Source organism: Anastrepha obliqua, chromosome 5, assembly GCF_027943255.1.
Source record: "Anastrepha obliqua isolate idAnaObli1 chromosome 5, idAnaObli1_1.0, whole genome shotgun sequence".
NCBI classification, from domain to species: Eukaryota; Metazoa; Arthropoda; class Insecta; order Diptera; family Tephritidae; genus Anastrepha; species Anastrepha obliqua.
Window position 1 is genome coordinate 118495313 of NC_072896.1, and position 144179 is coordinate 118639491.

Here is a 144179-nt window from a genome sequence, read left to right on the forward strand (position 1 = left end):
ATGTTCTTCGATTTCGATATAACTGAAATATGTTGCTCTCTGGTCAAAATAATGAGACACGTATTTTTTTGTTCGCCCGAAAAAATTTTTTTTCAAGAGTTATCGGCAATTTTGTTTTTCGGCTCAAACTCGATTTTTTTTAATTATATAAGAAAAAATTTTTTTTAAATGCCCATAACTTAGTCAAAAATAAGCCGATTTTAATAATTCTGGGTTCAAAATGATCGTAATTACTTACACGAGCGACTTCATGTAGAAACAATTGCAAAAAAGTAGTTGAAAATTTTTTATGTAGCAAAAAAGAAAAAAAATTGAAATTTTTTCGAAACTCAATATTTCAAAAAGTGTATTTTTGTTTTTTTTATAACTTTTTCCAAATCAAAAGGACATCTCAAACTTTAATTGAGCTGAATGCCTAGTAGCTAAAATGCGTTGTTTTTGAGTAATGAATTTTTGAGTAAAAAACCTGTTTCGCACTTTTTGTTTTTTGCAAAATAAAAAATTTTCAACTACCTTTTTGCAACTGTTTCTACATGAAATCGCTCGTGTAAGTAATGACGATCATTTTGAACCCAAAATTATTAAAATCGGTTCATTTTTGACTAAGTTATGAGTATTTAAAAAAAAAATGTTTCTTATATTATTAAAAAAAAATCGATTTTGAGCCGAAAAACAAAATTGCCGATAAAGCTTGAAAAAAATTTTTTTCGGGCGAACAAAAAAATACGTAAACAATTGCAAAAAAGAAGTTGAAAATGTTTTATTTTGCAAAAAACAAAAAGTGCGAAACAGGTTTTTTACTCAAAAATTCATTACTCAAAAACAACGCTACTAGGCATTCAGCTCTATTAAAGGTTGAGATGTCCTTTTGATTTGGAAAAAGTTATAAAAAAAAAAATACACTTTTTGAAATATTGAGTTTCGAAAAAATTTCAATTTTTCTTCTTTTTTGCTAAATAAAAAATTTTCAACTACTTTTTTGCAATTGTTTCTACATGAAGTCGCTCGTGTAAGTAATTACGATCATTTTGATCGGCTCATTTTTGACTAAGTTATGGGCATTTAAAAAAAATTTTTTCTTATATAATTAAAAAAAAATCGAGTTTGAGCCGAAACACAAAATTGCCGATAACTCTTGAAAAAAAATTTTTTCGGGCGAACAAAAAAATACGTGTCTCATTATTTTGGCCAGAGAGGAACATATTTCAGTTACATCGAAATCGAAGAACATGACCCGAATAGCCCGGTTGAATTTAAATGGAAAGCATCAGGTACGTATGTATGTTTGTATGGATGTGTGTGCATGAAGAAAAACATCACACATTTGCATATCAAAAAGTCGCAAAGTAATTAAATAAATCAACATAAATAAGTAAATACATTCTGGGTAATTATGGAAATACGAGCAGCTGAACAGCTTTGCTCTCATGGGTGGGTGCAAATATTATTATTTTTGTGGTAAAGTAGTAGTGAGTAATTCAAAGCTAAAAATGGAAATTAAATAAAATATTAATATAATTATACTCGTAATTGAAGGAGTAGTGAGCTGTCAGTGTTAGCTGAAAGCGTTCTGTCAATTTTCCGCCTGACATCTTTGGTATACCATATCTCATAATGTATACATTGACTCTGGTCATACTACACTGCAATTTCTGAAGTGGTATTAAATTATTAAAAAGTTCTTTGACTTGAACTTGCTTGAACCATATGCAGAAGAATTCGAGTTTCTATTCACCAAATTTAATTCTGCATTCTGTGTACGAGAGGAGCAACACAAGTAATTCAATTTCAAGGAACAACAACTGAAATGTTTAAGGAACATTTCTAATATTTCATTTATTTACTTGTAATTTATTTAGTTGCTTCGTCAAATTGTTTCATTTGTTCTCAATCAGCGCTGATTGATTGTCATGTCACCGGACTCTGATTTGCAAAGCGTCAAAGGTAAAACTTGAAAACAAAATTGATGAGGTTTATTGGAATGCAAACGCAAAATACCCTGCAGGACAACCAACTACAACGTTTCTCATAGAGTTCAAATTCTATCTTTTGCAAACGCTTACAACTGGTAAATTTAATAGGGTAATGACTCCTGAATTGTTCACTATTTATGTGCCAGCGCTGCTCCAATGGGAGATAAGGGAAAGGATGATGACTTAGACTAAAGATACCAAAAAAATTAAAAAAATAATAATGAAATAAATTCAAATAAATTTGAAAATCTTTAAAAAATTTGGAAGTCTTTGGAAAATTTTAAAACTTTTATAAAATATGAATATCTTTAAAAAATTTAAAAGTCCTTATAAAATTCGAAAATATTTATAAAATTTGAAAATCATTAGAAAAACTGAAAATATTTATAAAATTTGAAAGTCTTTAGAAAATTTGAAAATCTTTAGAAAATTTAAATTTTTTTATAAAATTTAAAACTTAAAAATCTTTATAATATTTGAAAATCATTAGAAAAAATGAAAATATTTATAAAATTTGAAAATCTTTAGAAAAATTGAAAATCTTTGTAAAATTAGAAAGTCTTTAGAAAATTTGGAAGTCTTTAGAAAACTTAAGAATCTTTATAAAATTTAAAATCTTTAGAAAATTTGAAAGTCTTTATAAAATTTGAAAATCTTTAGAAAATTTGAAAATCTTTACAAAATTTGAAAATCTTTATAAAATTTGAAAGTCTTTATAAAATTTGAAAATCTTTAGAAAATTTATAAATCTTTAGAAAATTTTAAAATCTTTATAAAAGTTGAAAATTTTTGGAAAATTGGAAAATCTTTAGAAAATTTGAAAATCTGTATAAAATTTGAAAATTTCTAAAAAATTTGAAAATTTTTATAAAATTTGAAAATCTTTAGTTAAAAATAGCAGGTATTTGTGGGCCAAAAGGAATGATTTAAGAGAAGCCTTTAAAATTCGGAGGCATAGAAGTAGCTAAATGTTAATGTATGAATTTTTTTAAATATAAAATTTTTCTGATATTTGAAAATATTTGCTTAATTCTTACAGGATTTTGAAAGAATTTTTGACCTCATGCCGATGGCCTCTGCTGTTAGTTGTCGTAATTTTGTAGTATCATTACTAATTATATTTCATGTAAATAAATGAATATATAAATAAATGAGATTTAGAAAAAAAAATTAGTAGCTTTAAAGTTTTCAAAAAAGTTCCTCTAGAAAAAGTTCAAACATTTTTTAAATTAGTTTTTTTTAAATAAATAAGACCCCTGTTTTCTATTTTTATGTGACATTCTAATGTACAAAATGTTGTTGTTGGCCTAATGCCATCACCTCTACTGAATTCGCTTTGGTTTTTCATCGTTCCACGTCGGATTTCAACATTAAAAAAAGGAACTTACTGGTGGGTCTGAAACTTTCGGAGGAGGCATGACATCACACTGCAAGAAAGCTTGTGACAGCTTCAGAAAGAAGTATACTCTCAAGAGTAGTGGCTAATAACATAATTAGTAAACCTTAGAGGTATGTTGTTAGCTACTTCATGCGCGCTTCTTATCGCATTCACTTTGTTGCGTAAGTCTGTGCGTGACTAACATTCTCGGTTAGTCTTGGTTTCGGTACCCGTTGTAGGCGACCACTGGAGGTGATTGGGTTTGAGCGTGACTATCATTCGATTGGCTCCAGACTCCAATAGTGATGGCCACTCGGAAAGCAATGATCAACCCTCGCGTGTATTTCTTTTATGGAATAGTTTCTCATAACATAAACGACCATCCACAGCTCGGAGTAAAAACGCTTCTGAATTGGAGCAAAAGATACTAAATTACATTATATATAAGTACACGGGATTTGAGAAAATTTATTAGAGACGAGAAGGTATAATTAAATGATTTGCATTCCAACGGTAAATAATCTGTGATCGTTTTGCCTATTTTGGTATTGGGCAGACTGCCTTAACGGTGGTTGAGTAAATGCTATTATTTATCGAGACAAGTTTAAAAACAATCAATGGAAGGTTGGTGTTTACAGAAAAACTATTTCATATTTTCATTTTTGCCAAAATGATAGGTATACAATATTAAAGCTTTGTCTTAAGCTGAATTCCATTGAAGGGCTAGCCCACTGTAATGGCATTAAAAATAACCGTTTTGGAATTTTTTTATTCAATAAAAATGATGAAAAAGGCGCCACGTTTGAAACGGACCCACAACTACAGGAATACTTCTATAACAGAAAATAGCGGTTGCGCGGCTGTTTTTCGACGAAGATGACGATTTTTGATGAAAGGCGTGCACTTGGAACAACTGCACCAGCAATTTTTAGTTTAGGGTGACAAAGAGGTTTTCTTTGTTTGTGCTGTGTATGGCTTTAGCAGTAATTTGCTGTCTACATGTAATTTTGCGCTAGCTATTGACCTCAGCCCATACTAAATTCTTTTTATGAAAAGGTAATCGCTACCGCGCGAAATAGATAGAGGTGTCTACAGTTTTGTTGTATAGTGTAGTTGAAGCATTTTTTTCTATAGTTGAACATTTTTGGATGTCGACGCTCTTGCCGTTTTTGTCCAAAGAAACCAAAACAAAAATGATCCGTCCATCATGCGAACTGCACCTCTCGTTAAAAAAGTTTGAAATTTGATGTGGGGATGGGGCAGTTTTATACATGTGGCAATTTATTATATTAAACTAAAAATAAAATTTAATAAATAAAAATTTGAAATCTGTGAAGTTTTGTAAAGTTAAATAATGTAATTGTGCATGTACGGTTAAATTTTCAATTAATAAGTCAACATTTTTTCGAGTTATGAATACGGCTGACTGGTTTCGTGAGAAACCTACTTAAATTTTTCGGTTTTATATTTTCAAAATTTATAAATTAAATTTTTGGGTAGGTAATTTTTATGGCATTAATGAATATTTTATGCCAACGAAAAAAAAATTTTTTTTTTGAAATGTTTACAGTGGCTAGGTTGGTTGGGTCATGTCGTCCGAATGCATACAAACGCTCCGGCTTTGAAAGTATTCGATGCGGTTGCAGTTGGTGGTAGCAGAGGAAGAGGAAGGCCTCCTCTGCGTTGGAAAGATCAGGCCGAGAAGGACTTGGCTCCACTTGATGTGTCCAACTGGCACCGGTTAGCACGAGAAAGAAATGACTGGCACGCTTTGTTAATCTCGGCCAAAATCGCGTAAGCGGTTATCGCGCCAATTAAGAAGAAGAAGAGGTTAGGCTATAATGGTTGCTCAGGAAGTTGGCCCACTTGGACGGCGAATTTTCGTTCATCCTTTTTTACAGAGAACTAATTTCTTATTTGTCGTCCGCTTAATTAAACTTTTTTTTTATCAGAAATAGCTGTTTGACGAAGCCTCGGATAACCTTTACTTACAGCTCATTATCATAAGCAGCATTAAAGTAATTTCATATATTTCTTCTACGCAGCAGCAACCTTCGAATACAATTAGTGAAATTAAAGCATACATTTCGTTCAATCATCTCAACTTACACAATTCAAAGCATTCGCTTTTCTTTTGTTCTCGAATAATTCCATATTTTACTTGCTTCCTTAGCTGCTTGCAATATTTCCTATTTGTTTATTACTTGATTTTGTTGCATTTACTATCATTCCCTCTCATTTTCTCGCTGTTTACACATCTTTGCTGCGTTGCTCACCTTTGCAATGTTTTAGCGAGTCTAATAGTCTCGGTTCAAGCTTCTATCCATATACACTCGAAAGTTTTCCTTAACATCGTAGAGGATTGCTTAAGGCTAAAGCACTCAAAAATTTCTCATCCTTTCTTTGCAAATTTGTGCGCAAATTGTTCGAGTGGAAAATCTTTGGCATTTACTTTAATACTCATATTTATGGCGGAGTGGAACAGGCTTAGTACGAAACATATAAGAACACTTGAATACTTTTGTAGAGTAAGTAGACATGCAATAGTCGTATTAACACTCAGCCAAGCTCAGAGAGGCAAAGAAGTCAAGTGCGGCAGCTCTACGAGCCATAGTACATACATGCACTCACACACACATACATACAACAACTCATAGCAACTCAAAGGAATACCAACAGCAAATGGTAAATAAAATGCCAGTGTAAAGTGCGCTTGTAGTGATTGGTATGCGTACGAGTGAGTGAGTGAGTGTGTAAGTGTGTGAGTGTCTGCGTCTGTGCTTTGTGCAACATGGCACAAGTCGTGAAAACCAACTGTAATGTACAAATTTACTCAAGCATGCTTAGAGTTTCATAGCCAGGTGGTTCAGCTGTCCCACGTCCAGGTGCCAAAGTGCTGACTGCCAGCTGCTATGGCGCCCTGCTGACTCTGCACCGCCTTTGCTCTGTCATCACTTGGCCGCTTCGCTACACTTAAATGCACAAAATGGGCACAAATGTTTGCTATTACATTTGGGAGTAATCGGGGAAAAAAATTCGCAAAACAAATTCCCACAAGTGTTGCGCTATGGCACACAAATACACACTCGCATTTGCAGATAGGCAAACATTTGAGGTACACAAGAGGCTTAGTAGCTCAGCTGCCAGTGAAAATAACAAAAAATTTATTTTTTATATTTTTTATTTCTTTTTTTTTACTTAATTTTTTTTAGTTCCCCCATTTTTCTCAGAAATTATATAAAGGTGCCCTAAATTGTGCAAAAACTTCTCACACTCACCTTCATGTATTGTGTGTTGTTTTGGGGGAATTGCAATATTTTTCTATACTACTTTGCTGTTATTTATATCCTTGAGATTTGTGGGGTGGCATAGTATAGCTTGTGCCCTCCCTACACCAGCTTGGGTCTCGTGCCCAAGTCGCAGCAATATTCGTTAATGCATTTTGAAGCATTGGATTATAATTGATTGCATTCAATGTGTGCACATAATAGTCTAGCATACGCCTAGGCGAACAAGCGTGCACAATAATGCAGATGTTTGTGCATGAGACTGCAGGCAGCTTTACTCGCACTTGGTTGGTTGGCTTTTTGCATGTCAAGTGGCATTGTTTATGGAGATTACGAGAAGACATTAAAATCAATCAGTGTTAGAGATTTGTTAATCCATACCAGCGTAATTATTTGCATGAATAATTGAATTTGTAAATTGTGTAAATGGAACTCACATACGCTTGTGTGTAAAGGTAGACTTATCAGAGTGGCTTAAGTGATTTTAGTGTTATAAAGCTGGTAGGGATATTTGCGACTTTATGCTTCGAGAACAATCAGTTGGCGGTTGGCGACTTCTATTTGATTGGTTGCGTTAGTTTAGGATAAATGGCTTCTCCACTTGGGCAAATAATTAAAATTCGAACATTGTAATGTCATACAATTTGAGAAATTTGAGAGGCGATCCTGCTAATCTGGAAGAAGACGAAGAAATATTTCAAACAACAGTCGAAAAATTCAGCCTTCATAATAGTCGGTTCGATAAATGGAATATTTCATCCAACACTTTAGCAGAAACATCAGCCTCCATTAGGATTCCTACGAATGTGCCTTAGACCAATATATCTTACAGCCTTGAAGAATATTGCTGGCAAAAGGCAGAACGGCTTGCTAAAACTCTCGAAGATATGCATTCAGAATTACATTAAATAATATCTTCGATTCCAGATACATAGCGCTGGCAACACAGTGCACCCTAGAGGTCTAAGTGAGATCTTTGTACAGATCAGTCAGCACTACCTAACCTAACCCAAAGGATATCTCCGACAACTGAAAGTGTCTGATCTACTTTGCCGGAACACACAGCATTGCAATGAGCCATAGAAGATAACAGCGTTGAAATATCTTCTCATCAACTTGGATAGTTCACGCTTGTCTTATTTTATGACGCAGCAACTTAGACGAAGTCATAAACTGGTTGGTAATATCGTCCGAGTGGATGCAAATGCTTTGGCTCTGAAAGTACTCAATGCAGTACCCGCTGTTGATAGTAGAGGAAGGAGAAAACCTTCTCTGCAGTATAAAATCAGGTGGAGAAGGACTTGACTTCCCTGAGGTGTATAATTGGCGCCGGTTATTTATTTCATTTTAGTCAAAAACACAAAACTTCGTACGGACTATTGACTTGGCGCTAATATTATGTAAGCCATTTTTTAATAAAAGAATAAATAAAATGAGCTGAAACAAAAATACAATCTGATGGAAAGAATAATAATTTTATTACCGAACTAAATATGCATTGAACAAAGAAGATAAATGATTTTTAGTAATTCTATTCCCATAATTCTATGATATGAAATTCAATAGCTCATTCAATTCGCGAAAAGTCCGAGCAATAGGTGCACTGGACTCGAAATTCGTTTTGAAGCACTCAAGAGACTTTAATCCAATAACAAACGGGAGTTAAAGGAGGGATATGGGACAGAAAATTTTAAAAATCTTAGAACAAATTTAAGAAGCATGTTTTGTACCCATTTTAACCTTGTGATAGCAATTTGGTGATAAGGTCTCCAAATAAACGAACCATATTCCAGCGTAAATCGAATAAAAGCGATAAACTTTAGTTTAATTGTGTAAGCGTCTGAGAAGTTTGAACTGTTCCGTCAAACAAAGCCCAAGATCGAATATGATTTCGAGGTAATAACGTTTCAAGGGCCGCTGTTGATTTTGAATAAAATACAATTTTTTTAAGAAATTATTGTCATTTCTCTTTATTATGATAATAGTACAATAATTTAGCTCAATTACGCATAGAAGAAAATATTGGCCAAATGACCGCCGGGGCCTCAGCGACACACCCTCAAAAACCACCAAATGCAAATAGTTCCTTATCTAAAGGATGGTTAAGTTTCAAGGGCCGGTGTTGGTTGAATAAAATACAATTTTTTCTTAAATTATTGTCATTTCTTTATATTATGATAATATCGGTGGGGCTTAATTATGTATTGAGCAAAATATTGGCCAAATGGCCACCGCGACCTCGGCGGCACATCTCCATCCGATGGTCCAAATTTTCGATGACGCTGAGGCATAATTGAGGTTCTATGCCGTTAATGTGCCGAATTATCTCATCCTTTAGCTCTTGAATTGTTGCTGGCTTATCGACGTACACCTTTTCTTTCAAATAACCCAAAAGAAAGAAGTCCAACGGTGTCGTTGACGTTAGGTCTGGTTCACATTCAATATCGGCCCTTTATAATTGATATGACTTGAGAATAAAAAGTTAGAGCCGAAAATTCTACTTCCAGGTCTATGATCTCATCTGCAGATTGGAGAGCATTATTAGAGATATGATACGACGATTGTAGAATATCATGACATTTAGAGTAAGTGACTTGAAAACATTTTTTTTTTGAATTTAAAGAGATGCATGAATTTGTGCACCAAGAAATGAGTTCATTAAGGTCGGCGTGGAGCTTAAGCACATCCTCTGGATTTCTTGTTGAGGCAAACATGTTCAAGTATCTGCATATAAAAAATGCCTAGCAAATGAAAAGGCAAAAGACCTTGAGAAATCAGTGTAGATGCATTCAACTTGAAGTCCAGAAGAAAATAATTCATTACCATATTCACTGAAAATAGCCAGGTTGGAAACCGAGGACGTACCTGTTACAAAACCTTGCTGGTTGTTATGTTTTCTGTAGTAAAGTATAATTTTTCTTTAATTATAGGTTCGAATTATTTGGAAATAGTGGACAGCTTTAAAGTACGTCTATAGTTACGTACATCATTATTATTGTCCCTTTTAAAGATTGTAGTAACTGATGTCATTTTCCAATTATCAATGAATACTCCGGCTGCAGGTGATTTATTAAAGATAATTTTTAGTGGAATTGCACTCCTTAAAGAGAGGTACCGAAAGACTCAACCTAAAATTCCATCTGAAATGCCCCAAATAGAGAGATCCAAATTCCCAAAATTTGAGGATCTAAACTGACTAGATTGGGAAACACTTTTTTCAATTTCAAACGTTTATTAACAAGAAATGGTTAGAAATTTAATCAGGCAATTTGTGGATGCCGCGCCAAAAAATGGCCGTCTTTGGCCACAAACCAATCATCGAACCATTTTTTGGCTTCTTCGTGAGAATTGTAGCGCTGCTTGGAAAGTGCGTGGCACATCGATGCAAACAAATGATAATCGGAAGGCGCCAAGTTTGGTGAGTAAGCCGCATGCACTAGCGGTTCCCAATCGTACCTCTCCACCTCTCCACCCGGGTCGCTCTTGTTCGATGTGGCGGTGCACTGTCAGCAAGAAAAATTACTTTGTGACGCCGATGGGCATATTCTCGGCGTTTTCGGGTGTATAGCGCTGTTCAAATCGGCCAATTGTCGTTGGTAGCGTGCACCGTCAACTGTTTCACCTGGTTTTAATAGCTCGCACCAAATCAACCACGCTGATCCCAGAAAACACACAGCAATGCCTTGCGGCCGAAGCGATTTGGTTTGGCCGTTGTTTTTGAGTTGTGGCCGGGCGGACCATACGATCGTTTACGCTTGGGATTGGAGAAATACACCCATTTTTCATCACCCGTAACGATTCGATGCAAAAAAGACTTCCTTTTGAACCGGGAGAGCAGCATTTCGATGGTTTTTCGGTGTCCGCAAATCGTAGTTTGAAGGCACGAAATTCGACATTTTTAAGAGCGACAAAAATGCATTGTTGTATGAAACGGAACAAACAATGAACTGAATATTGTTGACAGATGACAGACGAAAAAACCTTTAGAAATACTCTTAGCGACATCTATGGACTAATAGCTGAGCATCTCATTTCATAGGTATATACCTGGTAACAGTCACCAATGCCACAGGCAACGTTTCACTGAAAAAACTGTGTAAATGAAAAAGGTACCGATAAAACATCATCTGCATGCATAGAACTGTAGAAACAACATAAAATTGTAGGTTCCTCCACATATTGAAAAAAATATCAGGACGCACGTCTCAAATTGAAGGAAGAGCTCGACCAAATACTCAAATAAATATCTATATATAATAAATATACGTACTCACTTAATCAGCTTGTTCCTAGCATGCGTGACAAAAACCATGCTGGAACATATTTTCGGTTCCCTTGGTTATAATCTAAAAATATTGATTTTCATAAGAGCAACAAAGCACAAGTGACGAATACGCTGCCGCTTAACTAAATTGCAGACAGTGAAAATTGAATTTTCAGGTGACAAAAGGAAAACAAAAACAGAAAATATACCCAATTATAATAATTGATTGTTCAATAACAAACACCACAGACTGCATTGGCCAATTTGCTACGCTTAAATATAATTTTAATTAATCAATATGTTTATGGTCGCAAGGCCAGCAGCGTTTTGGAAATCAATTTGCCAAACCAAATTACACATCGACATGCAACCGCATTGGAATTCATTGCCTCAAAGGGTTATTAATGCATTTAAGTTAGCCGCACCGCCGTTGAACAACTTCACTCACACACTCGCGCTGCCTTAAATGCGTGCCAGTAATGCCAGCACACCAACATATTTGTCTTGCGGTTTCATTGCCAAATCATGGCATAAGTTATTAATGAGCGTCAAACCTTAACCACAAGCCAAACTTAACTCAACATATGTATGCGTGTGTGTGTATGCCTTTACAATAATACGTAACATAGATAAAATGAAGGTGTACAGGTCGTATGAGTAACACGTAAAATTTTAACGACTCTCATCATTGCCCTGGTAACATCTGGATTTTACTGAAATTAATTTCTGCTTAAGCACAAAAACCAGCAACCATGTATTTGAAGAATTCGAGTAAAAGCTTTTAAATTAATATCGCCAAAGTTTTACGAAAATTCACGCGAATTTGTACTTGTTTTAATCTGTTGTAAACTTATCCAACCAGCTGGCTTGTGAGCGCTTTTGCTTGTAGCTGTTGTTGGTGAGGGTGCGGGTGATGGTTATGGGGGTGGTGATGGTGCTGCTGGCGCTAACATTGATGACAACGTGCAATATGTATTTATGAAAAATTCTTACGAAATGCTTTTGATGTGAAAATATTTGGTTAGCCGTACGTTGTGCAAATAACTCTCCCATATCAACTTGTGACAGGAGCTAGCAAAATGCAAACGGAGGTGGAGTGTGGAGGTGAATGTGTATGTGAGTGGTGAAAGAAAAAGTTGGCAAAAAGTATTGGTGGTGTTTCCACGCTCACGCTGTTGGCTTTGAAAGTTGTTGCCTGAACAGTAATTTTTCTCCTGCTACTTGTTGTTATTTGTATTGCCGTTGGTGTTTGCTAACGATGGTGGGTGCTGCTGTTTTTCATTCGCTTGTTGACAAGCAAACGAGCTATCTGACACAAAATATATCTCTTTTACCAGTGCTTGCATATTCATGTACATATATACTCAATCTTGCCATAAGTTCTGTTACATGTTAAGTCCGTCATACATATTAGGGTGGTCCAAAAAAAATTTGTATGCTGCCGCCCCCCAAAATAGTAAAGAATGAAAAATAAAAAGACCCGCATTTTTTTTTTTTTAATCAGACCATATTTAATGGTGCCGCCGGGGCTTTGAAATATCCCATGTATTTTGCACGGGAAAAAAATACTTTTTCGTAGATTTCATGTAAAAACCTGGAAAATGAATATATTTTAACCGGATAACTCAGTTTCCCTTCGTCATTGGTCAGGGAATAACAACCAATTATGAAATAATTAATTTTTTTTGTATTAACTGTAACTGTACCACAAACGTTAAAACGATTAGACCGCAGCACGCACGGTTTTCGTGGGGTATTGGCGTCGCTGCTCATACCAAAGATTGTTGGAGACTCTGCAAATTTCTGTGAGGTCTTTGACAGGCCACGTTCTCCAATTCTAACTACAAACTGTAGTTCAATGGATTCAGGTCTGGACTGCCAGACGCCCAATCTTCTGCGGGTATAAACCCAGGAATATTGTTTTTTAGCCACTCCCGGCTGGTTTTTGCCTTGTGGGCTGGAACGCTCCATTGAACACGCTCCATTGAAAAGAGTACTGCGCAACTGCTTCACTATGCCTTCAAAGACAACCGCCTGGTACAATTTTTCACTGGCCTTAATCCATTTTTCCGCAGAAATGCAGGGATGTAACACCATTGCGAGACACTCCTCTCCAAATCATTAGAGAGCCTAGATGGCGGCCATGCTGAACACTTGGAACAACATATTTTGCCGCTTTAGAAGTTTTAGCATAGATTTTGTCGTTTTGCTTATTAAAAACTTCTACAACAGTGAACATTTTCTCATCTGTGAAAATACTATTTTCATGGCCGTTGACACGTGCCATCGAAGAAGCTACTTGCATCTGTTGAGTCTAATTTTCTTCAAGCGCGTTATAAAAAAATACCAGGTGATCAGTGGAAGTCTTGACATGGATCTGGTCGATACATTCATTTCTCTGCTTTCTAAGAGAATTTCTGCGAATTATTTATCGAACGGCTTTTATGACTGCACTGGTTCGAACCACGCAAGGACTACCATATCTTTTTCTGTCTGTCAGTTCAGACGTTTGGGAAAAACGACGAGTGAAATTTGCCACGAAACTGCGAATAATTTATGAGTAGACAATGCACACGAACAAAAGCTTTTTTTCTGCAAATTTGTTCTCGCCGCATGCATTGTAAAATTTCTCACAGAATTTATGGCAAGACTAAGTACTATGTATTTAATTAAATTAAAAAACCAACACATTTCAAAGAAAGGGAAAATGTATCAGTACACCAAAGCTTATATGATAGTTATAACGTTAAGTTGAAAAGACTGCTACTCTTTGTTCTGATAATGGCAATAAAAGCAATGCCTGTGAATAACAAAGGAAATAAATTCGATTCAATAAATAAAGTTGCATAACTTTTACTGGCTTCTCTCATTTCTTTTCCACGATTGGTCTTTTCTTTTTGATTATCTTTGCGTTTCAATTTTCCTGTACTACTATGGATTCTAATTGTATTCTCACTTTGTACATTATGGACAAAACACCTGACAAATGGCGCGTTATATTGGAGCATTTCACTGAAGCATTGAATTCGTTCAATAAACTGGTAAAATAGTATCTAAGTTCAGATATCATTTACGTCCGCTTGTTTTTAATCAAATGCCACAGACGTTGTCAAATTCAAGAAAAGCGGCTTAAAAGTTTTCAATACACGACCGTTGCATAATTATACATAAGTGCACAATATTTTTATCGACATTTTTTATTGTGTTTTCGGGAAAATATGTTTACATGTGAATTAAACACAATAAAAAATATAAGCATGATACAATTATTCCGCATTTATAATCATGCAACGGGATGTATTGTGCCCCCTTAAGTAAAAGTAAGGACACATTTTCATCTAATGGGATACCGCTAACAGATACATTTCTGAACTATGCACACTTGTTTAAATTTTCTTTTATGACACTCTTGCAACAAAAGAGCGCTATAAGACATATATAAAGGGTGGTTAAGTTTCAAGGGCCGGTGTTGATTTTGAATGAAATACAATCTTTTTAGGAAATTATTTCCATTTCTCTTTATTATGATAATATTGGTATGGCTCAATTACGTATAGAACAAAATATCGGCTATTGTTTCGTTAGCTGTGTGACAAGTGGCAAGTGGCACCGTTCTGTTGAAACCACATATCGTCCACATCCATCCTTCCAATTCGGGCCTTAATCAGTTCGTTATCATCTCACGATAGCGAACACTATTCACAGTAACTGCCTGGCCGGCCTCATTTTGGAAAAAATACGGCCCAATGATGCCGCCGGCCCATAAACCGCACCAAACAGTCACTCTTTGTGGGTGCATTGGTTTTCCGGCAAGCACTTTTGGATTATCATTTGCCCAAATGCGGCAATTCTGCTTATTGACGAATCCACTGAGGTGAAAATGTGTCTCATAACTGAAGATGATTTTCTTCGATATGCATTTTGATTTGAACGCCTGTTTTCATAATAAGCCTGAATAACTCTAACGCGGTGCTCGATTGTGTGTCTTTCCGTAGTTCAAATTGAGTTAATCTGAAATTGAAAAACTTTAAATGAAATGCAGAAAAAACTTGACGTTTAGGCGTGGTTCACATTCAACATCGGCCCTTGAAGTTTAGCCACGCTTTACATATATAGCTTTAATGTTAGTATATATTTTCAATGTCAAAAAAATGCAACAAGCAAAGCAATGGCTATGATCTGCCTTACACTTTGCAATCGTTTTTGTGCAATAACCGCTGAACCCATAAATGTGTACACAGGGCTACCCAGTAAGCCGTCCCAGATACTCAATGACATTATTATTTAACTTATTTCTGTTAAATTTGGTTTTATGGCATGGCGTGGAGAAATACTTAGTGAAAAATCATAAAATCATAGCTATATCAAGCAGTCATTTTGAACTGTCGGAGCTTTGTTAAAATTGTATTGATGACTTTTATTAATTGACATACCTTTTATCTAAAAAAAAACACAATCGGACTCTTGAACTAACCTTTAAAAAACCGAACGCACAAGCAACAAAAAAAAGTTTCTCTAAATAATCTTTAAAACCGAATTAGGAGTGACTTAATGAACAATGACCCACTGCTGCCATACAACTTCTATAGATTTCGCCACCTTCTTTTTTCTTGCCGAATGACTGCGCCATCTAGCGGGCGACATTTTTGCAAAATTTGTTGGCTTTTTATAGAACATGTTATGAACATCGGGTTGGTGCGTGTCTACCATTCGGGAGGGCATAGGTTCTAATCCCCGTCCATGAAACAGCAAAATGATAGAAACACGTTTTTTCTAATAGCGGTCGCCCCTCTTTAAACCTCCGAGTCTATTTTTGCTATGAAAAGGCTCCTCAGAAAAGGCCATTTGCCGTTTGGAGTCGGTTTAAAACTGTATATCCCTCCATTTGTGGAACAACATCTAGACGCACCCCACAAATAGAATAGAATAGAATCGGCCAAATTATTTATTTATTAAGCGCTAATTACTTATTTATTTGTGGCCTAGTGAGGCCTCCTTTAGAGGTAGACTTTTACCTAACCCAGTTCTTGAGTGGCCACGCTTCAAAGCATATCTGCTTAGGTTCAACAACGACGGCAATCACTTCTGCGATTACTGGAACGGGAGAGTTACGGAAGATCTGTATCATATATTCCTCGAATGATCGCGTCTCCATATTGCGAAAGTAACACTCCACGGAGCCTTTGGAGATCAAAAAACATTCGTACAACAAATATATGGAGCGCTCGAAAAGAAAGTGGAATGTGGCATGCGAATTGTTGACCAAAACTATGAAAGAGATGAACATCACTATAATTTAGGTGGGTTTGTAGCTCATTGTGATGCCGCAAATTTACCAAATTTAAGGGCTGATCTAGAAATTTCAAAAAATCAATTTTTTGTTTTTTCGATATTTCGACTGTATAGTATCTTGAGAATATACTGTGATATTTATATGCGGGAAATCCTAATATTATAGCTTCTACAGCCCATTAACTATAAATTTATCTCGAAATGACTTTTTTCGGCCAAAAAAAAAAACTATTCCGTTGTCTGAAATTTTAATATCTTGTTCTATCGCTTTTAGTAGAATCATATTAGTATTTCAATTATTTCGTATTTTTTTCATTAAAAACTGTAGAACTCCCGATTTTCAGAGTGTCAAATCCAAAACTGCACCATTTTTTTAGTTATTCTAATATGGGACATATGTAGCTACAGTCATACCAATTAATAATTTTTTTCTTTTTGTGCTTCAGATAAATAAAAGAGCCAAAATGGACAACACCGTTCAGGTCAAATTTTTCGGGAGGGTCAACTTCAGCGCCATTTTTATACTATTAAAATCAAAATAAATTTTTTTTTTTCATTATTGTATGTAAAAGAAATTAAATAAAAACCCTAACAAATTTAACATTCGTTTCTCAATTTTTTCTTGTAAAATAGAAATTTCTAAAAATACCCTAAATTTTCGAGCTCTAGACCACCGGGACTTCTTAATTGATTTCCGCTTCTTGGGTATTTTGGTTTTGAGACTGAGCCACCAACCCTGCGCAAACACACGTAGGTCAGTGGGATCCATGCTGTATCTATCCCTCCTCTCCTTCCCCTATAATCTATCCGGGAGTAGAAGAATCGTCTTGTTGACTAAGTGCTTGTACTTGTCCAACACCCCACAAATCTAATTTAATCCAATTTACGTCATTGAGGAAAGCGCTGGTGAATACATCTTAAGATATCCAGTTCTTCCTGGGATATCACATTTTTTTATAGCAAGCCGCTTGCATCTCACAGATACTCGCTTTCGACCGCATCTCACATGATGAAACAGACGCCGCTCTATGTTCCGACCCTATGGAACGTTGCATAAATTCTTTTGTTTGCGTTCTATTTACGAGTATTGTCAAGGAAATAAAAACAAAATAATTTCAAGCTTGTTTCCGATGTATTCTGCTAGCTATCGCTTGGCAAATCAATGATTTCTGGGAAGACTCATCTTCATGAGAAGTCCTTTCAATTCACTTCTTCTGCGAAATTCGTACCACAGACTCGATGCGTGAAAGGTTAACAGAAGCGTTGGTTTATTTAGTAGTTCGTATACATAATTCGCTCTAATTGCAAAATTAGCAAGAAATCGTTCGCTTACGTATTTATGGATTCATTTTACCCACCCCCTTTAGCCACCCACGCAATCAGTGTTCTAATATATTGTTACGCACGTATGCATGTATGTATGTGTGTATGAATGCATATAAATTTTTATTCAAGTTGATTATGCAGAGCAGCAAATTCACGGAAATCAGCGATTAATAAAACAATGTGTGATTCATTATTGTTGTTGTGCTAAATATGCATGAATATATGAGCATGTCGACGATATATGAATATTTTGCGAGGGTACATGTAAGTATTTCAGGTCGTTTCGAGGTACGTTTATGATATCTGGATTTTGCATGGCGCGCTTCGCTGTTGATCTACGCGCATACATACATGCATATGTAGACACACACATTTGTATTCATATGCGCAAACACGTGTAATTGCCTGTTTGTGGGTGAGTAGCCTTGGCAAATCGGGTAATCGCATTGAAAGAAGTAATGTTTCACATTCATATGGCTTGCAGCATGCCCAGTTGGAAAGGAGTCTGAGTGTGTTAATGAAAACTAGTTTCAGCTGAAAGCATTCGTTGCTAAAGCTGTGTTTCTTTTTGTTTATTTAACTATTTTATTGTTATTTAAGCTTTTTAAAAATGAAAAATGAAATTAAAAAAAAAAAATAGTTTCTCAAGGGTAACTTTTCCTATATTTTCTGCTTTACATTTTCATAAAAAGCTATCTATTTTTAAATATTTTTACAAGTATGTATTTATTTTTTGTTTTTTTTTTTTTGTGTCTGAACAACCAGCAAGTACAGCAATTAGCCATTATTAAGTCCATTATAACGCACTTGAGTTACCTTTTTAATTTAATTTTCTTTAAATCCACACGATCTCCGAAGAAATATGAGTAGATCTTGGGGTGCCGAGGCGTCAGGGTGGTCGCTTCTTAACACATCAGTGTCAAAGACCTCAAGCCTGATGCGAGTGAAGGCTGGGCAGACGCATAGCAAGTGGTCCGCCGTCTCATCCTCCTCTCCACACGCTGGGCAGAGTGCACTGTCTGAGATACCTACCTTTTCCATGTGCTTCGCCCATAGAAAATTGACCGTCACCAGCCCAACCAGCTGCCTACAACCCCTTCTGCTTCTACTTGGCGACAGTCAGTGTCACGATATGACAGGTAACATACTTTTGTCCATCTACATGTACATGTATATTACACTTTTGTAAAAAATCGGTATTCCTTGTGATACTATTCAATCCTATGCTGATGTATCTAATAGTGCTGTCATTACGACGAATAGAAGCGTTAGAAGTATCAGCATGCTTCCGTCAGCTATACGAATATAATCTATTATAATTTTGCATCCAACTAAAGCATAGTACTAAGTTTGCATTTCACGTGAAATGACTGTCAAAATCCATATAAATTGCATTGCGGTGAAATATGCGTGAAATTTCATATGTATATCATGGCAAAGTGGTATTCAGTTTACGGCGTGAAAACCACGCGCGACATCCCAGCAATATTTTTTCAAACCTATTTAAAATTCAGAAGTCAATTAAAGTTGAGTGAAGTGCCTGAGTTTGAATACACCAAATACATGGCATTTTTAAGCAAACCGTCTTCGCTAAGAGTGTTAGTGAATCTTTTTTTTTCTCGGTAGACGGCTGTAATAATCGATCTTTCCTACAATTTCGATCAAACAATTTAAGGTTTATGCTCGCTTTCAAGGTGACATTTCACACTAAAAAAATTCCCCATTCATTTGTGAGTTACAGGGTGTTAACAATAGAAGTCAACAAAGAGAAAATTTGGTACATTTTACAGTTTTTCTTTGATAAAGGCGAAAAGGCTAGCCAGGCCGCTGAAACGGTGAATGGTGTTTAAGGTGCCGACATTGCAACAGTAAACAGCTAATTACGTAGAATTTTAGTTTCGCCGACTTCGTTCAGGCATTTTTGATGTTAAAAAAAGTGTCGATAATGTCGAAAAAGTTGATAAAATCACAGAAATAATCGAAGTTGACCGATGTATTAGTAGTCGTAGCATCGCCCAGGAGCTAAATATCAGCCATAAAACAATTTTAAACAATTTGGGTAAAAGTTTTACGCAAACATAATGGATTTACTTTTTCCAAAAAAATGTTAAGTTTTAGAACTGTTAACGATATATTTATGTTGGAGAGATGAATGCTGATAGTACATAAAGGGCGCCTCATAACTATGGCACAGGAACTTATTGACAAGTTTTGGCAACTTATTTGCTTTTTAATTAATTTTAATACTTTTTTTTTTTATTTAAAAATTGGAAAAGTAGCGGCTAGCGGCATTAGCGGCTAGGCCATCAGCTTTAATACGTTTTATTTACAAATTTAGTTCATTCTTCTAAAAAGCCCAGAAGCATCGAAGCTTCAAACTTTGTGCAAATTAAAAAATATTTATAGCAAAATTACTCACAATTCCAAACTTTTTAATCTGAATTTTTAGAAAAATTTTCGATAAGCAGTTGTATAGTCCATTAAATTTTAGTACAAGAAAAGTGAATGTTTGAAATAGCGCAAAAAGCGCGTTAATTTTTGACAATTCGTTTGCTGACGGTTCTTTGTATTTTCTCACTGATTTGCATTTTCAGAGACTTATTGACAAATTTCTACAATTCATTTGCTTTTCAATTCATTTCAATAACTTTTTTTACGAAAACATAGTTTATTCCCCTACAAAACCCATAAGCAACGAGTTTTCAAAATTTATGCAAACTAAAAAAAAATCGAAATATTTTACTCGAAATTTAAAACTTTCTAATCTAAATTTTTATAAAAATGTTTGCTATACAGTTTTGTAGCCCATTAAAATTTAGTGTAATACTTTATCCAAAGTAACGCAAAAATCTCGTTGATTTTTGAGAACTTTTTGCTCAACGGCACCTCATCATGGGCTTCCTGTCCATAATTATTCAGATTTCAGATCTTGTTATTTGGTATGCCTTTCCACTTCTAGTCCATTATACGGTTTATCTGCTGCTCATACCCTCATTATTTGATACCCTAAAAAGTACTACTGGTATTTTCAAAGTTAGTGTGTCATTGAACTCCCTCCTCTGATGCTCCCATCTTTAATTTTTTCCATGGTTTTCCCACCAGTATACAACTTTCTAGCAGGATTTTCCAGCCGATGACGTTTTTGCAATGCGAGTGATGAGAGGGAAGAATCTTCATGTCTGCCAGAGTTATCAAAGCAGTTTTGCATACCCTCTCATTAGCTCAGATTTTAGATGGGTTGTAATACATTTTTCTGTCAATTGAAATAAATAACAACTTTACATTTTTTATTAAATTTCAACTCTTTGGCCAGTCATTCGACTTCATGTCAATATTCAAATCACTAGCGAAAGTCAGTCAGAATCCCTGCGCAAGTGAAGTGCATTAGATCCAAAAAGTCTGCTCACACACTGTTCTGCCAGGAGATTAGATTAGATTAGATTAGATTAGATTAGATTAGATTAGATTAGATTAGATTAGATTAGGTTAAATTTGTGAGAGTAGGACAAGTTCAAGCACTTAGTCAGGAAGACCATTCTACTACACCTGGATAGATTGCATTGGAAGGAATAGAGAGGCAGGAGAGATACAGTATGGATGGTAAGACGGAAAATTTGATTTGAGGTCACTGCGAATCTTTAGGATTCGTTGATGAATCTTAAGAGATCCGGAAAAGGCAGAGTGTGAACTTTATCCATGCTCAGTACATCGCACCCCAACAGCTTTAGTCTGATTCCAGAAAATGCTTGACAGCTATAGAGAAAATGAGCTGCAGTTTCCTCATTCTCATGACAGTAGCTATATGCTGACCTCCCGGTGATTGCACCCACCAGTACTCTCAGGTCCTTGCTATGATACTAAGTTCTCAGATTCTATAGCAGCACCTCTTTTCAAACAAATAAATAACTGATAAGGTCGAACTATCTTCGAATACCCAAATTAAGTTAATTTAATTGGAGTTGGCCCAGGGATAAGCAATCAAACTTTTACCGCTAATACATCAGGGCTTTAGCTCTTTGCAACACTCTTCACTGCTGACAGTTATGACTTCGGAACTGTGAAGGCTTTGTCTACTTAGAAACCAGCATAAACGCCATTAGGTATCTCAAACGGAGATGAAGCTAAAAATAATTCTTGCGCACACAATGAGACGACCAAGTTTCTTGTCAGGATTTCCAGCTGGCTATTTACGCATTCGCGTACATGCATACATGGATATGTATGTATGTGGGTATGTTAACTGTTATATTGCCTTTGTACCACTGCGTTGGCTGCGATGGAAATGCCACATTGTATGCAGATGTGTAAGCCAGAAATGTGGGCAAAGCTGCCAAATCCAATGCACAATTCAGCCAACCAAACATTCAAGCTGCGAATCAAGCAACAGTTGCTGTGGCAACAACGATACGCAATGGGATGCTGCTGGTTCAGCGCGAAATTTGCACAGTGTCAGTGTGTGGGAGTGTTGGCTTACGTCCGGATATATTCATGAATATCCTGCCGCTGCACGTGGAAGCTGCATGCTGAGCGCTACAGTTATGCAGCTGGTTGGTGTTTATTTTTTTTTTGTGTTTTTTTGTTTTCTTTTTGATTTGCACTCAACAGAGTGAAGTAAGTTCCGGTGCAAAAATAAAAAAATAAAATAAAAATAAACGACAGTTGGCAGAGACAGTTAGCAAAAATAAAACAATTAAAAAAAAAAATAAAAAATAAAGTAAAAAATGGAAAATGGAAAAACTCAACACGTTGCCAACATCACCTGCCATCACGGCCTGACTGCCTCTATTGCCATAGCAAAACTGCGATTGCAGCAAACCCGGGATTTATTGATTCAACACCCGCGCTTTAGCGGCTCATAAATGTGTAGTTACACATGCACAGTAATGGACATACAACACATATCCACACACACACACACACATGTATGTGGGCACATTTGTCAGATGCAGCAAAATAACTGTCTTCATGGAAAAAGAAAAAGTGTGTTGCAGGTAAAAAGCAGCAAACAGTCAAGCTGCTGTCAGCCAGCGGTGCTCTTTCTGACAAAGCGACATACATAACACATAAAGGGTGATCCAAGTTTTCTCAACTCTCATACTAATTCCACAGAGGTGAAATATTGCTAGCAACATGCATTTGGTTTGCCGTGAAATAGCAACATTTCAACATTGATTGTCATATGAAAAGAAACGTCATTGGCGAATTCCGGTAAGAAACGTATTATTAAATAAATTAATGCACATCAATATTGACACAAAAAAATATAAAGAAGTTTTATTTGCACTCTCTGCGACGACGTTTAGCTTAAAAATGTGGTAGCTTCGGAATATTCGAACTCAGGCACTTCACTCGCAATCGAACTGTCAGTATTCGCTTAAAATAGGTCTGGAAAAATGTTGCTGCCATCGTGTTGCCCGGTGTATTCACGGCGTAAACTGAGTACTATTTTGTTGTGAAATAGATATGAAATTTCCCGCATATTTCACGGCCATGAAATTTGTATGGATTTTCACAGCCGTTTCACGTGAAACGCGAACTTAGTACTATTCTTTAGAATAAAAATGAGATATACAAAATTTGATTTTTCAGCTTTGCGATATGGAAAGCGCTCGTTGTTGAAGAGTATGTAATGCGAACTTAGGACTGAGCCTATTTACAGTTTTATTTATGAGTATTAAAGCTTGCGTATTGTTGTCAAGCCCACAAAAAGTCCACAAAATTCTTCTTAAGTCTACGAAAAATGGCTGAGGGTTTGCTAGGTGAGTATAATAAAAAATAATAGAAAAATAATTAACGCGGCTGATTCAGGCTCCTCTACAGTTGTCTAGTTATTATTGTACCATTCTCTTTTGTCTTAGTATGTTAGTGTTTTGTGGCAAGCCCGAACAGAAAACTGACGAACTGTGTTCTAAAACTTGATAGAAAACATGTTCGGTTGATGGTCGGTATTATTACAGCACACAACCAATGGGGTCAACATGCGACCACCGGTTTGCTTGTCTTGTTTAGAGGAGGCGGATAGCACTGAGCATTTGTGCATCTGTGAGTGTCCTACCTTTGCTAGGGAAAAATACGAATTTTGGGTTCCGATGTCGTCAGAATGAGTAATATTCGTTCTCTAAAACTGGAGGACATTTACAGATTTACCAAAGAGTCTGGAAAATTCTAACAGCACTAGCTATCTCTGTCTCTGTCTCTATTCTGTCCTATCTTCTTCTCTCTGTTCCTTCTCTCCTCTCCTCCTTGACTGTCAACGCTTTACTTTCCAGAGCTTCGAATACAATGGGCTTTTAGCCTGAGTGGTTTAGGAATTGCCATTCAATCGGTGCTTCTTTGCTGGCATTTTTTTCAAATTTCAATTAAGTGTACTATTCAACATTCATTGGTGTCCGGCAGAAAACCATGTTTCAAGGAAGCGCTTGTTGCCATTGATGAGTTCAGGAATTGGTGTGCGCTTAGCCGGGAGCTCAATTCTAGTTTTATTTGCTACAGATCAATGACTCTTTATTGGGAGAGGTGAACAAAGAGAAACTCAATCACACGGCATGCCTATAAATTATTTCATAAGCCTGTTGGTAATTGCAGCGATTTTGCTAAGCCAGTGAAATAACAATGAAATGACATGGACTCTCTTTATTTATGGAATACTATTTTTTGAATTGTTTATTTTTCGTTAATTTATTATAAAAAAAAAATAGTCTGTTGTAACACAAAAAGGTTATAAATCAAAGTGCGAAACTTGGTACAAAATTCATTGAAATTTAACGATTTTCGAAAAAACGTTTCTGAAAATTTTCAACTTTTTACGAAGGGAAAGTTTCAAGTTTCGTGTTATTTTTGACAATTTTTCCGTTAACGGTGTAGGATATTCAATTATTCAATTGTTCTTATTGTTGTAGTAGCTTACTAGGGTTTGCCAAAGCGGTGTAGTTACCGATCTTGATTACTTACTTAGCTGGAACTACAACCGATGGTCGGTCTTGGCCGCTACCAGAATATTGCGCCAATCGCCTCTGCATCGCGCGCGTTGACGACTTGGTTTCCGGAACGTATATCAGGATGTCATTTTTGGCGAGTTGCTCCAATGCATTTCGAGAATAGCACTTTCTTTGCTGGAGTGTTATTGTCCATTCGCTCAACGTGATCTATCCAGGGCAGCAACTGAATTTTAATGCACTTCACTACGCCGATGACAGCGTACAGCTTGTACAGCTCGTGGTTCCATCTTTTTCACACAAATCGCACAACAGATTTTACGAAGAGCTTTTCTCTCGAGAGCTCCTAACATTCGTCCATCGGTGTTCGTCAATTTCCACCGATCGTCATCGTCTAACTCATACTCATACAACAGTAGTCCCAAGAAATGTGCTGTTTCGACAGGTTGGGTCCAGAGTGAGAGGGGTGTTAGGTGAGTGGATTCGAGTAAATTTGAGTGGGCATGTGAACAGAGGTTAGTATCGTGCGGCGTACCTTCATATATTGAGTATGTCAGAGTCGATTCAGGGAGGGTAGGAGTTTAACCTGCTACAATATCCATACCGTAATTGAAGTTTTGCGGGTCCCACGATTCAGCCGATATTTTTCGTCTGCAATGGGTGGTGGTTGGACTCTGATAACGCTATTCAGGGGTCGAGAGTTTAAGAAGGTGGGGAGTCTCCCGATGAATGTCGTTTGATGTCTGTCTATATACTGCCTGATCCAATAGACGCAGTCGCATTTGGTTCTGTATCTTGTCAGTGTAGTTGAAGAGATACCTCCTGTGTCTCGTGAGAGGTGGTTCAGGCTCTAGCAAATGCCTGCAAGGGTGATTCCTACAGTAGCACTTACGCAGGAGTTGTTTGCTGAGTATTTTTTGTGCTGCTTGAACGGGAGCAACAAAGCTTCATCGTGAAGGTGTTGTGGGCAAGACATCTGGAACCATCCCGTGACTGTCCTGATAGCATTATTTTGCCAGTCATATTATGGTGTTATTGTTTTCACTTGATTTATGTACATTTTGCTATTTTTATTTTATTTTTTTATACAATTAATTAATCATGATAAAGTTATGTAAAAAATTTGGCATGAAAAATCTTGCAAATATTATAAAGGGACTTAATTATGTGAGCACAAGTGTATCTCACGAATTCTCAATGAAATCTTTATCAATAATATCGGCATCAAGTTGCTACTCCAGGGAGCCAAGTTGCCTCGGCAGGTAATGGAAGGGGATACAGTCTATTGCCAAGTCTCTAACTTTAACCAACAAAGAACCGGTAAAAAAATCAGCTAATAAATTCCGCGTACTGAAATCCTCCCCAAATAGTTACTCTCTTTCACGGTTGTATTGCCTTCTTGGCTATCACTTGCGGCATTTTTGTTACAACGTAATCCACATTAGACATTCCATTCGATTCCATGCGATCTGGTCTTAGATCACAACTGAGAAGCCACAACGAAGCAGACGAACAGATCGTATGCCTTCAGCAGCAGCATCAGTTGATCGCTGTCAGCCCCATTGTAATGCAAAACTTGTATCCAAAATTCTCATCAGGCTGGTGTGTTACCCTGTACTTATGCATATTTATGTGTATGCAGGCAGTTTGTCTTTTAACAGGATATCCGCTTGATAGTTAGAATATTGTTGCATACTTGTGCCATATTTAGATGCGCATATCAGCAGTACGTAGTTGGCACTGTACCAGTGCATGTACGGGGAATAAGGGAAGGCAATAGCATTGTGCTGGTGTAAATTTTAAAATGCCTCCAGTGAGTTGCACAGCATGATGTTGAAAGAGGAAATGAGTCTGAAATTGATACAAATGCTGCTTTGCCCACTCATACGTGTATACTTACATGCATATATTCGAGACTTTACCCAAAGGGTATACAAAAAATTCAACTAGTGAAATTCAAAAATTCATCTAGTAGCTCCAGGCCTTAGTGAAAAAATTTAACGAAAATTGTGAAAAAGTAAAGGCAATTGTAATAGTTTTTATGGTTTATTTCGGAATTTATAATTCAAGGCGAATTTGTTCCCAAGGCGATTATTTCCGCAGCCATTCGCGAGAAAGAGCCAAAAACCGTCAACAAGTACTAGGGAAATTGAGTTGATAGAATGCGCGAGTATGAAACCAGCAAAGTCTGATGAGTGTACGCAAATGTGATGTAAGTATAAGACGCAAATATCTAGTAGAAAATCCTGGGGTTGTAGCCCCTCATGATAATAAAACCGATGATAACATACGAGGCGGTCGCTTGAGCATCGAGAGTCACTTCCTCGATGGTGCGAGCAGCGCTTAACATGTGTGTGCATCATTGCATCATTGCCGCACAGCTGCGATGGAGGTGGTGCTAGAGCCGACACCGTTTTATATACATACATAGTTATTCAGCAATCAACCAAGCGTACCCTGTTGAATATTATCAGAGAAGGTTTCGGTAGAGTAAAAGTGATGTCATCTAAAAACATGGCATTGTTGAGTCTGCAGCTCCAACTTACTCAGATACCCGGAGGTAAAAGTCATGAAATTCAAAAAGAATTAAAGAATTTAACTGGACGACAAGGTAAACTGGAGTAGACCTGCATTTGAAAGGCAACTACAGCAGTATACCCAGCACTGGTACACATATGGCTCGAAGACACCAAAAGGCATAGGCGCTGGAATCTATGGCCCCAGAACAAAGCGTTCTATACGAAAAAGGTAGTTTTCCAAGCATATTCCAAGCGGAGGTGTATGCCACCTGTCTATGTGCAGATATATATTTAGAATTGTTATTCTGAGGGACAGTCAGGCGGCATTGAAAGCTCTGCCATCCTATGAGTTTATATCCTCACTGGTTCTTGAGTGTATATAGAAACGGAATCTACTAAGAACGCACAATCGTGTTTGGACACCAGGACTCAGGGGTATAACTGGGAACCAAGTAGGAAACGCATTGTCGCGAGATGCTGCGGGCTCGCCGAAGACCCGAACTCTTCCTTGTTATGGGACAACACACATTCAAGGAGAAGCTTAGGAGTGAGGAGCTAAGACTAAGGGAGGTTAGCTGGCACCAAACTATGGGGAGGGAACAAGGACAACCTGAGACAGCGTAGTCATCTGCACATGGTCGGTATATGGTCCACTCATTCTTGGCGTTTCTGCGATCCGGGATTGACCTCAATTCACTTTCTTCTTGAATGCTGCAGTATAGAGTGGGGAAGGTTGAGACATCTAGGCCAACTGCAGCCAGAAGAAAAACACGTCCGCTTTTTGCGCAATTGGTCTATCTTTAGCTACTGGGCGATGCTACTACTACTAATATGCCGGCCAACTTCCATTCAAAATTCCCTGTAACTGGCAACTGAATGGAACAAACAAAAAAAGCAAAGGAATATTTTTAGTGTGAAATGCCACCTTAAAACGAGCAGAAACTTTAAATTACTTGATCGATACTTTACGAGATATTGATCGCTATTGCCATCTACCTAGAAAATAATGTATTTATTTTTCCCCAAACTTATATATATAATATAAGTATATTCGGTGTTGGCACAAGTTATTGAGTTTATATGGTTTTTCATGAGGAGCTTTTTCATGGCAGAAATACATTTGGAGGTTTATCATTTCCTGCCGGAGGTCCATTAAAACAACATTTTTATTACTTGGGATTTCGTATCCGGGTTTTTAAATTCGAGCACTACCGAATGTTAGTCACGGATCAAAGCATTCAGCTATAGCGGCGGCCACATACTCGTAACATACATGGTTATACCCGTAGGTGTAGCAACTTTTTTATGTATTGGAAATAATTTCTTGCACTTGTTTTCTTGTTATGTCATGGCACGTAATGAAAACTTTGCAATTATTGCAGCTTTCACGAGTTTTGCAAGGGGTAGAGAAGTCCCACAAAATCAAATGTTATTCAAGTTTTTTGGTGGGAAAACATGCGAGTCGTTAAAGTCGTAAATGCCAAATTTCTACTTTCGTGTGTATGGAGGAAGAAATTCAAGCAATTATGTGAGAGAGTTTATTTTGATTTATTTTAAACGAAATTAGTTTATTCTGTAAGTAAATACCCGATTTAAGTTAGGTTAGGTGAGCCAGGTTGCTTGTCAAAGTCAAGATACTCGATGGTTCTAAGGCCCATTATGATACCTGCATTTGATTTTCATCCCCAACCTAAGTTGCTGAAACCACTTAGATATTTTTAAGAAGGTAACTAGTCCATACAATGAGACATTTTGAAAACTTCTCAGGTCTTCAAAGAAATTATCGCCAAGATATTTGGCACGGCTTCTTTGAAGTGCCGGGCATTCAGAGAGGAGTTGTAGTACAGACTGAATTTCTTCTTCATCTCCACAGCTCCTGCAGAAATCATTGCGAGGTACACCCATCTACTGACTAGGATGCCAATAGTGCAGTGACCCGTTATAATAAATGTGAGGATGCTGATCTATTGAATCCAAGCAGGCATTTTGTCCTTTTAAGATTCAGTTTTGGCCAAAGCGTTTTGCAGACCCCGCAGTTAGTAGGCAGAGACCGCCTTCCGTCATTACGCTTAAGTTAATCGCAGTATACAGTTCGTTTAGAGAAATGCTTATGTCCTCGCTGAAGGTCCAGCTCAGAGCCTTTCCTTGCACACTCATCCGCTCTTTCATTTCCCTCTACTCCACAGCGACCGAGAACCCAACAAAGCGTTTTTGTGTAAGGGAGAGCGACCTCCTGTATTCTTTTGACGCAGCAATACTCGATTTACCAGCTCAATATTTTTTCTTTTTAATCGCAAAATCGGCCAGAAACTACAAAAAAAAATATTGACTTCAGCGCTCATTGCGTATTATGCAGAAAATATGAATAAAATCTCTTGACCCGGTCAGCTGCAAATTTTCAAATTAACTGTAAAAGTTCCGAGTCGCGAGCTCCAATACTGTTTCGCGCGTGTGTGACCCAATAACATTTCCTCGAACAAGAAAAAAAATTAAGCGAAAAAAAAATACTGCAAACGTGTGTTTGTATGTAAGTTCAAAGGCAAAGCCATCAATGCAGCAGACAGACTCGCCGTGTGCACACGTTTCGCCATGTGTTTGTTACACACAGGGACTAAAAAATTCACATGAAGGTGCCACAAAATTACATTCACTCATACATGCCGACATACATGCCCATATCTGTGCGCTTGCACTGCAGTGTGCGGCTTAATGACAGCAACACCAACGCCAATGGCAGTGGCAGCAAATGTACTTTTAACAAGTTTATAAATGCTCTCCAATTGTGGGCCACCAGACTGCTTTCATTTATTCATACCTGTCTATATACAAGCACCTACATATACCTGTACAAGGGCCTGCACACACATTATTATCATACATTGGGAAGTTGGTTCGTTAAAGGCCGCAGTGAAAAAGGCGCAGACAGAAGTGCATTTATTCGTACGTGAATGGTACTTTGGCACAGCTTGGCATATATTTAAATACATTTCCACATGTATAGGCACATGCATTTTTAAATATGCTTACTCATGTAACCAATACACACAGATGCACGCACACATTGGCATATGCATGTTTTGAAAATATTGCTTCCTATTTGCTTCAACCTTTCTGAAGTTGCCAGCAATGTTTGTGGGTAATACTTATGTGTGTGTGTGTGTATCGGTGTATGCATGTACAGATGAATGTATGCATTTGGATAATTGATGCATTGCAGCAGTTGAAAATTTCACTTGCTTGCAGTTGTATTTAGTTTCTCAGTGCTGCGCACAAAGGCTACGAGTGCAGACATGATTAATGAAAACTTAAATTGGCAAAAAGTGGGCCAACAAATCTTTTTTACAAATATTAAATCAAAAGACTAGAAACTTCGTTTTGAATAAATGAATGATGGCATTGAATTCTTGTAAACTCGTTGAAGTAGAAATTTGTATGTTTATGTACATTTTCGAGTATTCGCAATCAAAAATGCTATGCTAAAATTTGCATCTCTGACATTTTTCACTTTTCACCTCCTTCCCTGCAAGCAAATATTTAATTAAACTGGAGTAACAGCTGGCGAAATTCACGGTCTGTGTGCGGGAGAGAGAGAGAGAGAATTTAGAGAATTTTGTTTTAACGGGACAATAAAACATTCAAAATAATCACACGTAAATTTTTCATGAAAAATATGTAACATATCAAAAAAATTCTTTTTTGCAGGCTTTTGCTGCTCAACCACTGTAGCTACAGAAGAATACGCATATTTCGAGAGTGTTTTTCAATGGAGCGACGAAATTTTGAAAAATAAATTTTTAATGCATTGAATCGCATATTTAAGGTTATATATATATATAATTGGCGCGTACACCCTTTCTGGGTGTTTGGCCGAGCTCCTCCTCCTATTTGTGGTATACGTCTTGATGTTGTTCCAAAATGGATCTACAGTTTCAAGCCGACTCCGAACGGCAGATATTTTTATGAGGAGCTTTTTCATGTCAAAAATACACTTGGAGGTTTGCCATTGCCTGCCGAGGGGCGACCGCTATTAGAAAAAGTTTTTTCTTAATTTTGGTGTTTCACCGAGATTCGAACCAACGTTCTCTCTGTGAATTCCGAATGGTAATCACGCACCAACCCATTCGCCTACGGCGGCCGCATATTTAAGGTTACCTTTGATGAAATACAACTCCATATTATGAAAATTCAAATTCTCTCAATACTTGCACGAATTTTGCCAGGGCGAAATTATTAAAGGTCGTAGCCAAGGCGCATTCATTAAAGACCAACAACAATGTTTTATGCGTTTGATTGTCAAACAAATCATTGGCAAAATAGAAAACAAAAAATGAATTTGCTTTGTTTCATTCTGGGCTGACAGCCACATGGACACGGCGAAAGAAAAAATTAAATCAGCTGATTTACCAATACCACCTTTAATAGATTCGCCTTGGTGGCAGCAGTAGTCCAGCCGTGTACTTCCTGATGTCAGCACAAAATTAAATTACGAAACGTATTATTTAAATTTACGTTTACAAATTTTGTTAAAGTTTGTAAACTTTGTAATGCAATTAAGTCCAAAGGGTTTTTATAAAGAAAACAAAAAATGAGAAAGTAGGCATTTTTTTTACATAAATAAATCCCTTCTTTGTTTTCTAATTTGATGTGGCATTTTAATGTACAAAATGTTGTTGTTGGATTAGTGGCATCACCTTTAATGAATTCGCCTTGGTATTTGGCATCGACTTTGTGCATACTTTGTAGTAAGATTGGCGCCTTCCGAAAACTGCTCATTTATTTTTCGCGATTCTAACAATCCACGACTTCAAATTAAGAAATAGAAACAAGAGAAGTGATTTGTTTGTTCCCGGAATCGCGGCCAAGATTTTCAGATTTTCAAACAAAGCTTATTATTTCCAAGGATAATAAATTACCTGGTTTGACCAACCGAAAAAAATTGCGGGGGTAATTTCGGCTGCCAAGACACCGAATACTTGGCCACAGAATTCGGCCTGCTCCTTTCGAACGTATTCACACACTCGACAATCAGTCGTCATTCAGACGGCAACGACTGTGAACGGTCCGATGTTGACCACACCTCTGCATTCTGTGGATTATTTATAAGACGGTTTATTTCAAAGGAGTTCACTTTGATAAAAAAATGCACCCGAAATTGTTATTCTGCTTAAGTGTAATTTTTTTTATAAATGCAAGAGGGCGTAAATCTCTGGTTACTCGCAGAATGCCTGAGGAATTCGATGAGGTACAAAGATCTACAGAGAATACCAGATATGGCATACCAGTAATTTGTATGGCTGGATGGAAAACTTTACACAAAACTGCTTACAAGCGCTTCTTCCGTTATAAATTAACACGCGATGGACCAACAGAATCAGTCAGGGATAGAAAAAATGGTCCATTCCCGTTCATATGCAAATCAATATCCCATTGTGACATTCCCAAGCCAAGACAAATAAAAACAGCAAATCAGCTGTTCTACTGATATCACCGATGAACCGATTCGCCGTGATCGCCGGACATTAAAATAATACTTCGCAAACCCACGGCATTGAATTTGGAAAAAGACATAAAATTTTGAACTCGTCCAAAAAAATTATTTTATGTATTCAATCTTTAATGCTATATAGTCGTAACTGTTATTAACCTTCGTTAGATACACTGGGATGTGAGTCACCCTACAAAATGTTTGATGGGATGAGATTTGTCACTTCTAACATCTGAAAATATACCGTTAGCTGTATTTTAGCTATTTGCTATTTTAGAATTTGCTATTTTTTCTATTCTTACTATTTTATTTTTAATTTATATAGTTTTCTGAAGTCCAAGATAGGTTTTCGATTTATTTGTTTCTCTTTAGGACGCAAATATAAACGCTGATACAAATTTTCTTTATGTGAATAAAGTCCAACAAGTCGACATGTTATCTGATATATATCTGATATAAATTAAATTAAGAAATTCATTTTAAATTTATTTTATCTAAATACTCACAAAAAAAGTATAAATAAAAACTTGAACTCTGTTTGTGGCAAAAAGTTTATGAATTGGTGTGAAACTTACCCAAGTGTGTGGTTTTCGTCACAAAAATAGGTGTGTCTACCGAAGGTTAATGCTTTACTTGACTGCCCAACACTCCTTCAGCGGATAAGGTTTAATGTACTTAATAGGATGCAACCTTTCTAATATGCTTTTCATGTTGTCGTAAATTTGTAAATTTTTAATTTTTATCCTATTACTCAATAAAATCTATAGCTTTCTTGATCTGGAGATCTCTGCGCTTTCTATTTACAACATAAAGAAATTACAATTAGGATAAACATGAAATGAAATAATTAAAGGTCTCATGATAATATCATAGATGGAGTTTTCTTACCATTTTCCAAAGTAATTTGCCCTTAACAGCCATTTTCAAAAATCATACGAATAATTTATTATATATTCTGTCCAAAAAATATCAGGAATTGTTTATTTAAAAAGCGCGATTTACGTTTTTGCCATTAACTCGAGATATAAAAAAAACTAAATTTGTTTCATCTTTTATTTTGTTTATTTATTCAACTCAGCAACTATTTCGATGAACGGGAGAAACAAGACTGACTTTATTATTTCACTTAAGGTTCAATCGTGGTTCATATGTGTACATATTTGCTTACTCGGAATATTTGACAATTCTGTTTTTCTTACTTGCTAAACTATATTGGTTTAATAAAATTGCTGATTCTGTTTTAATAAAAAATTGTTTATTCTCTGGAAAATTTATGGATTGCGACATGTGCCGCAAATTGGTATTTGGTTACTGCTATTGTCAATTTTATTTAAAGATTCTTCGAATTTGTCAGGTGCATTGGCTTTGAAATCAATGTAACTGTTTGTATATGTAAGTCGTGCGTTACTCATAAGTCTGAATTTTTTTCGCTGGAATATTGGCACAACTGTCCTCTATAGTGTCGCAGAGTTTGGGCGTGATCTGTTAATTAGCTTGTTTTTAGCATTTCATTATATCAGTCAACCGCAGGTGTGCTCTGCGATTTTCATTATGGATAAAAATATCGAGCAAAGCATTTGTCTTAAATTTTGTGTTTTGAACAGGATTTCGTGTGACCAATCATTGAAAATGTTGCAAAAAGCCTTGGGGCGCGCAATTTATCAAAAACACGGGTCTACGAGTGGTATAAGGCTTTTGCTGACGGCCAAGAAGTAGTGGAACATTTGCCCCGATCTGGTGGCCCATCAACGGATGAAAACGTCGACAAAGTCAAGGAAATGGTGCTGGAAAACTATCATTTAAGTTTGAAGGGATTTGAGGGAGATAGCTCTTAACCTTAGCGTGTCTCACGAATCAATTCGCAACATTTTACACCATCAATTGGGCATAAGACGCGTGGCTGCTCGACTCGTTCCAAGACAATTGAATTTCTTTCAAAAAATTCATCGGAAGAAGGTGGCTGAAGACATGCTTCGCAAGAGAATTGGGACCCAACGTTTATTATTATATTATATTATTATAACAGTTGATAAGACGTGGATATATGAGTTTGACTTATAAACCAGTCAAGAACACGTTTATTTGAGCACTTCAGTTTTATTGAACATTTCAATAGAAAACTCAATTTCATATATCAGAAGATTCCAAAGAGATTCTACATAAAACCTTGTTTTTTCACTGCTTTTAAATTGCTTTGCTTTTTCTTTGCTCACACACAAATTGCAAAGTTCGCTTTATCATTTAATCTTCTCATCATACTTCTACATTCATTTCTCAACGCTCATATAATTTTAATTTTCGCCAAGGGAAATATTTCGGAAGCTCATTAAATTGTTGTGCCACATTTGACCTGATTTCATATGGTGTCTGCATAAGTTACGACACTCTGCACCAGCAGTTTGCCTTTCCTATTGCTGTGTCATAAATCAACTAGCCTCCTAGGCCATTCTCCCCACTCTGCGCTCCACATTTACCTATTCCGTTTGATAGAACCATTCATTCTCGTATTGCAACAGTACTCCCTTGTCTGCCACCTAATACCACCTTTTCAAATATTCTCAGCTCTTACTTGCTGTTTTTCGTCCTAACCTCACCCATCCACTACTATTTCTACATACTTTTACTTGCTGTTCGCTTCACTTGCCCTCCTTCTATTTGAATTTGGCTCACGAACTCAGTTGAAATGGCGCTATTATATAGTTAAATTGAATGCAGGACCCAGTCCGATTTTTATTTGATCATTTGCAATTACATACTCGTATGTACAGTTATAATGGCGTTGGGACCAGTATTTGTATGTATGCCATGTGCCATTTTGTATTCAATGTCGATTTGTAAAATGTGCGATTAGGTGTAGGTAAGCATAAATATGTATAAAATGCACAGCTAGACATGCCCTGCAGGAGCACTTTAACTAGTGAACGAACTGACTGATTCAGAACTGGTACTGTTTTGCAAATTCTGCACCAATTCACTAATCATGCCATTAATAGTTTCAGCATCTTTTAAGTGTGAGCAAAATCTCTCTCTTTCTTCTCATTCACAATGACCATAACTTGTTGAAAATACTTCAGGCAACTTCTATTCGCCATTTCCCTGGTATTTATTTAAGTCTACCAAGAGGGGTCTTACAGACTAATATAATTAATTAAATTTTATAAAAAGATTTAGTTTGAATTAAAATCTACAATTTGCTGTTATGATTACACAATCGGGCACATCGCATAACAGGTTCATTAATCGAATAATTGTTTTTATTTAGTTGAATAAACAAACAAGCGATTATTTCTAAAAGTATCGCCATCATTCTCCATTGCTTCTTTCGCTTACCTTCTTTTCGTGTCAGAGTCCTATCGTTCGCCTGTTTGTACTCAGCAATTCGACCACAAAAGCAGACAGAAACAGTTGAGGTTATATCGCAAGAAAATAATATTCCCTATTCCGAATAGTTGGCAAAACAACGAAGAGTAATGCCAAATTTACACGAAAACAATTTTACCCAAGGCGCATTTATTGAAAGTGGTAGCACTGTTTTGTACGTTTAATTGTCACGGCAAGGTATTGGCGAATGAGAAAACAAAAAAATTAATTCGCCTTGTTTTATTCTTTGCTGACACAGCGCAAAAAAAAAAAAATCATCTGATTTACCAACACCACCTTTAATAGATTCGCCTTGATTTTGCCGTAGTTGCGTTTTATTTGAAATGGAAAACTCTTCTTCTTTCTCATTTTGCTACAACGTAAGCGTTGACCAACAACGTAGGGAATGGCAATAGTAAACAAGATCGTTTGGAGACGATTCTTTCGTCTGATCTTTCGTTGGCAATAGAGAATAAGGCCGTATGAGGTGAGATATGAGCTTAAAAGAGATCAGCTCATTGCAGTTTATGTTGCAATTGATAATTTTTTTTTGCTTTTTCGATTTTTTAGAATGCACTTTGTAGTATGGATTCCATAGTAACACTAAATTTACGGAACCCTCCAATTTTACGGAATTCAATTTTTGCAATAAAATATCTCGAAAACCGCTTATTCGATTTCAACCGTTTTGCATCACTGGTCACATTTATACACACTGGTGTTTTAGTCCCAAGCCTTCTACTTTTTAAGATTCATATGTGGTTTACTTATCTCTACGGGATCCGTCAAATTTGCTTTGTTCGTCACTTTATTCATTCAGTAGGAAATATAAGAGTAAAAGCTATGTCTTTATGTTATCCGTTTCCATGAACAAGAAAATCGTTAGTATGAATGCTGCATTAACAGTGTATGATCGTTTCAGAAAGACGATGCAAAGCAAGTTTCGGTTCTTGTAGAGAGTCTTCGCTTATTGTAGGTATTTACAACAGGGTATGGGATCAAACCACAGTATTTTTTTAAGTTGATCCTGATCCTCTTTTCTAGCAATCATGCGTAAATCCAGGAAATGTAATAAAATATTGGATAAAACCCTCGAGATCAACGAGGATTGTTCCGAGGATACCTCCTAAGAAAATTAATGGGAATTAGCCGAAAGCGAGCCGGAAAGTGGAACTACATAATCTGTTGAAAGTGGATGGAAAAAAAGTATCTTTAGATATGGATGAGCAGACGTTATATACAGTCAGTCGGGGCAACTGACAGCACTGAAACCAGGCGTATCTAAAGGTAGGACGCTCATCCGCATGATTTTCAGAATTAGTTGCGCACAGATTTTAAAATATCTAACCGTAATAATAATAATATTACTCCACATTCAAGGAAAAGATGTATTGGAGTCTACAGTGATTGGTACTAGAAATGTCAAAAGTCAGAGGATCATATACCAATCCTGTGCAGATGACTGAGCAATCTAAAGTGACCCGTGAGAATGTACGTGAGCATTCTCCCATTATCCTTAAAGAGGGTAATGGTTTTCCTAAACCTCTCTTAATTGTACCCCAGGTTCTTGATTGCAATCCAAGTCTCACGACATCAAGGAAACCAAATTAGTCATAGTTGTGAACTCACTAAATGTGGGCCAGTGTGTTGGTAGTAAATTTCCCTACAGGGTAGCTACATGCACAGTTGTTCGCCGCGGTGACACCGTTAGGTGAGTAATTGCACGTTGATTTCCATTACTTATAATATTAGATTCTGCTGCTTAAAGGATAATTAAATTGTATCCATTTTAAATTTGAAAACCAAACTAAGCCCTATTTACATACGTAATTACATAATCGAGAAAAAGGTTTTTGTTACGCAAAAGCTTCTTTTTGGTTTTTCATTTAAATATTTTAAATATAATATTTTGAGCTAATTATTTTTTTGTTTGTCTTTGGAGCCAAATAACTTAATTTAAATGTCATTGATGCCAGTAATTATTACGACAATTAAATTTTAGACATTAAATGCAATTATTATTGTAAAGTGCCTAGCCTCGTCTATAGATAATCCTCTTTTGAAGGACTACTTATATGTAGGTTTTTATTAAAAAAATATAAATTTCATATACATTCATGAATTTTACTGAGTTGTTTATTCGGGGTGGCTTGAAATGTAGCCGTATTTGAAAGGCTGAGGTGGGCGCTATTTAGTTCCGATGAACAGAGTTTACCTTATCGACATTTTGGAAGTTATGGCACTTTGAGTGCAGAAACATTTTGATAAGGAGAAATGGACTCTCTACAAGATATATATAATAAAGAAAGAGATTGCGCCTTCCGAATTCGCTGCGACGTCATTTTCCGATGATACATAAACAAAAGAAGTTGAAGAGTAGGCGAAAGCAATAGAAACTACCAAAAAAAAATAAATTATACGCACACACATACACTTTATTGCCACGGCGTTATCTCCATAAAAACGCAGAAAACCCCCATTTGGAGGTATTTCTATAATTCGTGCTTTTCCTTAGTTTTAGTTTAAATGCCAAAGAATAAAAGTCTAAACTGTTTATTGAAACTCGCTAAGACATGTATCACGAACTGTGCACGAACTTAAACATAACTCCAACAACACCGGTACCCGCGTTGTCTAAGTGAGATCTATTCAGATGAGACAGATATACCTAACCCAATCTTAGTTTAAATGCTACAAATTACAATATAACCAAGCCAACCACCGAATTTTTACAAACATTAAATTTCTCCTCCTTTTGTTTGTTTGTTCAGTATTATCTGTATTTGTATTATCGCCACCTTCTGTATTTAATTCGCCTTAGACTTTCCATTCTGGACTGTCACACAACTGGCCCACCGGAGAGCCACCGCATTCGCTCTACTTGAATCTATTGTATTTCCCAGCATTTGGTCAATTTAGGAGACCTAAGCCTGCGCTGAGCCCCACAAAAGCTTCAGACTCTCTGAAGCAATCGATACAACGTAATAAGGGACTCTTATTTATTTAAATTGTTTAACTAAGATATAAAATTTTTTCGACAGAGGCATTGCAGTCCCGGAAAATTTTAGAAAATATATGAAGATGTGTGTTGATGCCATAGTAGGTCACTTTGCACCCCTTTAAGTTACAAATTACTCATTATATATGACGAACATCAAATTTCCACACACTTGAGCGTGCTTAGGGCCAATAAAATCGAAAAACCAATAGACTTTTGGACTTGTGCCAGTTAACGCCGTTCGAGTTTATTCTGCGTTTTAAGCCAAATTTATTTGCAGTTGCAGAGCTAAATTTCTAAATTTCAAAACCACACAAATTGGCTTCCTCAATGCACATTGGGAATTTCTCTCATTTCTCTGCCTAAAACCCCAATACTACTGTGTGCACCCAGCCGTAATGCATCTCAATGTAACAATCGGTTTTATGTGCACAGGGAGGGTATGCAAGAACATACATACATACATATGTACGTAACCCCCAAGTGTTGAGGCAAATTAATTTCGAAAATAACAAAGGCAAAGTCAAAGCGGTTAGTAATTTTGGGTACAAGTACAATTTAGTTTAGTGTCCTACAAGTGGGGGGGCGGGAGGTGCAGTGAGCAAATCATGATAAAGGAATTTAAACTCATTATTTTGGGTTTTGACTTTTATAGCAGTAGACGCAAACTCGCTTGCTTGCATTTAAGTGTTTGCATGTGTGTGTGTGTGCATGTGGTGTAGCGAACACGTGTCAACTTATTGTTTTCCCCTCAAATTGGGCTGGGTAAGTGAGGAGAGGAGCAATATTGCTTTGGTACTCACCGACATTGCCTTCGCCAAGTGCCGTTGTACTTGCCGACAGCAAGACCAGCAATTGCAACAACAGCGCAACTGTTGCCATAGGTTTATACAACAATTTAAGCGTTGCATACAGCCAGCAGCGCCAGCTGGATATTAACTGCTGGTGCTGCTCCTGCTGTTGCGACAATTGCTGGCATGCTGCCGAACTTTGCTGCTGCTGCTGCTGCTTGACTACCTCAAATTGTTGTTGCTCTTTTTGTGGATGCTGTTGTTGTTGCCCTCGATGATTGTGTTGATGACATTGTTGCAGAGGATATTCTTGTTGTTGTTTCAGCTGCCTAATACATTGTTGCTTTAATGAGTTTTGCTGTTCGGTTTGCCGCTGTTGTTGATGTAGTTGTGCTTGTACATAGCATGCCATGATAATGGGCCCACCTACAAGAAACCAAAAAGAGCAATGCTGGATATTAGAAAATATGGAGTGATTCTGGAAAAAAGTGCATTAACAAGGGTGAGCAGCAAGAGGAGAACTACGATTGCGATGTGTGAAGTTGAATAAGCTCAGACGCCTGTAATCAGGCTACGCAATTGCCAATGATAGGAATTTTGGGCGCTGCCGACTATACATTGTCATTACTGTTGATTGCAAATTGTTGAAAAACTTTTGTTTCGTAGGAAGCTTGGAATATCTAAAAGATATATATTTTTTTTAAGCGTTTGGAATGATGGGAATGAGATGTCCTTCAGAATACACTGTGGCATAATTTTAAGGCAAACGTAGATCGACCAGATTTCATTGTTATTTTCTGAAAGCCACTTGCGGTCAGCACAAGTAAGACGACCTGGGTACTGTGAACGTAAAAGAGGAGACTGCTAAGTCTTCGTTTATTTAGGAACCAGCAACAACACCGCTAACAATGTCAGCCATGAAACCCCACGGAGAATCTCTCTTGTCAAGATGTACTACTTTGAAATAAGTAGGCAAATGAGTAGTAAAGTCTCTCTCAACGAACAAAACTAACATTCCGTGAGGCTCTCATCATGCCCGTTCAAACGTAAGGCGCAGAAGTTAGGACGATGACAAGATGCGGTGAAGCGTCCCTTGGAGTATTTAAGACAAAGATTCTGTGGAAGATTTTTGGACCTTTGCACGTTGGTGACGGCGAGTATCGCAGGCGATGGAACGATGAGCTGTATGAGCTTTACGACGACATAGACATGGCCCATCGAATGAAGATCCAGCGGCTTTATTGGCTGGGTCATGTCGTGCGAATTGATACAAACGCTCAACGGCTCTGATAATATTCGATGCGGTACTAACCGGTGGTGTCAGAGGAAGAGGCAGGCGTTCAAAAGATCAGGTAGAGAAGTATTTGGCTTCACTTAACGTATCCAACTGACGCCGTTTAGTACGAGAAAGAAACGACTGGCATGCTTTGTTGATCGCTTAATCGGTTATCGCGTCAGTCAAGAAGAAGAAGAAAATTACTCAAAGGTTTTGGGCAGTATTGGAGAACACATAACAAAAACTGGACGTGTAATACCAGCTTTAGTACTTTGTGTATATGCAGCTTTGCTTCAACTAATTCCTTAATCGTATGGGTTTCAGGAAAGAAAAGGAAGGATTCAAGAACCAGCGACGAAGGCGTTGTTCTAGCTGCATTCTCGTGGACTGTCGTACATCCATTGGACTTCTGAATGCATAAGATTATTTGGCTCTCAATTATGTACTTGAAATACAGCGTCAGTTTGGCTTCTAAAATACTCTGGATAGCATACTTCAAATGAAACTCAGCCATAAAAAGAGCTTTAGAGAGGTTCAGAATCGCTTTTAACAGATTTGGTTAAGCATTTCCATACGTATGGCTTCGAAAAGGGGAGTGATATTGGATGAGATCAGGAGGAAAACATGAAATCGCTTTACACATCGAGTATTTTATTGACGATTTTTCAATGACAGATTTTAGCAATACTCTTCTTCTTCTTTTTATTTTTCTTGATTGCAGCGATAACCGCTTCCACGATTTTGGCCGAGTTTAACAAAGCGCGCCAGTAATTTCTTTCTCGGGCTAACTAGCGCCAGTTTGACATACCAACTCAATTCGCAATACTCAGGGCAAGAAATGGACAATTGAGAGAATGTGACATGTATACCTAAGCGGCTCTGCGTGGAATGTGCTCGCATTTTCTATTCAAAAACTATTCAAGAAAAGTAGGTACTAAATTCTGTGTCGAAGAGGATACATTTTTAACTGAGACACTATAGTATTGAGGCAATGAACTAACTGATTAATTGACGAACTGTGAATCTGCAAAGGCTACATAGTATAATTAGCTTCTAAAGAGCTCATCAGCCTGAACATCTGCAAAAGCCGCAGAGATCTGTAATGGAATTTGTCATCAATCTGACACGACTAGTATACTATATGTGTAGTTACCATAAGCATCATTGACCACTTAGTATGTGCCTCCTGCGCTCTCTGCAGACTTGTCAGAATATATCACTTTTGGTCACAGTGCGCAGTAGCCTTCTTCTTCTTCTTAATTGGCGCGATAACCGCTTACGCGATTTTGGCCGAGATTAACAAAGCGCGCCAGTCGTTTCTTTCTCGTGCTAACCGGCGCCAGTTGGACACACCAAGTGAAGCCAAGTCCTTGTCCACCTGATCTTTCCAACGCAGAGGAGGCCGCCCTCTTCCTCTGCTACCACCAGCTGGTACCGCATCGAATACTTTCAAAGCCGGAGCGTTTGTATCCATTCGGACGACATGACCCAGCCAACGAAGCCGCTGGATCTTTATTTGCTGCGCTATGTCTATGTCGTCGTAAAGCTCATACAGCTCATCGTTCCATCGTCTACGATATTCGCCGCTGCCAACGTGCAAAGGTCCAAAAATCTTACGCAGAATCTTTCTCTCGAACACTCCAAGCGTCGCTTCATCGGATGTTGTCATCGTCCAAGCTTCTGCGCCATACGTTAGGACGGGCATGATAAGAGTCTTGTGGAGTGTTAGTTTTGTTCGTCGAGAGAGGACTTTACTGCTCAGTTGCCTACTTAGTCCAAAGTAGCACTTGTTGGCAAGAGAGATTCTACGTTGGATTTCAAGGCTGACATTGTTATCGGTGTTAATGCTGGTTCCTAAATAGACGAAGTCTTTTACAACCTCGAAATTATAACTGTCTACAGTGACGTGGGTGCCGATACGCGAGTGCGCCGACTGTTTGTTTGAAGACAGGTGGTACTTCGTTTTATCCTCGTTCACCACCAGACCCATTCGCTTTGCCTCTTTATCCAGTTTGGAGAAGGCAGAACTAACAGCGCGGTTGTTAAGGCCGATGATGTCAATATCATCGGCATACACCAGCAATTGTACGCTCTTATAAAAAATTGTGCCTGAGCGATTAAGTTCTGCGGCTCGTACGATGCTCTCCAACATCAGGTTAAAGAAGTCACACGACAGCGAGTCACCCTGTCTGAAACCTCGTTTGGTATCAAACGGCTCGGAGAGGTCCTTCCCAATTCTGACGGCGCTACTGGTGTTGAGCAACGTCATCTTGCAAAGCCGTATTAGTTTTGCGGGGATAACAAATTCAGACATAGCGGCATTCAGGTAACTCCTTTCCGTACTGTCGAATGCAGCTTTGAAGTCGACGAAAAGATGGTGTGTGTCGATTCTCCTTTCATGGGTATTTTCCAAGATTTGGCGCATTGTGAATATTTGGTCGATGGTAGACTTTCCAGGTCTGAAGCCACACTGATAAGGTCCAATCAGTTGGTTGACGGTGAGCTTCAGCCTTTCACACAATACGTTCGCTAGAACCTTATAGGCGATATTTAGAAGACTAGTCCGGCGGTAATTGGCACAAATTGCAGGATCGCCCTTCTTATGGATTGGGCAGAGCACACTTAAATTCCAATCGGCAGGCATGCTTTCATCCGACCATATTCTGCATAGGAGCTGATGCATGCACCTTACCAGCTCCTCGCCGCCATGTTTGAATTGCTCAACCGGCAGTCCGTCAGCACCCGCCGCTTTGTTGTTCTTTAGCCGTGATATTTCTATTCTCACCTCGTCATGGTAGGGTAACGGAACGACAATTCCGTCGTCAACGATTGGGGTATCGGGATCTTCACATTCTCTATGACATGCGCAGCTGTCACCGTTCAACAGATTCGAGATGTGTTCCCTCCATAATTTAAGATTGCTCTGTACGACAGTCACCAGATCGCCGTCTTTGTTCTTACAGGACAACGCCCCGGTCTTAAAACCTTCTGTAACCCGCCGAACTTTCTGGTAAAATTTTCGGGCGTTGTTCCTATTGGCCAGCCTCTCAAGCTCCTCGCACTCACGTATTTCGGCCTCTCGTTTCTTCTGTCGGATAATGCGTCTCTCTTCCTTTTTCAGCTCTCTGTAGCGATCCCATATGGTTCGCGTTGCGCCCGATCGCAGCGTGGCTCTATAGGCGGCATCCTTTCTTTCTGCGGCAGCATGACATTCCTCGTCTTACCAATTGTTTTTTCGGGCTCGCCGGAATCCGATTTCTTCTTCGGCGGCGGTACGTAGGGAACGAGAAATGTTGCTCCATTGCTCGCGCATGCCGGTTTGTTGGGTAGTGCTCTCCGAGATCAGGAGTGAGAGTCGAGTGGCGAATCTTCTGGCTGTCTGTTGTGATTGCAGCTTTTCGATGTCGAACATTCTTTGCGTAGGTAGATGTACGTTTGCAACAAGGTAATGATCCGAGTCGATGTTGGGTGCTCGGATCGTGCGTACATCTAATACACTAGAAGCGTGTCTTCCATCTACCACAACATGATCGATCTGGTTTCGCGTTTTTCGATCAGGAGACAGCCAGGTAGCTTGGTGTATCTTTTTATGCTGGAATCTGGTGCTGCAGACTACCATGTTTCGGGCCCCGGCGAAGTCGATCAGCCTCTGTCCGTTACCGGATGTTTCGTTGTGCAGGCTGAATTTTCCGACCGTGGGACCAAAAATTCCCTCCTTGCCCACCCTGGCGTTGAAGTCGTGGCGGGTGCAGCGCTCATAGGAACGTTCCAAGCGCTCTTAGAAGGAATCTTTGGTCGCATCATCCTTCTCTTCCGTCGGGGCGTGGGCGCAAATTAGCGAGATGTTAAAAAATCGCGCTTTAATGTGGATTATTGCGAGACGCTCGTCCACCGGAGTGAAGGACAGTACTTGGCGACGAAGTCTCTCTCCCACAACAAATCCGACACCGAATTTGAGCTCCTTTACATGGCAGCTGTAGTAGACGTCGCAAGGTCCTATGGTTTTCTTACCTTGCCCCGTCCATCGCATCTCTTGGATGGCAGTGATGTCAGCCTTTACTCTCACGAGGGCATCAACCAGCCGGGCAGAGGCACCTTCCCCATTAAGGGACCGGACATTCCAGGTGCATGCCCTCAAATCATATTCCTTATTTCGTTTGCAGGGGTCGTCATCAGTAAAGGCAGTTCTCATTCGAGGCTTTGCAATTCTTTTCATTGGGGGGGATTTTTAAGTGGCGGGTCCCAAACCCAGCGCACAACCAACTATCCTGGAATGCTTCGCCTTCTCACGTTAGCTCACTCCCGAACGGGTGTTCGGAAGCTACCCAGAGGATACGTGGGCTAATCCCAGCCGTTGTGAGCTGCTTGAACCATATGTAGAAGAATCGTCCTGGCCACTCCCAAGTGAATGGCGATCAGTAACTTTCCCCAGTAGCCTACTAATACAATAATAACAATAATGTGCCCCCTGAGAGAATGTGCCTCAATGAGTGGATGACATTAGGAGTACATTCGTTAGACTAAAGAGGTACTTTTTCGATTAACTACATTCTTTAGCTCTCAATAAATTTCTCTCTAGGAGTTAAGTAAGTTTGAAGAGTACTTAATCCTGTTTTATTATTATTATTTGCCTTCCGATTATGATCTTCCAGTTAACTAAAATCCACTTATTCAACCATACCCATCTAAGAGTAAAGCACAAGCAGAATTATTAAAATTAACTCGACTTTTTTCAAACTATTATATCATTCTTTCTTAAAGCGATCGCCCCTCGGCAGGCAATGACCAACCACCGAGTGTAGTTCTGTCATGAAAAATCTCGTCATAAGAAACTATCTGCCATCATAAAACCGCAGATCTCTTCAATAGCGGAAAACCATCAAGGCGCACACAATAAATTGGCACCCACTATAATCCTATATGTAACCCACTGTTACTATATCCCTTTGTCACTAGTTGAGAACTAATTGCAAAATGGGTACTATGCAACTTCACGTCTGTGTCGTTATATATGCCCACTGTAATCCTATGTGTAGCCCACTGTTACTATATTCCTTTGACACTAGTTGAGAACTAGGTACAAAATGGGTACTATGTAACTAGTCAACTTCATTGTATCAAATTTACAATATAATGGCATGCATATCCCTTTGACCCTAGTTGAGAACTAGTTACAAAATGAGTACTATGTAACTAGTGAACATCATTGTATCAAATTTACAATGTAATGGCAACGTAATGAAAACTTATCCAACGCTTTTAAATATTTCACCACCTAGCTTAGATCAATAGGATCGTTTAAGGCCCACAAAGCCTCACCACGTCATGGATGCTTTGCCCTTGTCCGCATTACTGCAGCCTATATAAAATACACATCTCGCACTGCTATCAACAACTTTATTGGCCATTTTCGACATTTTTTTCTACACTACAGCTATAAATTCGCATTTAGCACATTGTTGCTATTGGCGTTTAGTAGCCCGCTTTTTGAGTCAACCATGTAAGCATTCGCAAGTGGGCGTACATTCTACATATTACTCCGCCCTCCTCTCAACACTATCGCTTATTTATGTTTGCATAGCAGTTTTACGTGCATAGATATCTATATGCATAAATATGTGTGGGTGCGTTTGTATGCGTTTTTGTGTACATACATACATACATATATCTTTCTACGCTTGACTGCTAACCGGAAATATATTGGCGGATGTTGTGATGTGCAGCGCGTCGCTGCGTCGACAATTTCGAGCAAAGCCAACGCCTGCCTAAACAAAGCAATATCACCCGCCCGCCTCCCGGTCATGGTGATGCAATTGATTGAGAGACTTACTTTGCATGAATTTATGCAGCCATAAAGGGTTATGGCATAACAGTTTTGCTGCGTCCATGCAAATAAAAAGCAACTATGAAGTCGTAAAATAAGTAAATTTATACTGTTTTCCAATTTTGGTTTATTTCTTGATGTTTGAAGAAAAGTTCACTCAAATTAAAATTACATAAACTTTATTTGTGTGCATCGGTGCGGAGGGGAATGGACCAAAGGCTTAATGCAAACAAGTTGCTTTTAACGGGCAATGTTCATACAACGATTTTGAGTCAGTTGGAGGTTGAATGGAAAAGTTGAAAAATTGTTGTCAATCGGAGGTTATGCCTTCGATTTTAGATATATCTTTCATATATTTTTTTGCCACTAGAGGTTGTTGAGGATTAAGGTTTTAATTCTGGTTGTTTAAAGTAAAGAAGTTTTAGAAATCGTATTGTAATGAGCCCATTGATGGGTGCTGAGGAATAGGACAAAAAAGTAAAGAGATTTTTTGCAGTATGGCTTTGTTCACACGGCTTGTGGTAGACTGGGATACAGGGTACGGGGTTACAGTAGACTGAAACGAAAAAAAGTTGTGAAAATGCACCACTGTATTTAAAGCTTATGCTAGGGCAGCCCTATATTTTTATATTTATATATTGCATTTATGCAACTCTACGTGTGATGAGCTGCAATTCGATATTTTTCTCAAAATTTGGTATTTTTTAACATAAACTTACATATAACGTTTCCACGTACGAGTTGTATTTGTTTTTTTTTTTTCAATGAGTTCAAAACTTCATCTCGCCGAAAAGATGGAATTAACTGGTGCAAAATTCCGCGCTATGGTTTATTACAATTTTTGACGTAGATTATCAAGAAAGGAGAGCAGTAATCAACTTACTACGACTTTTGGCATTGAAGCACCACATTTAGCCACTGTGAACCGCTGGTACAATTAGCTCAAACGTGGCCGCCAACCCTTCCAAGATGCATTTCACGAAGGCTATCCAAAAATATTTGTCGATCCTGTGCGCCAGTTGATAACACAAGATCGTCATGCGACATATCGCGAAATAGAGGCATCCTTGGGTATTAGTGCGACCAGCCTACATTCAATATTGCATGAACATGCGATCATCAAGGAGATTTGTTCTCGTTGGTTACCACATAATTTGGAAATTGCCCAAAAAGTGACAACAGTTGCTTGGTGGGAAGAAATGCTGAAGAAACTCAGCCGCGTTGGTTCAAAACTTGTAACAGGTAGCGAAACTTGGATCTATGAATATGAGCCAGAAATAACACAGCAATCGAGAGTGTTCTAATACGAGGTCAATCCAAAAAAAGTTGTTCGCAAAAGAAGCACCTCAAAGCAGATGATCGCCTGTTTTTTTCGGGAAATTTGGTCGTGTCGCAACTGTTCCACTAGAGATACTTAAAAATGAAAATTCTGAGTGATAGACAACTAACGGAGATGAATAGTCCTTCGTCAAGACTATACGAGCTCTCACGTATCGACTCACACAAGAGAGTTTTTGAGCACCCAAAAGATCGAACTAATAGACCATATCCACCTTACAGCCTTGATTTGACACCCAATAATTTCTTTTTCTTCCTGAACATCAAAAATAAAATGCAAGGTCAACATTTTTCAACGCCGGCATAAGCTGTTGAAGCGTTTAAACCGCTCGTTTCGGTGGTATTCACTTTTTCTTTTTTCCTTATTGCTTTGAAAATTGGGGTAGGCGAATGCAGGAGTGTATTGGCTACCAAGGAGAACATTTTTAAGCCATTTTCATTATTATTTTACTGTGTTTTCCTTAATGGCCTTAAAATATAAAAGGCGACACTCGTATTGAGAGGATTTCGGCATCACAAGTGAAACAAAAGGTATATCTTAGGCATGTACAACTCCGAGTAACTGACCAAACTACATGAAAACGACTTCGGAGCTCAAAAAGACATCGGAAAAGGAATAGAACTTTACAAGACTTCAAAAAATTACATAACCACTTTTGAAAATCGGATTTAAAAAATTAAGTTATATTAAGAGTATATTTATGAAAGCTCTTTTGGGTGAAAGGAACAGGGCAAAAGTGTTCTTCTGCTGTGTAGTGATGTTAAATTCAAAAGCTGACATCGGGAATCGTATGAAGGCAAAGACTTTAAAAAGTTCAGCGGCCGTCAAGCAAATTTTATAAACAATTTTTTTATACGCGCAATTCTCCTCCTCCTTCGCGGTATTCAGAGTTTTAACAAACGCTTCAAAACACCAAGATAGAAAATTGCATTGACATTTTGCCCCATTGGCACGAGCTCCTTGTGGACAATTCTCTTGGAATCGTAAAAACAAATGAGCCTCAATTTGATTTTTTACTTCTCAAAACGCGAGTTTTTGGGTGGTGGCTCACCTGGGGCCGTTCCATTCGGCACTTTGACGCTTAGTTTCACGTTTATGTTGGAAACACCACGTTTCATCATCATCATTCATCATCATCATCTCGCCTCTTTAATGTTGAATTCTGAGCAATTTTTGCTCCTCAGTTAACTTGTTTGGATTGAAACGTGCGCAGACCTTTCGTAAGCCCAAATGATCAGTTAAAATGCGATAAATCGATGTTTTGGAGATTTTCAACTCCCATTCCATTTATTTCAATGATGATTTCGGTTCATTTTTAATAAATTTACGAACGATTTCGATGGAATTTTCGGTGATTACTGATTTAGAGCGGCTCGTATGTTCATTGTTATTTATATCCTCACAATCATTTCTTAAACGTATAAACCATGATCTCTAGCACGAGATAGACAATCATGGCTATAAACTTTTTTCATCAATTCAAATGTTTCAGTAAATGTTTAAACGATTTTTAAAGAAAATTTGATATTACCTCTTTGTGCGAAACTCATTTTTGTACCAATGACACAAACATACTGACACTTTAGACGCAATAACTTCGCATCCACTGAACCGAATGTCAACAAACTTTCACTGGAAGTCAGCTAGGGATGTAACATCCAACGCACTAACTCATTAAAAAGATGTCACTATCAAACACATTTTTATGACGCCAGTCTTGTTTATTTTGGACACTTTACCTTGTACATAAGTGGCTTGGAACGGCCAATAAAATACGCTTTTTTTTGTTTTTTTTTTTTGCGAACTCAGGTCTTCTTGATATTCAAATTAAATATTGCATACTATTGAGTTGGCTGGATTTCTTATTGCAAGTGATACGTGTAAATGAAGAGATTTCTATGTATTTTGTCCAAATATTGCAACACACAGGCATTTCTATTTATTTTTAAGAGACTAATACTTCTGGGTCAATAGCCAAAGTGTTCTACACTTAAATACACAGTCAACAAAGTGAGTGCTCGCCCAATAAAATTAATATTTATGTGTATGCGTAGAACATAGTATTCCAAATTTATGCTTCCTCTATTGTTGACAAACATCTGTAGGTATGTACATATTTTTCCCCTAATGGCCTGTAACGTTTATGGCACACAACAATGGTTGCTCTTGCAAAGCAATATTTTCTTGCTGGCTGCACAATTAGATGATTTTGTTGCTTACTAATAGTTTGTGGGCAACTGTTGTTGTGCATATGCAATTTGTATACATTACTTGTATATATGTATGAGTATGTGCACCATTTATGCAGCAGCCTGTGGCTATTGACGCAGTTGCATTTGTTGTTGCGGTTGCATTTGTGAGTATATAAGCATGTTGTTGTTGCTTAAATTTATTAACAAAGGAAATTGCATTTATTGAGTCTCAAATATTATAGTTATGCAACAAAAACAAGAAAACAAAAAACGCACACACTCCTTTGCCACTAACGTTGCGTTTGTTGTTGTTGTCGTACTTTTGTTGCATACTCGTCGTGCCTGCTGGCTTTGCCCGCAAGTTATTTAGGTTGTTTTTATAGCTGCTTGCTTTACGCTGACTTTAATGCACATCTAGTACTTGCACAGTTCCTGGTAAAAGTTATTTTTCTCTTCATGCTTTTTCTCTATCTATCATATTTAATAAATTTTATTTTAAATCTTAGTTCTTCCCCCTCTGCACTTTTCTGAGTAAAAGTAAAATCTATTACTGTGATTTTCCCTGAATTTTACTTTCTATATATTTTTCTGTATAAATTGCCAGCATTGTGCTGATGGCTGGTTCGTTATTATGTTGATGTAATTTTTCTGATTTGCATTCAAAAAAGTAAACGTTTCTCTTTAAAGTTTAATGTAGTTACTTTGGGGAGTGATTCAATGGTTTTAAATTGTATGAACTCAATCACTAGCCAGAATTTAGTATTCTTTTTTTTCATAAAATGTAAGTGGCACGTTAATGAAAATGCGAAAAATCGTTTCTTTATTTGCTTTTAGTTCCTGCAACTACTACTTCAACATCTTCTAAAGACCCTTCCACATTTCCAGGAAGTTAGAACTGCGATTTTGCTAGGAGTGCACGCACTTTTTGAATGTTCCCTCTTCAATTTAGACCAATTAGTTATCTTCCAGGAACAATTCAAAGTTCAACTGACATACGGTGAAGATAGAATTAAATAAAATAAATGAAAAAAATTAATAATTGGCGCGTACGCTTCTGTTAGGTATGTGGTCGAGCTCGTCCTTCTATTTGTGCTGTGCGTCCTGATGTTATAATTATTTTATTATTATGAATGGATCTACAGTTTTAAGCCGACTCCGAACGTCAAATGTTTTTTATGAGGAGCTTTTTCGTGGCAGAAATACACTCGGAGGCTTAGCATTGCCTGCCAAGGGGCGACCGTTATTAAAAAAAACTTTGTTTATTAGAGATACCTTTGTTTCACCCAATCATAAAATACTGCGCCATTTGTGAGCTAATAATAATAATAAGTATTGTTGTTTTTTTGACAAAATACTGTCAGCGTCAAAAGAAAGTGTACACCACATATCGATAAGTTTTTACTATATATTTATTTATTTGTAATTTCAACTATTTTTTGTAAAAAAATTTGTTCCCCGAACAACGAGAACCATGTAAAGCAAAGTTTCAAACTTTGTATAAAATTTGTAAACATTCGGCAAATTTTCGGGTATGCAGTTTTATAGATCATTGCAAGTTTCAAGTGTTTAAAAAAGCGCGCAGATTTTGTACAATTTTTTCTGTTGTCGGTGTTGTGTGCTTTCTATCATATAAAAAATGTGAAGTAGACGTTAAATGGAGAAAATGCACAGGACCGCGAATGAGAAAAAAAATCAATGCGATTTTTAATCTACTTGCAACTTGCACTTTATGGTACTAAAATTCGACCAGATGGGGGCAAATCTTCCACGACTTTTCGGCCCTCTGAAAAAGCCTTATACCACTCGTAGACCCGTGTTTTTGATAACGCACATTCGCTTTTTGCAACATTTTGAACGCTTAGGCGCACGAATTCCCGGTCAAAACACAAAATTTAAGACAAATTCTTTGTTCCTTGCCAAAAACAAGCTAATAGACAGATGACGCTCAAACTCTGCGACACTAGAGAGGACAGTTTTACCAACATTCCAGCAAAAAAATTTAAACATGTGTGACGCACGCTTTTTAAATGAACAACACCTCAGATATTACAAAAGTTCTCATTCTGCTTTCTAGCCTTCTTTTTGAATTTCAACAAGTGATCTTTCAAATGATGAATCACCAGAATTTTTCCACAAATTCGGCAAGAGTTTTTGCATAGATGCTCTAATACACTTCCGAGTGAATTTTCATACAATTGACTGAATTAGATTTCAATTAAATTACAAAACCTGCCCGAATTTGTGATAAAATTCCGGTGATATCACGATTTTTCAAAGTGTGGATTCCAGTGCACTCTTGCACCTTTTTACAAAAAATATTTATTTTCGCATATAATCTGAATATAAACTGAACAAATATCTGGGCGTATGCACCACTTAGCAGAAAAAGAAATGCATTTTAACAGTTTTTCCTAGACAACTTTTGAGTAGAAAATAACTCATTATTTCATAAATTCTCTCTCTCCTCTATTTTTTAGCCGAGTTTAACAAAGCGCACCAGTCGTTTCTTTCTTTAGCTTAACGACGCCGGTTGGGCGAACCAAGTTTGGCCAAGTTCTTCTTTACCTGAGCTTTCCAGAGGAGGCCTTCCTCTTCCTCTGCTACCATCAGCGGGTGCCGCATCGAACACTTTCAGAGCTGGAGCCTTTGTGTACGTAACCTAGCCAGCGGAGTAGCTCAATAATTCAGTTAGGAAAAATCGGAGAAAATCATTCACTAATGTATGGTATTTAGTCTCTTTTTATATACAGTAGAGCCTCGTTAATCCGGATCAACTTAAGCCACCGTAATCTGAACTAACCGGAAATTCAAATTACCAAAGTCGTTAAAATGATTGATGAAAAAAACTTATAATTTGTTTAATTATTTTAATGAAAACAACTGTAACAATCACTTCAATATAAACGTTGTATAGAATATTAACAAAAAAATTCTTTTAAAAATTCGGATATTGGAATATTAACTAAAAAATTGTTTTAAAAATTCGGATACTTTTACTCGCAGAATACATTTTTGCATAGCTTCCATTGGCAGTTTCATTGCAGTTTTTAATTTACTATGCCTCCTTAAGTGAAAGTAATTGGGAATTTTCATATAATGTCTTACGGTTAATAGATATCGCCCTGCAGTTTTTAGACAACACTGCATACTTATCTAATTTTTTTTTTAACTTTGACACTATTGAAGTAAAGTAACTAAATCGCTGAGCGAACTTCGTCCGCAGAAGTAATGTTGTCAGGTGATTATTCCTCGCAACATTTCGCCCAGCTAAGCAGAACCAAAACGAAACTCGCAGCAAAAATGAAAAAAGTAAATACATAAATTTTTCTAAAATATTAATTAAAATTATCAAAATTTTAAAAATCATGTGCGGGGTATTTCTGCAACGGAGGCAACGTTTGCGAAGAAGATTTGTTTAAATTTTTTCACCAGTAGCTGCTTTTGTCGATCCGTTTTCGATAAATTTCGTCCTCACTTAAGTAGGCCACAAAAGGTGAGCGGCTGATAGCTGATAACGTAAAGATGCATACCAAAAGCGCGGATGTTGCGATTGCAAAGTTTTTTATTATACATATATTTTCGAAAGAAAGATTTCCTACTCCCCGAAAATTATCGACGATGCGGCCTACTTATGTCTTGTTGCGCTAAGTTCTGCATTTTGCTTTTTTCCTTTGCTAAGTGTTTCTTTGTTTTTGGTTTATGCTACTTCATTTTCGTTATACTCCTAAATCTATCTAAGAAAAGCGATAACAAATCAGCTGCTTACATCATCAAAGAAAGCTCGTGAATAATTGTGAGTAGGTACTTTCATGTCAAAAGTTATTAAAAGCGCACTTACTAATGTTGACACTGGCACTTAAGCCGACCCCATCGCAAGCAGCATGAAACTGAAATTTAATTTAGAATTATCAATTGAATATCTGAAGCAAATGAAGGGCGGACATTTTGGAACGCTTGATTGCCATTTCTCATATTTGATGGACATTTTTTTTTTCTAAAGCTAACTACTTTCTAATCAATTAATATTATGTAATTTACGCTCTTTTGATGAACAAATCCAATGTATATTAATAATTTTTAATCCATACTTTGTCATCTTTAATATTAGATTTTTCAGCAGAATTAGGTATTTCGCTGGCAAATTTATATGTAGTTCCATATAAGTTTTGGATTTGCATATTTAATATTTTATTTTAAATAAATTACTAAGGTAAAGCAAAGCCATTGTTTGTATGGACGTGCACGCACACAGTCTGCCCATTCATGCATTAAAAACCAGTAATCGAAAATATGCAAATACACAAATATTTACTGATGTTATTACTCAATTTGGTTTAAATTTAATCTCGATATGCATTTCTACAAACAAAATTTCACATAATCAGAGTTAATTCAGTCAGTGTTAATTTGGTGAAATTGTAAACAAATATTTCTCTCTGCCAATTAGTTGCATATGCAAGCATTCCGCATGTTTGTACTCGCATATGAGAATAAATGAAAAATTTTGTGAACAAAGTAAATTTTTGATGGAGATTAGAATTTTAATCGAATTAAAAATAGAAATAGATAAACAAAAATGCGATTGTATGCACCACTGAAAGGGTTGTTTTTTATTTAGATGTATAGAACTTTTGTGGCCCTCAGAGTAGAATACGTTTCCACATTACCATCATTCGTAGATACTGGGTTTGAAATTCACTCCCGTCGGTATGGAGTATAAAATTATTGGAAACGTTTTTCTAATAACGTTCACACCTCAGCATTCATTGGTAAATCTCCGAGTATATTTCTGGTCTGCCGTGCGGTGATACTGGATATAGATAGGATAAATGGCTGCACATCCGAGGGGGCGCACTTGCACAATGGATCACAATTTGTCCATTGTAATACCATAGAGAAAAATACTTCACATGGGAGCAGCAGGAGAAAATACGTAACAGGTAGAAAAAGGAAGAAGGTGCTTTAGAGGACGACGACCAACAGTGTCTAATTACATTTATATGAACCGCTTCAAGCTACTGATGAAATTCACCAGGTGTGATATTTAAACCCGCAATAACCGCTGGTAGGGCAAAAAAGTAATAGCCCAGTTGCCTAAATCTTTACCCGACGGGAGCAGGGTAATTGAGAAGAAGGTGTTGAGATGACTCCACCTCATCTTACAGAGAGTTTCTGCAGAAAGGACTTGAAGCAATCCCAGGCCTCATCGCATCGACACCTAGCGGAAATTGTCCGGTAAGGATAAACACCAAATTTAGATATGTCTCTCAAACCAAATGTCCAGGTAAAATTAAAAAAAAAATTGACCACTGTAGCCGAATATGTAGGTGCGTGACTACGATTTGCAAGTGCACAGACTCAAAACCTTGCTGACGGTTATGCGATTGATCAAGTGGCACGTGTCTGGCAGTGCAAAGGTGTCTTTGGGAGCACGTGGGGTCTTTCTCCCAACAAGATCCTACGGATCTACATAGCTAAGATAAGACCTATTATCACCTATGCATCAGTGGTCTGGATAAGTAGACTCTCATATAATGTCTTACGGTTAATAGATATCGCCCTGCAGTTTTTAGACAACACTGCATACTTATCTAATTTTTTTTTTAACTTTGACACTATTGAAGTAAAGTAACTAAATCGCTGAGCGAACTTCGTCCGCAGAAGTAATGTTGTCAGGTGATTATTCCTCGCAACATTTCGCCCAGCTAAGCAGAACCAAAACGAAACTCGCAGCAAAAATGAAAAAAGTAAATACATAAATTTTTCTAAAATATTAATTAAAATTATCAAAATTTTAAAAATCATGTGCGGGGTATTTCTGCAACGGAGGCAACGTTTGCGAAGAAGATTTGTTTAAATTTTTTCACCAGTAGCTGCTTTTGTCGATCCGTTTTCGATAAATTTCGTCCTCACTTAAGTAGGCCACAAAAGGTGAGCGGCTGATAGCTGATAACGTAAAGATGCATACCAAAAGCGCGGATGTTGCGATTGCAAAGTTTTTTATTATACATATATTTTCGAAAGAAAGATTTCCTACTCCCCGAAAATTATCGACGATGCGGCCTACTTATGTCTTGTTGCGCTAAGTTCTGCATTTTGCTTTTTTCCTTTGCTAAGTGTTTCTTTGTTTTTGGTTTATGCTACTTCATTTTCGTTATACTCCTAAATCTATCTAAGAAAAGCGATAACAAATCAGCTGCTTACATCATCAAAGAAAGCTCGTGAATAATTGTGAGTAGGTACTTTCATGTCAAAAGTTATTAAAAGCGCACTTACTAATGTTGACACTGGCACTTAAGCCGACCCCATCGCAAGCAGCATGAAACTGAAATTTAATTTAGAATTATCAATTGAATATCTGAAGCAAATGAAGGGCGGACATTTTGGAACGCTTGATTGCCATTTCTCATATTTGATGGACATTTTTTTTTTCTAAAGCTAACTACTTTCTAATCAATTAATATTATGTAATTTACGCTCTTTTGATGAACAAATCCAATGTATATTAATAATTTTTAATCCATACTTTGTCATCTTTAATATTAGATTTTTCAGCAGAATTAGGTATTTCGCTGGCAAATTTATATGTAGTTCCATATAAGTTTTGGATTTGCATATTTAATATTTTATTTTAAATAAATTACTAAGGTAAAGCAAAGCCATTGTTTGTATGGACGTGCACGCACACAGTCTGCCCATTCATGCATTAAAAACCAGTAATCGAAAATATGCAAATACACAAATATTTACTGATGTTATTACTCAATTTGGTTTAAATTTAATCTCGATATGCATTTCTACAAACAAAATTTCACATAATCAGAGTTAATTCAGTCAGTGTTAATTTGGTGAAATTGTAAACAAATATTTCTCTCTGCCAATTAGTTGCATATGCAAGCATTCCGCATGTTTGTACTCGCATATGAGAATAAATGAAAAATTTTGTGAACAAAGTAAATTTTTGATGGAGATTAGAATTTTAATCGAATTAAAAATAGAAATAGATAAACAAAAATGCGATTGTATGCACCACTGAAAGGGTTGTTTTTTATTTAGATGTATAGAACTTTTGTGGCCCTCAGAGTAGAATACGTTTCCACATTACCATCATTCGTAGATACTGGGTTTGAAATTCACTCCCGTCGGTATGGAGTATAAAATTATTGGAAACGTTTTTCTAATAACGTTCACACCTCAGCATTCATTGGTAAATCTCCGAGTATATTTCTGGTCTGCCGTGCGGTGATACTGGATATAGATAGGATAAATGGCTGCACATCCGAGGGGGCGCACTTGCACAATGGATCACAATTTGTCCATTGTAATACCATAGAGAAAAATACTTCACATGGGAGCAGCAGGAGAAAATACGTAACAGGTAGAAAAAGGAAGAAGGTGCTTTAGAGGACGACGACCAACAGTGTCTAATTACATTTATATGAACCGCTTCAAGCTACTGATGAAATTCACCAGGTGTGATATTTAAACCCGCAATAACCGCTGGTAGGGCAAAAAAGTAATAGCCCAGTTGCCTAAATCTTTACCCGACGGGAGCAGGGTAATTGAGAAGAAGGTGTTGAGATGACTCCACCTCATCTTACAGAGAGTTTCTGCAGAAAGGACTTGAAGCAATCCCAGGCCTCATCGCATCGACACCTAGCGGAAATTGTCCGGTAAGGATAAACACCAAATTTAGATATGTCTCTCAAACCAAATGTCCAGGTAAAATTAAAAAAAAAATTGACCACTGTAGCCGAATATGTAGGTGCGTGACTACGATTTGCAAGTGCACAGACTCAAAACCTTGCTGACGGTTATGCGATTGATCAAGTGGCACGTGTCTGGCAGTGCAAAGGTGTCTTTGGGAGCACGTGGGGTCTTTCTCCCAACAAGATCCTACGGATCTACATAGCTAAGATAAGACCTATTATCACCTATGCATCAGTGGTCTGGATAAGTAGACTCTCTCTTTTTGAAGTCAGGAGGACTGTTACACCCCTGTCCGGCATTGGGGCAACAGAGAAGGCGTGGAATACGTTCCAACGATCCTCCCGATGCCTCTTGATTCCATGCCATCAGGAGTCGTACTTGAAAAGAGATACAGTGTGGTGCTGCCAGAGGCTCAATTGTGGTCAAGCTTTGAAAATAAGACCGGCAAACACTGTTTTCACGTTTTCGAATTGTTGTGAAAAACAGATGGAGAGACAGCAAAGCCGCGCTCATGGCCTTAGAAATCCTTCCAATCACTTCAAGGGTAGTTGAATCCTGTAAGCTCAGGCTGAACTATGTTGGTGAACATAATATCCTGATGCTAACATGGATCCCCGGACACGTGGGTATCGCGGATAACGAGCTCTGGCACTCTTTGAGGCCAACTTCTTTGGCTCGTTAGCCCGTTTTGTCACTCTCTTCTGCAAGAATTAAAGCCACGATTAGCAAACGGGTTACTTCAACCCACAAGTAGGTCTGGCAGGCTGAAAGAGGCTGCAGATGAACAAAACTGATGTTACCTGTCATGTCTAACCAACTGTCGCAAATCTTCCTGTCATTCAGCAGAAGGGACTGTAGGCAGCCGGTTGGGCTAATGACGGGCGACTTTCTATGGGCGAGTCACATGGAAAAGGTGGGCATCAGAGAGAGTGCCTTTTGCCCAGCATGTGGAGAGGAGGATGAGATGGCGGATGAGATGCTGTGCATCTGCTCGGTCTTCGCTCGAACCAGGTTTGAGGTCTTTGACACTGATGTGTTAAGAAGCGACCACCTTGACTTCTCGGTACCACAAGATCTACTCAGATTTTCTCGGAGGTCGGGTAGATTTAACGAAAGGGAACCCGAGTTCAGTACAATGATCTTAATATTGTCCGAGTGCTGTACTTGTTAGTTGTACCGACAATAAACAAGTAGCACGGGCCGGAAATTTTCTTAATGAATCTGCAGCACTTGGAACTAAATGAGTATCTGCTAAATTGCGAGAAAGTTTTTGGCCTTACCACGACAATGAAAGGCATAATTTTGGACTAAATTTGACAATTGCAGGGTGTTTAGTCTATTAGCTATTCTTCTCATACCTCAATCGGTCTCATTACTGGCAAGTTGAGTATTGTAAGGGGCGGGATTTTCCCTGTTCTTGAGTATGTCCTTGTTTAGCGCACTCTAACGTAGGTAATAGACTATGGACTGTTTCTCTGAAGAAAACTAAATGCGAGCTCCAAGTGCTTCTTCAACAAAATGAAATAAATTCGTCGTGAAGTCAAATTTATTTGATGATAAACGTGAATCGTGTCAAAAAAATCTATCAAAATGTTGCGTCACACGAAAATTAGGTTCTAGGTTGTTTATTTTGAAGAAGAAAAAATAGGTTTGGAACAATGGCATGTCGCTGTTAGTCTTCACTTTGTTGTGGGAATGTTTTTTTTGGCATGAAAAAGAAGATCAGGTTTCTCAGCTACATTAATATTGACTCTAGAACCACTTCAAAACTGGTAGATACCAAATTTATGCCAGCGCAGCCAGCGCCAGAAAGTAAATGAATCCTTTACCCAATCGCTAATGGGATAGTTGGTATACAAATTTTAACAATTTTTGATAGTTCCGTAATATTTAAGTGCCAGGCTGTGTGTGACATGAATGAAAATTATTTTATCAATCCATTGTAATTTGTAATTTTGTAACAGTATTTAAAGCAATTTTAATAAAATAAATGTCAACACTTTACCTTTCCATCTTTCACTGAAAATTTATTCACAGTTCATAATTTATTAACCATAATTTCCGTTTAAGGGTAATGAAGTGAGGCATAAAAATTACTTTCTGCAACATTTTAATAACATCAAATTAAATATTTATCATATCCATATGCGAATGAAAATGCGAAGCACGAACTAAAGGGAGCAGGAGAGGACGGAAGCAAAGAAGCGGACAAGCGTAAAAAATCACGAAATTAAGTTGTGCGATAAGGTGAGAGTATGCAAGTAAATGAGTATTGAGTGGGAGCAAAAAAGACAAAAATACCATGCGTATGTATGCATTATATCCTTATAAACAAGATATTACTTTTATATAAATAATGGGCATGCCCAAATTTCATATATTTACGTACATAAGCGCGTACAGAAAATCATGATGGAGGAGAGCTAAGGGAATTTTTTGCGGAGAGTAGGGAAAGCAGTTATTGTAAGGAATGAAGTACATAAAAGAAAATAATAAACAAAATTTAAAATTCTGACTTTTTTTTGTTATTTGCCATTTTCTGTTTTTTTTTCTTCAATATACAATACTTTTTGTTTGATTATGAAAATCACTATCTTTCTCCAGTACTGCCGGGTTGTGGCGACTTACTTGGTCGTCTCTTTCTTTAAAGGTAAATTAGTACAAATGATTTTATGAAGATTTACCGAACAAGTGTATTAGCAAAGCGAAATTTCATTAACGATTGGATTCAACGAGTGGTGTTTTTGAAAAATGTTGAACTTTATAGTAAGGCAAACTTTTGCTCAAACAAACTTTTACCGAAACAGCTTTTAAAGCCTTGACTTAAACTATTGAGGGCAAGGAAAAAAATTCAAATATTATTTTGGAACTCTGAAAAATTAAGACGTCGTACGGCACGTTTTATTTCTCAACGACTTGTAGTAGTAGTAGTAGTATTAGTAGTATTTATTGCAAATAAATATAAAATATACAAAATTTGAAATTTACTTATTGTAATATTAAGAAAAAAAAAAACATATTTACAATAAATTAACGACCATGGCATGAGCCGTCCGTCGATTTATTTTTCGTGCAAAACAATCATTCTGTTTACGGTTTTTAAAACCAGTTAAACTCTTTTATTAAGTCATCTCTGAATCTAGAGGCGTATTTAAGGAAACGCAAAAGTTTATCCCAATGAACATTTCCCCCATTGAGAATCTCAATCAGCTGTGAATCATTTAAGGTAAATTTTCCGAAAAATACTTTTCTATATTCTCTTAATATTGGGCAGCGCGCCAGGAAATGTGCTATATTTTTAAGCTCGTCTAAATTACACATTGAGCAAGTTTTATTTTATGTGTAAAATCTGTTTTTATTTAAAAGTATTCATGTCATCTCTAACCCTCATTATCCACATGCTTGATTCTAAGTCATATTTTTTACATAAACCAGACCTTTTGACCAGTCTAATTCGTTATATATCCTACTAGTACTTATTTTGTATGTACACATTCACCCTTGCCTGTTTGTGGTTTGTTAAAAGCAATTTTGCATCTTCTATCCAGTTTTCTGATTGTGTGTTATCTATTCGCCAAATGACATCGTTTTTACTAAACAAGTTCTTTAAATCTCAAAATCCAGAAGATTTCTTTCTTCATAACAATTTTGGACAGATAATGTGGCAGCCGATTTTCTGAGTACATAAACAAAATTCTGTGCATATGTATATCTACTTAAGGAATAGTTCTAAAGTGAACAAATGATTTTCTTGCATGGCGGTTTCCAAACAAGATATGTATGTAGGCATGTGTGATGGTAGCTTCAGAATTTGCTTTACGAAATACTTTTGCAATATATCAACTTCTTCAAACCACCCAAAACCCCACACCTGTGCTGCGTATGATTGTATTGAACGACAAACTGCATGAAAAAGTTTCCATTTAGCTTGAATAGAAATTTCCTTTTCTTTAAAAGACAAGTCCACGAAACATTAATACCATTTTTTACTGCAGCTGTTCCGTTTTCAACATGTTTTTTAAAACTCATCTGAGGTGTTATTTCGAATCCTAAGTACGTATATCGAGACACATTCTGTATTTCTTCTTTACTATGTATAATACCACTTCTCCTCTTTACTAAGTTTTCCACCTTTTCTGAACACCATTATTTGAGGCTTTGGGCGGTTTACTTCAAGGTCACACAGGTTGCAGTAGCTTTCTAGGTTATTAATCATCTTTTGTAGTTTGCCAGGGTGATCCGCTACAAAATGATATCATCCGCATACATTAGAAGTCTAATATTTTTCCCTTCTATGTATAATCCTTCTTCTAAACTTTCATGCAGGCGGCCGCCGTAGCCGAATAGGTTGGTGCGTGATTACCATTCGGAATCACAGAGAGAACGTTGGTTCGAATCTCGGTGAAATCAAAATTAATAAAAACATTTTCCTAATAGCGGTCGCCCCTCGGGAGGCAATGGCAAACCTCCGAGTGTATTTCTGCCATGAAAAAGGTCCTCATAAAAATATCTGCCGTTCGGAGTCGGCTTGAAACTGTAGGTCCCTCCATTTGTTGAACAACATCAAGACGCATACCACAAATAGGAGGAGGAGCTCGGCCAAACACCCAAAAAGGGTGTAAGCGCCAATTATATATATAAGCTTGCATGCAAGTCGTTTATGTAAAGAGCAGATAGCAAAGATGGCGACAATAAGCATCCCTGTTTGACGCCTGAGTTTGTTTTGAATGTGTCTGAAATTTCTGAGCCATTCCATACAGCCTGTCTTTGTATCGCTGTATATATTCTCTATGAACTTCACTAGTTTCGTTTAGCGCTTGTTTATAAAATCTATCCGAAAATGCTTCTACACTTTAAAAAATATAATTTTATATCAACTAGAGGTTCAATTATTAGCTAGATTCCTTGCTATGCATTAATAATTTCTCAAAGAAGTTGTTGAGGCTAGAAATTATTTTACCATTTATTACTCGCGAATTCCTGAAATATTGAAGATTTTCTCGAAACGCTGCGGGAATTCGTGTTAATTTTTCACAAGCCGTTAAACATTTTAGAAAAACACACATTTTGGGGGAAGGAAATTATCAGCGGGAAATATAAGAAATAGAAAAAAAGAAAATTTTATAAGGTATTGGCAGGTAGGCAAAATGGTTGAAGTACCAATCTGGCACTCCCCAAGTAGCACTAAAGCGCCGTTTTGATACCAGTTTCAGACCTCCAACGGGCAGATATCTACAGCCAGCCAGAGCTGTTGAGGTAATAAAGAAGGTTGATGGAATTTAGGTTAGCACACTGCCCCAGGCTGTCGACGAAAGGAGTACCCAGTGACCTCAATCGTCCGGCTGACAAGCCCCGGCCATTTACAGGGAAAATTCTCAATAGTCTCCTTCCCTGAAAGGTCAACACAGCTTCTGGGGATTAAATGATAAACCTAACTTTTCTTTCTCTTTTCACAAGTCGAATTTCCAAATTATTCAACAGTAATTTTGGAAAATTATAGCCGAGCTCGTCACAGCTTGGGGTCGTCTGCCGCAACCCCATAGTTACCGTTATGCATACGTAAAGGGTTTTCAATAGGGTCATGAGGGTCTAAGTTAAGCAGAGTCCAATTGGAAAAATGTACACACTTTAAATTATCAAAAGACTAAGAAGGTAAGACTAAGAAATTCCGAACTCATGAGAACAAAAAATTCTCATTTGGAGCAGAATTGCTGCGTTAATTTCGGTACCTCGACAGTTGGATTGTCTTACAGTCACCGAAATTTTTAATTATCAATGTATTGAGACTAAAGTCTGTCTACTACAAGGTGGCGCAAAATTAATAACTCTATCGAGAGGTTTATAAATTTTTGCAAATGGCAATATATTGAGACTAAAATCTATCTACTACAAGGTGGCGCAAAATTAATCACTCTATCGAAAGGTTCATAATTTTTGCAAATGGCGATATATTGAGACTAAACTCTATCTACTACAAGGTGGCGCAAAATCAATCACCCTATTGAAAAATGTATAAGTTTTGCGAATGGCGATATATTGCGACCAAAATCTACCTACTACAAGGTGGCGCAAAAATAATAGCCCCATCGAAAGATTTATAAGTTTTGCAAATGGCAGTAATTGAGACTTGTTAATAACAGTGGTGGGGCGATTATTGTAAGAGTCTTAAAATTTCGACTACCGACGCAGAATTTTTAGTCATTTCTAATCTTTCGGATGAAAGTGTTAACGTTACGTTATGTAGAAAATATTAAGGTGCGCTTGCTTGTAAATACAAAATCAGTCTACCCCTATTGGAAAACCCGTTATTATAAATTATTCGGCACATATACATACAAGGATATAAATTACACATGTACACATACATACACAGATTAACACAGATACGTATGTATGCACGTAATTTGCGAGGATTTATTTCATTCAGCGGCGATTTTCAACATCCCAAGCTTTTTACATGCACACCCACGTGCCGATGCAAATGTGGCTTCCTGCGGACTGCTGCTGCTCACTCCATCCGACTAATGAGAGTTGTAGGTGCGTCGTGGCATAAGTAATGGTAAAATAATTAATTTTTATCGCTTTTGCGCTTTATTATGCAAGCAATTAAGTGACCGTTAAATATCGTTGGCAATTTGGGTAGACAAAGTTGTGCCAAAAATTAACAAGCACAAAATATGCAACAATGAAAATTGAAATTTAAAATTTAAGCGCCACTTGACAGGCTGAATTACGCGAATGCAAATAAAATACTTGGAAAATGTAAGGCAATAAAAATCTGCACACAAACCGCTAATTGTACAAGGAAAAGGCAGCACAAGCTGGCCACCACCAAATTAAAGAGAAAAACAACCAACAACAACAAGTTGTTAAAAACACAAAAATAAAAAATAGGGCAACCAACAACAAAACGCATAAAAAGAAAAATCAAAATGAAAACAAAAATAAAATAATCGTTAACAAGAAAATTGTGCAACAAAAATACAACGAACAACTGAAGCAGCAAACTTCGGGGGCGAAAACTATAAAAATTGTTAATATGCAAATTAATGACAAACTTTGCCAACCGACATGAGCAACAATGAAATTGTCAAGCGCATACCAACCACAACAACGACAACAGCAAGCAATTTAAAGTGCAATGGCGAAAAATAATGTGACTGCCAATGACAAGAAAACAGCAAAGCTGCTTATGAAAAGGGCCAAGTTAACAAATTTACAAGCAACTATTATACATAGCAAAAAAACAAGGACAACCATCAATGCAGCAACAGCAACAACAACAATAAGTAATCGTATTGCGTAAAATAATTAAAACTTCCAATTCTACACCAGCGAGCGCTTTAAAGCTTTTAACTCACCACACAGTGGGAAATTCAAGTGAGCAAATTCTTGCCGCATGTTGGAAGGCATGTTAAAACAAAAACGAAGTGGGGAAAACATCTTGCATGATTATAACAACTATTTCAAGATTGGGCCCATCAGAGAGTGCTTGAAGTCTCATTGGTGCAGTTGTGCAGCGTTGCCAACTATTTGCTCTACGCGATAAATTTAGTGTTTTTTTATATCCAATATGCGAATATTTTTTAGTTTGGTGTTGTTTTTTTTTAATTTAAAGCTACCAAAATTGTAAGTAAAAAAAAATATAATCTAAAAAAAGGTTGAAAAACGCTACTCTTGTATTTAAAGATTATGCTGAAAAGATTTCAGTGCAATTGAAAATTTTTTGGTTTTTATAAAATTTGATGTTTTGAAAATGCAAATCTCATTTTCTGTTCCTTTCGAGGTTATGCAAGAATATTGGAGGTTCTGCTCTCCACTCTTTTTAACATTTAAAACCGTTTTATAAATATTGAAAAGCCGTTAAATCAGCTGAATATGAATTAAAGCTATAGATATGTATCAAACTAAAAATAAAAAAATAGCAGATAATACTAAAGAAACCATAATGACCTTTTCGGAAAAGGAGTACCTTATCTTATTACATAACCTCAAATATAGCAAAAAAGTATCTTCGGTCTTTTTTTAAATAATTTTTTTTTATTTTTTTTTCTGTTTTTGAGTACAGTATATTGCATACATGGCGGCTTCCGTAGCCAAATGGATTGGTGCGTAACTACCCTTCAGACTTCAGAGAGAATCTCGAATCTCGGCGAAATGAAGAAAAAGATTTTTCTATTAGCGGTCACCCCTCGGCAGGCAATGACAAACCTCTGAGAGTATTTCTGCCATGAAAAAGCTCCCCATAAAAAATATCTGCCGTGCGGAGTCGGCTTGAAACTGTAGGTCCCTCCAATTGTGGAACAACATCAAGACGCACACCACAAATAGGAGGAGGAGCTCGGCCAAACACCCAAAAAGGGTGTACGCGCCAATTATTCTTCAATTAATTCAATACAATTTTGGTGTTTTCTTTTATTTAAATGGGAATTTCAGTGCATTTTCATATACAAAACTAGGCAGCACTGCAGTTGCGGGAGAGAGATTTGACTGCTCGAAGGAAAAGAAGAGCAAACTTGGAAAAAATTTAAATAAAGCGAAGAAATGTCACACACAACTAACTCACGAGTAATGGCCAACACCAACAATAATGCACCCACCAACATTATGCCCAGCTGATAAAAAAAGTAGAGCTGAATAGAACTGAGTAAATTATTGAACTATTTTTTTAAGAATTTATATTTTACATATCAAGATAGGTTTAAAAAACTCATAACCAAGGATAAACTGAGAATGCTCATGGATACTCTCACAGGCCACTGCCGACTGCGAAGTCATCAGCACGTGATCCGGATTTGGTCTATGGAATATTGTCGTCTCTGCGACCAATCTCAGGAGACTCCAATGTACCTTCTCGCGGAATGCAGCTCTATATCGCGGAGAAGGTTGAGTCATCTTGGTCAATTGCAGCCAGAGGAAGGGCACACACGCTCAATCCAAACCAGTTCTATCATGAGTTTAATAAGAGAACTGGGTCTGGATGAGGTACTGAGAAGTCTGGGTTTGGATGAATAGAGGGCACAAAAGACCATGAAGTCGAAGTGCAAACCTCTTATAGAATCTAATCTAAATATTTTACATAATTAAAAACATCACATTTTAATTAAAAGATTCTAGAAAACTGTCACGAAGAAAGAACTAAAACTGCGAAACCAGAGAATAAAAAATATGCTAAATTAAGCTACGATAATGGTAATCTGCTTACAATGACCTCCAATTGCACCAGTGTGACGTCACGAAAATCAGCTGATATTGTCAAATGTGCTGAGAGTAAAGTAACGGTACCACGATCGGCGCCACCTTATTATTCTCAATATCTCGTAATTCACTACGATACTTACTGAGAGTTACAATTTCGAGTGGAACAGGGACGCCAGTTTCTAAACGACACATTATTGAAAAACGAAATTGTGAGTGTATCTTCGGCATGTAACGAAGAAAAATGAGCGCCGACTGTGTTGTTTTTTTTCAAAAAGGGTGATCAGAGCGCAGGTACTTTTTTCAATAGGGGTTTTTCGGCTGATCACGCGTGACTACTGTTAAACTAAATGCATAATTTTCTTCAGTATTCATTGGCATTTCATGATGGAAAGACTTATATCTAAACAACATTTATAAATCGTAAACTTGTATTACGGAAATCGACGCTCTCCTAAAAAGATTCATCGCGCGCTCAGTTCAACTTATGGTGTACATAACTGTTCAGCGATGAGGCCCATTTTTAGCTTACTAATAAGCAAAATTGCCACATTTGAGCTGAAGAGCACCCCGAAGCTATTCGAGCACAACCCTTACATGCATTGAAACCAACCGTTTGGTGTGCGCGTGGTGCCTATAGGCTGGAGGAATCATCAGCTCATATTTCTTCTAAAACGAGGCTGGCGCCCATGGCACAGAGAATGACGAATGCAATCGCGTCTTGATAAAGGACTTTTTAATGTCGGAAATTGAAGCCTCCAGCGAGCCATTGTAAATTTGTGTTTACGGATGGTCGAATTACGACGCAGTTGCGGCCAACATTTCAAAGGGATAATTCTTAAAAAATAAATGTCATGAATTGTTTTACACAAAAGAATAAATAAGATTGCCCAATCAATTTTCGTTATTTTATTTCAATTTAAAATCCGAAACCTCTAAATTAGTTACCTTTTATATTAAGAAATTTTCTACTTCATATTTGAATAACCTACGTTCAATATAAGTACCAAACTATTTGCGACCTACATTTGCAATATTTTGTACCACTGTGCGGAAGCACGGCGAGCTTAACTCTCAAGGCAAATTAAAAGCGACGGCAGTGCAAAGTCGCTAATGGTTGGCACACAAGCGACAACGGCAAAAAAAACTAGCAACTACAACTAAGTATTTAAATTGCAACAACAACAAAGGCAGTAGCGATATTGCCAACAAGAGAAGTTGCATATGTGCATACACTAATACACACACAACTCTCTATGCAGATGCAGCAGTTTGCTCATTGAAAAGCCTTCTCACCTGCCGGCAGCTGCTACCAGCTGGCAGTTGCACGACTGCTGTCACTTTAGCGAAAACTTTGTCGAAAAGAAAAACGCCCCGATTTGTCTGTCACCTACTAACTAACTTTCTTTTATTTACTCGCTAAAGAGAAGAGTTTTTATAGAACTTTTATTTGTACTTCATTTCTTTTTAATTTCAATGCTTTTGCGAGTTTTTTTTATATTTACTTTTCCTCTTCCTCTTTCGCATTCTCGCAATAATTTACCTGCTAAGCCTTTACAATGAATTTTTTTCTATTTTTCTTTCCTTTCGGTCTCTAATTTATTTTACAATTTCCTTTTCATTAAATGAACTGCACTAAAAACAAAGTCTTCATTCGCTAGTGCGGAAAATCTTAAAATCGCTTGGCCGGAAACAATTTGCAGTGGCTTCCGGCAGCTCACTGGCATTGAGCGGGTGGCTATAGAAAGTTCGCTAGGTTTAAGATCAAAATTGTTATGTAGCCAAGTACGTAAGTAATTTGTCGAATGAAGAATGAAAATGAAGAGAATAGAGAGGGTTGAAATATAAGTTAAGCAGATTATTCTGCAAACCTCGTGGTAAATAAATAAAATTAATATTAATTAGCTATGCGCATATTTAAGATTCATAATCAGCACAAGAACTCAAGCAAACGTTGTGGATTTTACTTTGATACTTGGCTAAAATCCAAATTGAATCAGCTATTATTATTACTAGTTTACTACCATTTGTGGAATAACATCAAGGCGCACTCCACAAATAAAAGGAGGAACTCAGCCAAACTCCTAACAGAAGCGTACGCGCCACTTATTTATTTTTATTTACGCACTGCGACCAAAAGAGATATTTTTTTGCAAACCTCGCCGAGGTACTCCATATTTTAAAGCTTTTAAAAAAATTAAGCACTTTCTGGAGCTTATTGTTCCATAATTTATATGAATACTTTCAAGGTGGTGAAGAAATTTTCGCCCTAGCGCAGGATGTTTACAAGAAATGTGTTCTGAATTTTCAGTGTCCATTTCACAGAATCGACAGATGATGGTCTCAGAGAGAACAATTTTGTTTAACTCATATCTCAGGCTACAGCAGCCTATAAAGTAGTCAATTGAAAGTCTTAACTCTGCTCTGCTGAGTGAAAGCAGCTTATCTGAAATTCTTCTGTTCGGCGTTAGGAATTGTTTCGCTCGCCGCTGACCCATTGAATTTCGCGAGTGTTCAACGAATTCCTTCACCCCTCACTTTTTGGGAAATCATTAATGTGGCCTTTTCTTAGTTCACAGAAAGGCTCAGGTACAATTAAAACCATGTTTTTTCTTGTTTTATTTAATCGTCAGCCTTTTAATTTCCCATTGAACCATCTAAAAATGATATCTTTGAAAAATTTTCAATTTTTTTTTTGGTCTTCTTCTAATTCACTTTTTTTAAACTACTTATGATTTTTACAGGTTTATTGTTTTTATAATTAATAATTGTTTATTGTTTTTGTTTTCGATTTATTATTAATTTTTACGTATTGTCATTTGTTCACATGTTCTTGATATTTGCATTAACGGTACATTTTTTTTTTTTAATAATTTATTTTAGTACAGTTTTATATTACAGGTTTTACAAGGCACCTCGGAGTAATACTAGACAGTAAATTGCTGTGGAAGCGCAATGTTGAGGAAAGGGTGAAAAAGGCCAGTAAGGCGTTGTACGCATGTTAAAGAATACTGGGCGCTACTTGGGGTCTATCACCCTCTCTGATGCACTGGTGCTACACGGCAGTAGTTAGACCGATATTGTTGTATGGGGCCTTAGTATGGTGGACTGCGACAAGAAAACTGACATACTTAATGCCATTAGAAAAGATTCAACGACTCGCTGCTCTGTGCATAACAGGAGCGATGAAAACCACTCCAACGGCGGCGCTGGAAATGATACTCAACATGCCACCTATTGACCTTATGGCGGAAAACTTGGCAGTGAAATCCGTGAGAAGGTTAATGGCTGCTGGGGTATTCACCTGCAGAACCCTCGGACACAGTTCAATAGGAAAGTGGAGCTCAGGTTGCACAGACTACATGACTCCGTACTTTAGTTGGGAGAGAAGGTTTTGCACTACAATTCAAGTGGATTGATGGCACAAAGGCTTAAAACCTGGCCGTAGAACTTTTCACATCTATACAGACGGCTCTAAAACTTTAGACGGAGTGGAAGCGGGTATTTACTGCTCAAAACTAGGGATAAGGCAGCCTATCAAGCTGCCAGACTACAGCAGTATTTTCCAAGCGGATGTTTTTGCTGTGGGGAAAGCCGCGGAGCTAGCCTACACTAGAACAAGAAGGAACTCAACAAATGCTTTCCATTTCAATTCAACCGGGCTATTCGAGACATGTTCTTCGATTTCGATGTAACTCAAATAAGTTGCTCTCTGGTCAAAGTAATGAGACACTTATTTTTTTGTTCGCCCGAAAAAGTTATCGGCAATTTTGTTTTTCGGCTTAAAATCTAAATAAAAAATTTTCAACTACTTTTTTGCAATTGTTTCTATATGAAGTCGCTCGTGTAAGTAATGACGATCATTTTGAATCCAGAAAAAAATTAAAATCGGTTCATTTTTGACTAAGTTATGGGCATTTAAAAAAAAATTTTCTTATGTAATTAAAAAAAATCGATTTTAAGCCGAAAAACAAAATTGCCGATAATTTGACCAGAGAGCAACATATTTCAGTTACGTCGAAATCGAAGAACATGTCCCGAATAGCCCGGTTGAATTGAAATGGAAAGCATCAACAATTAATATATAGACTTGGACAGTCAAGCAGCAATAAAAGCAATAAGCTCATATTGTATTAAGTCCAAAAATGTTCGACGGAGCAGGGAGGCCATAGAAAGGCTAGCCGCAAACAGTAGGGTGCATATCTGCTGGGTACCTGGTCACAAAGGCATTATGGGGAACGAAATAGTAGATGAGTGAGTAAAAAGTGCTGTTAGAGTACCTTTTGAACAAGAGAACGACATACCAAAACTGCTAAATACAATATACAATGAAATGGGCGACCACATGAAAAGGCGAGTGGAAGCTAGGTGGACTAATCTGACCACATGCAAAACAGCAAAAGTCATGTGAAGAACTATCGACAAAAAACTGACTCAATTCGTACTTACGCTCTCGCGAACAGGTCATAATCTATTGGGATTGCTAACACGGACAAATGCAGAAAATGTAGAGAGGGTGTTGAGGAAACTTTAGACCTTCTGTGCGTTTGTCCGCGTTTTTAATGCTTTTAAAATGCCCGGGAGCCCCACTGTTTGAGGGTCTGGAGGACGTCTCAAAAGCGGATCTCCCAGCGCTGCTTAGATTTGCCAAAAGCGCTGACATCCTGCATGATGTCTAATTTCGGTATTCATAGAGGTCGGTCTCCATCTGGTATAGCTAGGGACAAGAATGGTATTTGTGTGGCTTGTTGCCAACCAGGCTAACCTAACCTAACTTATTTGATATATTTTTATTATCGAGCTATTACTTTCATTACAAACACTCTTGCATTATTATTTTTTATTTAATCTAAGCATTTTCATTTGTGTCATTTATAGTTTTTATTATTAAATTATTATTTATGTTATCTTATCACTTTGTTATCGAGTTATTATTTTTGTTATCAATCTCCCATTATTATTAATGCTTTATCTTTTATCTTTAACTGATAAATTTCACTATCGTTTTCGAGTCTCTACAGTTAACTTATTAATTTTTAGAGATTTTATATTTCTATTACTAAACCACGTGTGCAATCACCACATACATATTTTTAATATCGAGTTTCTACTTGCATCAAGATTTCGTTTTTAATATCGATTTTGTTTGGTCAGATTGGTGCTTTTACCATCGAACTAATATTTTTATTGCAAACAGCTTTTTGTGTTATCGATTCATTTTTTCTTATCGATTAATTAGTTTTATTATCGACTTGTAATTTTTATTATTGGCTTATAATTTTTGAATTGAAACTTCTTAGGCGTCGATAGATGAGCGAGAATGAAGAGTAAAATTTCAAGGCCATGCAACATTTTGAGAGAAAAAAGATATTACGTAGAAGAAAAAGAGAGAGAGAGCTATACCTTATACATATCTTAGATACACTTTAGGCTATTTTTCCTGAGTTTTTCTTTGTGGTTGTGATTTCTAGTGAGAAATAACGCTGCCCTACTTTTGGGCGTTATATTTCCTTGGTGACTACTGTTTGGGGCGTTTTTTGGTTCCAATTTTTTGGCGTTTGTTTGTGGTGCCTACTTTTTGGCGCTTATTTCCGTTTCCCGGCTAGTAATTGTGCGTACCATAAAGTGCTATCCATTCCGGCGTCGGATTTATTGGTATTGCATTGCGGTAACTTGTGCCGTTGCTGCGATCCTGGAATCGCTGCGTTTGTGCAGGTGATAAACGCTCGGAGTTGTGCGCGTTGTTGCCACGGTTTGTGTCAGGCGTTTACCTACACCGGTGGACCCTTCTCCGTTGTCTGTAAATTTTGTCTATTTGTATTCTCTGCAAATGTTGTGAATTTATTTAGATATATATTTTTTCTTTCTCTCTTTCTCTCTCGTTATCTCTCGGGTCTCTCCCACTGTCTTTATCTGGCTTGAAAGTTTCACTTCTGTTATGTGTACTAGGCTAGACGCACATTTTTTTTTATCTGTCTCCTATTTTTATTATCCACTTTTTTATCGATTTACTATTTTTATAATCGATCAATTATATTTGTTTTATGTAACCATTTTTTACTCTAAATGTTCCTGATTAATTTTTAATAACAGAAAATAATATTTCTCCTATTTTTATTAACGATTTATTTCTTTTATCTTTCATTTATAATATCGATCCACATCATCAGGTGGTTGATTTTTGCTTCGACTTATAAATTTTACAACAAACTTCTTTTTTGTTATTCATTTATTTCTAGTTATCGATTAATTATTTTTATTATCGTTATAATTTTTATAATGTTAAGATGATAATTTTTATTACCGACTTATAATTTTTGTTATCATTCCACTTTTTTATGATAGGTTTTTTATCGATTTACTATTTTTTATCTAATCATTTTTCGACTTTGAATTTTCATAATAAGTAGTTTTTTATTATTGATTTCTTTTTTTGTCGATTATTTATTTTACTATCAACTTATAAGTTTTGTTATCTATGTGCTTGTGTTATATTCCTTTTCTATCTAACCAAATTTTTACTCTGAACTTTCAGAATTAATTCTTAAAAATCGATATTTTACGGGTTAAGTTCGATAGTTAACGTTAACAGCTGTCCCAGTGATGTAAATTACTCAGCTCGGAGCCACGATTGGTACTTTGAGTTTGATTTTTGTTGTATATGATAGCGTTTGATTATGAAAGACCCACTTCGCACCAAGGCAATCAGAATGAGTTCTAAATAAATGTATATTATTGAATTTATATTTTTAAAACAAAGCTGATATTGGGCCGCCTTTGAAAATTTTTTTGTTCGTGTAATTATATATTTATAAGATTAAATACGTATCCACACCCTTTGTTTGTAATTTGGCCGAGCTTCTGCCTCAATTTTTAGTGGACACCTTGATAAACGGTAAATGGTTTTTAGGAGAATACCCACCGTGAGCGACCGTGAGACGAAAAATCTTTTCATGATTCTATGTTTCCATGTGACCTTAGTAACACCAACTACTGGGATTCATGAGCTTTACTTAATCTGTTTTAGTTATCCAAACACTTTTTAAAGCAATTTACGATTCTAACCATTTTATACCTTAAATATTCCAAACTTTATCTCAACACCATCAACTATAAAGTTCTAAAGTAATTGGTGGCAATAACAAAAACAAAAACCAATCGCAATTGTAAAAATACTTAAGAAGTTTGAAGTGATGGAAAAACGAGCAAAGTTTTGATGTGTGACAACGTGACATACATTTTACATTTGGCTGCATTATTTTGAAGAGATCCACCGATTTCCATTACCACTTCACTCAAATGCCTCACCCTCAGCAAGAGTGGCAGAACTTGAGCACGCAGCAAAAAGTGCGAATAATTTTCGATGTTTACCACGACGTGCACTATTATCTGCTGCATTGCAAATAACGTTAGTTTTCTCTTTGCTTTTGCACTACGAGCACATTGTTAGAATATCAAATATAAATGCAATCCACTCATTTCGACACTTTAAACGGGAACACTAACTATCAAAGTGTCACATCGAACCGAAAGCAACTACCCCAACTACCCCTCGTAACCTCTCATTCAAACGGTCGCCCACATGTGCAAATAGCACGTCCATGCATGTTGTTGTACTAACGCAGTTAACTTTCAGCGAATGCAAGAGAGCGCTGGAACTTGGGAGTGTGTGTTGGTGTGTATGCGTGTGAAAGTTGAAAACCAGAAGAAGATTCTCGCCATAGTTGTTGTTGTGTTTGTGGTAAGTTGGAAGTGCTTAAGCTGGGGTTGGTGCTGATTGTTTGCCGCTGGAAATCAACTATTCATGTTTGCAGCAACACCAATGTTAACAAATGAAAATGTTGCATGCAACTTACGATGTGTGGCAAGCGTAAAGTGTCGGCATGGTGTATGTATGCATGTATGTATAGCATTTTGACGTTGTCGTTGCGCTCAGACAGCTTACCAAGTGACGGCGAGTATTGTCGCTGCCAGAAGAAAGTTTAAAAGCGTGCAATATTCAGTAGCTAAAATGTGTTAATACTCGTATGTGGCCAGAATTTGCGTGCATGCGGACGGGCAAGTGTATGTGTTGGCTGTTATGTGCATACGTAATTGAATTGAAAAGTTGCATGCGTAGCTGCTATTAGAGCGCGGGGAATTCGCTGTCCACAACTTAGCCACAGCATCGCTTGCTTTTCCTCTATTCCTCTGTGCCGAAACCCTTGCTGACCAGTCACTTTATGCGCTTTTTTTGCACCACTCAAATCCAATTCACTTACTGCTTGCCCTCTTCCGAGTCTTTCGCGTGGCTTGTGCGTTGTCTGCTTTGCGGCTGCATAGTTGCTTTCACTTAATTTGCAAATGCAATTTTCGCTTGCTGACGGCAATTTTACACATTTATATGTATGTATGTATGTATGCATGTGTGTGTATGTGGCCAAAGCAAGAGGCTACACATAGAAATACATTTACATGTTGACAGCTACAAAAGGACTTTCTGCCGCCAGCTATTCTTGTGGCTACGCCGGTGGCTGCGCCGAATAAAGTAATTGCCATGGCGCTGCCTACGTACTTTTTTTATTTAATTTTCACCATTTTTCCCAGATAAATATTTACATACCACAACTACTCTCTCTTACATCCTCTTTCTCTCAACTCTTTGCCATTGTGTTTTTGTGGCAATAAGTGAATGAATTTTTGTTAATTTAGTTTTTAAAACTGCATTAGTTTCATTTCCGTGGCTAATTCAAGCCCATAAAGGATGTGAAAGAAGTACAGTGGAATAAAAGCAAAGTTCGCTCCCGCGCATATTTTAGGAAAATTTAATTTGGACTGCGCATCTGCACCAAGTTGACTGATGAATACCCAGCCAATGGCATAGGCATACCTTTACAGACTTGTCCAAACAGAGGCCGTGTTTTAAAGCAGCAGAAAGGTGCGTGAGGTGCGTGGTAATATCACAATCGGGGTACCTGAAATTATCCCAAAAGTTGGCCTCAAATATTTGAGCAATATGTTTGATGCTTTAGGAGCCACAATGCAAATAATGCACTGACTATTGTGCAGGAGTGAGGATGGATAGGATAAATTTGGGTTTGAGGAGCAAATTTTGTTTTAATTTTTTTTTCGTAGACTTTGTAAACTTTAAGAAGGCGTTCAATACTATCAATCGAGGCGCAATATAGCGTAATATGGTTGGTACTGAGTAGAAAGGGAGTTCCTGCCAAGATAGTCCGCCTCATCAAAGCTTCGAGAACTCTGGCAGTGCATCGCAAAGGCGATATCAACGATCTATTCTCTACCAACGCAGACGTAAGGCAAGGTTGTCCCCTGTCGCCCCTTCTCTTCGCTATGGTCCTTGATGGCGTCATGAACCAACAGACCCTGCATAAAAAAGGGCATCGTATGGAGTTTCATCAAATTTCTTGAGGACCTGGACTTCGCCGATGACATCGGCCTCCTCTCTCACAAACTCTCTGACATGCAAGCAAAGGCGAACAGACTAGTTGCGCTGGCACGCACTGTTGGATTGGAGGTCAACATCGCCAAGGCCAAGGCCATGAGATTTAACCACAATAACGCAAGGCAGATATTGGCTGACGGATGCCCGGTGGAATTTGCCGAACGCTTCTGCTACCTCGGCTGCATCATCACGGCAGATGGTGGAGCAGATGAAGATATCAACTGCAGGCTAAATAAAGCAAGGGCGGTATTCGGGCAAATAGATACAGTGTGGGGGAGTTCGGGGAATATTCGACTTATACGTGAAGTCCGTATTGTTGTACGGAAGCGAAACATGGCTGGTCCCTAACACCCCACCACACAGCTGCTACACTCTTTCATCAACAAAAGCCTCCGCATCATGTGCAGAATATTCTGGCCACACACCATCAGTAACGACACACTGTGGAGATTAACGAATGGGGAACCCATCCTTACGCAACTCAAACGCAGAAAGTGGTGATGGATAGGTCACACAAGAATGACTCTGGTGGAACCCGCAAGGGAGCATAGGTTGCGGTCGACCAAAACACACTTGGAGAAGGTCAATGTTGCGCGAACTAGCAGATACCGACATCTCAGATGCATCGACAGATGCAAAAACAACAACATAGAACCGTGTACGATGGAAGAGTCTTGCCGAGACCCTATGCTCCCGAAAGGAGTGAACAAGGAAAAAACAATGTTTAATGAGTTTAATAAGATCTATGAATTTGTTAAGATAAATTTTTTATTTTCAAAAGATCGCCTATTGAAATTTTTGAACGGTTATTATAAATAGTTTAACTGTACTTTCTTTTTTTTTAACGCCTACTAAACTTAAAAGATGTCGGCCAAATATCCAAAAAGGGTGTACGCGCCAATTATATGTATATATAATGAATAAATAAATTCCACAGCGCATCCGTTGTTTCAGGCAGGGCAAACATTTTTGGACAGCCTTCGCGAAATGTATCCAGCAAAGGTCGTTGCCCACGTTGGAGCTCATTGCAATAGCAAAAGTCGAAGTAAATTGATTAATACACTCGTGTTTCTTTAATCCACTTCGAAATCGTAATAAATCATAGCAGGAAAATTTTCACGAGTAAATTCCAACTTTTGGGCGAGTTGAATTTTTCAACTCACTGAAAAAAGAACAAATAAAGCTTGTAAGTGAAAACGTTCTATGTAAGTTCTCGATGAGAAATACCAAACTTTTTGATAAAAAATATCAAATTACAGTTCAGCACACGTAAAGTTACAAAGGCGCAAAATATAAAAAGCAACTATCGTATGCAACAAAAGTGAATTATTCCAAAAAAGGTAATATTAGAATCTTTTGAAATTTAATATTTATCATAAATTGAAAGGATTCAAAATATTTGTGAATTTATTCCAACACAAAAAGTGCTTGGCATCAAAATTAAATATCGGAAAAAATACGCTTGAGGTAGATCAGACGGTCAAACCTTAATATCTAAATATTTCAAAAAATATACCTAATTATTGCGTACATAAAAGCTGAATAAATACTTCAAAGCATCTGCATTTGCTTCACTTGTCCACAAACTAAAGCAGTTTACCCATTAATACCGGCCATAATCCTTTTTCGCAGAAACATCCTTTTTCAGCAAAAAACAAAATTAAACAAAAATCGTTTGATGTTAAGCGCTTTGGGAAGAAGCAGCATGCGGTTCATACACACAAACATACATAGAAACGTGGGTAAGAGCAGCAGTTATGTATCTGGGCGTCTTATTAAAGTTTGTGGAGGCTGATAAATTTACCCATAGTAAAAATTCTCATTTTTGTGCGCATTCAGAGTTTTCTAAAATCTTCAGCCGGCGAAGTCAACTTCAGTTTTACATGGTGAAGCTGAGCCATTTTAAACTAAGTGTAGAATGCAGTAAATCAAGCAGAGTTCCTTGCGCTGACGACTTAGCCAGCAAGTTAGCCAGCAGCAGTCCTTTTTGCTTAAATTTCAAGCTTAGTGAAAGTACGTTGAATCTTTCTTGGTAGATTTTTTTTTTTTGTTTAAAAAATAAACTTCAACAAGCAGATCCTATTAGATAAATGGCGCTTAAAGTTTTGCCGATAAGCTGACGCTGTGGAAAATCTGTAGCAATTAAAGAGACGACAGCGTACGAAAGATAGGAGAGCAGAGGAAAGCGAATGCTTACTAAGTTCGAAAGTAAGTGATGTGGATGGAATAAATAGAGTGGGCAAGTAACCCGAACGGATGTTTGTTACGAATTGCGTAATTTAAATTTGAGTGACCCAGTAAAAGTGATAAATGGTTATGGTGTCCGATTAAAAGTGAAAAACAAAAACCAAAAACACTTTGATTAATACAATAAATTTTTGGAAAGTTTCGAACGAACGACTAAAAATATAGAAATATAAAAACGCGCACTTTACGTGAGTGCATAAGGTGCAAATAGAGTCGAAGTAAAAACCTGCCACTCAGAGAAAAATGACTAATTGCATGAAGAGGAGCTTTAATTTTGAGTTATTAATTGCGAGGAGTGTATGAAGACCTTAATTGTTTGCCTGCTCCGATGCAAAAGTGTTGCGAGTTAAAGCTACTTATAACTTCACAGACATAAATTGTTGCTAGCAACATGCATTTTGCGTGCAACATTGATTGTGATCAAAATAAAAAACATCACCCCAGAAGCGATTGGAAAATTATAGTAAGAAAAGTATTTCGAAACAAATTAATAAATTGACACAAAAAAATATGAAGAAGATTTACTTGCACTCTTTGCGAAGATGTTTCGCTTAAAAAAGCCATATCATAAACGAACTATCATTTTCGCTTTACTTCTTTTAATTACCTAGGTTATGCTTTTCAGTTGTTGTACGCTGCACTGTAAATTTATTGTTGTATTCAATATGACTGCCTTTCGAATCATCGGCCTTTGAAATCAATTGCCTTTTAAGAGTTAGGGGTACAATAAACTACAAAAGCTAACATGCCTTTCTCCTTATTTCAGTTCAGTTATGTGCGAGAGCGCTCTTTGTTCACAATCCCTTTTCGCTCAGATGTTGAGTTATTGTTGTGCAAATTATGAAGCGGAGTTTGATGTGAGTGGCCAAAACGTCAAATGCGGCGAATTGTTGCAGGAGTTAATTTTTTGCATATGCATTTAAAAAATAATGAATATCAATGAAAAAAAGGTAATTTGTGCTTGAAGCTTGGCTAAAAGAAATATCCATACTTATTTTTTATTATTTTTATAACGCGTAAATATACTTAAATTATTTGAAAAACTGCCTTGCACTTTCGATTAATACTTTTGGTCGCGGTCTGATAGTTCAAGTGTATAGATGCCTATATTAATTTTATCAAGCGTGAACTCAAGCAAGCCAGCTAAGCATAGAGGGTTTGCAAGTAAAATAAGAATTTCTTTAGAAATAAGAAGCGGAAATAAGTAAAGAAAATCTTATTGTTAAGAAAAAACTTAGTGGGTAAGTTACTCGTAAGTCAAGGGAAAACGTATTAAGTACGCAAATGAGTATTTAAGAGATTAAGCGAGTGAGTGAACGAGCGGCTTAGCTCGTTATTGCTAGTGAAGCGAGTTGACGGAGCGTAAATATGCTTTTAAGCTAATAAAATGCAAAAAAAATAAAAAATAAAAACAAAAGCAAAAGCAAAAATAAAAAAATTCAAATGCAAACGGGAAGCGAAAAAAGATGAACACGAAAGTGAAAATGAAAGTAAAAGTAAAAATTGAAAATTAAAAGTTTGCATTCAAGATGAAGTGAAAAAAAATGCCGCTTGAGGAAAAATAAAACTGCGCAGAAACAAATTACTTGCAAGCTAAAGGCAAAGCCAAGTGCGGACAACAGCCATCTGCTATGCGCAACTCATTCAGCAAGAATTTTTTACAACCTACCACAATTATTTTTGCGCTTGCTGTCAATTTAAGAAGTTCAACCAAGTGGATATCACAAACTTTAAACAAAGATAAGGAAAATGTGGTCGGTCACAAGTGGTAACTCGGTACGAGTGCAAGGCGGTGAAGTGGGGAAAGTGGCAAAGGCAAAGTAAGGGGAAGAGGCGCATATCTTTTCTGCACCCATTGAGTTGATAGATGATGCGGTCTCTCGCTCGAGCCGCAAAACTTGATTATTTTTGCATGGATTGTGCGAGAGGTAAGTAGTGGTCGGGCGAATGCGAAAGCGAGAAAGAGGTGAGAAATATGCAACCCCTTTTGGTGGACTCGATTTTTGGTGTTTGGAGAAAAGTTTTAAATCCACAAAAGCGTAAGCGATACAACTGTAGTAAAAACAAACTCGTTCAAGCAAGTCCAGCAACTGCTAACAACCTTGACTTGCGATTGCCGTCAACTCGATGTCGAAGTCGAGAAGTGGGGAAATTCTGTGTATTGAAATAGAGCTGCACACCTACACACATACATACATATGACATAAAAATGTATGAACACATATTTAAGTTTGGTGCCAGCGGGTGCATACCTACATGCATACAACTGCAGTAGTTGTTCGTGCACGTACTCGTGCCGTATTGTAAAGTTGTTGAGTCATCCCAATGCACATACCTACAAGCGCATTCACGTTCAAGTATGTATGTATGTGTGTATCCATGAAATTGCAAGCCGCCGCCTGAGAAATTCTCGTGTGAAAACTTTTCAATGAAAAATGAAACTTTCGAAAATAACAAATAAAAAACCAAGCCAAAAAATATACGATTTTATAACTTCAATGGCGGATGCACTCTATGCATTTTTGCTTTTTATTTACATTTACCATAGGTACTTATTGCTGTTCGCTTTTGTTTCGCTGTGCTGTGCTATTGACTTTTGTCCTCTTAACCCGGCACCGCCATCCATATGCGCACACCAAAAGTGATAAATACTAGAGCTCCTGATTCCTAACGGTGAAAAACTCTTTTCAACTTTTAGTTTTTCTCACCAAAACATAAGTATTGCCCTACTGATTGCGACTAAAGAGAGAAAATATTTTTCTTCATAGATTTATTTGCATTTGTGGGAAATGGTAAATAGTGAAATAAATTTTAGAAAAGCGTAAACAAACCACCTACCATCACCGCCTTGAAGTTAAACTGATATTTTTCGGCAGAGAAAGCGAATTTTGAAGTAATTTGGCGTGATTATTAATTTGATAATTTCTTCATGCGACTAAAAAATATTGTATTCCATACTACAATACTGTGATAAACAAAAGTATTGGCACAGCAATATAATTCCACTTTAATATTATTATATTTTGTCCAATTATGAAATGATTTTTAATCACAAAAAAGGACGGAAGAACAAATTTTCAATTATATTCACTGTAATTCTTTTTATTAACTGTTATATTGAATAAGCCCTAATAAATAAAAGAAAAAAGTACTGCAAAAGGTGTTTATGTTGATAGATAAATCCTGTTTAGCAATGATACAATCAAATTTGATGGAAAGAGTTGGTATTATTAACCCATTTCACTATAGTGTTCCCTTTTTGGATAGGTTGTTTTTACGATTTTACTTTTTCTTTTTTTTTTTGTATACCCGTATGCAACCGTAATTATTTTTGAATAGTTGCAGCATTAAAATAGTCTTAAATAAAAATAATAAAATAAGGCGCTTATTATGCACCACAAAAATACTACCAAGAAATTCAAAATGCGCAATGTTACCAACCTCAAAAATGCTCTTCAGTTCTTCATACAAAGTATACTACTTTTATAAATCTCATATAACTTATTTTTAAATAAATAGTAAATAAATGGAAATCTTTCTCCATAAATAGTAAAACAAAAAACTGGAAAGCTTTCAATAAAATTATGAATTATTATTTTTATCCTTTCAACGAAAGGTTCCGAAAATGTGTGGAAAAGTGGAGTTTAAGATTTTGCCACACAAATTATCGTGGAATTTCGCAACATTGATTGGAGGCGAAGGACTGATGCTAGACGAACGCAACAGCCAGAAGAACTGCCGTATTGATAAAATACAACAAGACGAACAGCAGACAAATGTAACGGACGATTGAGCTTATTGCTTACGACGGCCGCCAGACGTAAATACCAAATCGGTATCCCGGTAGGATCAAAAAACCATTTTATTTTTTTACATATTTGAATATATACTTATTCATATTATTATTACATATTATTAGATCACTCCATTTCATCCATTATAAATGCTCATTCAATTTTTTTATTTTTAATATAATTTAATTTAATAAAACAAACCAACATTCATCGGCTTTACGAGGAGCAGCACAGCATTTTCGGAGTTTATACAAATTAATAACTCAAATATTTAAAAGAAATTTATTTGCGTTTGTGCTGGTAGCTCTGACAACGTTGGGCAACACTGGCTTACGTCTATTTTCAGCAGATGAAATCAGCAAACGTCAGCAAGAAAACACAATTAAACAAAAATTCTTAAAAAACTAGATTTTTGTGTTACCAGCATTCGTTAGATCTCGAAATCGAAGCCCAATATGGGCATTAAACATGAAATAAAAGAATATTTTGCTAATACCAATCGTCCCTCAACAGACTATGGCAAGCCTGCAAGTGCTATTCTGCCACGAAAAGCTGCTCTTTATAGCCATTTGCTGTTCACAGGCCGCAGCTCGTACGTTCCTAATTCAATTTCTACAATAACTTATATGGGAATATGGGACTTAAATGTGACTTCTGGGCAAAAACCTAGTGAAGTAGTATTTAAAAATGCATTAATCTAAAAAAACCTGCATTCAAACAGAGGTTGGTCCCTATCGACCGACCAGCAGTCCAAGGAGGCAAACGCTTTGTTTTAGTAACCCACAATTAAATTTTGTAACTTTATTAGCACGGATTTCATAAATTCTTGTGACAACATGACAAAACAAAATTATATCAAATTTCTTAATTGGCAGCAACAAGTTTTAAAAGCTTTAATATGTAGTACAAGTATTGAACTACTCTCTCATCTCGTAGATTATTCGGGATTCGTCTGGGGTATAATTAGCACTAACGAGTAGTGACTTTAAAGCATGAAATGGGAAACATTGTTAGAAACTTTTAATTGCCATTTGCGACCGCTTCCACATAGTTATACATACATACATACATACACTCGTAGTACTTGTGTGAGCACAGCGAGCAGTTGAAGGAATGAGTTTCCAATATTCAATTGCCACTCAACACAACTCGCACATGGCCGCAGCGCAGAGAGAATTGTAATGACTGCAAACTTTCGCGAATCACTCGTACAGTTAATTGTATTAATACAGCTAATTTTAAGTGAGAGGGGTGGGGAAGTAGAAGACAGGGTCTGCTTGAACTCGAATTACAACTTACACACAATTGCCAGAGAACACATACACACACAACGATACAAGTCAAGACTTGCGATACGGCAAAGTTGCCATAAACTGCAAATACGTACAAACACACACGCATTTATACACACTTACATATATTCATACATCAGAATTGAGCAAGTTGTGGGCTGAGAGTGCTGATTAGGTGGGAGCATGTATCCACTATTGTGGGCGTTGAGGTGTTGTTAAAGAACCCACCACCAGCCCTAAGTGAACTAATAAATAAAAGTTGCAAATATTTTGAAGCAAAGCAGGACAAAGTTTGATTAGAACGCTTGAGAGATGAAAGTGAAAGGGAATAAAACTACGGAGAAAAGTGAAATAAATTCAAATGAAAAATAAAACAATTTCAAACAAGCAATCCAAACAAAATTTCCACTGAACGTTTTAATTAAACTTTCAATAAATAACTGCAAGCAAGTGTAAGCTCACACACACATACACACATGTACAAATTGAACCAAATTGATGAGCACGTAAAATAAATATAAATTCAAGGAAAAAAATTGGAAACAGTGGAAAAGATGGGTCACAGGAGAAGAAGTGCGAAAGTGAAAATTACTGTTGAGGATTGGAAATCTTAAAAACAAGCAAATTGAATCAGTAAATGAAAAATCACTTCAAGCATTTTCAAATTCTGCAGTGTCTGTTTCTTCAGGTGGCGGGGCTAAAATACTCAGAAGTCATTAGAAATACTGTCAGTCATCACCGAAAATTCATAACTTCACAAAAAATTTTACTATGAAAATATCAGCTTTTAGGTGTATGGAGTGCATGGAGAGCATGGTTCTATGTATTAAATAAAAATATATAATTAGTGCGTACACTTCTGTTCTTCCACAAATGCAGGGACCTACAGTTGGATTGAATTTTTTATTACAAGAAAATTTGGCGAAAGGACAAGGTATAGGAAATTTTGAGAGTAGAGTAAAAGTATTAATGTCTCTTTCGGTATTCTCTATACACAAATTAAGCAGGAATGATAGAAAGAAGATTGCGCGCATCAGAGAGTGTGTGACGTGACGTTTTTCCGAGTTGTGCAGTATTGCCAACCATTTGCTCTTCGCAATAAATTTAGTGCTTTTTTATACCGAAAATGAGAAAATTTTGACGTTTCGTGTTTGTTTCTTATTTTTTTAATTTAAAGCTACCGAAACTTTAAGTTAAAAAAAAACTGTATTATTATACAAAAGAAGGTTAAAAAAGGTCATTCTGAGAAGATTTTAGTGCCAATGTAAATTAGTTGGTTCCTATAAAATTTGGAAAGTGTGAATTTAATTTTTTGCTCCTTTTAAGGCTGTGCAAGAATATTAAATGCCTCTCTCTCAACTCTTTTTAAGATTGAAAACCTTTTTACACATTTTAAAAGGCGTTTGAATTTACTGAATGCGTATTAAAACCATAGAGGTGTAATCGTTTCTTCCGGCCATCAATGCTTAGTGAGGTGTATTCATTGTAAAAATAAGCCACAAAATACTAGAAAATACTAAAGAAACCATGCTGAATTTTTTACAAAAAGAGTACCTTATCTAGTTACATAACCTCAAAAATAGCAAATAAGTCGTTCCCTTAACAAAAAACTCATAAATTAAATTATTCATAACTACAACACATTTATTTAAAAAAACGCACATTCTAAAGACAATTTGTCACGCATGCAAAGTTTTTTAAGTGATTCAAGAAAAATTTGGTGTTTTATTTTCTTTAAATGGGAATTTTAGTGCGTTTTTATATCCAAAACTTGGCAACACTGCAGTAGTGAGAGACGGAAGAGACAGAAAAACACCAATAACACCCTGCAATTGCGGGCAATGCCACAAGATGTTTAAAAAAAAGTAAAGCTAAATAAAACTGAGTGAATATTTTAACAAACAAAATTTATATTTAACAAAATTATAAACATTACATTTTAATTATAAACATTACATTTTAATTACAACAGGCTAGAAAAATGTCATGAAGAAAGAACTAAAACTCCGAGACTAAATAACAAAAGAAAAACCTAAATCAAGTTACGAAAATGGTAATCTGGCCACATTGGAGCTAAAATCACGTAACTTGATGTCAAATTCGCTGAGAGCAAAGTAACGGGACCACGATAGGCGCCATCTCATTATTCTTTCCATCATGCAAATTAAGAATAGGGCTGGCGTATCTCCCAATAGCAGGTGGGCTTCTATGAATACCTGCAGAGATTTTATCTCAAAGAAAACTATGCGAATACTAACTTGAATACTAAAGAGTCACTCAAAAATTTCCCATATGACCGCCGGGTTCCAAAACTCGCTTAAAGATTTCTACAAAAACTATAAATAAGTGAAAGAACCAGAACACATTCAGCAGTGCGCATGCAAGTGCCCCACACTTCAAAGACAGCACTTCAGATTTTGGAATGAATATTTTTGATTACACTCTGCCCAACGCGGCTACGAGTTACATAGTATATTCGATCAGTTCAATTGTTGACTATTTTTTCCAATAAATCTGGACATTTGGCATCAAAAATTGGCAGTCAGCATGGCTCGAAAGTGCTCGTCGTTCACCGTAAAGGCAGCTTCTTTTTTCGTTTCGAAAGAACTAAGGTCCCATGATGCTGCCAGTGCTCAATGAAGTTCGCAGATTAATTAATTAATTTTTCCTTTTTTTCAAAATAAATTTCCACATTTTTTTGGCTTAAAGGATTCATAATTACTTGCAAAACTTTACTGAACCTTATAAAGAACACTACGAGGAACAGCCGAAAGGAAGTAATCGAAAAATCGAAGGCGGCTTTGATGGCTATACCGTAAATAGAGTTCGGTACAAAAAAGTTTTGAGAGCTGAATCAAACGTAGTTGCAGTTTGACCACCAGATTCCAAGTCTCGCTTAAAGAAATGAAAGAGCCAGAAAACATTCAGCACCTTCATGTAAATGCCACGCACTTCAAAGACTGCATAATGACTGGCCAAATCTTACTGAGCAGAAATGTCAACACAGTTAGCCGTTCTCAGCTGTAAACGAAGTTATCGATATCGATAGTTCTCATGCAGCTTAAAAAACACCCGATATTTGTATGTAAAAAAACAAAGTAAAACATTTTTGTGGGGAAACAACCACTCAAACAACAACAAAAACAACAACATTGGCTGCAATTTGTTTCCTATGCGATCGCTCACATCTCAAGCAAAGTTTTCACTAATTTGGGATTAAAGAAACAAGACGATTTTTTTAACTTTATTTGATTTAATTGAATTTCACATTCGAAGGAACTTCATTAGGCTTCTTTCTTGGGTACAAATCATTGACTTTCATTAACTTTTATTGATACCACCCTCATATTAATTATGTCTTACCCATCCAACTCCTCAGTTTTTGATGCCACAAAGAGCATAATTCATTGGCTTCTATATTTTCTCATTACTGATTACGGCGAAGCCACATAGGAGTCCATTTGTTAAACACAAACCTCAATTGCGAGCGACATTACTACACGCCCACACGCCCACACGCTTGCTTTTGGCCGCACTGCCGATGCTGCCTCTGATGCCTTCCAACAATTTGTGTAATTTGCATGCTCAACTTTTCACTCACTTCTTTGTTTTCCATTCCTTTCCGCTTCGATTGTTCTTGCAGTCCACCCTCTCCACTTTGTCTCCATCTCTGTCTGCTGCTCTCAGTCACTTTCTTCGCCATACTAGGGTTGCTCTTTTCTATCGACTGCCTGTTATTCGTGGCCTGCTGCTTTGTCTCAGCATTTTTTTTTTTTTTTGGTCTTGTAATTTTCATAACAATTTGTGTTTTATAAATTTGTTTGCATCTACTTCAAGCCCCTCCGCTGCACCTCTTCCACTTTATGCTTTTTTGTAAGCTTAGCTCGCCAGCTCTACCACTCCTCGCCTGCAGCTTGAATTCTTGTTGTTCATTCATTTTATGTTTATAAGTAAAGTTGCTACTTTTTTATTACGGCAACTTTTGCAATTCCCAAAATGTTAAGCTTCACGTAGCCCATTCAAGCTTTCTGCGCTTACATACAATATTTAAATATATATTTTTGTAAACAAATGTGCATTGCTGCAAATATATTTAGGTTCCTATTAACAAAGGAAGACTTTTAAGCAGAGTAATAAGAAAATTTGTGGAATTTTTTCGTAATTGTTTTTCTTGTATCTTTCAGCAAAAAGATACCTCGCACGTGTTGAGTTTTTTTTCTAAACTTTATTCCTGCAGTAGCTTTATATCCTTCCTCACGGCACAGCAAGAAATGCGAAAGTTATATTGCCTTTCTTACACAAATACGACAGCTGCTTCTGCAAAGTGTTAAATTTTGAATTAACGAGCTCAGTGTGAATTGAATTTATGTTTGTCAGGTTTCAAAATAAATACAACACAGCTCAGCAGCAGCTTTTTCGATTTATCGGGCAAATTTTTTAGTTTGCAAGGGTCGCTTCTGAAACTTATTTAGAATTTATTGTATGTTCAAAATGATTGTTCGCAACTCCGATTGTGGCCGGCATTTTGCGTTAAAAATGGATTCAATGGTACGAAAACCTTAGAAATGTTGAGAAACTGTTTCGGCAATGAAAATACTCTAAAGAAAATAGCCATTTACGAGTGGCATGAGCGCTTCAGCTGACACGATCGTAAGTCCACTGAGGATGGCGAACGTAGTGGCTGGCCGTCGACATCGAAGACTGATGAAAACATCAACAAAGCGAAAGAAAAGCTGAAAATAACGGCAAATTAACAAGCAGACCATCAGAAAGCTGGCAGAGGACTTGAACATAGGTTATGGATCCGTTGAGGAAATTTTGGTTAATTATTAGGGTGTGCGTCGTGGGCACCAGTTGGTTCCCAAGTGCTTAAATTTCATGAAAAAATGGGCTGCGTTGTTATCGCCAAAGATATGAAGGCTGTGACGATATGAATGAAGACCTTCAACACACCTACAGCAAATCGAAACCGTCTGAACAGCAACTGATTGGTGATCGCCATGTCACCGGGGACTCGGCATATTTATACACTCGTCCAGTCAGTCGCTGTTCTGACCATAACGATTTGCTGTGGGTGTGTTGAAGGCATTCATAGAGTCTATAAATATGCCGAGTCTCGGATGACAAGGCACACGTAGTTATTCTCATAATTTTGCTTTGGATGGTCAAATTTTGTAATCTATCATCTTTGAGTACAAAAGACTCATTATTCTCAGTTCCCTAGTTATAATAAAATTAACAGAATTAATTAATTAATTTCCACCTCACGCATTTGACCTCTTTCAGAGTACTTAGAGAGTGGACGCAGAAAGGCGGTGAATGTAAAGATGGAGTCAAACGCCTTAAAACCGGGTGCACAGAATTTATTACCTAAGTGCGGAAACAACGCACAGTGGAAATAGACCGGAACCGAGAGCAAACCTAATCAGATTGAATGCAATAAATTTAGTTTGAAACTATTTTTCTTCGCTGACTCGCGTTGAAACGGCATCTGTTATTCCCAAACTTTTCATGACAAGTGGTCATTAATTATTGTAATTATTTTTTAATGGGTAGTAATGTCTTGATCAGTGAAGTGCTTTCTCGTTCTGCTCTTTTGGATAAAAAAAAATTTTGGAAATCAGTTGAAAGTGAAATTATTGCATGGTTTCAAAAGCTCTTTCTTCAGTAAAAAATTTTCAAAACAGAGCTCGATGGAAAATATTCCTTATTTGACCACTATAATCGATGGTTGGTCTTAGCTGGTACCAAAATGTTGCTCCAATCGCCTTTGCATTGCGCGCGTTGACGTCAGTTAGAAACACCAACGGTGGTCAAATCGTCGTCGACTTGTTCTCTCCAACGTAGATAAGGACGTTTTCCTTTTGCGAGTTCCACCAGCGACCAGTGACCAAATCGAACCATAGATCTTCGAAGAATTTTTCTCTCGAAAGCTCCTAATAACCGTCCATCGGTGTTCGTTATTGTCCAAATATTTTTCCCAATACAGGAAGACCGGTACGTTTAGTGATTGATAGAGATTTTTTTCGTGCATCGAGAGAGGACTCTGCTTTGAAATTGCCTACCCAGCCCAGTGTCGTTGTAAAAAATTGTTCCATATTAAATAAGTATCGACTTTATACTGAGCAGGATTGATTCTAATCTGATATTATTAATGGTGATTATTCTTATTGTAAGGAAAAACAAATTTATAAAAGAATCGGTAGCTATTTAATAAATCTTTGTATAGAGCACTAAAGTAGGAAAAAATATTCAATCTGATGTATTCTTTCATTTTTAACACTATTTGGGTCATACCTTCTTTTTTTTTAGGTGTTGTTATTCTTTATTCTTATTCTCTAAGCCTTATTCTTCCCAGGTACGCTTGATTTCAACGTCAAGGGTGCAAGATTTCATGCTTTAAAGCCTTACGACACATATTTTCTCAAAAATCTTATATCAGCGGCCATCTAGTGATTTCATTCCAACGCCACAGATCGGCACATCAATTTTATTTACAGGTATTTTTGTTTATATTCTGTTTGCCTAGTCTACATCAATACAATTAACATGAAAAATACTTTTAAGCAAGTTGAAGATCCCGATAACTTCTTTGGCAACCCAGCCTCAATTTCTACGGGATGCCGGGACAGCATCAGCAAATGAAGAAGCAGGCGAGAGGAAAAAGAACAGGAGATTTTGTGAGTAGAGTCCAAGTATTCTTTCTACACAAATTAAGAAGAGGGCTGGCGTATCTATCAACAGCAGGTGGACTTCTAGGAATACCTGCAGAAGTTTTCTCTCAAAGAAAACCACATGAATTCTAGCTAGAATACTAAAAAGACACTACATGATTTCCCATTTCACCGTCGGTTTCCAAACCTCGCTTAAGGATGTCTATAGAAACTATAGAGAAGTGAAAGAACCAGATCACATTCAGCAAACTTTATATAAATGTCGCGCACTATGAAGACTGCGCTTCAGTTTTTTAGGCCACTTAAGCGCCAACAAATCTAGGCAAACCTTTTGTAGATGTAATTTCGGTACCATCGATTCAGGAAAATATGGGTTTCGATTTCGATAATTAACTTCTTCTGGAATATTCCGCAAAATATGATTGCTAAAAGTCGGAAAAATGCTGGACCAACTTCAGATTTCCATAACATTTGTAAACCTGTCACTCGAAGAACCTTTTAACTTATTTAGCTGCTTCAAATACTAAAATGGATACCCATAATCTGATTAATTTTAATTCAACTTAAAATCATGCAACCATTCTTCATGGCACTAAGGTACAGTTCCACTCATTCGATACCTTTTCGCTCCCCCTCTCCACCCCACAAAGGATAATTTCAAAAATGGCAATCGCAGGCAAAATCTCATAATGATTTGTAAGCTATTATTTTTACCTTTTTCTGCTGCGATAAAAAATCAGTGATCCCTTAATACACATACACTTACGTAAATATGTATTAAAGTGTGTGTGTACAGTTTCATACAAATCTATTACACGCCATTTTAATGTAATTTGCTGGTAACACAGGTCATTTCATAGTACAAAAATTACTTCTACAACCTCACAATCCGACAAACCTCAGACTCCACGAACCTACGAGCTTAAATGACACAGCATCGTTTTGTATGCGCACACCGATTGCTCATACCACACACACAAGGAGATGAATAAATATTGAGTCAATGCATACATACATCTATTGTACACACCCAGTAGGAAATTAAGCTAACGTAAAAGTGACTTCACACTGTGTTCAAGGCGACTAGTGCTCACATTTTCTTTGAAGCAAGAAAGTTAGACCAGAGTATTTCTGTACTAGAGGTCAACTAAGTGCCTATATAAAAATTATGCCATATCAATAATTTTACCAATTTTTACAATTTTTTGATTTTTTTGAATGTAAATTTGTATAAAAATATAGATGATTGCCTAATAAAAACCATATAAATTCAATTTTCACAGTTATTACAAAAATTTGAAAAATTCAACAAACCTCTTCCGCTCTCACCGCATTCTTTGCAGCCCGGGACATTTGCGATGTGTATGGAGAAGCTGTCATAAGCGGGTCTACAGCACGAAAATGGTTTGCAAAGTTCAAAAATGGCGACTTTGACGTCGATGACACGTCCCGCAGCGGAAGGCCTTCTGAATTCGTTGAAGAACGGCTCGAATCCCTTTTGAAGTAGAACGGTACCCAAAACAGACGTGAATTGGCGGAAAAAATAAACTGCGATCATACAACGATTATCAATCACCTTCAAAAAGATTTACCAAAAATTGGGAGCCTGAGTGCCTCACGAACTCAACAAAACAAAAAACAAAGAAAGTCGCGTTCAAATTGCTTCTCAGCATCTCGCCCGTCATCGAGCAAGAGGCGTTCATAAACAGGGCTTTTTGCACCGAATCGTCACGAGATATGAGAAATGGTGCCTATAATCATAATCACATAAGCAAAGAAAGGAAGTGGGTGGATCCAGAATATACGCTAAAGCCGAGAATCAAGAAGGATCTTCATCCAAAGAAGACTGTGATGGATTGGTACACTGGGAAATGCTCGAAAAGAATGCCACGGTCAACAAAGAGTCTTACATTGCCCAGCTGCATCGCGTGAATGAGACTAATCGAATGAAAAGACTTGATCGACATGGTCAGACCATACTCCTTCACGAAAAAGCCAGGACCCATGTTGCACAAGTCGTCAAAGCAGCACTCCAAGCGCTCAAATGGGAGTTCCTTCAGCATACGCCGTATTCTCCGGATCTTGGCCGTCCGATTACCATCTTTTCCGCTCTCTCTAAAACCATATGAAGGGCGTTTTCTTCGATAACAAAGAGGTAATTAAAAACTGCAACGGCATCAACAAATAGGTCGAGAGGTGGGAAGAGGTTGCAAACAACAACGGCGAATATATAATCGATTAACTTATTCATATAATTATTGTTTTTTGTTTAAATAAATGTGTGCGGTAAAAACCCTACGGTTCAGGCTTTTCCTGCAGGGCAGCTAAATACTGCCTGTGTGTGTGCATGTTTGCGTGTGAAAAAGAATCGCCGCAGTAGCAAACAGAATTAAAAATCAATGGGAATTTGAAAAAAAGCACTGCTGACAAAACTTTAATTAACTGACAAATGTGAAGAGGGATTAAAATGAGGCGGGGAAAAATTGTAATCAGATAAATGCGCAAACTTAATTTCATATATAAAATTTGTGTTTTTTTTTCAATTTTGTTATTTCACTCAGTGTGTTGGCTGTTTGCTCACACCTGTGCATGCCCACTGTAAAAGTATTCTTGCGGGTCACTTAAAATTCATAGATAAAATAAGAAAGGTCGCCTTTAAATTTCGCGCGCAGCAGATTTTGTAATTTTAAAATTTTTTTTTATTTTTATTTTTTGTTTTACGCTATGTTGACCCTCATTTTCACATTATCAGCTATTTTGCCTTTTTAGTTTGTTTTTGACAGATATAAAGGTTAGACGTGTTGTGGTGTGCTTGGTGATTTTTTTCTATCGTAAAGCCAAAAATGGCTAAAATAACTGTCGTATGAGCAACGTCCAGAAGTTGTGGAATAGGATCAACGAAAAACCGCATTTGTTCAAAGGAGTGGGAACTGGAGACGAGACATGGATTTATGATTATGGCTTTGAAATTAAGGCCCGCCAATCCAACGAAAGTGCACCGAAGAGTTAAGACCCAAAAGAGCGCGCCAAATTCGGTCTAATGTGAAGGCTTTGCTCACGGTTTTCTCCGACTATAACGGCATGGTGATTTCGTGAGTTCATGGCAGAAAGTCGTACATCAAAAAGATGTATTTCCCTGAAGTTATGCACCATTTGCCTAACTGTGGACGACCCGGTCATAGATATTGCACCATACTAATGCCAAGCTCACACGTCACTGCATGCTCACATATTCTGTTTTTTTTTTTTGGCAAAACAAAAGCATAATCAGACTGTTGCTTTGGCCCTCAGAGACTTTTTTCTTTTTGTAAAACTGAATTGAGACGTGCAAAAATGGCAGGGCATGCCAAAATGCAGATCATGCAGAAATGCTTCGAAAACTGGAAAAAGCGCTGGCATAAGTTTTTTATACAATGGCGAGCATGGCTGAGCGATCGTTTCTGCGACTAATCCCAGGAGACTACAATGCATTTTCTTTTTGAATGCCGCGCTATAGCGCGCAGAAGGTTGAGACATCTCGGCTATTTACAGCCAGAAGAAAAGCACATCCGCTCAGTCCAACTCAGCTCCATCCTGAGTTTTATAAGAGGACTGGATGAGGTACTGAGAAGTCTGGGTGTGGATGAGTAGATGGCACAAAACACCATGAGGTCGAAGTGTAAACCTCAAATGAATTTAATCTAATAACTAAGTGCATGATGATTTTTGTTTTTATCTTAAAAACTGCTCTGCAATCGCCTATCCACTTCGGTTAATGTTTAACAAATGCCTTGAACGAGGAGAATTCATAGATGCCTGGAAAGTAACAACCATTAATCCAGTATTCAAAAGTGGAAATAAAAACAATATTGCTAATTATAGACCAATTGCCAAATTATCCACGGTTTCAAAATTATTTGAATTAATAGTGAAAGAAAAAATTTATTTCGCAGTTAATCGTTATATTTCAGCAGACCAACACGGCTTCATGAAAGGTAGATCTACTGTTTCAAATATTGCTGTGTTCTCTGAATATTGTATATCATTGTTTAAAAACTCAAGTTGATGCTGTTTACACAGACTTTTCAAAAGCATTTGATAAAGTTAATCGCAGGATTTTAATTTCCAAATTGAGTGCTATAGGATTCCATTCCACTCTTTTAAAATGGATTAAATCCTATCTCTCCTCTCGGAAATGTGTTGTTAATGTTGATGGAGCTTCATCTATTTCTTTTAGTGCGCCCTCTGGTGTACCCCAGGGAACTATACTGGGTCCCTTACTTTTTAAACCTTTTCTTAATGACATTTCTAGTTGTTTTAACAACGCAAATTTTCTCTTGTATGCCGATGATTTAAAGATATACTCGGGGATTGCAAGTACAGTGGACTCTTTACACCTTCAATCTGATTTAGATAACGTTGTTGCTTGGTGTAAAAGAAATAAGTTAGATTTAAATATATGCAAGTGTCTTTATATTTCTTGTTCTCTTATACCCACTTCCTACCACATTTGTGGTTCTAGTTTATCCATTCGAAGAGAAATTACTGATCTTGGTGTGGTATTTGATTCTAAATTCTCTTTTCAAAAACATTTAAATCACACCATTTCAAAGTCTTATTCTGTACTTGCGCTTATTCGACGTTTTAGTTCGGACTTTGTTGATCCATATACTCTAAAGTTGTGATATACGTCTCTGGTGCGTTCGAATTTGGAATACGCCGTCTTTATTTGGAGGCCATATTATGCTTGTCATATTAGTAGGCTTGAACGTATCCAGAAGGCTTTTTGCGTTATGCTTTGCGTTCTTTAAATTTCACTAATCCAATTCCATCCTATAAAAGTCGGTGCTTGCTCTTAAATCTAAAATCACTAGATATTAGATGGGCTATTCTCTCCATTACTTTCCTTTTCGATCTGATAAATGGGGTTATTGACTCCCCATCGCTACTCGAGAAAATCAATTTCAATATTCCTCAGCGACGTTTACGGAATCAGGATTTTTTCTGCTTACGGATGATAAGAACTAATTATGCTTCCAATGCTCCGATTTCTAGAACTCTGGGCGATTTTAATTCGCTTTCAAATCATACTGATCTAGATTTTTCTTCCACAAAGAATCACTTCAAATTGGTTCCAAATGAATTGTTGAACTAAATTCTTAGTATTATCTAATAATCTTCCTCTGTAAATTATATATATTTTTCTTTCACTCATTACTAGTTAATTATAAGTTTAATTTTACTTTGATTAGTTTATTCAGCATTAATCTGTTTTCATGGTCTGTAAGAAATACTCTATATTTTAGACTATTAATTAATTAAATAAATAAATAGATAAAAAGCTTTCCGAGTTAAATTTCTTTTAGTTTTGCTTATTCTTCACCCAAAATCATTTAAATCAACTCCCAGACTATAAACAAAATTTAAAACAACTCGAAACATTTTCATCTATATTTCGAGCTTTTTAATCCGAATTTTTAGAATAAAAATCAAAATTTATTAGTTTTGCTATTTTAAAATTTGATTTATTTATTAATTTTTAATATTTACAATTTTTTTATCCAAAACCCCCCAAATCAAACTTTTAAACTTTAGACAAAATTAAAAAAAAATGCATAAAAATTTCATCTAAATTTTGAACTTTTTAATCCGAATTTTTAGAATAATTTCGACAATGCAGCTTTTATAGGCTCCATGGTCTGTAGCTTAGGTTAAGTTAGTTTAACGAGATTGCTTGTCTAACACAAAACACTCGATGACCCTAAGACCAGTTTCCTTCTTAAAAAGATCTAAGTGGTTTAAGCAACTTAGTTAGTGGATGAAAATCAAATGCGGGTATATGATATCTTGATATATAATCTCATATATACTAAAATATATAAAAGGTGATCAGATTGGCAGATCACGCGTAACTACTGTCAAACTAAATACTTATTTTTCTTACTATTGATTAACATTTCATCATGGACAGACTTACGCCTCAGCAACGTTCACAAATCGTACAGTTCTATTGCGAAAATCGACGCTCTGTGAAAAATGTTCATCATACGCTCAGGCGAATCACCACTTAAACCAACCAAACCAACCAACGCTCAGGCCAACTTATGATGTACAGCGATGAGGCCCATTTTTGGCTTAATAGCTATGTCAATAAGCAAAATTATCGTATTAGACTGAAGAGTAACCACGAAGCCATTCAAAAACAGCCATTACATCCATTGAAAACAACAGTTTGGTGCGGTCTATGGGTTGGAGGAGTTATTGGCTCATATGTCTTCAAAGGCGAGGCTGGCGAACGCTACCGCGCCATGATGAACGACTCTTTGATACCAGAATTTCAAGTCCGTGATCTCCACAACATTTGGTTCGAACAAGACGGCGGACGGCGCTACTTGCCATCAACCAGACAGCCCATGAAACAATGGATTTACTGCGTCGTTGTTTCGGTGAGCAATTTTTCTCTCCTCTCGGACCAGTGGGTTGCCCACCAAGATCGTGTGATATCATACCTTTGGATTTTCATTTGTGCGGGAATGGGAAGTCTTAATGCTTTGTGGATAAACCAGCCACGAATGAGGCAATGGAAGCCAACATTCCTAAAGTTATTCAAGAGATACCGACCGAAGCCCTCCAGCGAGTCATTCAAAATTGATTTTACCGATGGCCGAATTACAGCGCAGTTGCGGCCAACATTTGAAAAAGGTTATCTTTAAAAAATTAATGTCATGAATGGTTCTACACAAAAAAAAAATAAAGTTTGCCGAATCAGTTTGAATTTTGGTTGTTTTATTTCAATTTAAAAACCGAAAAAAATAAATATTGATCACCCTTTATATTATTCATACATTGAGCTTAAATTGAAATTTGAACAGATCGAGCCAAGGAGAACCAAGAGATTTGATGGCTCCTAAAACACTCACAAAGCCCATTGTATATAGAGCTCTGGAAAGAAGTAAAGGAGAAAAGTATCAGAGAAAGAGATAGGAAAGGATAGAGACAGAGACAAAGGTAGTTAGTCTTGTGAAAATTTTCCAGATTCTGTGGCAAATCTGTAAATATTCTCTAGTTTTGGAGAACGAATATTACTCATTCTCACGACATCGGAACCCAAAATCCGTAGCCTTGGTCTAGTTAAGGCAGGGCACTTACAGAGAGACAGGCTCCAAGCAAGACAGGCACATTGGGCCCTCAATGATTCCAATGGTGGTCATATGTTGACTCCATAATACCGACCATCTACCGAACGTCTTTCCTTCCAAGTTTTAGTAGAAGGCTTGACAGTTCTCTGTTCGAACTTGCCACAAAACACTATGCAGTTCTGCAGCGTTCTAGACCGGACCATCGCTCTTTGAGCTTACATCCTTTTTGGTATTTGAGTATTTAGCCGAGCTCCTTCTTCTATTTGAGGTGTTCGTCTTGATGTTTTTCTAGAAATGCAGCGTTTTTCAGTTTTAAGTCGCCTCCGAATGGCAGTCGTTTGTTAAGCTTTTCATGACAGAAATGACGCCGAAAGGCAGCCGCTACCAGATAAAAACTTTTTCCATCATTTGCTGTTTCATGACCAAACAATTTCTAAAGGTTCAGCCTAAAAAGTTCAAAATTTGGATTTGTAAAAAAATCAAAAATAAAAGAAAAATTTAACTCGAAATGCATTGTAAATATTAAAAAACTAAAAATGTATTTCAAATATCAGTTATGCTCGCCACCGTATGTGAGAAGGATTAATTGAAAGGGGACAAAATAGAAATTGATGAACATAAAAAAGCCACCATTGCTTTCAACAAACCTCTTATACATACACACAAATATATTTTCTTCTTATGCGGTATGCACCAATATTGGTTGGTTTACAATTTTCACGTTATTTTTGAATACTCTTGTGGCATGCAACACATAAAAATACCACGGAGCGTTACTTCAAAAAAGTTGAAGTAAAAAGTGAATCGAATCAATATGGCGAAAAGCAAATTGAAAAACGAAAAATGTGTACCTACTTGTAAAAATTGCGATCACGTTCAAACCAATCAAGCCAACACAATAAGAACTGCAAGCACCAGTTTTTTTCATACGAGTAAAATGAACTCAATCACTATACAAACAAATATGCACCTGTGAGTATGTAAGTGCATGGCAGTACATATATGTATATACATTTTCTGCGCAACTACATTCACATATAGAAATAGAATAGTTAGTTATATGTCACTGTGTGTATGTGCGAGTATTCACTCACTTACTATACTTTCTGAATGCCGTGAAAAAAGGAAAAATTAGAGAAACCAAATTCTAAAGCAATGCAAATAAATCGAAAAACTTGACAAAGCAAACAACTGGGCAGGTGTTGGGACGAACACGATAAATAAATGGTGTGTATGGAGTGCAATTTATTCAATTGTCAGTCTCACTGCCAGTTTTATTGCTCAGCCTTATGCGAGAATTTCCACTGTCATTTCTATTTCGTTGTCGGCAGTGTTTTGAATGACGCTTGAATTCGAATTTTCTGAGTAAAAGTTGATTTTTATTAAAGGTGTTCAAATGACAGACAGACAAACAAGAAATTGTAAAGTGCACAATTGGCGAAAATTGCATTCAAAACACAAGAAATTTTAGCTTCAAAAGTGGAAAATGGAAATCTTATCAACGAACGTCAGCGCAATAGCTAAAAACATTTCAAAACCTGTGTAAAAGGGCTAGTTGTGTTAAATTTTAATATTACTTGCAATATGTACTTGTATCGGGTGTTTTTTTAGCTGCATGAGAACTATCGATATCGATAAATATGATTTGACAGCTGAGAATGGTAAATTGCGTTGACAATTCTACTCAGTACGGCTTGGGAAGTCGTCATGAATCGTTTAACGCCAGAACAAGGCTTCCAAATTGTGGAAATGTACTTTGAAAAAAAAATTAATTAATTAATCTCTTCGCGAAATTCAAAGAACACTGGCGGCGGAAGAAGCTGGCGTTACGGAGAATGGCAAGCGCTATCGAGCCATGCTGACTAAATTTTTATTTTTAAAACATTTAGGTCCAACAAAACACCGCAACTTGCCCCACAGTGCTTTTTTCACTTTCACCTCACCTCCTTCGTAATGGTATCACAAAGGACGAATCCGTTTATCTTGGTCCAAGTGTGCTCATTCCTTGGGCAACCATTCCAATCTAATCTAACCTAACCCACAGTGCCTAACAATCGATTTGTTGCAATATTTAAGCCACCACTGGCGTCATACGGTCAAATTGATTACTGATCGAATGGACCAAGTAACTCGTAGCCAAGGCCGACACACGACAGATGTCATTTTCAAAAAAAAAACATACCATGAAATTGTCTACCTGATTAAAATAAAATAAAATTAATAATAATGAATTTATTCCAACAATATTTATAATTTGTATTATCATTTTAAAGTGTCAAACTATTTAAAAATCACCCGACTAATCACAAAAGGCTGCCGTGTATGATATAAAAAAAAATAAAACTTATAATTTAATTTTGCTTTTCTTTAGAATATCACTAGACACCATCTAGCGGGTCCAAACATATTAATTTATTCATTTCGTAAATCTAGCAATACAAGGTTTCTTAATTCTATAATAACTGTCGAGAAAGTAAATATTTACTCCGATAGCCAAGCGGCGACTAGGGCCCTATGCTTAATGACGTTGCATTCGAAACTGGTAGGGGAATGCCTGGTTTCACTTTCGATCGCGTTCGCATTCTTTGCCATACGGCTCATCTGCATACCTGGTCATAGTGGCATAGCGAATCCCCTTAACAGCCTGCGCTCTAATCTTGGCTTGGCGATGAGCTTCGCGTCAACTCAACACAAACTTGTAAGATTGCGAAATTCTTCTGGCAACGCGTGAATGGCAGACGTTCGAGGGATCTTCGGAGGATGGCAAAATCTCAGCTCTCAAATTTCGTGGGCATCCGCACAGTGCGCTATCCGCGCGGTATACATGCCGAGCGACTCGGAATTACTTCGAGTCCTTTTTGCGTTAGCTGTATGGAGGATGAGATGGAATCATCACAGCACTTTCTTCTTAGCTGCCCTGCTCTCAGGAGACTAAGATTTAGACATCTTGGTTCTCACTTCTTTTCTATGCCTACTGATACAGCAGGGTTTGACATGAAAAATGTGATGAACTTCATCAGCAGTATAAAGCACCGCACCGATGAATTAGTTAGTCTTTTCAGTTTTAAAAATTTTTGAGTCGTCTGCATTTAAAATAAACTCAGAAAAATTGAAATATTCAGTCATGTCATTAATAAAAATTACAATGAACAATGAGTCCAAAATGCTACCAGGAGGAACACCGAAAGGAGCAATAAAATAATATAAAGATACGTTATCGACATCGGCATGCGACTTTATCCGTTTAAGAAAAATAGTGTGAAATACAAATATAAATATATTGCATTAATGATTAATTCCAATAAATGTCTCACCGAGCGAACGGTCGTGTTTTTCCATTACTATTCATTTGCAAATAAATTTCAAATAGTTTTTTCAACTACTCTTTTTACATATCAATAACACTGTGCTCGGATTTTGAACACCTTTTTTTGCAAAAGTTTTGATACCAAAAAGTTACCAATACCTATTGATTAGTTTGAAACATTTGCTTTAAACACAACCTGTAAGTCGAAAACACCAAGCAAAATTTTCCATGAAATCCTGCTAAGCCGATACACAACATTTCAGGAGCACTCAATTGTGCTCGCAATCCCTTATTCCCCAAATTTAGCTATTTCAGTATTATTCAGCATTGCTGAGTCAGTATTTACATAGCGGTAATTAGGTTCATATGCAGTGATATCAGCAAACTTCCCAAGAAATGAAAAAGTGTTTAACTACAGATAACGGCTTCACATATACACCTAAAGTCTCAGAGCCCGTGGATATCTACTGCCTGCGGCGAGTGAATAAACGTCCCATTGTCAGATTTTTGGTGTTGTTTTTATGCCAACTTATCAGCTTTTATATCCTGTTTTTCCCCTTTAATAGCATTTAAACTTTTAATCTATTTAATTAGTGTTGGCATATCTAATGTAAGCTTTAGTGAACGCGCGGGTTCCGTTCAAAGTGAAATCAATTTAGCGCCACATTTTGTTAGACTTGTTTGCGGCCTTCATTGATGCATGCATTAGCAATTTCATTAATAATATATATTTTGTTGTAATTGTACTGCATAAGGCTGGCAAAGCTGATTTTTTATCTCATGGCTTAAAAGCAAACGCCGCTGAGCTTGATAACTAAAAAATTAATGAAAAAGTGAAGCTACTCATAAGCACCATTAGCCATTTAGTGGGTTGAATTTCATTAGAATTCAGTTCCAATAGATAGATTGGTGTGTATCCAAAGAAGTGGCTGCAGTCGACCTTCGTGCCGTTGCACAGTGCGGCCGATTCCCAAAAAGCTGGCCAAAAGTCGAAAAAAAAGTTTCTAGATAGAGTTTTTTTGTCTTTGGGTTGGCTACAGTAATGCCTTGAGTAGTGAAAACCGTTCATAGCAACGTCCTGTACCCTAAGTATCCTCTGTATTTTCAGTCGCAACGTGGCCTTCGTTTGAGCATCGTATAACTGTCGATGAATAGTGAAAGTTGTACACATTTGAAAAATTTGGTAATGGAGTAAATTGAACAAAACCAAATGGAATCATCTTCGGAAGGTTAGTAAAATACGAGAAATCTTTAGTACATATCAATACCTCGACACAAAATTTTTAGCTGCAGCAATACGTAGATACATTTTTTGCAATTTTTTTTATAAAATTTGAGTTTTCAAACGGTATAGTAATACAACGCCGTCATATGCTGCTTTGAAACCTATTAAAGGTTACTCAAAAAAGTAATGGTTACTGAATAAAACAAGATTCAGCTGCTACCACTTGCTACCTTGGCTATTGCTATTTTTTGTGCACAAGAAATAAATACGAAGAGATAATGAATATACGCTATTTCACGTGAGGGGGTGGCCAATAGGGGTGGAAGGGGGTGGATTTTCCAAATTTTAAGATCAAATTCGTAATCAGCGACCGCGACAACCCCCGAGTAAGAAATTTTGAATCAATTACTTAATTTTTTGAGTTTTGGCCAGCTTTTCGGGAATCGGCCGCACTGTGCGTTGCCTTAAAAAATCCAGAACTAACAAATGCGACGATTATCAACTCATAAGTTTAATTAGTCATGGCCTAGGAATATTCCTTAAGATTCTTCACAATAGTCGTACACAATTTGGATTCAAACAAGCTATGGGAACGCGTGAAGCCTTGTTCAGTCTTCAAGTCTTACTACTGTTCAACCTTCAATACTTAGTACTTGCTAACCCACGGTTAGTCGGTGAATGTAAGACAAAACTGAACAATGTTGCAAAATACAACAAAGTTAGTCTTATTTGGATACCTGGACATTGTGGTACTACAGGGAATGAGTTAGCTGATAAACTGGTTAGTGAAGGCTCTGCAAGTATGCCACTAGGCCCTGAACCCTTTCCAGGTGTCAATTCCGCATCGATTCAACTAAAGAGTTTGACGATTACCCACAGAGGTCGTTGGTCTGAGTTGAACTCGCGCAGAGTAGCCAAGTGTTTTGTGAAAGAACCAAACAGGAAAATAGCGACCTTTCTGCCTAAAACTCAGCAGGAAGGACCTGAGACTACTAGTGGGTGTAATCACAGGGCACAATGTCTGTAGTCAGCATATGGCTACCATGGGGGTCGTGGACATCCCGATATGCCTATCCTGTCTTGAAGATGACGACACTGCAGAGCATTTTCTCTGCAGCTGTCCTGCATTTTCCAGAGTTAGCCTTAGGATATTGGGTTGCAATACACTGAGTATGGACAAAGTTCAAAGTTCCGGATCTCTTACAATTCATCAATGAATCCAAGAGATTTGTGGAAGAGTGACCTCAAACTAATTTATCCGTTTTTACCATCCACTCTTTATCTTTCCTATCTCTATTCCTTCTACTGATATCTATCCGGGTGTAGTACAATCGCCTACTGACTGAGTGCTTGGGCTTTTCCAGCCCCCCACAAATCTAGTCTAATCTAATCTAACTGTAAAGATGTCTACAAAGATATTTGTATATGCTTCATTGACTATGAAAAGACTTTTGATAATTTAAGGCAAATGGACATTAAAATGGACAGAAAAAGAAATAAGGTGCATTTCCAACTTATATTGGGGCCAAACTGTAAATGTGAGACTACAAAATGTTGGGACGAGTGATATCTCAATCAAAAGAGGAGTTCGCCAAGGAAGTGTTTTATCACCAATGCTCTTCAGTTTATACTCGGAATATATATATTTGAAGAAGCTTTGTCATCAGTCAAATTAGGAATAAAATTCAACGGCAAAATAATAAATAACATACGATTTGCCGATGACACCACAATATTGGCTGACAAAATGTATGACCTGCAATATCTCTTTAAAGAAGTCAGCGGAAAAGGACTGCAATACGACATAAGTATTAACACCTAAAAAACCAAATTCATTGTTGTTTCAAAAAAATCTCAACAAATCACGAATTCAAACATTTTTGTATCTAACAACCTGATCCAAAGAGTATCTCGATTTAAGCACCTAGGATGTTGGCTTAGCGAAACATGCAGAAATGACAAAGAAATTTGCTGCCGGATCGAAGCAGCAGGGAAGCTTTTTCAGTTACAAGAAGTTCTTTCCAAAGCTTTAACATAAAATTACGTCTTCGGTACCTTAAATGTAACGTTTGGTCTGTTTTGTTATACGGTGTGGAGAAATGTAGCAATACCCAGAAAAAACAGTTCATTACAACGGAAAACGCTTGAGGGAGATACGGAAGACACGGACAATCTATTGAGCCCGCACAACTATCGAAGACAAAACACATCGACAACAGAACACGCCTAGACTCTAAGGACATTAGATTTATTAATAAGCAACGAGTCCGATAAGACGAAGCGCAAAGCAAAACGCACAAAAGCTCTCTGAACAGGCACTAATCTACATATTAATATAGACTGCATGAAACGGTCGCCAAACGAATACCGCGTATTCTAACCTGGACCGAACTGAAGACGAGTGCAACAGTTTGAAAGTAAGGGGATCAGAAAACGAAGAACTATTTCGACGAATAAAGGCTAACATTGTGAACGATTTAGAAAGAATAAAGTTTATGTGGGTGGTGAAGTTGAGCTTGGAGTCAAAATAAACACCAAGTTCACTAAGTGACTTTAGCGGCGAGTTCGAGATGTAGTAAGCTGTTGGAACAACATTAAAAACTTTCGCATACGAAGTATAATGACATTTACTAATGGACTAAACTAAAGGAACAAACGATTACGCACACACCAACTATATAAGTTATTCAACTTACACTGGAGAATGGATGAATCATCTGGACATTTAATGTCAGAATATACTTTTAGATCATCCGCGTATAGAAAAAAATCACCCAATGAAAATCAGCAAGAAATAGCGTTAATGAAGAGGATAAATAGTAGCAGACCTAGGGCACTACCCTGAGAAACACCAGACGAAGCAATAAAATAATAAGACGATACATTATCAAATCGAACGACTCAGGCCTATTATTGAAGTAGGAAATTAACCACTTAGGAAATTGAGAGTGAAAGCCGAAACGCTCAAGTTTAGCAATTAATATTGAGTGAGATACCCTTTCAAAAGCCTTAGAGAAATCTATATAAAGGGTGGTTAAATTTCAAGGGCCGATGTTGAATGTAAACCACACCTAAACGTCAAGTTTTTTTTCTGCATTTCATTAGACATTTTTCAATCTCAGACTAACGCAATTTGAATTATCGAAAGATGTACAATCGAGCAACGCGTTAAAGTTATTCAGGCTTATTATGAAAACGGGAGTTCAAATCAAAATGCATATCGCGCACTTCATGATTCAGTGATGAGGCACATTTTCACCTCAGTGGATTCGTCAATTAGCAGAATTACCGCATTTTTGCGAATGATAATCCAGGAGTGACTGTTTGGTGCGGTTTATGGGCCGGCGTCATCATTGGGCCGTATTTTTTCCAAAATGAGGCCGGTCAGGCAGTTACTGTGAATAGTGTTCGCTATCGTGAGATGATAACGAACTTTTTATGGCCCGAATTGGATATGGATGTGGACGATATGTGGTTTTACCAGGACGGTGCCACTTGTCACACAGCTAACGAAACAATGGCTCTTTTGCGCGAAAAATTTGATGGCCGAATAATCTCACGTCGCGGCGATGTCAGTTGGCCGCCAAGATCATGTGATTTGACACCGTTGGATCTTTCTTTGGGGTTATTTGAAGGAAAAAGTGTACGTCGATAAGCCAGTAACAATTCAAGAGCTAAAGGATGAGATAATTCGGCACATTAACGACATAGAACCTCAATTATGACTCAGCGTCATTGAAAATTTGGACCGTCGGATGGAGGTGTGCCGCCGAGGCGGCGCTGACCATTTTCATCCACAAGTAATTCAACCATACCAATATTATCATAATAAAGAGAAATGACAATAATTTTCTAAAAAAATTGTATTTTATTTAAAATCAATACCGCTCTTAAAACTTAACCACCCTTTATTAACTCACGGGGATGGTTAGTTTAAAGGGTTCTAAATTTCGCGCACATTTTCAACTAATCCATGCCCCACACCTGCGCAGGGTAAGCTTGAATGACTCGACAAACAGGCTGGAACCTCTTCCACTTAGTACTTGGGTCTATTGCCTTTTTCCACTATTCCATAAGCTCTTTTTACTTGCTATCACCGCAAAAATTGCAAAAGTTATAAACCTTTCGACAAGGTCATTGATTTTGCACCTAAATGTACAATTGGCTCAGTCCGAAGAATACAACGAATCTTCATAATAAATCTTCAAGCCATTCGCATACAGGAGGAAATTATACTTAGAAAAAAATGAAAAAATAAAATTAATAATTCAAGTTGGGCTTGCAGAGTTTAAGGTGTAGAAAATGTGGTAGTTGTTGCGCAAATCGAACGTTACGCAAACTGGAGCGCTTACGTGAAGACATCGACACATACATATTTTTTTATATCTAAATATTATTAGCCAATTATGAAAACCAATAATAGGAAATAATTTTAATTGCAACATGAAAGGTCAAATTGCGCTATTGCGTCCGTAACATATTTCCAATGAAATCGCTTTTTTTAGATAACAACGCTGCGAATGGCAGGCGCATTGGACAAATTTCGTCATGATGTATTCATTATCACTTTTTATAGAGTAATTTTTTTGATCTTTAATCGTAATATTTCAGCAGGCATAAACATTCCTCTGCATAATTAAATACACCCATGCGAATTTACGCAAACCATAAAGCGCCCAACAGTATGCTATCTTTATTGTCAGCTTTCAATCGATAGTCTCCATAAATCAAGCATTTCATCAACGCAGTGGAATTGCAACGCAATTAGGTTGAAATTTGGAGGGTGGACAAATGAGTAATGCAATAGCATTCCATCATCGCACTCATATTAAAATTTATGAGCTTTGTTTATTGGACAACACACTAAAATATGCTATTCTATTATTAATTTACGAACTCACACTTGTCCGTATGTACGCTTTTCCACAAGCATTCATTTCAACAGGTCGCACCACAGATTGCTCTTATACACTTACAGTGTAATTTTTACACTAAACTTGACACCTCATCAGGCTGTCGACGCTTCAAGCTGACTCAAGAGCACTTAGAAAGGAAAAGAGACCCTTTGGCAAGACGCACGCAACTTCTTGTCAGTAGTCTTTTGTTTTTTATCTTATTGCACTTACCCTCGCTCTCACCTACACGCCACCGCACACACATACACACACATACACATGCAACAGGGAATAACTCAAAGACAATTTCGTCTTACTTACCATCCAACAGCCGCTGCCTCATTAAGGCTAAATTGGCGATAAGCGTATTGCATATTTTCATTCAGTGCGGATGGCACAAATGCTGCCATATGTTAGCGAATTTTGTGCGATACAAAGGAAAATGTTACGCCTATACAAAAATCACTGACAAAGCAACACCAACTGCTGCTGCGAATCCAAGTAGTCAACAAGTACTGATGTCGATCACAAATGGGAATCCTTTTTTTGTTTTTGTTTTTTTTTTTTTGTTAGTCTAATGGTATTTGGCTGACGGCGTTGGCAGCAGGTTAATGTGGTTGACGCTGCTGCTAATGGTGTTGACTATTGCAGTAATCTGCTTCTGATTGCTTACTTTCACTTAACTGAGGATTTTTATGCTATTATTGGATACTTCCACCTATTTAACCGCTCAACTCGAACGTTTAGTCTGCGCTCACCAGGTCGAACTGATGCAAAGCATCAGGTTGTGGCAACAACGAAGCTATCCAACGGCCAGCGCTGCCATGCGACAGGCATAAACGAACATCAACGAGCATCAGCGAAGTGGTAAAAAGAACGAAGAGAAAACGTTGCCAAGGAACCGGGGAGTAGGTGTTGCGTTGTGGTAGAAATGTGCAAGGGTGTACCGCCACTGCTGGCAAAGCATTGGGTTAAAACGAAGCTCACCAATCATCCGCGTAGCAAAAGAGCGTAGGTAGTGAAAATCGCGTCGACGCAGTGTAGCAACCATTGAGCGCCATCGAAACGCCTCAATTTTAGATTTGGGGTGTGAGCTAAATTTCTACCAATGTATCTATACGACGCGTGTAAGTACAAATACATCAAAGCGTTAAACAGCTGTTGGCGGTTTGAAGCTTTTAGCAAAAGCTGCTGCGCGATATCAACAGGAGCCATTTTTTTTGGCTGTGTACAACTTAGGAAAATCATCGTTTATATGTGTGAGTATCTGAGAAGCTCCAAGTATTTTTAAGCAACCTTTCGAAGCTTCGAAGGAAAGCGCGCAAGTAAAGTTTTAAAAAATATGCTTCTAGCTTTTTTGCGGCAAATTCAGCAAGCTTGGCGTCCACGTCATGGCGAATTTTGGTGTGCTTATTCACCGATAAATATATGTATGTATGTATGTATGTATATAAGAAGAACGAAAGTGTGGTAGGGAGATTCCAATTTTTTTGTTAGGCAGTATGAGGAAATTACGCACGATGTTTACCATAAGAAGAAAAGCGCGCAATGGTACTGTGCAACAAATTTATTTTTTTTTTTTCGATATCACTAAGAGCTGGTTAGCCGGTTTAGTTAGATTAAGGGGGGCCTCTTATCCGTCGGCTTCAAAATATCGATTTTTTTAATGCAATGGATAGATATATTATAGGAGAATATACCCTCAAAATTTTATAGCAGAATTCAAATTCAAAAATCAAGAATTCAAAGTGATTTCGGAGTTACAGGCCTGTGTACCGTCCCTCGCGTGAGTCTACTGTCTACCTTCTGAAAACTTTGAAACATGTTTTCTGAAAACCATAAAAAAACGACGATAGTTATCGTTTTAAACCGATAATCTATATAAAGATAATTAAAATGCGGAACTAATTAACTAACAAAATACAAAAACACAATTCATTTTTTAATGTTATTTAACACCATTTTGAAAAAAAAACTAGCAAAAAAGCACTTTTCTCAATAATTGATTGTGTGTTCATTTTTTCATATTTTTATACAAGAGTAGTCTATTATGTGAGGGAAAGCCTTATTTTTTCTTTTGTGTTTCAGGCGCAATCTTATACGCCGTTTTACTAGCGCGCAACGAGAAGCTGTGCGAGATCCCTCATATGTCCGCCATTTTGTTTTTTTATTTATGTTAACAAACTGTTTATTACTCTTCAATCATGCCTTCAAATAAATGCAAAAGATTATTCCTGTGTTTCGTTTCGCCTCGAAAAAAAAATTGAGAAAAACACCTTTTTTTGAAGCCACTGATAAGAGGTGTACTGGGTACTAAATTTGGCTGCAAAAATTTTTGAATACACTCTGAATTTCCCGAAATTTAAATAATAAATAAATAAAAATAATAATTTAGCGCAAATAAAGTTTCAAAATCATGTCAGATATAATAACAGTTAGCGAGTGAAAAAAACACGAAAATAGGAAGGCTGCTACTGTTTTGACTTTCACGTGCGTCATTTGAAGCTTTAGCACTCCCAACGAAATATTTACTGATGTATTTATTTTGAAATCAGTAACCAATTCTTCTCATTGACTACTTACTTACTACTACATACAGCCTACCTAGGCTATATATGCCGGAGTTATATGTATAATCTTCTTCAACTTATACTACAAGGAAAGATTGAGGGAAGAGGAGGCATCGGAAGAAAGTAGTTATCACGGCTGCGTAATATATGTCAATGGACTTGAGTTCAAAATATTGGTCATCTCTTGGAGTTAACCTGAAACAGACAAACTTTTTCAAATATTGTGGAAAAATTATAGATTTGTTTTATTGTAAACATTTTTAACCATCTTATTTTATACATTTTATTTTAATGCATAGGATTTAATAATTTTTTTTTTCATGAGCAACGAATTGCAAATAAAGAAAAAGCAGAAGAAGAAGACTACTCACCACAAAAAAGTTTAGTTAAATAACAATGCACAGTTTAATTAAGCAAAAAACATAGTTTAGATAATGTGAAATCAACTTCAATAGAATTCGAGATCTCATTGAGTTCATGAGGAGAGAGAGCAATAGTAGCATTACAGGCATAATTTGTTCTGAGCCTATTCAAATGGCACGGATATTTATTACGTAAAGACCCAGTATGTATGCAATTTACATTATGTATGCAATTTACATAAATAGCGATGGTCCGGTCTAGAACGCTGCAGAACTGCAAAGTGTTTTGTGGCAGGTCCGAACAAAAAACTGTCAAACTTTTTACTAAAACCTGGAAAGAAAGACGTTCGGTTGATGGTCGGTACCATTACAGAACACAACCCATGGGGTAAACATATAACCACCATTGGAATCATTGAGGACCCGATGTGCCTGTCGTGCTTGGAGGAGGCGGATAGCACTGAGCACTTTCTCTGTGAGTGTCCTGCCTTTGCTAGAGCAAGACTACGAGTTTTGGGTTCCGATGTCGTGAGAATGAGTAATATTCGTTCTCTAAAACTGGAGGATATTTACAGATTTGCCAAAGCATCTGGAAAATTCTCACAGAACTAACTACCTCTGTCTTTTCTATCTCTTTTTCTGATACTTTTCTCCTTTCCCCCTTGACTATCTACCCTCTTTCCCGAGCTCTAAATACAATAGACTTTTTAGGCTGAGTGTTTTAGGAGCCACCAAATCTCTCGATGCTGCTTGGCTCGACCAATTCAAATTTCAATTTCAAAGACCCGGTAGGAAAAGTCTAGGAAAAGTTCATTCTTTGTAAAAGAAAGGAACAACCAATATCACCTTTGATAATATTAAACAAACAAAGACAGCTACAAAATCGATATTCTACATTCTACTTGTTTAAGATTAATTAGAAGTAGACGGGATTTATATGATGGGAAGGGATGAGAGAAATTCAGGAAAGGGAGAGGATGCATAAGTTTGAAAATTAAAAACTAAAAATCGATTTAAATGAAAAATACGAGTGTGCCTTGAATATTCAACGATATTGTGAAGCCTGTTAGAAAGAAAGTTTAACGCATTAAAGCTTAGGAAGTTTTGCTCAATAGCCCACATCGGCCTAATCCATTGCATTCTATCACGTTTTTCTCAAAACTTTATTTCGGTAGACGGTTGGCATGATTTCGTATTAAAAATAATGATCTGGTAATGTTAACATTTGGCACAATTCATCAAGATAAGATACCTTAGTATTTATTTCTTTATTACAACTAATTTTACTCGGCAACATTTGGTGGAAATGATACCAAAAAACTACACCAATTATGAAAACAAAATGACAAAGTAAAATACTCTGCTGTAGCATGAAATTTTTTTTACTTTTTTCCATTTTCTGACCCAATTTTTTAATGGCGTAGGGCTCTTCAATCAACAAGCGAACGGTTAAGCAATTTAAATACTTTTAAATCTGTAAAGCAAAGCATTGCAGACAGCCATAGCCAAATGCCATAGTTCAAAATGCCTAATGCCTTCGCACTTACAGCGACCGTCGCGTACTGCGTTCAATGGTGCGGCCACCTCTTATGGGGAGACTCCCTTCCTTTAACTACTTTCTTGCATTATTTTGGACGTTCGTAAAATGAACCAATTCTATTCACCCACATCTGGGTCACCCATGCTATATGCTCGTCTTCTTATGTCTCTGCCTGGTAGGCTCCGCTTCGTTGTACTGTGTCGAGTTCCAAATTTTTCCCCGTAATATGTCTTCAATGTATCTTTTAATCGCATTCCAGCTGTTCTCGCGTGCAAGCATTTTGCTGATTTTATTGGTGAGCGCGAAGACGCCAATATGCTGGCTCAGACCATCTCTTTCCACGAGCCAACTGTCGCAACAAAAGAACGCTTACCTTAGCCATGCGGTATAGGTATTTGCGGAAGTATCCGTGGCTCGATAGGAACTATGTCATGAAATATGTAGTTTACAACCCCAAAGTTCCTTTGAACCCATTTACCTATTGTTAGAATGAGTTTCGCCATACATCTGCCACTCGGTTCAGAGTCCCATCGGCATTGCCTCTGCTGCCTGGTTTGGCATCCCCATTCCGCTGCGGTAGTGTTGGCGCGTTTTGTTTGTTGGAATTCATGCATCCATTTATTCCCAGGCCATGGGATCGACAGGTATCTCCCCGCTCATCACAAAAACTGCTGCTCCTGAGACAGTGCGATAGGCTGAAGCAACTCTGAGTGCCGCTGTTCTAGTGATTTGCACTTGTTTCACAGTTTATCGCGTCTTCTCATATTTCGCTGCCGTACAAGAGTATTGAGTTTGTGGGCGCCAGGATCAGCCCTTTTGGCTTTTTTAGACCCTCCGATGTTTGCCATTACTTGAGAGGATAAGCCTTAATGTTCCACACAGAAGTCTTAGAAATGTTTACCACTTGCAAGCAACGCAAGTGCTCGAGCATTTCGGGAATTCAAAACACAATCAAAGCGAAAAGCCTCAGTCGCTAGTGCTTCTTTTCAAATAATGTAGAAATAATAATGCATTATCAGATGCATATCAATTAGACTTTCCTTCACCTAAATCGGATTTTATTGAGATTCTTAGTTGAATTGCTTAAATCAATTTTAAATAGAATTGTAAATTTCTTTATCTTCTATTTCTAGCCTATAAGGTACTGTGAAATATAGATTTAATATAAATAAATAAATAAATGAATTAACCTGGTCACCATCGAAATGTTCCCAATAACGTAAAAATTCTTCCCTAAAGAAGTAGAGAGATAGTTTCAATTGTGGGCATCAGCACATCTAGTCTAGTTTGAGACTTCTTTCAAACTTTCGACGCAAAAAATAAAGCGTCTAATGAATTTGAAATCCTTCCAAAAGTTGTTTGCCAACATCCTTACATAGACTGCGTAAGCTATTCAACATATTTTGATAACGTAAATCGTCCTGCTTAAACGTAGAAAATGATTCCGAATAAAATTAATCCATTTTAGCTAAATTAATTTGATTTTTCCGGAGTTTTTATGTTTACAGCCTCGTATTTACTTGAGAACGCAACTTGTTGATCTCTCCAAAAAACTTATTTTTGAACAACCCAAGCACTGTATTAGCCCATGCAATGCCTAGTTTTTTGGTATTTTAAATAATAGGACTATCGATAAGTTCGTGCGGTTTTACAACAGATGGCGTAACTTGATTATTATTCCATCGATCCACATTTCCAAACATTCATTGGAGAGCTACTGTCGTAAGGCACAAACGTCAGTATAAGTTTTTTATTTGAAGCGTAAACCACAATATTTTTACCACACTTGAAAATGTCGAATTTCGTGCCAAATAATGTGTTTTTGCGGGGAATTTTTTAATATGAAGAAAAAAGCAGCCGAAAGTCATCGTATCTTGGTGGAAGTTTATGGTGAGCATGCTCTAGCTGAGCGAACGTGCCAGAAGTGGTTTGCACGCTTTAAAAGTGGTGATTTTGGCTTGGAAGACGAAGAACGCGAGGGTGCGCCGCCAAAGTTCATGGATACCGAATTGGAGGAATTGCTCGATCAAGATCCGGCTCAAACGCAAGAAGAGGTTGCAAAAACTTTGGGAGTTGATCAATCAACCATTTCCAAACGTTTAAAAGCCATGGGAATGATCCGAAAGGTAGGCCATTGGGTGCCGTATGAATTGAAGCCAAGAGACGTTGAACGCCGTTTTATGGCATGCGAACAACTGCTTCAACGGCACAAAAGAAAGGGTTTTTTGCATCGAATTGTGACTGGCGATGAAAAGTGGGTCCATTACAACAATCCAAAACGTCGGGCAACGTATGGATACCCTGGACATGCTTCAACATCGACGTCGGCGCAGAATATTCATGGCCTGAAGGTTATGCTGTGTATCTGGTGGGACCAGCTGGGTGTTGTGTATTATGAGCTACTGAAACCGAATGAAACGATTACGGGGGATGTCTACCGACGACAATTGATGCGTTTGAGCCGAGCACTGCGAGAAAAACGGCCGCAATACGCCGATAGACACGACAAAGTTATTTTGCAACATGACAATGCTCGGCCACATGTTGCACAAGTGGTCAAAACATACTTAGAAACGCTCAAATGGGATGTCCTACCCCACCCGCCGTATAGTCCAGACCTTGCGCCATCCGATTACTATCTCTTCCGATCGATGCAACATGGCCTGGCTGACCAGCACTTCCGTAATTACGATGAAGTCAAAAAATGGATCGATTCGTGGATTGCGGCAAAACCGACCGAATTTTTCACAAAGGGAATCCGTGAATTGCCAGAAAGATGGGAAAAAGTAGTAGTAAGCGATGGACAATACTTTGAATATTAAATTTGTAACCATTTTACGTCAATAAAGTTTCAAATTTCGAAAAAAAACCGCACGAACTTAAACATAGTCCTATTAATATTTCCAAAAAAGTGCCAATGTTTCGCTTTTCACGTTCATTCAAATTATTTCACCACGACAACCAGCATGTTTTTCTACCTACATACTAACACACATACATACATACATACATTATCCTATATATTTATAAAGAATTCTACGCACTTGCTTTTACTCTCTTTCGAGGCTCTATCAGCTCAATTATTGCCACTAAATTTTGATTCGCCGGATTCACACCGTAATGGAGTTATACGGTAGGTACTCACCGCTTTCAATTTTTCCTCTTTTTTTTTTGTTTGATGCTCTCGTTTATCTGCTGCTGTGAAAGCTTTCCTACACTTCATTCAAATAATTTGCCACCCGCTACTTTTTCCACAATTGTCTTTGGTATATTTTAGTCACCCACTCATACCCATTTTTTGCTCCTCTCTCTCTCTCTCTCTCTCCCTATATTCCCACACATGCTCGTGTTTCTCTCTTTTGTCAAAATTTCGCATATTTGCTCAATTGGCTATGCTTTTACAGTTAAACGGCCTACAGAAAAAGACTTTGTTTTTATGTTTTTAATCTCGTTTTTTGTACGTAAATCGCCGCCATCTGTTTCTGCTTGTAGCTAAAAATAGCTGCTAAGTCCGTTATTATTTGTTTCATTTAAACGCGAACCGGCCAGCACTTAAAATATTCCTTAAGCTGCTGGCTAAGCTTATGTGCGAGGATTTATAATGGAAATCATTTAACTTCAGTTTGAGACAAGAAAATGTATATGCACGCTTTATTTGAGGTATTTTGAGGCCATAAACTACAATAGCTTGTGTGACACGGGGCGTATACGTAATTTGCATTTAAATATTTAAAGGGTGGTTAAGTTTCAAGGGCCGGTGTTGCTTTTGAATAAAATACAATTTTTTTAAGAAATTATTATCATTTCTTCTTATTATGATAATACTGGTATAGCTCAATTTCGTATGGAACAAAATATCGGTCAAATGGCCACCGCGGCCTCGGCGGCACAACTCCATCCGATGGTCCAAATTTTCGATGACGCTGAGGCATAATTGAGTTTCTAAGCCGTTCATTTGCCGAATTATCTCATCCTTTAGCTCTTAAATTGTTGCTGGCTTATCGGCGTATACCTTTTCTTTCAAATAACTCCAAGAAAGAAGTCGAACGGTGTCGTTGACGTTCAGGTTTAATATGAAAGTTGTCAAGAGGGTTTGAGTGCGATTGGAGTCGAGTCTTCAATTATTGAGCGTGCTTTGAGATCTCGATGAGTTTGGACATTTGTGATATAATAAGGAGCGTTTGAGATCATTCTGATGGTTTTCGACTGGAATCTTTGAAGATTTCGACATTTGTGTTAGTTTCAGCGCCCCAAAGTTGCAAAGTTGGATGCCATAGGCCCATAGCGGTTTCCAGATAGCTGAGTAAAGTGAGAGCTTACTTTCGCAAAAAACATGGAAATTTCGTTATAGTAGCCAATATAGGCTTCTGAGTTTTATTACTAGAGCCTTCTGGGTGGTTAAATATGGGTTTTCCATATAATTTTGCTATCAAAATGCATGTCGACATATTTTGTGCCCTTGGCGTGGTGTATAACTATTTTTTTGAATTTAAGGAGTGAGCAAGTTTTTTGATTTAGTGTAAAAGTGAGCTGGGAAGATTTCGCTTTCTGTTGTTTTTGGAAGCCCACATGGTTTGAAGCCAGTTGTGAGTACGGCAGAGTCATCCGCGAACGTTCCGACTATTGTTTCTTCAGAAGCCGGGGGTCCATAATACTGTCTTGGGCTACACCAGCTGAACTTTCACATAGTCCAGACTGTTCTTCGCCTTGTTTGACAAAGAAATATCGATTTTCCAGGTAGCATTTTTTTGTTTACTAGTTCAGTTCGAATCTCGGTGAAAGCAAAATTAATAAAAACATTTTTCTAATAGCGGTCGCCCCTCGGCAGGAAATGGCAAACCTCCGAGTGTATTTCTGCCATGAAAAAGCTCCTCATAAAAATATCTGCCGTTTGGAGTCGGCTGGAAACTGTAGGTCCCTCCATTTGTGGAACAACATTAACACGCACACCACAAATATGAAGAGGAGCTCGGCCAAGCACCTAACAGAAGTGTACGCGCCAATTATTTATTTATTTTTTAGTTCACTCCAATCAGGAGCATAGGGCTTCGACAAGACTCAGTCTTGCGCTGGTTTCGTTAATCTATTTTGCTTTCTGACAGGGTCGGTGATTAGCCTGCCGCTATCAGTCCTAAGTAGTCGGAATGCCCACCTGTCGTTGCTTAGGAACAACGCCTTCTTACTGTGAAGTGAAGCGCCATCTGTGTGTTACGTGGGATGCGGACCCACAACCTCTGGGATGGCAGGCTAGTGCACTTACGCTAAACTACCGCCTTCTGCCAGAAATTGGAAGAGTATCTTTTATTTTATTGAGCAAGCCACCACCGCGTTTGGTCAAAGACTTGAAACATATCAAGAAAAGCCGCTGTGCAATATTTTTGTTTTTTTTTTGTTCAAATGCTTTGTTACTTATAAGTCTATGGACTTGTTCGTTGGTACTGTGATTTTTCCTGAAACCGAATTGGTGATTTGGGATTATGTTTCGGTCTGAGGGATCCCATTACTTTAGAGGCAATAGGCTGATGGGCTGAAGATTCGACTTGTTCAGCGCTTTTTCTTGGTTTGCGGCTAATTTTTACTTGAGCTACTTTCCATTGAGGGAGAACAAAACCAGATAATGTAATAGAATTATAAACAAATGTGTACAAAAGGAAAGTGATTCCTTCTTCTCGCAGTTGTTTCAGTACTTTTTCTGTTATGAGATCATATCCAGTGACCTTTTCTTTTTTGAAGTTTTTCTGTCACTTTTTTAACTTCATTTTTTGAGAACTTTTTATAGATGCGTCCATCTGGTGTATGTGTGTTCTAGAGTAACTTTTCCTTTTTGAGCAGGTCTTGGAAAGAATTTTGTTGAGGCTGAGCACTTGGGTTAAGTGACGAGCAAATGTGTTTGCCTTCTCGAGGTATATTTTAGCCCATTTGTTAGTTTCCATTTTAATGAATGATTGTGCTAGGGTTGGCCTTTTAAAACTTTTTATTGCTTTTCATGGAGGGTAGTCAATGGCAGAGGATGCATCAAGTTTGCTCAGATAGTTCTGGAACTGAGAGTTGTGTTCTTTTTCAAGGAGTTCTTTGAGTTTTCAAGTAAGTGAGTTAAGTGTCTCTTAGCCCTCAGGTTGATATATAAAATATAAAATTTGGCGATAAAAAATTCCATAGCTGTCAATATTTGATATGCTCAGGGGCGATTATATACATACACGCATATAAAGAGTGATTTTTTAGCTATTATCTTTGTAAACAGTTGGTTTAAACAGCTCTCGTACATTTCGTGTTTTGTTTCCCTGTCAAACATCTTCAGTTTGGTCTATAATTTAACCATGAATCGTCTTACAAACGAACAACGCTTGGCCGCAGCAAGTTGGCCGAAGATCCACTTTTTTATCGAAAAATTGTGTTCAACGAGGAAGCTCATTTTTGCATCAATAGGTACGTAAATAAGCAGATTGTCGATTCTGGAGTGAAGATCAGCCAGAAGAATTGCAAGAGCTCCCAATGTATCCAGAAAAGGTTACTGTTTGGTGCGGTTTATGGGCTGGCGGCATCATTGGATCGTACTTCTTCAAAAATGCTGCGAATCGTAACGTAACTGTGAATGGTGAGCGCTACCGTGATGGTGCCACATGCCACACAGCACACGTAACAAAGGACTTGTTGAGAGGTAAGTTCGGTGAGCATTTTATTTCACGTTCGGGACCCATCAATTGGCCACACAGATCTTGCGATATAACGCCTTTAGATTATTTTTTGTGTGGCTATGTTAAAGCTCATGTCTATTCAGACAAGCCTGCTTCAATTAACGCATTGGAAGACAACATTAAAGCATTTATATGTGAGATACCGGCCGAAACACTGGAAAGAGTATGCCAAAATTGGACTAAGCGGATGGACCATTTGAAGCGCAGTCGCGGTCAACATTTGCATGAAATAATCTTCAAACATTAAATTATATGGACTGTACTATCGATTTAAATAGAAATGTTATGCATTTTTCTGAATTTAACGTGTATTTTTTTGAAATATTTTCCTATAGCTCTTAAAAAATCACTCTTTGCTTTAACTTTTTGCTCTAAAAATGGAGCCCAGCAGAAAATCCATTAGCTTTACCTTCCCATCTTTCGACTGTATTTCAATTCTGTTGAAAGTGGCTGAATAGTGGATTTTTTTTATTTATTTTAAATTTTTATCTGGAGTGCCTTATATACCCTCTATGTGTGGGAGGTATTTATATAAGTATGCTTGTACTCGTATACTAAAAGGTGCTTTGGACAAGGGCGGGAGTGCGTAGAGTCCGGTCATTGTTAGCTGATGCTTCGCAGCGTTTGCATTTTGTGGCTTACCATTTGTGCTATACTTCGAACAAGAGCCATAACCTACTCACTAACACTAATAATAGCGACATCAATATAAAAGTCAACAATTCATCACCGCAATCATGTTAATATGAGCATTATAAATTTTCGAACGTCGCAATCAAATTTCAGCTAAGCATTTGAATAAATATTCAGCGGATGTAATTGTATATGCACATGTGTATGTATGTGTATGCCCTTACGTTTTAATCAATTGAATAGTTGTTGTTTTTGTAGTTGTTGTAACAGCATAAACACACACCATAAATGTTTTTGTGCTACTACTAAACCGACATTCCTTGGCCGGATATGAATCCGAGTCGTTCCGCGTTAACGCAGCACCGACTATCGCGGGAATGAATCGCATAGTCAAGGCCAGCACTTGATTGCCTTTTCATTTCTGCTTCACAAACGCTTTGCTTTGATTTCGTGATTAACTTTTTCCCTTCAATAACAAGCGCTGCTTTTACTTGAAATCAATTGTTGAAAGAAATCTATTTACTTTCGCTTGTAGAGTTGGTCTAAAATTTGCTTGTGGCTAAATTTGCGGTTATATGAAATTCTGCTAAAAGCCGCACACATACGCATATATTCGTAGTACTCATACGCACTTACACATACACCCACACGCCTTTGTATGCATCCTCACACATTTTCATTATTCTCATCTTCCGATTGTCCGCAATGTCGGTATTCATTACCAACGGAAACATTTATTTAATTGAAATTATGTGACCGCAAATCGACAAACTGGTTTTGGTTAATATAAGCACAGCATGCGATTGACGTCAGCAGTAAAAGCGAAAGCGTTTAGGAATTTACGATGTTGGGATATGCGTGCACGTACGTAAAGAGTGGAATGTCTTGAATGAAAGTGCGAATTGAGCTTAAGTTACAGTAAAGCGTTTATATGCCTTTAAAGTTATTTATTTTTCTTTTTAAGCTGGCATAAATTTTTTATTCGAATTTAAGCTGCTGCGAAAGGAGTCCTGGATAATCCAGGCATAAAAAATATCAAATAAATTTGTTGCTATTGGAAGGTTGCCGGTGTGTGGCTGAAACTCATGAATAGCATTGCCTATATTAGCTTTTAAGGCCTGAATTGAAATTCAAAACTATCAAAAATTTACACCAACCTATCACCAAACTATCACTCACAGCATACGAGCACTCGATTTGGAAATAAGTTTTCAATTCAATTTGCAATTTTCGAGAGGTTGCTCATGAGCAGAACTACTTTTTGCGCTTTATGGAATCATTAGGATAATATGCAAAATAATATTAATATAAAAAATACAATTAAAATAAAAAGCATATTTGTATGATATTTGGGATATCAATCGTTGTCTGAAGGAATATTCCAAAAGGCATTACGGAGCTCTAAGGCTCGAATAAAAGTGGATAGAGTTACTATTAATAACTTAAGCTATGCCGATGATTGTTTGCCGATAACATTAATGATCTTCAAACCTTTGTATGCAAACTCGATGAGTAAGCAACAAATACGGCCTAAGGATCAATAGTAATAAAGCAAAATGTATGGGGGGTTAGTAGACGAAACACATACGAGTATGACAACTAAAGGCTGTGAAATGCTATTTAAATTTAAATATATTGACTGCTGAGTTAACAGAAATTGGTGCATAAAGAAATAAGAACAAAAATTTAAATACCCTTGCCATTCTTTTGCATTTTTAAGAAGAGCTTCCCACCAAACCAGGCATCCATACCCCATTGACTCTCAAGGGACATGGTAGCATTTTCGGCCAGTTAACACCATATTTCTCCAGATCTCTTTATCCGCAATCTAGAGTTTGAGGATCGTGCTCGAGCAATTTTTCCAAATAGGCAGGATTGGATCGAGGGGAAAATCTGCACCGAAGCTTGCACCTCTGTCTTCACTGACGGTTCCAAGATGGAATCGAGAGTCGGAGCAGGGGTTTTCTTTAAATCAGTCAATTTATCTATCTCCTTTAAACTACCGAACACTACTTGAGGGAGATATTAAAATTTTCTTCGATAGTCAAGCCGCGATGAAGGCTCTGACGACGCCATGAAGCAGAACTCCTGTAAAGAAGAGATAAAATATCTTGGGTGTGCAGGTAACATTTCTATGGTCTGGGTTCCAGGACATAGGAATATATAGGGAAATGAAATTGCTGATGAGCTTGCCAGGACGGGGATTGAATTGGTCTTAGAGACCTCCTACCTGGTCATCGGTATCCCCCTGACAGTTAAAGGGGTGCTGCATAAATTATTTCTCAGGAAAGGGCAGAAAAGATGGAGCTCCATTTCTTCATGTGCTATTTTGAAAACCCTTTGGCCGCAGTACAATATACGAAGGACTCAGGAAGTCCTTTGGACTCCTCGCCATTCAATTTCCAAACTCGTAGCTGTGTACTGGATGATCGGCACACACACGGAAAAGCTAGGGTTACCATTTAACCCCCATTGCAGAAGCTGTGGGGACCTTTCAGAGAAGGAGACTGTTGAGCACTTTCTCTGTAAATGTCCGGGTTTTGCAGCTAGACTAGGTCAGTGGGAGCTCCTTTTTTCGACAGCCTGGGGCAGTGCGCCAACACAAATCCAATCAGTCTTCTCCATTATATCAACAGCTCTGGTTGGCTGTAGATATCTGCCTGTTGGAGGTCTCATAATGGTATCAAAACGGTGCTTTAGTGCTACTTGAGGGGTGCCAGGTGCACTTCAACCATTTTACCTACCTACCTAGAAGATCCACTTCATCAAACGTTACATATGGACCAAAGACAAGCCTGTTTGGCAATAACTGGTGTTATGAACAGCTTTCCAACTGGTGCTAGGACTATGCCCACTGCGTATTTTCTTTGAAAACTATGCAACCAGAAAGTGCATTAAAAATGCAAATCTTACTTGAGAAGACCTTTCAGACTTTCGTCACATAAGTATCATAAGAGAGGTACCGAATCAGACTACAATATGTTCATTAATAGACTATATGATTATAAAATGTGTTTTTAAACGTAGGCGCAAAATCATAATCTCACACGGCGATGAACTGGGAACTGGGAGAATCTTGGGTCGATCCCAGAAGTCTCGATTGGTTTTGAGACGATTCGAAAACAAATACTGGAGTTGGTGTGAGAATATGTGGTTCAAACACGAAAATTTTACAACCAATGCTGAGTTCGGGGTCGCTCTGGAATGAAAGTAAATGGATTTGCGCTAGGGAGAGGTCAGCAGCAGATTTCCACGGTCCAGAATTACATTGTGGTATCAATTGTAAAGAGAATACTCAAAAAATTACCCACTCGGAAGTCACAAAAGAAATCCGTCACGCCAATAGGCTTATAAGACCTTTTACCTACAATGGGGAACTGCATAATATTCGGAAAGTAGACATCGAAAAATAGTAGGTTTTCTGACAAATCACTATTACTTAAATTATCATCTCACAGAAACTCACATTGGGAACGAGAAAGAGTGTAGACTCTGTCTAGAGGATGATGAAACCACAGAGCATATCTTGTGCAACTGTATTGCCTCGGCAAAGAGAAGCCTGTACACCTTTCATCGCAATTAAATGAATCCGAATGAAATCAAGAATGTTCCTATTGCAGATATTCTGAAATTTGTCCGTAAGACGGAATTTGGCTATCAACCAATTTCCAACCTGAGGCAGAGAATATTTGTGTTAAATAGAACCTGATGCCAAACATTCAGTAATGGTAGTGCCAGTCAATAGGACTAGTATTAACTACTTCCAAAACTTGTAGTAGGACACATAAGATATTTTAAGTCACAGTGTCGCCCATTGGGCACTTTAAAGGCACAAACGTTTTACAGGCAATGAAAATATGAACAATCAAAATCGCTGACTTGAACAGGTTAGAAGCACAGATCAAGTTGCTAAAAACTTTTAAATACAATTAAGCGATTATGCTTGCCTCCGCATATTTAAGTCACATCCTCATAAATCCAAAATACCAAATGTTCCAGCTAATCCTAGAAGGTAAAATCGAAGAAAGACGGTGCGTCCGACGAAAACAACTGTCATGGCTGTGAAATATTAGAAATTGGACAGGTTCCAGAAATATAAGAGAACTATGCAATGTTGCCAAAAATAGAAAAACCTCCATGCGACTATTTCGTATTTGCGAATGCGAGGTAATAACTTGGCGCCGAAAAATGTTGTTCGAGTGAAACATGAATATCTATTTTGAAGACCTCACGAAATCGTATTATTAGAAGGGCATACAAAATTTAACCAATATGGAATGAAGTGTATCGAGCTGAACTGAGATACGTGTAGGTAGTTAGGTAGAAGTGGCCGTCGGTCTTTAAACCAACTCACTTAGACCCTTGCCGATCCATTGGGATACCACAATCGCGGTTTACCTTCTACTTCTCGTTAAACCTTTGCGTATTAAGTGCATACCCTTGGATCTGGCTGGCACTTATATCCCTAAGGTAATCAGTAACATTACAAACGAAACTAAAATTTTATAAGGCTCTCATCATGCCCCTCCTATCGCACTGCGCAGAAGCTTGAACGATGACAACATCCGATGAGGCGTCCCTTGGAGTGCCTGAGCGAACGATTCTGCGGAAGATTTTTGGACCTTTCTACATTGTTGACGGCAAGTATCGTAGGCGATGGAACAATGAGCTGTATGTGTTTTACAACGACATAGACATAGTGCAGCAAATAAAGATCCAGTGGCTACACTGGCTGGGTCATGTCATCCAATTGGATACAAACGCTCCGGCTCTGAAAGTATTCGTTGCGGTACCAGCTGGTAGTAGCAAAGGAAGAGGAAGGCCTGAAAATCCGCTAAGCGGTTATCGCGGTTATCAAAAAGAATACAAAAATAAATATCATACAAGAACGAAGAGCCAACATCTCTATTTAACCTAGTGTCACGTAAGATAGTAACAGAGCCTGATAGACTCTTCTTCCTCCTCCTCATTCTTGCGGCTTCTGCAGTTACGAAATGAGGTGCATTCAATATTTGAATATGTCGACCTTAGGAAATGGCCTGTGATCAAAGCAACTAGCATAGAGACGTTCTTCTTTAACCAATTAAATAACGCCTTTGAGCGTCGGGCATCCCATTCTGGTCAATTCTTTTTGTAGCGCTACATGTCAGATTATCAACCTATCTCGTATTGACTGAAGAGCTGACAGGAGATTAAGTTGAAAAATTATATGCATTGCGTTTTTTATTTAAATTTCTGAGAATTTCCCGGCCCACTCTCGTACATACATATCACATATACATATGTATACAGAATTGTTTGATGCTCTCGCTCGTTGCGTGCTTTTCTGGGAAATTCTTATTAGCAACATTTCGTGTTAATTCAACATTCTGGGGAATCGTGTATAGCAACATTAAGTGCGTGGGCGAAACTTTTTTATCTGCGCATTTTGGAATTTCATTATTCATAGTCAAAGGTGCCTACACTGTTTCGACGAATTTCATTAATGGTGACTTTTTCACTTTTAAAAAGTATTTGGAGCATCCGCCTTTAAATTAAGCAAAAAACTTTTATTCTGCACTCTTTTATTTCATTACAATTCTCTGATTATAGGTAAAAAATGTGCTTTTCGGAAAGTTACAACAAGCAAATGTAATTTATAAACTTTTTTTGCACTCAAATACGCCCATATAATTTTTAAGAAGAAGCTCATTTAAACTCCCCCTAGAAGCAGACGCCATTAAAAGCAAAAATGTGCGTACTCTTCATAACGCGTTAATTTTTTTGGAATAATTATAGGATTGGGTGTATGTGTTAATAATAATTTTGTATTGCATGTCGTAGGCGTTTTGCCATATATAAAGGGTGGTCAAATTTCAAGGGCCGATATTGAATGTGAAGCACACCTAAACGTCAACGACACCGTTGGACTTCTTTCTTTGGGGTTATTTGAAAGAAAAGGTGTACGTCGATAGGCCAGCAACAATTAAAGAGCTAAAGGATGAGGTAATTCAGCACATTAATGGCATAGAACCTCAATTATGCCTCAGCGTCATCGAAAATTTGGACCATCGGGTGGAGGTGTGCCGCCGAGGCCGCGACGACTATTTGACTTATATTTTGTTCCATACGTAATTGAGCCATGCCAATATTATCATAATAAAGAAAATGACAACCATTTTCTAAAAGATTGTATTTTATTCAAAATCAACACCGGCCTTTGAAACTTAACCACCCTTAGAAAATCCAGTTATCGGAAATAGAATTTTAATAAAATAAAAACTTCCACGAACTTGAAGAAATAAATTAATTTACGTTCTTCGCCTCGATAAAATTAATTAAATTCATAATTTTTGCAAATGGCGTTGTACGCCAATCATATTTGACACTTGTGAGCGACGAGACAGCTACAGTAAACAAACAGACAAGGAATAGAGCGCGTAATTATTTAAATATCATTTTTTATTAATACATGTAATTATATTCATATTAATAAAAAAAATAATTATTTAAAAATTAATCATAAATGATTAATTTTGCGTCAGCTGGTACTACACAAACTTGCAAATTGATAAATTCAACACAAAATAATAAAACACTGAACAGGAAGAATATTTATGTCAAGCATTAAGATCCGGTCCTGCATTCCATTTTTCTTTCTGCGGCGATAATATTTTTTGAGGTTCATAAACTTCTTCTTCTACTTGATTAGCGCGATTACCACTTACGCGATTTTGGCCGAGTTTAACAAAGCGCGCCAGTCGTTTCTTTCTCATGCTAACCGGCACCAGTTGGAAACACAAAGTGAAGCCAAGTCTTTCTCCACCTGATCTTTCCAGTGCAGAGGAGGCCTTTACTTTACTTCTTACTCTGTTACCACCAGCTGGTGCCTCATCGAATACTCGAATAATCAGAGCCAGAGCGTTTATTTCCATTCGCACGGCATGACCCAGCCAACGAAGCTGCTACATCTCTATTTGCTGCACTCTGTCTATGTCGTCGTAAAGCTCATACACCTCATTGTTCCATCGCCTGCGATACTCGCCGTCGCCAACGGGCAAAGGTCAAAAAATCTTCCACAGAATCTTTCTCTCAAACACTCCAAAGGACGCCTCATAGGATGGATGTAGGCATCGTCAAATCTTCTGCGCCATACGAGGGCCTTATAGAGTGTTAGCTTTAATCGTCGAGAGAGGACTTTACCACTCAATTGTCTACTTGGTCCAAAGTAACACTTGTTTCACAAACTGCTAAGAATTTGAATTAATCAAAAAGTTCCAGGAATCTATTCAGGAAATTCAAAATACAATCTTATTACTTAAAATTATTATTATTGTCTTCAAAGAACTGCACATCAGCTGCAACGCACTTAAGCCAGCGTTTAATCCAGCGCTCGAAACATTACTGAACCGATATCTATTTTCCGTATAGCCATCAGAGCCGCCTTCGATTTTTACATTGCTTCCTGTACTGGTTTTTTGACTCGCTCAAACAGAAAAAATCGCAAGGCGCCACATGAGGGGACTTTGATGACTGCTGGATAGTATTCATTTCGTTCTTCATCAAAAATTCGCGGATAATGATGTCACTGTGCGATGGTGCTTTATGATGGTGCAAAATCTACGAGTTGTTTTCCCGCAAATCTTTCTTTTTTGATGAATCGCTTCACGTGAACGTCTCATAAATCTTAAATAATAATTTTTATTATCTGTCTGACCTTCTCGTAAAAATTCATGGTGTAAACTACTGTTGTAACATAATCCACGAAATCCGGGAGAATCGCTTCCTTCTTTGACTGAAAACGACGTGGTTTTTTGTTCTTGTTTCATTCAGAGCTATCCATTCACTCGCTTGGTCTCGTCTGCAGTAATAACGCGTTTGTTGGTTGTTGGATCGAATCCAGCCATAGAAATCATTTCTTAGCACCAACACGGCGCACACCCAAACCATTATGCCATGCACTGTGCGAAAAAGTGCGAAAAACATCCAGAGCTCTACTAGATAGTAAAATCATTCATATTACACTGGGGCTTAAAGCAAGTCAGGTACTGAACGAGTACGTCGGTAAACTGTATACCAGTAAAAGTTATATGCTTTCCCTGACACTGACAGAAGGTATTGAAAATATAATTTTTTTTTTGCCAAATGGAGTCAGGAGAAACGCAGCCTAATGAGCTTTGTGAAAATACCTTAGTTAATTTTTATGATTGACATCTTCAGCAGCAGCTTTATATACCTTTCCTAAACTTTATATCGAGATCTCTATCATCTCTTTGGCAGTAAGGTCTCTGTGCCCCCATAATACTCAAATAAAGTGGTATTCCGAGATATGAAGCAAGGGATGGTTGCAAGAGGAAATGGTCTGAATCCGTCAGGGTGGAAATCAAAGCCAATTATTCAAAGACGCCTGGTTTTCCTTAAAGCAGGTACTAATTGTGAACGAGGACAAATCGAAGTACCTCCTGTCTTCAAGCAAACAGTCGGCGCACTCGCGTATCGGCACCCACGTCACTGTTGACAGTTATAATTTCGAGGTTGTAAAATACTTCGTTTATTTAGGAACCAGCTGACCTTTGCACGTTTTTGACGGCGAATATCGCAGGCGATGGAACGATGAGCTGTATGAGCTTTACGGCGACATAGACATAGCGCAGCGAATAAAGATCCAGCGGCTACGTTGACTGGGTCATGTCGTCCGAATTGATGCAAACGCTCCGGATCTGAAAGTATTCGATGCGATACCAACTGGTGGTAACAGAGGAAGAGGAAGGCCTACTCTGCATTGGAGAGATCAGGTGGAGAAAGAGTTGGCTTCACTTGATGTGCCCAACTGGCGCCGGTTAGCACGTGAAAGAAACGACTGGCGCACTTTGTTAAACTCGGCCAAAATCGCGTAAGCGGTTATCGCGCAATTAAGAAGAAGAAGAAGGTACTAATTTAAATTAACTTTACAGGAAACCGGTTTGCACTTGAATGCAAACCTTGTGTACCACTCTATGAACGAAAAACTTTCACAGTCAGGCGCTCAAAAAATAAAAATAAAAGACTTCTCATACAAATGCTTAATCGTTCGTTAAATGACCGTCTGTTTTTTTTGTTGTAGCAGCATAAACGCCATTTGCCGCCAAATATGTAGCGGAAATGGTGCTGGAATGACAAGTCTTTGTACGAATATAAATCTGGATTATTCCGGTTACAAAAGACCGACTGTCGTGGGAATGGCATAAATATTTCTATAGATACTGCAGATATACTGCAGATATCCAGAAGAGGCATACTTTTTTCAATGCCTTCTATGAAAACACGCTGCACTTCGAAGAATCCATTTCAATTATCCAGACAACGACTTCTCGCATGCTTTCTGGATTCGGGTTGATGCAAGGACATCCGGCGTAGAATTGGAAACAAGTTTTTAATAGGCACCACAATGCAACACCGCCAGTGAACGAGCGAACTCCACAATAAGCGCCTTGACTAAACTGGAGCAAAAATTATATATATTTGCTTAAATAACATAGAACAAATAATTGATCCCCTCTTATTTTTAACAACTCAGCAAACTTTTACTCGTACCAATTCTCTCGCGTAATCTCAACACTTTTGTCAGTCATGTAGCCATTATGCGTTTTTTTTTTCTTTTTGTTTCTTGTCATATAACTATGTTTTTTTTTCTTTTTGTTGTTACTTGAAGCAATTTCAAATTGAAACTCAACATGGCCAGCAGAACAACCATTACGAGCTGTAAACCACACAACATTGACATCGCATCAAAAAGTTTTCATCACAAAATCACATCAACATATCAACAGCTCCGATTGTGTCATCGGCTAGAGAAGTACTCGTAGTAGATTATTAACGCACGTTGCGTTCGTATGGAGGAGAATGCCAACTCACGTAATGTGAATGCAATTTTACAAACAATGACTACCACAAAAACAAATACCAGTACGTACTCGTATGAGTATTACTTCTGCTCCGACATTAGCGCCAGCTATAGTTTCCTACGAGCCAACACGTTTGCACATTCGAAATGCCCGTCATACACACACATGCACAGGCACTAGGGTGGCAAATCGGGGTGTTTCTCAAGTCCCGGAAATATCGGTATTCGCTTTTATTATAATAATTTCGGAATCCCAAAAAATTTTAAAGAAAGATGTAAAAACTTCTTTATTTTAGAGGGTATTTGAAAAGTGGCTACCGGATGCTAGTGAATAATTGCTAGACTGTACCTTTTTTATGTCATCTTTGACATTTGTCAAGTTGACAGATGTACCATTTTACACTATACACCAATGCGTTAAAATTATTGAAACTTATTAAGAAATGGTCGACCAACATACTGCAAAATTCATGAATTTTTTTGGCGAATGAGTCGAAGACAATTCCAACGTTGGTGAAAAAGTTTCAAAAAACTGGATATTTCGAGGATAGAAAAAGGACTGACAGACCAGACTAGGGTTTTCTCAAAAATAAAGTCATTTTGCATAGCCGTATTTGTTTTACGGCGAAATTCACCAAATTCAGACATCGTGGCATACAAGTAACTCCTTTTCGTACTGTCGGATGCGGTTCTGAAGTCAACGAAACGATGATATGTATCGATTCTCCTTTCATATGTATTTTAAAAGACTTGGCGTATTGTGAATACTCGTATCTAGTCGATGGTGGACTTTCCAGGTCTAAAGCCACACTGATAAGGTCCAATCAATTGCTTGACGGTAGGCTTTAGCCTTTCACACAGTATGCTCGCTAGAACCTTATAGGCGATGCTTAGAAGACTAACCCCACAGTAATTGGCACAGATTGCAGGATCACCCTTCCTATGGGTTAGACAGAGCACACATATGGTAAATTCCAGACGTGCTTTCATCTGAGGAGGTATGCTTTCATCTGAGCATATTTTGCATAGAAGCTGATGCATGCACCTTAGCTTAGGTTAGGTTATGGTGGTAGTCGGTCTGCACGACCAACTCACTTAGACCTCACAGGTACGTTGAGATACCACTGTGCTGCACGGGAACCCCATTTACCTTCCTTCGTGGAATCATTTACCTTCCTTTTGTGGCTCTTATGAAGCGTAGAATTGATCCCAACCCCACGCCAGACAGCTCTGTAAGAGAATTAAAAAAGTATGCACCTTACCAGCTCCTAACTGTCATGTTTGAATAGCTCAGCCGGTAGTCTGTCAGCTCCCGCGGCTTTGTGGTGTTTTAGCCAGGTTATCACTATTCTCACCTTGTTATGGTCGGGTAGCGGAACGACAGTCCCGTCGTCAACGATTGGGTTATCGGGATCTTCACATTCTCTGTGACATGCACAATTGTCACTATACAGCAGGTTTGAGAAGTGTTCCCTCCATAATTCAAGCACCCTCTGGATATCAGTCACCACATCGCCGCCACTCTTCTTATAGGAAATCTCCCCGGCCTTGAAACCTTCTGTAAGCCGCCGAATTTTTACTCATTTAAAAAAGTGAAGTCAAGGTGAGTCACGAAATTCTGCGATTATTTTACCATTTCATGGTATTTTTAAATGCTTTCAATTATTAAAATTTTAGTCATATTAAAAAAGTTATGTCTCAAGGTGAATCCTGAAATTGCGGGATTAATTTAAACAGATCTCGAAATCCCGGCGTCAAAATATGCCACTAGCTTTGGTATCCCTTTTCATGGTATGTTTAAATGCTTTGAGTTATTAAATTTTGTAAATCACGAAATTTCGGGCTTACTTTACCATTTAATGGTATATATAAATGCTTTCAATTATTGAATTTTTACTCATATTACAAAAGTTATGTCTCAAGGTGAATCCCGAAAACCCGTGACAACTTTTAAGAACACCAAAATCCGACCATCAAAATTTTCCACCAATATTGGCATCCCTAATACGCACACCAACCGAAAGCGCAGCATTTGGCGTGCAAAACTTTTAAGGACATGTCAGGGTGATGCCATACCATCGGTGCCAGACATTCTGTGCGATATTTTATGCAGAAAACATTCATATATGAGCGCGCGTGTGGGCGGCAAAACGAATGAATTACGAAGGAAACACATTGGTATGTGCATTTTATATTTTCTCCTCACAATTTCATGCATACCTACTTTTGTTCTCAAATTGTTGCTTTTCCATTGTTTGTGTACGAATGCGCTGAGTGTGTGCGCTGGCGGCATTTACGAATGTACTTTCTGTATGGGCGTATGTACACACACATACATGCACATACATAGGTGTTATCTCGCTGACGTCACACGTTCGCATCTTAAATTATGACATTTTAAGGACAAGATACTGTCAGCAGCATTTATTCAATGGCGACTTGTTGTTATTATCATTATTATTTTGCCTGGTCTTGGGGTATTTTATTTTTAACACAAATGGATGCTCCCCCCTCTCCCCCGCAGTATGTAGGTGTGCAAGAAACGTGCTCAGTTGCATATGAAAAACATTTCACTATTATACGAGTGCGAGTACTGCTATAAAAGCGCCAAGTGCATAAGAGTTTTTGTGCTGAGTGCGAGTAATTAGCATAAAAGGTGCTGCGAGCGCATGATAACAAGGACTTATGCCGTTGTGTTGACGAAAAACACCTAACGAAGGTGGTATCCATTTTGCGTCGCACTCGTACGATAAATGGCCATATTTACCGCGGAATAAATGTTGTTTGCTTTCGTCTCAGATATAGTTTGGCGATATTGTGACACAAAAATCTCATTATCTGCTTTGAGGTGGAGAAAAGTGAAAACAACCAGGTTCCTTGTTTGCTGTAAAAAATGAAAACAATTTTTCTACTTAAATAAGTCAAGCCCGGACACATTTTTACAATTAGAACTCTGTCTTCGTTTTAGCGTAACTTATGCGCGAATTAAAAAATTACTATAAGAAAAATCTGTCGGGAAATGAATAAGAATGACTTCATTTATCAAAACATAAAGGCTCTTTGTGGTTAGTATTTAGATGTGGTTTTAAGGAAGTTTTTGGATTTTTGCAAGTCGAAGACTGAGCCTTCAATATTTCAAATTTAATTGTGGGCATAAAGCACGTGGAAAAATGTAGCACCTCGACGTTTTAACCAGTTTTGATTATTTTTCTATTTTTAATGTTCGTTACTTTTGTGCAATCAGCTATGTCTAACAAAAACCACAGAAACACACATTTCAAAATTTATACATAAATTAGAAAAATTGCCACAATTAGAAAAATTAGATAAATTGTAGCAAACAAGAACAGAAATCATCATTTCAAACTTTATAGAAAACTAGCATTTCCCAGTGGGCTTCGCTCCACCATATATAAAATGTTTTTTTTATATCGCAAGAAATTTTTCATATTAAGTTTTCTTTATAGAACTCGTAAAATGTTTAAAGAGTTGAATTAGTTGATTTTTTCATTCAACATACTTTCTAAAGATGTCACAATAGCCTTTTCTGTACTTTTTTAAAATTTGATTGTGGTGGTCACCTATATACAGGTAAGGTGAAAGAGCCGATAAAAACTTGTAATTAAACTTTGATTCTTTAATTTCCATTTCAATTTTTTACGCTAAATAAATTATGCTAAAATAAATAAAGTTAAAAATGTTTTTCCAGTTCCTTGAATGCTCCAGTTTTTATTATATTTTCGTCCAAAATTAATACACTTACAACCACAACAGTACAACAGAAATGCTCATAAGCGGCTGTGTATTTGTTGTTGTTTTTCCCATACAGGCATTTCGTATGAGAGGAAACCATTACTCACATAATATGTCAGGAACGGCTGCACCGATTTCAATCAAACTTCACACAAACCACCTCCTCAAAGATAGAAAAGAACTCTGAAATTTTTGTGTTAATCGGTTCGGCGGTTCTTGAGTTATAAGATTACCAAGGAAATGTAACTTCTTTTTATATATATAGATTTCAAAATATTGGAAAAATTCCAAAATAGGAAAAGTTATCTTGGGTTGGGTTAGGTTATGGTGGTAGTCGGTCTGCACGACCAACTCAGTTAGACCTTACGGGCCCGTTGTGATACCACTGTGCTGCACGGGAACCCCATTTACCTTCCTTCGTGGAACTATTTTGTGGCTTTTATGAAGCGTAGAATTGATCCCAACCCCACGCCAGACAGCTCTGTAAGAGAATTAAAAAAGTATTTACCTAGACAACCTGCTCTGATTTTAGCTAGGGCTGGACAATTTCAAAGCAAGTACTCAACTGTTTCTTCCTCTTCCTCATCTCTAAAACTTCTGCAATATTCATGGGAGAAAACTCCTAGTCTTGAGGAATGCCTGCCAAATAGCCAATAGCTGGTTAAACAAGCTACGACCTTTGAGATATTGTCTCTTGAGAGACTTAAGCAATTCCTTTGTTCTTTTCTTGTTTATTTGCGGCCATAGTAGCCTAGCTTTTACACATGTATCTTCATTTCTCCATGACCTATTGGCCTCTTGGATAATGTTGTTTTTTATTATTAGTTTACTTGTGGACATGGATATTCCAATGGTATTTTTATCGCTGAGCAGTTGAAGAGCAGTAGCTCATCGGCTTTACAGTTTCCCTCAATATCTCTGTGCCCCGGAACCCAAATGAGGCTGACCTTGAATACGACACTAATATCATTTAGGGCTGCCCGGCATTCCTGAGCAATCTTCGATCTGAGTACCTATAACCGCATAACCGATTTGATGGCCGCTTGGCTATCTGAGAAGATATTTATAGTAGTTTTTGTTAGTTTTAACAATTAATATATACGTGGACAGTCAAGCAGCAATAAAAGCAATAAGCTCATATTGTATTAAGTCCAAAAATGTTCGACGGAACAGGGAGGCCATAGAAAGGCTAGCCGCAAACAGATGGTACCTGCTCACAAAGGCATTATGGGGAACGAAATAGTAGATGAGATAGCAAAACGTGCTTTAGACTACCTTTTGAGCACGTGAACGACATACCAAAACTGCAAAATACAATATACAATGAAATGGACGACCACATGAAACGGCGAGTGGAAGCTAGGTGGACTAACCTGACCACATGCAAAACAGCAAAAGTCATGTGAAGAACTAACGACAAAAAACTGACTCAGTTCGTACTTACGCTCTAGCGAAAGGACTGCAGAACTATCACAGGTATGCTAACAGGTCATAATCTATTGGCTGCACATGCGTACAAGATAGGGATTGCTAAGACGGACAAATGCAGGGAATGCAAAAAGGATGTTGAGGAAACTTTAGAACACCTTCTGTGCGTTTGTCCGGCATTATTAAAAACGCGACTAAAATGCCCGGGAGTCTCACTGTTTGAGGATCTGGAGGACGTCTCAAAAGCCGAGCTCCCAGCTCTGCTTAAATTCGCCAAAAGCGCTGACATCCTATATGATGTCTACTTTCGGTATTCATAGAGGTCAGTCTCCTTCTTGTATCGCTAGGGACTAAAAGGTCTATGCGCGGCTTATTGCCAACCAGGCTAACCTAATCTAACCTTTTATTCGTTTTTTTTTTTGTTATAAATTTATAGTTTAATAAAAAGCACATAAATTCAAATTTCAAATTTTATGTAGTACAAAAAGTAGAAAATTGGAAAAATTAGAAAAAATGTCTAATCAGAATACAAAAAAAATTAGTAGCCAATTTTATAACCCATTAAATAATTTTATTTTTTAGTCACAGAAATCCATATTTCAAACCTTGTACAAAAATTTAAAAATTAAAAAAAAATGTTTAATCAGAATCCAAAAAAATTGGGTACACAGTTTTATAGCCTATTAAATGTTGGTATCGCGTGTCTCTTTAGTTGTATAAGAATAATCGATATCGATCCAATGGTTTGAGAGCTGAACATGGTAAACTGTGTTAACATTTCTGTTCAGTAATGTTTGGCAAGTCATTATGAATTAACGCCAGAATAACGCTTTCAAATTGTTGAGATTTACTTTGTAATACGAGCCGTGTTTTTAAAGTAAGTACCGTTTTGACATAAAAAAACAGCAAGTAAATGCTTTCCAAAAATAATTTATTCACTTGAAAGGCCATACATACTTTACTCTACTTTTCTACACAATTCCCATTACTATTGAGGCATTTATCGTATCTCGGAACCAGATTTTGTATGCCATCGTCAAAGAAGATTGCCGCCTGATTAGATAACCACTGCTTCACAGTCGTTTTCACTTTGTCATCAGCGGAACGGCGCTGCCCCACCAGATGCTTCTTCAAGTGCATAAACAAATGGTAGTCGCTCGGTGCTAGATCGGGACTGTATGGAGGGTGGTCCGATTGTTCCCACGGTTCGTTGTATCGTTCGAGAAAACTCAATGCACTGCCCAATCTTTTTGTTTTGTGCTCATCTGTCAACATTTTTGGCACCCAGCGTAAACACAATTTCCGATCATTTAAAAGTTCGGACACAATTTCGTAAAGAACACTTCTTGAGACAGCAGGAAACTTTTCAGCTAAGGACGAAATTATGAATCGTCTGTTCTCTTTAACTTTACAGTCCACTTTTTAAATCAGTTCATCGGTAATGGCGAAAGGTCTCCCACTTCGTTCCTTATCATGAATGTTTGTGCGGCCATCTTTAAAGGCCCTAACCCATTTCCGCACTATTCCATCACTCATAATGTTTTCACTATACACTTCACTGATTTGGTGATGAATGTCAACTGATTTGAAGCCTTGAGCACAGAGAAACCGTATTACGGCACGCATTTAAAATCAGGCAAACAGATAGAGACTCGATAGGATGGTTCCGTAATGGCGCCACAAACGCCCAACTACACGACGCGCATGCGCTAAACGGCGACCGCAGTGCTGCGGCGGCGCAATTTAAAAACACGCCACCATTGACGCCATATGGCCAGATTTATTGGAAAAGTTCTTTAAATTGAACGTACCTCGTAGCCGTGGCGGTCATATGCCGGATAGAATATTAAAAAAATAAATTTCATAAAATTATCTACGAGATTATAAAAAAAGAATTAATTCCAAGAATATTTTTGTTTTTCATTAGCATTTCAATTTCTCAGGCTCTTAAAAAACACCCGAAATAATAAATTACTTGTTCAAAAATACTTTAAAATCCGGTTGATTTTTAATATTTTTTTTCCTTAACGCTGATGCTCATTTGTGCATTTTGCCACTTGATTGTTAAATCTATGATTAGCATATGGACACCCATCTCGGATAATGAACCGCGGTGAAACGCTATTCCCTTCATTCCTTCACACATAGCAACATGATTCTATAGTGCCTAAAGAAGCCATATGCTGCTCCTTATCTGGAATCGGAGTCTATAACGCAAAGGAAATTCTGATTCTTGATTTCTCTCACAGGTCACAGTATGCGCTTTGCTGCTACAAAGTGCTACTCATGTGGGTAACTATGACATTGCGCCTACTTCGGCACTATGTAATGGACGAAAAAGTAAGACCACCAAGTAAGTACTGAGCAGTGGTCTTGGTGAGAGAGGTATGGAAGGAAAATTATCAAAAATCAGCCATAATATATAATATTGAGTCACTCTAAACTGCTCTTCATGATATAATATTCAAATTTAATGGGCTATAAAACTATTTATGTTTCTGCCAGACTTGCATCTTCACTGGACGTGTCAGACCGTGTCACTCACTTGGGAGTGCCTCAACTAACTCAAATAAAGGTATCTATTGTTGTTCTTCTGTTAGTTTTAAGCCGGTTCCGAACAGCAAATAGTTTTTTTATGAGGGGCGACCGCTTTTAGAAAAAAAACCTCTTCTATCATGTTGCTGTTTCATGCACGGATATTTGAACCTACGCACTTCTGAATAGTAGTCACGCACCAATCATTTGGCTATTGCGGCCGAATTTTTTAGTGCCAACAATTTCGTATCGCGTCATTACTTTCGCAAAAGCTTCGCATTGATTTTTGCGAATGCAAAAGCGAATATCCGCAACATCCCTGGATTACACTTATCACGCTTCCTCTAGGTTTTTGCGAAACAATTTTATACAAGGTGACGCAAAATTAAGCATCAATTTTGTTTTTGAATAACTAAATTAAAAAAAATCGTTTTGTGATTGATGGAAATCTTTATTTCGACTTTGCGCGCTCCATTGCTTGTCTTTTTGTATGCTGCAGCTGTCTCGTTCACAAGTATCAAATATGATTGACGTACGATGCCAATCTTCCGATCGGGTGATTCATTTTGTGTCACCTTGTATGAAAAAGGAATTTGAGGAATAATACAATGAAAGTGTACGCATTGTTAATGCAATAAAAACCGTTATGCGCGTATCGTAATCGATCATCTAAACAAAGACGAAATTATAACAATATAATCATAATTCTTCGGTATAATAAAAGGCACACCATCAAACGCACTTCAATTATTATTCTGTATTACTGAATATATTGTCAAAGGTATCGACAAAAATATATGACAACTATAAACGTGCGTTTATGTGAAGTTATTTGTAATGTGGGGGTAGTTTTAGCTGAACTAAAACTCCAGCCAAAATTGGTATACACATCAGGTCGATTGTGAATACAAGGTGTGTCCCAAAAGTATCGCGAATTTTGAATTTTTGCAGGTTACTTATATTCGAATTTCAATTTTTTTGTGGCAATATGTGAAAACTCATGTCTCTCACTCATGCCAACGAGTCGGCCATTTTGAATGTTCAGTTAATTGTTGACAGCTGCTTTGCTGGCACGTATTTCGGCTCGTCTTCGATGAGATGGATCAAAGAACCTGTATCAAATTATGTGTGAAAAGCGAGATTAAGTGCGCGGATGCATTCCGAATGTTGACTGTGTCATACGGAGAAGCTACTTTAGACCAAACCAACATTTATCGGTGGTACGACATGTTCTCAGAAGGCTGAGAAGATGTGAACGACGAAAAGCGTGCCGGACGCCCGAGCACTTCCACAACAGACGAAAAAATTGATAAAGTGAAGAAAATGGTATTGGCCAATCGTCGAATCACCGTTAGAGAAGTTGCTGAAGACCTAGACATACCGATTGGCTCGTACTAGGCATGAGACGGGTCGCCGCAAAATTTGTACCGAAACTGCTTAATTTCGAACCAAAGCAGCACCGCATGAACATTGCTAATGAGATGTTGGACTCTGTCCACGACGACCCAAATTTGCTCCAGAGGGTCATAACTGGTGACGAATCGTGGGTGTATGGTTATGACGTGGAAACCAAAACTCAATCATCTCAATGGAAGCTGCCGCACGAACCAAGACCGAAAAAGCGTGCCAAGTTCGGTCGATGGTAAAAGTTGTGCTTACCGTTTTCTTCGATTGCAGGGGCGTTGTGCATCATGAGTGCTTGCCACAGGGTAAAACGGTCAACAAGGAATATTACCTGCAAGTTATGCGCAATTTGCGCGAAGCAATCTGCGACTAACGCCCAGATTTGTGGAAGAACAAAAATTGGCTCTTGCATAACGATAACGCCCCTGCTCATACATCATTGCTTGTGCGCGACTTTTTGGCCAAAAACAACACACTAATGATGCCACAGCCACGGTATTCCCCAGATCTGGCGACCTGTGACTTGTTCTTGTTCCCGAAACTGAAAAGGCCCATGAAAGGACGACGCTACGCTACGATTGACGAGATAAAGACGGCATCAAAAGAGGAGCTGAACAAGATAAAAAAATGATTTTTTGAGTGCTGAAGATTGGAAAAAACGTTGGCACAAGTGCATAATATCTCATGGGGATTACTTTGAAGGGGACAAAGTAGACATTAATGAATAAAAAAATTGTTCTTGAAAAAACACAAAATTCGCGATACTTTTTGAACACATCTCGTATTTCCCATTCTCTGTATTGGTTATCAATGGGAAATGATATATATGTATATCATTATATAATATATGTATATATTATTCGAGTATATAAAATTGACGCTTACACGCTTTTCTGGTATTTGGCCGAGCTCCTCCTCCTATTTGTTGCGTGCGTCTTGATGTTTTGCCATTAAGGCTAATAAATCACCTAAGCATCTTGTCGGAATAGCAAACCCCCAATGTGATGCGATGGCAAAACTTTCCATAAAAACCATCTGTCGTTCCGAGGCGTTATAAAAATTTAGATCGCTCCAATTTATGAGTCATGAAACAAATGGTAATCAATGTTTCTGCGGTAATCGTTTAAATTTCGTGTTTTATGATGTGCGTAACAGACTGGAAGTCATAGTGGAACAACTCGGAGCATATATTGTCGACGCTAGCAGACTTATTTTTCTGACTTATTTTTCTAGTTTATATACCATTGGGAGAACTTTCAGAGAATACATATATACGTCATACGTTATAAGATATACGTTAAGGGGTCCCGGTGGTCTAGAATTTTGAAAAAAAATAATTTTTTTTCTCGATATTTCGAAAGTATAGGCTTTCCAGGATACATTGTCAATTTTTTGGGAGGAAATTCCCAGTATTTTCGATTCTACGGCCATTTTAGCAGATAGAGTCAGATTCGTTACGCGGCCAAAACTTCTTTTTTTTGCCTGGTGTTGCCAAACAACAAATTGTAATATGTTGTTAACAACATCAATGGCTATCACCCGTACTAGAATCATAATATTATTTCGTTTTTTTTTTATAAAAAACTGATTCACTCAGGGGTGCGAGGGTTCCGGGCAACAAGTTTGGTGCCCAATGACCTGGGCCTAGTCGGACAACGAGAAAAATACTGAAAATACTGAACTAGTTGTTGCAAGTTTACACGAAAATCGCTCATCAGTCCATACCCAAGAGAGCAGCTGCGCCGTGACTTCCAAAAACTATTGTGCGTGAAATTTTGAGGAAAGGTCTCAGACTTCACCCCTCCCAAATTCAAATTGGGCGAGCGTAAAAAATGCTGCGAAATAATATAAGAGCGCTTTCGCGCGGTAAAAATGCGATCTTTTGGAGTAATGAAACCCACTTTGTTTTAAATAGAAATTTTAATAAGTAAAATTGCCGCTATTAATAACCTAAAGAGTGCTGTCCACTATTAAAACATCAATAATTGCTAGCCACTTCAGTGTCCCAAAGTGACGGCTTGGTGTGCACTGTCAAGCAGTGGAATAATTCGATCATATTTTTTTGAAAATCGTCGAGGGCAGACATTTTCTTTGGACGGTGTCTCTCTGTGTGTCTCGGTGTATGCTGAATGATTATTTTCTACTAACACACACAAATGGTTTAAGCCAGATGGCGCAACACCGCACACGGCTAGAGGGACCACGACGATCCTGCATGAAATCTTGTCTAAAAAATTAATAAGCCGTCACGGCGATATACCCTAACAACCCATGTCGCCCGATCTTAGCCCTATGGACTTTTTTCTGTGGGGTATCTCAAAAGTAAAGTCTTTGAAACAAACCAAGAGACCATCTCAGCACTAAAAGAAAACATCGTTCGCGAGGTTAAGGGCATCCCGACATCACTTCTCCACCGAGTGGTGCGGAGTACGGGGGTCAAATTCCAAAAGTGTATCCGACGTAAAAGTCAAAATATAGTGGAAATAATTATAAAAAGATAAAATTCGCGCTTGTCTTCGTTTTCAATAGTTATTGAAATAAATGTTCATCAATTGTAATTCCTTTTTAATTTAGTCTTTAATGCCTAATACTGCCACCGGATACCCTGTATATCAACGGATCTTCCTACATTGTCTAGTTTGAAAACAAAACGCGCAGCTACCGTCATTCAAACAACTTTTCTTCTTTTTTTAATTTTTTTAATTAATTTAATTTAAAACAGCACCAAAATTATTTACTCATATTTGCGGGGGTCACCAGCCAAAATTGTTTTTTTTTTGCAACCTTTCAATTATTATTAAGTTGCTTAAAAAGTTAATATCCTTCAACATCCAACGCGGTGCCTTTCATATAAAATACAGCAAGAAAAATGGAAAATTGGTATGTTAAAAATAAAGTTTCACCCTGCTTTCGTGCCATTTTGGTGTCGTATTTCTTTGTGTATGCGCCCATACCGCTGCCATATGCCTACTCCATAAGAAATGACAAAATTGATTAATGGATTTTTTGTTTGCTCGCTCCTCTTCCAATCCTTGCTACCCTTGTCAAATAAATAAATATCTCCATTAAATTCGCTTGTCCGAAAAGTAATAAAAATTAGGTTGCGTCAGTGGTGATGATGTGGTGGTTTTGAGAGCTTGTGTGGGCGCAAATTGACGTCATATATTTGTTAGAAATTTCAAAGCAGTCAGCACTAAAAAGTCAAATATTATAGCAGGCAAGTGCGCCATGCATGGGAATGCAGCTTTTTTTAAGCGCATATTAATAACACTGTGTTGTCCCTGATTTGGAAATGCTAAAACTTTCTCAAACAATAGCTGAGCTAAGAATTATTTATTGCAGTAAATCGCCCGAAAATCGACTGTAAAACATGACTAAAGAATTTCGTTCGAATAAAATTTAGTGATTTATTTAATTAGCTCTATTAATAGTTAAAAATTGCACACAGTTTTTTATTTGTTGCTGTACCATATACAGTTGTAAACACAAGTGACTTTGCAAGTTTCGCAGGCCTCGTACATTCGATTGTCGAATTGTCTTTTTTTTTTACTTTTTCTTATTCCCAAAATAGGGAATACCTATGAAAAGATGGATATTTACCACTCTTGTAGATGTATAGTCTGCTGCGTTGGAAGAGTTCAGGTCATACCAAAGTCAGAGGTGGTGCGAGAATTGCGAAATGTGATCGCAGGTTGATTAATAATTTTTTATACTAGTCTAAATTTGTTTTTGTTATATTGGTACACTCTTTATATGAACGTACATATGTGAAGTTTCATGTCAATCTGTCAAATCAATCTCTAACATTTAGTATCGACGTGTCACAGTATTTTCTAAAATGGAAAAAGTCAAGTATCCTACAGTGATTGAATTTTTATTTCTGGACAGTTTAAAAGCAAAGGAAGTTTAGGAACGAATTTTGCAAGTGTATAAAAACTTTTCGCCATAAATTAGTGCAGGAGAAAGATGGGTTGCTGAATTTAAACGTGGCCATATAAGCCTTGAAGAAGACCCACGTCAAAGATGCCCAAAAACAGCAACAACACCAGTAACCGTAGAAAAAATGCAAGATATCGTGAGTGACTGAAAGAGATTTAGTAGAAGCCCTAGGCATTTCATTGGGCAGTGCAAGCAATATGTTGACTGAAATATTGGGTTTCAGAAAGCTGTGTGCACAATGAACGCCGCATCCACTAATAATGGAACAAAAAGACATTCGAATGCAACTTTCTCAGGAACATTTAAAGAGTTTTCGAAAGGATAAAATGGATTTTGTGTGTGAATTGTACCAGACTTGGGTCTATCACCATGACCCTAAATCAAAGCAAAATGCGAATATATTATTGATTAATAAATACTTTAAACATAGTTTTTATTAATTTTAAAACCACCTTTAAAAAACGCACCAACTTATGGACTGACCTGATATTTGTTATTTTAGTTTTATAATTACTAATTTTGTTAAAATTCAGTTGTAACTTGTATATATTTCTTAGCAATTTAATGGTTTCTTATGTTGATAATCTAATTTTACATCTTTTCAATATTAAATATTGTTTATTTGAATTTTAGTTCTGAATTTATATCTTAAACGTCTGCTCTGAAGTTTGTTAGACATTAATAATAAATAAATAAATTGATAAATAAATACGACAAATACCACCGGATTGCGTCATGCTTGAAATGTAGTTCGATAAATAAAGCTAATTTTGAATAAAACCAAAACGTGTTTCCTTTGTTAGGCCCGGGACTTTTCAGCCCATGTGTTACATATGACAAACGTACATATTTAATGCAATACCAAATCGTTTGTTGGGACATAATTTGATATGAAAAAATTCCTGCTCTCAAAATCTAATTTGCTTGATACAGAAAACGAAAACTTTAAACATCCTGCTATGACCAGAAGGTCAATTTAACTTGAAAACAAAAAGTCAAACATTGACATACTTGTTCGTGTTTATGCAAACATTCTACATCTACCCTACAAAACTCACTCCTATGTAATTTTATTTCTCCTCCAAAACACAACCCAACCTCATGTAAGCACACATGTGCACACGCCCATACATGCATACTTGTGTGTGTGCGCTAGTTATAAACATGACATGAAAATTCATAGAATTTGCCTTATGCGAATATGAAATTCAGTAGCACCTGTTGCAGGTTCGTTATGAAAGTTCAAGGGTTAAATATACATATTTACTCACTTGCGCCATTTACACATATACACACATGCTTATACTCCTATATATATATATATATATATATATATATATGTATTACACCTATAGTTTTATTCCACTGCAACACTCATACACGCGCGCGCGAATATGAATATGAGATTTTACACGCGCATGAGCCAAAAAGCTACCGCACATGCATATGTGCAGATGTATGTAGATTTATAAATATTTAAGAAATGTGAGCAAAATAAATAAATCATATGTAAGAATGTAAATTAATTCATCAGCTCTTGCCTACAAGCCCTTATAAATAATGCGAGCTGGGCTAATTTTAGAATTTCATATGGCCACAACTCGTTTGCCCGTGTTGAAGGGGTTAGTCAATTCCATACCTAAACTCTTTTACTACAGATGTTACTGCATACAATCAACTAACCGATTAATGTAATTTGTCAAGGTCATTGCAGCCACGGGTAGTTAGGGTAGCCACGGGAATTAGCACAAAGTTTAGCTTTAAGGTTCAACAAGCCTGACGTAAGGGTGCTTACAGGCGCCAACAAAGAATAGTATGCTTCTGCACCATTGCTCCTACGAAAGCATAGTTATTCCGTCAAATTCTTTCTGCAACAGTTGGCGAGAGAAAGTAAAATCAATAAATTAAATCATTTCAGCACTTTCACTTTAAGTTGAGGAAATATAGGACTTTTTATCATTTAAGGAGAGATATTACCGATGGTAATAAAGAAATATTGTATTTTCCGGATGTTATCATTCACGGTGTAACCATGATGACTCCTAGAAGTGCCATTCGAAAGCATGCATTCGCCCGAACGCTGCCTTTGCTTTGTATAGCCGGCAGTTGGCATCTTCATTTGCTCCGCCGCCTGCCGTGATAGTCCAGCCGAGATAACAGAAGCGTTCCACAAATTTCACCGGGTGCTCGACCACTCTTATATGTCTTGCTTGATTGTGGTTGGCTCTCATAGCTTTGGCCTTCAATCCGACAGTGCACGTGTGCATACCAGTGCGTGACTAGTATGTCCGCCTATGCTTGCATATCAGTG

At 37.4% G+C, this 144179-nt stretch overlaps 1 protein-coding gene across 1 annotated transcript; it reads right to left on the reverse strand.

Moving 5' to 3' along the window:
• Positions 1-33730: 33730 nt before the first annotated feature.
• LOC129248948 (probable serine/threonine-protein kinase cdc7) lies at positions 33731-107892 on the reverse strand. The gene is made up of 3 exons (XM_054888557.1): positions 107466-107892; positions 39621-40034; positions 33731-33822 (listed from the first exon to the last, which is right to left on the reverse strand). The coding sequence occupies exons 1-3, from the start codon at positions 107524-107526 to the stop codon at positions 33731-33733; spliced, it is 567 nt and encodes a 188-aa protein (XP_054744532.1). The 5' UTR covers positions 107527-107892.
• Between the last annotated feature and the right edge of the window lie 36287 nt (positions 107893-144179).

Excerpts from the sequence above, each read along its gene's own strand:
- LOC129248948 (XM_054888557.1), bottom strand. The coding sequence starts at position 107,526 with ATGAAAATATGCAATACGCTTATCGCCAATTTAGCCTTAATGAGGCAG. Across the intron at positions 40,035-107,465 it reads GAGGCAGCGGCTGTTGGATG|GTGGGCCCATTATCATGGCA; the intron begins GTAAGTAAGACG and ends GGTTTCTTGTAG. Across the intron at positions 33,823-39,620 it reads ACTTGGCGAAGGCAATGTCG|CCAATGCACCTGACAAATTC; the intron begins GTGAGTACCAAA and ends TTGATTTCAAAG.